At 42.6% G+C, this 133,314-nt stretch overlaps 9 protein-coding genes, 2 long non-coding RNA genes and 9 other non-coding genes across 29 annotated transcripts in view; 16 read left to right on the top strand and 4 right to left on the bottom strand.

Annotated features, from left to right (window-relative positions):
• The window catches only part of rcor2 (REST corepressor 2), a 16,293-nt gene extending 1,206 nt beyond the window's left edge, over positions 1 to 15,087 (bottom strand). Inside the window, exons 1-13 of one of the 3 annotated variants that reach the window (XM_085759417.1) lie at positions 14,835 to 15,087; positions 11,205 to 11,330; positions 8,560 to 8,616; positions 6,560 to 6,640; positions 6,181 to 6,233; positions 5,825 to 5,986; positions 5,596 to 5,720; positions 5,094 to 5,160; positions 4,594 to 4,833; positions 4,114 to 4,191; positions 3,732 to 3,789; positions 1,358 to 1,425; positions 888 to 1,049 (exon numbers count right to left, since the gene is read on the bottom strand). In XM_085759417.1, the coding sequence (XP_085615543.1) occupies positions 888 to 1,049; positions 1,358 to 1,425; positions 3,732 to 3,789; positions 4,114 to 4,191; positions 4,594 to 4,833; positions 5,094 to 5,160; positions 5,596 to 5,720; positions 5,825 to 5,986; positions 6,181 to 6,233; positions 6,560 to 6,640; positions 8,560 to 8,616; positions 11,205 to 11,328 (1,275 nt within the window). In that variant the 5' untranslated portion in view covers positions 11,329 to 11,330; positions 14,835 to 15,087. Of the gene's footprint in view, positions 1 to 887; positions 1,050 to 1,357; positions 1,426 to 3,731; positions 3,790 to 4,113; positions 4,192 to 4,593; positions 4,834 to 5,093; positions 5,161 to 5,589; positions 5,721 to 5,824; positions 5,987 to 6,180; positions 6,234 to 6,559; positions 6,641 to 8,559; positions 8,617 to 11,204; positions 11,331 to 13,020; positions 13,045 to 14,834 lie in introns of those variants that run through there. The other 2 variants (XM_085759415.1, XM_085759416.1) reach the window with 2 other exon arrangements.
• Positions 15,088 to 23,736: 8,649 nt separating this feature from the next.
• trnal-aag (transfer RNA leucine (anticodon AAG)) lies at positions 23,737 to 23,818 on the top strand. The gene has a single exon. It is a non-coding gene; the product is annotated as a tRNA-Leu (tRNA).
• A 743-nt stretch (positions 23,819 to 24,561) lies between these two features.
• On the top strand, positions 24,562 to 37,794 carry naa40 (N-alpha-acetyltransferase 40, NatD catalytic subunit). 2 transcript variants are annotated; one of them, XM_085759424.1, is made up of 9 exons: positions 24,563 to 24,754; positions 24,843 to 24,936; positions 27,932 to 28,027; positions 30,315 to 30,367; positions 31,444 to 31,539; positions 32,048 to 32,206; positions 32,307 to 32,390; positions 32,683 to 32,760; positions 34,195 to 37,794. In XM_085759424.1, the coding sequence occupies exons 2-9, from the start codon at positions 24,931 to 24,933 to the stop codon at positions 34,340 to 34,342; spliced, it is 720 nt and encodes a 239-aa protein (XP_085615550.1). In that variant the 5' UTR covers positions 24,563 to 24,754; positions 24,843 to 24,930; the 3' UTR covers positions 34,343 to 37,794. The 2 variants fall into 2 exon arrangements, with proteins under 2 accessions (XP_085615549.1, XP_085615550.1); XM_085759423.1 differs by having other exon boundaries at positions 24,562 to 24,936.
• Positions 37,795 to 38,357: 563 nt separating this feature from the next.
• On the top strand, positions 38,358 to 44,872 carry b3gat3 (beta-1,3-glucuronyltransferase 3 (glucuronosyltransferase I)). Its single transcript, XM_085759467.1, has 8 exons — positions 38,358 to 38,558; positions 38,947 to 39,054; positions 39,739 to 39,919; positions 40,029 to 40,212; positions 41,555 to 41,716; positions 41,868 to 41,954; positions 42,739 to 42,942; positions 43,119 to 44,872. The coding sequence occupies exons 2-8, from the start codon at positions 38,961 to 38,963 to the stop codon at positions 43,215 to 43,217; spliced, it is 1,011 nt and encodes a 336-aa protein (XP_085615593.1). The 5' UTR covers positions 38,358 to 38,558; positions 38,947 to 38,960; the 3' UTR covers positions 43,218 to 44,872.
• Positions 44,873 to 49,316: 4,444 nt separating this feature from the next.
• On the top strand, positions 49,317 to 56,186 carry LOC146969556 (uncharacterized). The gene is made up of 3 exons (XM_085759023.1): positions 49,317 to 49,412; positions 51,665 to 52,377; positions 54,682 to 56,186. The coding sequence occupies exons 2-3, from the start codon at positions 51,715 to 51,717 to the stop codon at positions 54,829 to 54,831; spliced, it is 813 nt and encodes a 270-aa protein (XP_085615149.1). The 5' UTR covers positions 49,317 to 49,412; positions 51,665 to 51,714; the 3' UTR covers positions 54,832 to 56,186.
• Positions 56,187 to 59,162: 2,976 nt separating this feature from the next.
• Positions 59,163 to 63,933, top strand: LOC146969557 (uncharacterized). Of its 5 annotated transcripts, XR_015034259.1 has the most exons (13): positions 59,163 to 59,309; positions 59,929 to 59,962; positions 60,204 to 60,236; positions 60,519 to 60,572; positions 60,761 to 60,812; positions 61,386 to 61,438; positions 61,732 to 61,780; positions 62,020 to 62,074; positions 62,270 to 62,321; positions 62,797 to 62,847; positions 63,014 to 63,062; positions 63,253 to 63,312; positions 63,506 to 63,660. It is a non-coding gene; the product is annotated as an uncharacterized LOC146969557 (long non-coding RNA). The 5 variants fall into 5 exon arrangements; XR_015034263.1 differs by lacking the exon at positions 59,163 to 59,309 and having other exon boundaries at positions 59,339 to 59,962; positions 62,797 to 62,845; positions 63,245 to 63,312; XR_015034260.1 differs by lacking the exon at positions 60,761 to 60,812 and having other exon boundaries at positions 62,020 to 63,062.
• On the top strand, positions 60,296 to 60,369 carry LOC146969558 (small nucleolar RNA SNORD26). The gene has a single exon (XR_015034357.1). It is a non-coding gene; the product is annotated as a small nucleolar RNA SNORD26 (small nucleolar RNA).
• LOC146969559 (small nucleolar RNA SNORD29) lies at positions 61,848 to 61,912 on the top strand. The gene has a single exon (XR_015034358.1). It is a non-coding gene; the product is annotated as a small nucleolar RNA SNORD29 (small nucleolar RNA).
• LOC146969560 (small nucleolar RNA SNORD30) lies at positions 62,129 to 62,198 on the top strand. Its single transcript, XR_015034356.1, has one exon. It is a non-coding gene; the product is annotated as a small nucleolar RNA SNORD30 (small nucleolar RNA).
• On the top strand, positions 62,509 to 62,635 carry LOC146969561 (small nucleolar RNA SNORD22). Its single transcript, XR_015034355.1, has one exon. It is a non-coding gene; the product is annotated as a small nucleolar RNA SNORD22 (small nucleolar RNA).
• On the top strand, positions 62,880 to 62,950 carry LOC146969562 (small nucleolar RNA SNORD31). Its single transcript, XR_015034354.1, has one exon. It is a non-coding gene; the product is annotated as a small nucleolar RNA SNORD31 (small nucleolar RNA).
• LOC146969563 (uncharacterized) lies at positions 62,897 to 63,229 on the bottom strand. Its single transcript, XR_015034264.1, has 2 exons — positions 63,163 to 63,229; positions 62,897 to 62,954 (listed from the first exon to the last, which is right to left on the bottom strand). It is a non-coding gene; the product is annotated as an uncharacterized LOC146969563 (long non-coding RNA).
• LOC146969564 (small nucleolar RNA SNORD31) lies at positions 63,087 to 63,162 on the top strand. Its single transcript, XR_015034351.1, has one exon. It is a non-coding gene; the product is annotated as a small nucleolar RNA SNORD31 (small nucleolar RNA).
• Positions 63,370 to 63,444, top strand: LOC146969565 (small nucleolar RNA SNORD31). Its single transcript, XR_015034352.1, has one exon. It is a non-coding gene; the product is annotated as a small nucleolar RNA SNORD31 (small nucleolar RNA).
• LOC146969566 (small nucleolar RNA SNORD31) lies at positions 63,579 to 63,653 on the top strand. Its single transcript, XR_015034350.1, has one exon. It is a non-coding gene; the product is annotated as a small nucleolar RNA SNORD31 (small nucleolar RNA).
• A 266-nt stretch (positions 63,934 to 64,199) lies between the features above and the next one.
• arl2 (ADP-ribosylation factor-like 2) lies at positions 64,200 to 67,124 on the bottom strand. Its single transcript, XM_085759515.1, has 5 exons — positions 66,910 to 67,124; positions 66,476 to 66,586; positions 65,303 to 65,465; positions 64,730 to 64,810; positions 64,200 to 64,597 (listed from the first exon to the last, which is right to left on the bottom strand). Exons 1-5 carry the CDS (start codon positions 66,972 to 66,974, stop codon positions 64,463 to 64,465), a joined length of 555 nt encoding a protein of 184 aa, XP_085615641.1. The 5' UTR covers positions 66,975 to 67,124; the 3' UTR covers positions 64,200 to 64,462.
• A 3,903-nt stretch (positions 67,125 to 71,027) lies between these two features.
• Positions 71,028 to 77,766, top strand: batf2 (basic leucine zipper ATF-like transcription factor 2). Of its 2 annotated transcripts, none has more exons than XM_085759901.1 (3): positions 71,028 to 71,396; positions 72,635 to 72,750; positions 74,672 to 77,766. In XM_085759901.1, exons 1-3 carry the CDS (start codon positions 71,297 to 71,299, stop codon positions 75,788 to 75,790), a joined length of 1,335 nt encoding a protein of 444 aa, XP_085616027.1. In that variant the 5' UTR covers positions 71,028 to 71,296; the 3' UTR covers positions 75,791 to 77,766. The 2 variants fall into 2 exon arrangements, with proteins under 2 accessions (XP_085616027.1, XP_085616026.1); XM_085759900.1 differs by having other exon boundaries at positions 71,029 to 71,392; positions 72,628 to 72,750.
• Positions 77,767 to 80,811: 3,045 nt separating this feature from the next.
• Positions 80,812 to 120,918, top strand: ppp2r5b (protein phosphatase 2, regulatory subunit B', beta). Its single transcript, XM_085759418.1, has 13 exons — positions 80,812 to 82,423; positions 103,381 to 103,577; positions 105,653 to 105,754; positions 106,677 to 106,769; positions 107,222 to 107,352; positions 108,970 to 109,029; positions 111,882 to 111,990; positions 115,816 to 115,869; positions 117,051 to 117,101; positions 117,198 to 117,317; positions 117,526 to 117,653; positions 118,641 to 118,742; positions 120,644 to 120,918. The coding sequence occupies exons 1-13, from the start codon at positions 82,231 to 82,233 to the stop codon at positions 120,870 to 120,872; spliced, it is 1,569 nt and encodes a 522-aa protein (XP_085615544.1). The 5' UTR covers positions 80,812 to 82,230; the 3' UTR covers positions 120,873 to 120,918.
• Positions 120,919 to 126,357: 5,439 nt separating this feature from the next.
• Positions 126,358 to 129,148, top strand: LOC146969570 (glycoprotein hormone beta-5-like). The gene is made up of 3 exons (XM_085759016.1): positions 126,358 to 126,804; positions 127,673 to 127,877; positions 128,781 to 129,148. The coding sequence occupies exons 2-3, from the start codon at positions 127,674 to 127,676 to the stop codon at positions 128,967 to 128,969; spliced, it is 393 nt and encodes a 130-aa protein (XP_085615142.1). The 5' UTR covers positions 126,358 to 126,804; position 127,673; the 3' UTR covers positions 128,970 to 129,148.
• Positions 129,149 to 130,314: 1,166 nt separating this feature from the next.
• The window catches only part of LOC146969571 (glycoprotein hormone alpha-2-like), a 23,189-nt gene continuing 20,189 nt past the window's right edge, over positions 130,315 to 133,314 (bottom strand). Inside the window, exons 2-4 of one of the 2 annotated variants that reach the window (XM_085759427.1) lie at positions 131,757 to 131,889; positions 131,414 to 131,598; positions 130,315 to 131,324 (exon numbers count right to left, since the gene is read on the bottom strand). In XM_085759427.1, the coding sequence (XP_085615553.1) occupies positions 131,220 to 131,324; positions 131,414 to 131,598; positions 131,757 to 131,877 (411 nt within the window). In that variant the 5' untranslated portion in view covers positions 131,878 to 131,889 and the 3' untranslated portion in view covers positions 130,315 to 131,219. The remainder of the gene's footprint in view (positions 131,325 to 131,413; positions 131,599 to 131,756; positions 131,890 to 133,314) is intronic. The other variant, XM_085759428.1, reaches the window with a different exon arrangement.

A 133,314-nucleotide genomic window follows, 5' to 3' on the forward strand; every position in this document is an offset into this window, starting at 1 on the left:
ATCAAATCCCATTAGCCTCCGTAGCGTAGCTCTGAGCAGCTCGCGGCTCTGCTCCGCCGTTCTAAAAAATAACTTGCACCGACAATTAAAGGTAACGAATCTACTGCTAAGACTATTGGGATTATGGCAATGGGCCAAATTGCCAAAATGTTGAACTATCCCTTTAAGAACTGGTCTCCACAGTTAAACAACTCATAACTCATGCTTCACAACCTTATAGTTTACAAACTGTAAAATCAATTAATGAAAGATAAGCTGCTGATAATCAATATTTCTCTTGTCGACAAACTCCATTAAAAGGTCAAACTACCAAACTGATCCTCAGTCAGTTTGGCCTGAGGCATCTGATCTGATCCTCTGTGCTGCACAGCTCCACAATAAAATACACTGTCACAGTGAACAGTGAAGCAAGTGGAAGATGAAATGACCACCAACAGGCATACAGTTAAACATGAAACACTGTTTTGTAATATTTTAAGCAATATCAGTGTATTATTTTTGTTTTCAACAATTTTAGAGTGAAAAGAGGAAATAAAGCAGCAGCCTGCAAAAGAATGAGAAACCCAGGAGACTGGAACTCTCAGATAACTTTGACCAAGGAATCAGACAAGATATTTACTATTTACACGCTGTGATAGTTTCCAAACCTTTACTGCAGACCCTTTTCTGTCATTTTGAAAATGTGAAAGATGAAAATAAAAAAATCTATAAACTGCTCAAAATGTAAAGGCAATCACCAACACACACACAGTGCAGGTTATTTTCAGTCAGTCCCACATAGACCTTACTGCTGTGCCAAATACCCTCTAGTTCACCAAGTGTGAATTAATCCGCAGCTGAAAATAGTCCCCCAGCCCCAGCGCAGGCTGTTTGTGTTGCTGTCTCACCTCGTCCTCCTCCGGGCCTCCGTCTGGAGCTGCAGAGATGTCCTCGCTGCTCCTCCTGGGGTCTCTCTGGTCACGGCTGGTGGCCACCTGCTCGGCCGCCCACTCCCTCAGCACCTCGTCCAGGTTGAACCGGCGCCGGTAGCTCACGAAGAACGAGCTCACCTGAGGAGGAAAAAGAGAAAGATGGGGAGTTGAGAGAAGAGATGACGGAGGACAGAAAGTTGTGCTGCGTTCAAGGACACGAGGGCTGAGATGGAGGCCAGAAGACAAATGAGAGGAGGAGATAATGGAGATGAGAGCTGTCCTGGAAAGAAAAATGCTCCTGTAGATGAAGGGATGGGGGAGACGTTGACAGGCAGCTCACTCAGAGTAAACTGCAGGACAGAGGGTTAGACCCAGGTCAGAATAAGGAGGAGGAGAGATCTTTGAGACTCTTTCTCCCACTTTAACCTGAGGAAGATGATGCTCACCTGAGCCGGCGTCTTCGTCCCGATCACCTCTGCGATGGCTGAGAAGTCTTTACCGTAGCGACGGATTGCTGGAGAGGAGACGGAGGGAGAACATCAGGTTAATGCTGCGTCTGCACCTTAAAAAGCTGCACGAACAGCTGCTCTAAATGGTGCAGGGTCTACCGGGGAGGGGGGGTATGGGGGTGTAGAGCGAGCTGCCGTGTTGATGTGTGTTCTGTTAACCTTCCTGAGGTCGTCCTCTTGAGTGCACCTGCTCTTTTACAGTTTTATAGGCCTGACCTGCTTCACACTCACATCATTACGCACATTGGTATCGTTCAGGCTCTGCTGTGTGTGTGTGTGTGTGTGTGTGTGTGTGTGTGTGTGTGTGTGTGTGTGTGTGTGTGTGTGCTGCACAGCTGCAGTTGGTGTGGATGGCACACGGCCTGCAGCTGCCCAGGGAGGAGAACAAGCAGCACCTTCTTATCTAATCTGAAATTTCACCGTCTCCTGGATGAACATGAAGAGTTTAAATCTCTGCTGCTCTAACTCCACCACCGTAACTCAGTGGATCTCAAATTGATCTCATTTTAAATTATTAATTGGCATCTATTGGAGCTATTGACCAGCATGTTTCATAAATGAGCTTGTTTGCTTTTAATTATTAAAACTTGCCAAACTGCCAAACACTCTCATGCTACCTGCTGAAGAGGGAAACAGACTATATCATATTTTACATTTGATTGACACCTTTGTGTCCCACACACACCAGAATCATGTGACTGATCAACTGTGTGTTCATGTAAGTGGCAGCATGATGTCTGAAGGGACCAGGAAGGACCAGAATAATCTGGTTAAATGTGTTTGCTGTTTTACAACCAGAACATCTGGGAATAATTGCACGTAGCAAGCAATTATGAAATCAGTCATTCAGAACTCGATTCATTCATGCTGCTGGGAGTCACGGCATGTGACTGTGTGTCCATAGCAACGAGTGGTACCCAGCCCTCATCAGCCATGAATCCTCCTCTAAATGCCTCTGTGTAAGTCGACTGTGTGTGTTTAATTGTCGACGTGCTGGAACAGAAGCAGCTTAACACCTCCCACAGCTTTAATTCACTCGGTTACAGATGGAATGTGAGTCCTGTGTTTCCAGCTGCGTCAGATTATCACGAGCGAAGCACTAAGACCTAAGACACAACGGCTCTGGTTCTGACAAACCACAGAACCCGATCAGCCACTAAACCAGCAGACACCTCTGACCATCTCATCTCATGACCATGAGGAAGACTGGTCAGATAACTGAGTTACAAACTAAATTATAGTTAAAAACACGTTGTTACATCTCTGATGTTTCAGCAGATGTTTGAAGGAATGCAAAGGAGACGGACTGTCTCCAAAGTTCATCTGCTCTGCTGAGTGTCTTTCTTATTGATTTCTGCTTTAGAACATAACTGCATTGAATGAAGTAGCAAATCAAATTTTGTTCTCCACAGTTCACTCCCTTGTTTCCTTAAATGCTGACCTCAGTCTCACACGGGTTTGTACACTAGGGCTGGGTTTCAAAAGAAAAATGTTCCCGATTCATATCGATCTTCATTTGAAATATCCAATATCGATTCCTAAAACCCTTAGACTGATCTTTTGATGTATCGAGCTTCCTGAGACGGACGAGCTCACAGAGCCACGAGATCCAGATCAGTGATCACGCTGCTGTTTACATTTTGTTGTGTCCATGAACACAGCAGTGTTTGTAGTACTTGAATCAGTGGGTCATGTTAGATATGTGTATTAATGTAACCACTTTTGGGTCCAACATTAATTTTTTTCATAATGCATCAGGTTAAAGAGTTCCATCTTTGTACAGTTCTGTGGAAATCTGTTTGATAACCAAGCAAAGTTGGTATTAGAACTGAAATATCACTTAATGAATCAATATTGAATTAAATCATAAATCAAATCAAATCAGGACGTCTTGAATCAGAGTTGAATCGATTCAGTTAATCTGTAGCAATACCCAGCCCTACCCTGACCCTTGTACACTATTCTATCCTTACCAGGCAAGAATTTCATACAAAAGCAATAGTTTTGTTTTTAATCTGAATTAACATTTGAAGAATTGCCCCCTTTAGTCCTAATATCAATACGACTGGTACTCACTGCCTTCTGTGGTGGAAGCAGGGTCTTTTTATACCATCTCCCTCCCAAAAACGACTATTATACTATTGAGGATATACTGGAGGCTTGTATAATATTATACGATAATATATAACATGCAGAACAGGCAGTTCCTTTGTGTGGACAATATGCGGATCAATGTCTGTGCCTGTGAATGTGAGGGAGGAGGAGGAGAGCTGCAGAGAGGACGGGAGATGATGCTGCAACCTTCACTCACCCTGCACAGCCAGGAGCTGCTCCTCTGTGGTCCAGCGAGAGTTCATCTTAGGGGCAGGCTGGGAGAGAGTCGGCCAGAGATTAGTGTGTGTGAGTGTGTGTGTGTGTGTGTGTGTGTGGTAAAGTGGGTGGTAAGAAAGAAGAGGAGAGAGGTGAAAATGACAGTAAAAGAGCAGAGAGCAGATTAAGACTAATCTGGGTCCCACTAGGGGTGAAATAATATCTGGAGGGAGTTGGGGAAGGGCAGAGTGAATGTATGAAAGAGGAGAGGGACAAACTGAAGAGAGATCAGACTAAGAGGCAATGAAAAGTGAATAGAGGAAGGAAACAAAGAGCAGGAAGAGATGAAGGATGTAAAGGGAGGAACATGTAGAAAGACTTACCTCAGCAGGTCTGAAGGTGTTCACACCTTCATTTACACTCTGTTTCAAACTACTGTTGTTCTGTTTAATAGACTGGACCTGAGGGAGAGAGAGAGGACAGTGTGTTAGTTCTTTTATTTGTTTATTTTTTGTTCAAGCACAGATTGGTTGCTAGGTACATCCAGTTAGTTACAAGTTCCACTCTAACAAAGCAGGTAGCATTCATTTAATTATTTATTTATTTATTTTTAACTTTTTTGGTTTTAGTTTTTTCTCTTTGGTCTTGTGAGGGGGGTGGGGGGGTGGGGGGGTGGGCGGGGTTGATTTGTTGTTGAGTGTTCTGTAACCTGAAGAAAAGCTATGAATAAAGTGCTTAAAAAAAAATCTAAGCAGGTAGCAGCAACAGTAACTGTAGATATTTTAACAAGGTCACTTGGTGAATCAGCCCCTTGCTGTATTTACGTTATAGTTATGGTCAGATGGTGAAATGTGTGATCATACTTGTCTCTTGAGTGACACCAGTTGCGTGTCCAGCTGTCGTATAGTCAGCGAGCCGGCATCCTGAGAGGTTGACAGGGACATGATGTCTCCCTGCTCCAGGTGCATGCCTTTGGGGGGCCGGCGTCGGGCTCTGAGCGGGTGGTGGCGGTACTGAGCCCCGATGTTCTCCTTCTTGATGGGCCCCGAGCGGCTGGGGGTGGCCTTGTCGGAGGTGGTGCTGCTGGGGTTCTGCTTCACCGCCTTCACGGACGAGGGAATCACAAATATTAGAGATGGGCTTCGGGGGTAGATTGATAGGTTTTTTACAACGGCAACAAGAAGGCAGCGTCACACTGATGCATAATAAATGAAGCTGAAATTGAAGGATATAGGAAGCATTGGCTTGGGATGGGGTGATTTCCTCAGGCAAGTCATGACTAATAGAAAAGTTAAATGTATTTATATAAGCAAACACACTCTCGGTCAGTCAAACAACCCCGACTGAGTTTTCCATCGCTCACCTCTTTCTTGTTGTCAATCTCAAAGTCGCTGTCACTGCCTGGGTCTCCTTCCTCCACCTCATCATTACTGCAAAGAAAAGGGAAAGAAATTAAAACTAAAACACTCCCATGCTTCAGCTTTTGTCTGTATTCGGCCACCTAAATTAAAACTGTATTTGATGGAATCCAAAATTAAATGAAATGCTCAAAAATGTCAGTGAAAAATGACAAGAAACAATATCAAAAGGATCTCATTTATATTCATGAGGCTCTTGTTTCTCCAGGACGACATGCTTATCAGGTGTCATTTAACAAAAGAGTTTTATAAATGTCACATCTCAGCTGAGTGGTTTCTGAAAGAACTTTGTGTTTCTTTTCTGCTCAGTCCTGCCTCTAATATTCAGATTTTAGTCCATCCCTCCATTCAGCCCAGCCCTTCTCTCCCATCACTCTCTGTTTTCCCTGGGGTTATAATAATTGTGTGTGTAATAAAAGTTAGAAATTAAAATCAAATTACTCATGCCTGTCATCCTTCTCCCTCTTGCTGACCAGCCTCCTGGCCTGTCGGTCCATGACTGAGGTCCTGGTCCTGGTCTTCTTCCAGCTGTAGTAGTACTTTACCAAACTGGAGATCAGCTTGTCTGGAAGCTGCACACAAACACAGATAATCAATGAGTTGAGTGCTAACTATCAAAAATGTACTTCCTGCAGTAAGTGTACTGTGTGTGTGTGTCTTCTTCCCAGTCTCTCACCATCTGCTGGATGCGGTGGAAGCTCTTGCCGTGGAAGCTGAAGGCCTGTTCGAACAGCACTTTGTCCTCCACCGTCCACTCGTCTGGGAAGGGGGTGAAGTTGGCGAGGTCAGCCAGAGAGCGCTCCACATCATGTTTGTGCCACAACAACATGCCCAGGGCCTGATCGAACAGAGAGGGAGGGCCGGGAAATTAAAGCATGTGATTGGAGGTAACAAAAAAAAAGCACAAATATAATAGGAGTGTAAAAAAAAGTTAAGCTGGTGTAAATGTAGCTGTTACTTGGCCTTATAAATATAAATCTGCCTATGTCGTTTAATTGAGGTTAAAAAAATATATGGAAAAATGAAACAAACCTGCTCCATGTTGTATCCATGTTTCTCTTTAGCCATCAGGATGTACTCGTCCACTAGAAGAAGAGAAATTTATTAAATAGAATGTAAACATAAATATCAGTCAGAGAAGGAGAAATGAAGAGATAGAAAGCAAGAAAAAGATAAGAAAGACAAAGTCGGGGTAGAATATGAGAGTTGAATGGGAATGATTCAAGGAAAAGGATGTACAGAAAAAGGAAGGAGAAGAAAGATGGAGATGAGGAGACCAAAAAAGTACAGATACACAGAAAGAGTTTTATAACAGCACTCCTGTCAGTAGTAGTCTCTACACTGAAGGTCAAGTAGTTCAGCTTGTACCAGTGAATGTAAAGTCAGGTCTGTTGGTGTGTGTGTGGCTTACACATTGCGTCAGACAGCTGGCTGTTGGGACACCACACCAACATGCTCCTCTGGTCCTTCTCATTGTAGCGGGTTGGACTGTCTGGAATGAAACAGGAGGAGACGGGTTCAGACACGAGGTCCACACATGCAGGTTACACTCCTCTCCTCCCTCATCTACCGCTCCCTCTCCCTGGTTGTCCACTCATCAGACCTTCTATCATCTTCCTTCCTTCCTTCTTCCTCACATGTTGTATTCTGTCTAGAGGAGACAGAGACGTGCCAAAAGACGTTGAGACAGAGGCAGGTCTAACTGCTCCTGTATTCCTCTGATGCAATGCTGTTGTTGTGAGGTAACTTCTTCTTCCTGTCTGGATATTATAGTGGTTGTTTTACCAGAGTTCATCCACTTTACATCTAACACTAATTTAAAGCATTACAGTGTCTCACTAAGCACATTTTCAGCAAAGGTTTTCATTCCTTGTGAAGGGCTATTTAAACTAAATAAAAAATTAACTCTGATCCAACATGGCTACAGGCTATTCTGAAATGTCAGAAATAATGTTGACGTCCACTTGTGTTTACTGAAGCAGGTATGATAAATAAAAGAAGGGGCTTAAATATTGCAGAACTAACCCTTTAAAGGGACAACGAGGAGTTTTGGAAAAGCGAAGCGTTTTCACACTACATTTATTAGCCTCTGCGCGCACCGTAGAATTCTTCGACCGGCGCAAGACAGACTCATGTTTTCATTCATCAAGAATTAAAGTCAGAAGTTCAAAGAGGTTCAGAAACCGTCGTAGTCCTGGCCATAAACGGCAATACGGCAGCGTTATTCTCATGAGCGTCCGCGAAACCGAAAGTAAGGAAACGCTGGTCGGCTCGACCAGCATTTCCACCATTAATTAAAATAACAAAATAACAGAGACAAAACGATATATTTAACGAAAATGGGCCCATTAACAAGTGTGGGTAGCGGAGATTCATCCACATTAACGTGAGACTTTTTTATAACCAAATAGAAACTCCTCGTTGTCCCTTTAACTTATTAAACAAAGACTTGACACCCACATCAAAGAGACCATGACTTTGTTATGTTGCAACAAATGCCAATTATTTGACCCATTTTCTATCTTATTAGACTTGTATTTTATCTTTATTGGATTAATCTGAGGCCTTTAACCCTCAGATAGTTTGAGCATTTGTGTAAATCTGTGAGTCCAAGTGTGAAGGAAGCACCTTCTTGTGTTAAATGTCACCTTTTTTACAGTTCTCATTAGTCAGAAATGTTGAAGTCAGTAATTGCTACCCTGTATTTGTCCACCTGATTCTTTGCTGCCTGCTTATCTTGTTAAAGGGATAGTTCAACATCTTGGCAAATTGGCCCGTTGCCATAATCCCTATAGTTTTAGGAGTTTGTTACCTTTAATTGTCGGTGCAAGCTATTTTTAGAACAGCGGAGCAGAACCACGAGCTGCTCAGCTGCTCAGTTGCTCAGCTGCTCAGAGGCTAATGGAATTTCTTGGTTTCCCTCATCAAACTCAACAAATACACAATCCAACAACTCTGCCGTACTAAAAACATCTTGCACCGACAATTAAAGGTAACGAACCTAAAACTATAGGGATTATGGCAATAGGCCAATTTGCCAAAATGTTGAACTATCCCTTTAAGATTACTACCATGCCATGAACGACTGTATTTGTGTAATTTATCACTTCCACAAACCCCTACAACTGAAGGTAGAGAAATCCATTCTTTTAGAGCTCTGGCTACTATTCCTCCCCTCTCTCCCTTTTCCTGGATTTCCACAGTAACACTGATCATTTGACCTTCATTTCTCTCTTCATCTGCATTCCCCTCCTACCTCCATTTCAACGTCCTCTACTCACCTCTATGTCTCCTTCTCAGCCCTGGTTTCCTCCCCCCTCTCTCACTCTCTCTCTCTCTCTGTACAACTTCTCCTTTTTATTTCTCTCTGGCATCTCTCTTTCTCCCATTCTTCCCTCCATGCCAGCTTACCTGGTTTGAACTCGGGGATCTGAGCCTGGTAGTCTCCTCCCACTCTGATCATACTGTCTGTTGAGACACAAGATGTCGAAAACGAGTTTTCACATTATTTCAAAGAGAGATAACGTGTGGTAAAGACAGAGGAGAGCATGAGGAAGTAATATTACAGGACTATTCCAAGTAACAAGTCCAAATTTTACTACAAGTTGCAGAGCTGGATCAACAGGATCATTAAAAAAATGAATAAATGTACTGACAGGAGGAGAGGCATCTAGAAAGCAACAGAATAAACCACTGACAGAGGTTTACAAGACAGGTCACTGACAGGTTTAGTCTGTTAGAGGACTTCACACTAACAGGAGTTACAAAATACTGTAAATTTAGCAGTTAGCTCTGAACTAGCTCGAGTCTTGAGTGAAAATGTTTATGAATTTTAGTTACATTTTTTTCATTTGATTCTTATTTAATTTTAGTCACTGACGTGTCCATGTTAGTTTCATCATTCATTTTTAATTGCAATGTTTTCAATCCATTTTTATGGTTCTCATTTAGCCATCATTGAATACAGTTACCATAGTAACAGGTGTCTCAGACGGTGTCCCCGTCATGATCCAGTTGACATGTCTAAACTCTGTCAGTTTGAACAGACCTGCTGGCTCTGGTCTGATCTAGTCCAGCTGTTCTGGTTAACGTGGTCTTCCTGCAGCTGCAGCACCTCCTCTGTTCACTACAACACCTTCTCTAGGTTTAGTTTGAGATAACATGATAAACCATTGCATAACGTCAATACTGTGATTTTTGTTTAGCGAACACCTCCAAGACGATTTTGATGGATCGCTGACATTAAGCCTAAGACTTACTCACTCCTCGTGATAGCACCACTGAAGATTGACGACTGAAAATAACATCAAGGTTACCTTGATAGCACTGTGGATGAAGACTGGTTTTGCAGTTTGTCTCTGATGGGTTTTTTGCCTCTTGTTGTCTAATTCTCAGTGGACTGAGGAAGAATCTCTCCATAAATCTGTCTCTTTAAAGAACTGGTGACACCAGATAACGTTAGAGAGACACATAACTCAGGAAGAGTTTCTTATTATAAAAAGTGCAACAGCAGCTCAACCACCTTCAGCACAGAGGAGGAGACTGTTTGACTAATCAGGAGGTTTAGCATTATGCTCCCACTGATGCACACAGGTTGATGATGAGTTTGCATCACAACATGTTCTTTTTTCCATTTCAGATTATTGCTTAGTTTTATTTCATCACAGTTTTCATTTTCAATTTTTACTTTTATTTAGCTATAACCTCTTTTTTTGTTATAATGGAAAAGGTCATTAATGAATACTTTGTCACAATTTTCATTATTAAAATGAACAATGGGACAAGGACAGCTCTCTACAGACTTGGACATAAAACACTGTAGGAAGCCCTGAGGTATGTAATTAGTTTTTAACAATGCAAACAATTCTTACGTCCTCATGTTCAGAAACAAACAACCAGCAAACATTTCAGGTCAAGGTTGGAAAACCTTCACAAACAGAGACTTCCTATAATCAACTATCTGAATTACAGTGGCTGGTTTTACAAGATCAAGAACTGCTACTGTATTTCATTTATTGTTCTATTTATTGAGTTTTTCCATCTCTTTGGTTCTGCCACAACAGCAGGAAGTTCTCAATCATAGCACATAACACCTCTCTTTGCACAGAAAGCAATCAATATTGTGATTAGTATCAATACCTGTGATAATTTTATAATGATAACATCCACATTAAAGAAACACACACAGGAAGCTTGTATAGACATTGTGTAATTAGTGTTGTGGTGAAGCTAGCAAGAAACAAGAGATGGAGAGAGGGTGGAAAGTGAGGGATGAGAAGAGACTACAAGAGGAGGGAGAAGCAGACCAGTAGAGGAAGAGACAGATTACTGCTTCCACAGGGACAGAGGGCAGGAAGGGAGGAGCAGGGGGTGGTAGAAACTGGAGTAGATGGTAGAAATGGGGAGAGGCAGGGAGGGGAGCAGAAAAGATGAAAGAAAAATGAATGCAAGTAAAGAGGGTGGGAAACACTGGCTAAGAAAAAAAAAAGGAGAGAGAAATGAGACTGGGAGATGAGGAAACAAAATGGAAGGCTGAAGATGGATGGAGGAGGTGGAGGCAGGGATGATTGTGGTGGTGGCAATAACCTGGGTAGTGAAGTGCCTTTGGAACAACCTCGGCCCGAACTGTCGCGGTTACACTGCTGTGATCTAAAGACGGGTCCCAGGTCTACGTGCAGGGTGAGATTATAGTTATACAATGAAAAGATCAACGGCGAGTCGGTGGGTGAAGGAGAGAACGGAGGAAGGAAAGACGTATGTGGGTGAGGATGACAAGGATGGAGGAGTGTGGAGGAGAGGAGGAGGGGACGAGGGAGGAGAGCGGGCGTGCGGGGACCGGAGGAGCACTGCAGCGATGCAACGAATGCAACCGGAGCAGCTGCTGTGATGCATCTGTACAGTGGAAATGCATGTAACACCACGTTAGACACCCAGCCCAGGTGTTAATGTAGTGTTAATGTGATGTAGCAACGTGTTCAATCAGTTCTCAACTCAGGAGGACTCAACTCGTGTCGGCTCAGTATACTTCAGTTTCACATGTCTGCAAGTGTCTGTACCATGAGCATGTTCCTCGTCGCTGCTCTCCTCCTCAGAGTGTGGCTGGCTGTTGCCGTTGGTTACGGTCTTGGCTCTGCTCCTGGACAGGACCCCGGCCCCCGAGCGCTCCATCACTGAGGGCATATCTGCAAAAAGTAAAAAGGGAAATAGAAAAAAATTTAAAAAAACACATACATAAACCTTAAATATTGGATTTCATATGTTACACCACTGTTCAATATTCAACATCCCATAAAACTATCAGGTAACTCAGTTTCACTGAGATGCCTGTTATGTGTTTTTCACTTGAAACCCCATAAAACCTCACTGGCTCTAATAAAACACAACAGCACCTTATGCTGCTACCTTGGAAGCATTCCCATTATTTTCCCCTGAGCCGAGTTTATTTTTCCAAACACTGGTGAACACACAGGACACAGGAGAACTCATTCATGCACTCAGCAACTCGGTTATCTCTCCCCGGTCCTCGTTATCGTTCAACAGCCTCTCAGCGTCCCTTTGTAATTTGGCATCTCTCGAATCAAGATGACTTTGCGCTGGGAGCGGTTCAGAGGGACGGTCCCGGCGATGGAGACGCCACCACGTGACTGACCTCTGGTCTGTTTGTTGGCTGACACACATCTGTTACTAATCTCTGGATTCCAACTCAAGTTTGAGTTCTCATCTTCTCCTGCCAAGTGCTGACCTCAAGAGTACAACCGGCTCAGAGTCCACAGGCCGGGCTTCAGTTTGTTCATCACAGGAGCTGAAATGATGAACTTTTCCCTCCATTTCTCTGACTAATTAAAAGCACAGTCCTGTCAGAGGAGCACAGACCTGACCAATCAATCGACTGAATATAACCTGCAATCATTTTGACACTGAGGATGCAGCAGTCTGACAGTGTGTCCTCTGATACAACTCAGAATATCTGCTCAACACAAAATACAATGAGAAAAGTTCAATATTTCTTTATTTTAGCCTCTCACAGGAAACTTCCTACTTCTCTTTTCTGACCACACAAAGTAATATCGGTAATTATCTAAGAAAATAATCCCTTTTGGCCTGGTCAATTTGATCTGAAGTGTGTTTAAAGTGGAACTGTTGCATTTACTGAAGCGCCAATCTACAATCCTGTATTCCCACTGGTATTGAAGTTATCCTGATGTGTCGATGTGAATGTTTTCACAATCGAATTAAAGAAGATTCCAACTTAGATTTGATTGGCTTCCAAACACACAAAAATAATTAATAAATAAGACAATAATCCCTGAGAAACCCTTCCTGTGTTATCAGTTTCAGTATTTTAATAACAGATCTGACTAAATTTGACAGAATCAAAATGATTGTTTTGATTTCGTGAAATTAAATTGTCCTTTTTGTCATTTCTGGGTATGTGAAAACTGCATTGCATGTATGCATATTCAATGGCACTATAAAAATGTCAAAGTGATGCCTTATACTTAGCCTGGCATCATTTCCAGTCTCAAATATCAGCACATATGTATAGCAGAACTGATCTGCAGTCTTTAGCATACCCATCATGTGTGTACACACAAGCCTCTGTGTATATAGTATATGCCCAGGGAAAAGCCTTTAACACTGCCAAACACACATCTACAAAAAACTGCACACTGCAACTGACAAGTGGCAGCATCTGAAAAACAACGTGGAAAAAAAAAACACGCCGGGGATTACATGAGAGCCCTCCTGCGTGAAGGGGCTTCTCGTTTTAAGTGTCATCCACAGTCTCAGCTATGTCATTACGTGGCCAAGCCTCGTTTTCTCCCCCTCTGCCTCCCTCTCCCTCTCTCCCTCTGCATCTCCCAGACCCACTGAGTCCACACAGTGGCACAAAAGACCAGACGGTCAGCTCAGGACACGGCTCCACACGGTAGAAAGTTATCCCATCAAAGCTGCTCCCACGTACACGAGAAGCTGCGGTTACAGACGGCAGTTGACCACAAACAAAGGCATCGATATCTGTGAATGATCAGGACACACACACACATTCACACACACCGTTTACGATCAGAGACTCTCAATCGCACACACTTGCTTTGCTTTCGTCACCACATCAGCAACTTCTCCTCCAGTTTACTTGAAACTTGAAACGCGGCCAGAACAAAGCAACAGCAGGGACACGCGCGCACGCGGCTCTGTGACAAACCGGCTCGATTCCCTCATATAAACCGACCGTGCTGCTGCTGCTGGAGGGGGGAGACAGAGAGAGATCCTCACACACCGAGAGATTACATCGCATCTAGCAAACTCCGGGTAGACAATACAAGTGTCTGAGGCTCTCTGGGGGTCTTTGTCTGTCGCTGCTCCCAGTGCCCCCCCCTTCAAAAAAAAAAACTACAACAGCTGTCCCCTCTAACTTCACCGGATCACCACAATCTCCCAAACCTACACCCATCTCTGTCCATCAACATCTACCTCGATGAAATATAGTTTGTGAAAAAAAAAAATAGTCGCTGGACTTAGAGAGCTACAAAGGAGAGAGAGGCTGTGTGATCCCGCCCAGGTTCACTTTCAGCGAGAGTTTGGGGGCTGTGTGGTAGCCTCGGACACTGCGACGGTAGCCTCGACATCCACTACAATTAGCAACTTTAACGAGTTGTATGAGCTAATGCAGAAATACATACGTAATTGCTTACTCAGCAAGTCGAGGTCTATTAGTAGTAGGCTAATATGTGTTGCTTAACCACCCGCTTGTGCTTAGTGATGAATTTCCAGTCATTCTGATCAGTAGCCTATGAGAAGCCCTGAGAACTTTTGGTCACTTGACTTTCAATATTTGGAAATCGGATATAGATTTGCAATATAGTGCGCAACAGAACAATGAATGAACTAGTAATGGTTTTCATTTCAATTCAATTTTTTTGAAACATTTCTAGAGGGGATTGATACACGTCCTCTCTGTGATGCCTCATATTTGACTCACACTGACAAACACGGCTGACAATAAGTCTCAAAGTGACTAATAGTAGCCTCTGCTCATGGATCTCAAAAGTACAGAGGTATCTGATATGTGTAATGTGACTACTATAACTACGCGGTATATATATTATTATAGGGCCTCCTGTTTTAGGCACCCCTGTGTAATTTTTAAATACAATTTTTTTTAAAGAAAAAGAAATAAAGACTCAAAGCAAAAACAAACAAAAAGAAATCAGTGATGAACTCGCGCCACATTTGCTGACTAGCCTATGTAATTAAATACATTGTATCACATATTTCCAGAGCAGTTATATCTATGTGCTGTGTGTCAGACTTTGAAGTCCTTTTGTTTTCCCCACGCTTACGTTGCTGTTACTACTACTGACGCTACTGTCTGCCGCTGCCGCTGCCGCTGCCGCTGCTGTGGAGTATAAACTCGCTCTCTGGGATATTTTAACTCCACTTGTTTGGTCCGTTGCGGGACATTTCGCTACAAACGGCCACACTCTGAACGACCAGAGTCGTTTCTGCCCGGTGAAATATAAGAAACCGGCGACAGCCCCCCCGCCGCCCTCCAAAGTGCAATATGAAGTCAAACCTAGTTGGTCGTTGGGATGCTAACGTTAGCCAGTTAGCTTGCGGCTAGTACCCTCGCGTTACATTAGTAACGTTAATAGTTGGAAGTGGAGATAACAGTCACACTGTACCTGTGTTTCGTTTCTCCCCGGTTCCTCGCACTCAAAACTTCTCCGCGCCTCCGGTCGCCGTTTATAATCCACTCGGGAGTGCGAAAAGACCTCTAGTCGAGCTGAAACGGCTTAATTCTTGCCTAATTGATGAACACAGTACAATGAAGTGAACAGCATGGATAGATGGAAGCAGCCGTGAGTGCGAGTGTGTGTGTGTGCGTGTGTGTGTGTGTGTGTGTGCCGGGAGGCCGGACAACACCCGGAGAAAAGTGAGGTGGACATCCGCCCGGATGCGTTCGCCTCTCCCAACCAGCCGTTTGGATTGACGAAAAGTAGTCCTGCAAAACTACTAAATGTAAAATACTCCTGCTGTTCGATTTTTATTTGCAGCAGAACACGTCTCTTGACACCTTAGAGTAGCTTTTCCCAGCAGTCCTGAATGAAAGGGTTCAGTAAAACAAATTTTGTTATTTAACATTCACCTGCTAATTCACCCTCTGCTTATTGTTTATAGTTTATCTCGTCTAAATTACAAGCGGAAGAGTAGGCGGTGATATTCATAGGGACGCTAACTGTTATCGACCCCTAATCTGCCATCTATCAAAATCCCATAAATTAGGGACTACTTGCCAGTGTGTCGGCGGAGGGATTTGTCAACTGTGCATCTCCGTGCTGAGCCAGGCTGTCCAGACTTGTACTGATGTATGCATGGTGGAGAAAAGGGCAGGAGAGTGGGGCATAATTGAACAGAGTGTGTTTGTGTGTGGATGTGGACGAGTAAGTGCGCGTGTCTCCCACGAAGCGTGCGCGACTTTGCCCGTGACCCGACAATGACTCAGATAAATAGCACCAATGTAGCCTACTTTCCTGATCTGTTTTCTCATTTCAAATGTCGAACAATTCACCGAGTTCTGCTGCCCCATGTCTCCTCCTCTGTGTGTGTGTGTGTGTGTGTGTGTGTGTGTGTGTGTGTGTGTGTGTGTGTGTGTGTGTGTGTGTGTGTGTGTGTGTGTGTGTGTGTTCACCAGTCTGTGCATGTGTGTGAGTGCACAGGTGGAACAGTGTGTGAGTGTGAGCAGAGAGTGTTTTCAGTGATATCTGAAGCAGGGTTTCTCACACCTGATGCTGGCAATAAGCACAATAGCCCCCACAGTAACACACACACAGACACACAGCCTGCTGCTACCTTCACAAGAGTCTGCTGACATGTAGCTACCAGTCTGTTACCTCCTCCTCTCCTCCAGCTCCTTCTCTCCCACCCTCTCCTGCATCACCACCTCCTCATTTCCCCCCACTCCTCTTTTAACTCCCTTCTCCACCTCCTCTGTGGTGACTTGTCTTGCACCTCTGCCTCTGCACCTCCTCCTACTTATTTCATATATTTTATACCTCATTCCTTTTTGCCCCTGTCTTTCTCTTCTCCAATACTTTCTCTCCCCCCTCCTTCCTCCCCCTCCTCACAGCTCCTGAATATCTGCCCTAATTCTCCTCTTCCTCCTCCTCCTCCTCCTCTGTCTGTTCCCTCTGCACGTTTTTTTTGTTTCTCTTCTCCTCTTCTCTCTTCTCCTCCCCCTGCCTCCCTTCTTTCTGTCCATCCATTTCCTTTACCTTCTCCTCCGCTTTCCTCCCCCCTCAATATCACTCCCCCCCTCTTCCACTCCCCCCCTCCACTTCCTCTCTCCAGTGATGACTCCTCTCCTGTGTCTTTCCTGCCTCCCTCCTCCCTCCTCCTTCCTCCTTCATCTCCTTCCTCACCCCTCCTCCTTCTCCTTCTCCTCTTCCTCCTTCCTGTCTCTCTCATGTCGCTTTCGATTTCAACAGTGTGTGTGTGTGTGTGTGTGTGTGTGTGTGTGTGTGTGTGTGTGTGTGCATGCGTACGTGCAAATTCTTCCCTTCCCCTCCCCCATCCTCCCCCTACGGTGACACAGTAAAGCAGTTTCGCTTCGTTCACCTCCAGCCCCCCTTCCTCTCCTCTTCCTCCCCCTTCCTCATCCTCCCCCTTCTCATTTTCACCCCTGCCACCTCCTCTCCACTCCTCTTTTCTCCTGCTCTCCTCCTCTCTCCTCCTCTCCTATCCACTCTTCTCTTCCCCTCTCCTCTCCTCTCCTCTCCTTTCCTCTCTTCTCTTCTCCTCTCCTCTCCTCTCCCCTCCTTTCCTCTCTTCTCTTCTCCTCTCCTCTCCTCTCCTCTCCTCTCCTCTCCTCTCCTTTCCTCCTCTCATTAGTCAGTGTCCATGAAACTCACCATTCCACTGTCTCTCCTCTTGCTCAGTCCTCCAGTCCCTAACACATCCTCACTAATGAACAACTGCTACATCTCTCCCCTCCTCCCTCCTCCCCCCTCCCTTCACCTCTCAGTTCTCTCCTTTCATCCTCCTCCTCTTCCTCTCTCTCTCTCTGTCCTCCCCTCTCCTCCTCCTCCTCCTCCTGCTCCTCCTCCTCCTCCTCTTCTTCCTCTGTCCTCCTCTCCATTCGTCACTCCGTCTCTCTCTCCCTTCTCTTCCCCTTCCTCCTCTTTGCGCTTGGTTTCTCTTCGATCTTTCAGAACTCAGTGTCCCTCCCACTCTCCCTTCAGCTCACTCTTGTTTTCACTTCTTTCTACACCCCCCACCCTGCCACCACCACCACCATTCCTTCTCTCTCCACCTGTCTCATTCCCTCCTCGTGGCTGTCTGCTCTTCTCACTTGTCTGTCTCCTTCACTTCCCCATTTTCCTCTACATCTCCACATAACTCTCCTCTCTTCCCTTACACCTCACCCTGACTCCCCCCTTCACTCCCTCCTCTGAAGTCTCTGCCTGTCTCTGTTATGCACGGTCTAGAATCAGATGTGATAGAATGAACTCCTCCTGCTGCATTCATTACTGTAAGTCATGGTTGGAGGACCACCACACATGACTAAATGTTCTGAATTACGATATAATCACCTTAATATAGGGATTATTATTATAAAATAATGTTCTTATATTATTTTATGATTATTGTCATCTGATTGCCTCAACATCTTCAATGAAGTTCCTCCAACACAACATTTTATAGTCACTTTGAACCTAAACTTACAACCTACACAACTGTGTGTTTGTCGTCATTTGTGCTAAAGTTGAGGAGCTCCATAAAAATCAGTATCACGGCCTGTAATATAACTAATAATCGTGATGATTGTTGAGAAATATATATATGAGAAATATTTGAGAAGTCATTGACTGACATGCATTGGAATTTTGTATCATTTGCTGTTAGATTGATCATCTTGAATTTAACTTTCTGTGCATAAACAGTGTGCTAACACATCAAGTGTTACATAATGCATTACAATGACCAGAGTTTACAATCTACCTGCAGTTTTCAATATAACCCACATCACAAAAGTGTTGCAGAAACAAACTAACCCCAAATATTTCATTTTACGGGGGCCTTATTACCACTGCAGCTAAGTTGTAAAAAGTGCTAATGGAGAAGGCATGGGCTCACAACAACCAAAGCATTTTGCCCACTTGGCATCAGGAATGTACCATGCACCAAATCCCACAGCAATCACTTCATTAATTTAGGAGATGTCCTGTGTGCAGACATGTGGCATTTTGCTCAGACAAGACAGAGTCAGGGGGTAAGGGCTCATCCTTGGAAGCATGGTTGTGCTCATTTAGTTTTGGGACAGTCTGCCCTATAGATCCCAATGTATGTGAAACATATAAAGGAGTGTAAACACCATAGAAATCCAGCCTTCAGTCATCTTATTGGTTACATTTTTTTTTGTCGAAGGTGAACATTTTGACCTGAAGGTTGTGAAAAGTCTGGAGGTCACCATTATGACCAAATGCACACTTCACACTTAATGACTATCCACATATCATATGGCAGCTACTATAATCCAGCACTCCTTATTATTAATTTCTCTGGTGTGCTACATAAAAGTCTATATGAAAAAGAATTTTAAAAAACCCTGAAACTCTCCACTTAAATCTGGAATAATTCAATTCTTTCTGGGTTTTTTAGTGGAACTGATGCAGATTTGGTTCATGCTTCACTATCAGATATGAAAGCTGCAAGGCCCATTTGTTTGATAGGATTCCACAGAGTTTGAGTATAATCAGCCATAAATCATTTCCAATTATTGCACTGATATAAATGTACAGCTCCAGCAGACAGATAACAGACGTATTCAGGCCAAATGTAGATATACAACTGCAACATTTTTTGGCACGGCGGAGCGGATGGAGCGTGCAGAGAGGATGTCCACTCTATGTGGTGTATTTCTGTGCTGCGAGGCTCTCTGTGCTGAGAAAGGCCTCGTCCTCATCCACCATTCTCCTCTGCTGCCTTCCACACTGCATCTGTTGATTCCCTCCCCACTCGCCTCCCTCTCCTCCCTTCTGCTCTCACTCTGCTCTGTCTCTCCCTCCTTCTTCCTCCCTCTCTTATCCTCATCCTCTTTCTCTCATCTTTATCTGCCCCCCCCTTTTCTCGTCTGTCATCCTCTCCCTCCTCTTCCTCGCTGCTGTTCATCAGTGCACCCTGCATCCTTCTTTATCTATCTATCTATCTATCTATCTATCTATCTATCTATCTATCTATCTATCTATCTATCTATCTATCTATCTATCTATCTATCTATCTATCTATCTATCTATCTATCTATCTATCTTTGGTCTGCATAGCTGAGGTGAGATTTGCATGTGTGTGTGTGTGTGGGTGCGCCTGCATGTGGTGTGTGCACGTTGCTCTGTGTGTGTTTGTGTGTATGGCAGTAATTGTGTGAGTGAAAGTGGGAGGGGGCAGCTTCATTATACAGTCCTGTGAGCATATAGAGAAAATGTACAGAAAAGTGTTATATATATATACTTGCATCTTTACAGACAGAGGATGAAATGTAGCTCTGAGGACAAAGAGTGGTTTCTCTTGTGCAGAGCGAGTTGAAACGTTGATGTTTTGGCAGTACGTCTCAGCTGTATGCAAAAGCAGACAGAGAGACTTATACAATGAGAAGCAGGCCTCCGTATCAAGTCTCTGTCCCTCATCGCGCCCCCTACTGACACGCGAAATAAATAGTTTTCCTACCGACACAGAGAGACAGACTCCCTGAAGACAAAAGACTATAGGCGGGGTTTAGAGAGTGGGCCATCTGCGTGCTGGGAAGAGCTGCTGCTGTGTGAGAGCCCCCTATACAAGGCCTTTATTTGCATTATGGAAAAGTGGGTAGGCTTGTGAAGGTGGCCATCGCATAGTCCACCAAATCAAGAACTCATAGTCAGAGCCAGTGATGCCTTTAGTCATATCTAACCCCTTTGTTTTGTTCTGGGGTTCCGCAAAACCTGGTTCTGAATGTGTGAACATAACATGAGTAATTGCAAAATCAACATGTTTTACCATTTCCTTTTCTTGTTGCCATTGTCACAGCAAAACTCTATGAGGTAACATTTGAGAAATAACACAATATTGACATGGCCATAAGAAAGAAGGAAATATTCACGTTTTATATGGGCTCAACACAAAGAAGTGTGGTGTTTCTGTCATTTGCCTCAACACCAGTCACAGACAAAGGAATGCACAGTCTGTCATCCTACATAGTGACGTTATGTCTGCATAGGCTGCCGTCACTTGGACCCCAGAGAGGTCTCCTTCTTAGACTTCTTATGAACAAACCTCCAAAGCAGAAATCTGAATAATAGACTTATTGGAGCAGTAGTTTTGCATAAAATGTCCCATCCACACCAATCATCTACAGAGAGCATTAGACAATCTGCTGCATTTAGAAATGATTTACAGTGATCATCAAACATCATCATCAATTCAAAAACGTTTACAAGCAATTTTCCTTGCATGAACTAAACCAATGTTTAGAGCTGTTAAAGAAGACCCTGTGTCTTCAGGAATATTCAACAACATTAAAAGGTGGAACTTAAACCTGTGTCTAACTTAGAGCTGAAACTATGAGTCAGCTAATGAACAAATAATTAACCCTCTATTTGAGATCTCATAGACCATCAGTAGGACAAAACAAGCAAACCAACTGCTTTATGAGTGAGAATAGTGAGAATATCATTGACCACTTCAAAGATTATACAGCTCTACTGAAGAATTTGAATGTGCACATTAAAGAGGTCATGTTTGTGACCTAATTTCCCCCCAATTAAATATCAAAACATATAAAGTAGATTAAAAAAAAGATATAAAGATCATAACAAAATGACTGAATGATTGAAATGCTGTGCCACTGTTCCTTTTTTCCCCCTTTCATGGATTTCTTTGTTAATTTTATGTGCACTCAAGTTGTGCAATGTTTCTGTATTCAAGAAAATATATATTTTCTGCCTGCTGACCTTGTTGTGCTGGTGTTGTCCCTTTCTCTCACCATAGTATGCTCTATAACATACAGGACTCTGCAGTGTGACTTAGATATAATATTCCCTCACATGTTAGTGGTTGTTTTCCATGAGGGAGGGAGTTGCAGGCCTGTTGTGCTGGAGGGAGCTTCAAGCTTCATGAGCTTATCATCATCATTTTTTATAACACATCACAGCTGAAACATGCTCAAAATAGAAGCCAGGATCGTAAAGTTGAAATAAATGACTATATTTTCTATAGAGTATCCACGGTTATCCTGGGGCTGTAATTGCAGGTTTGGTAGACATAGAGCAGGGCAACAATATGCTGAGGGGATTTCATACCCCACACTGCCACCTAGTGGTCACCACCACTTACTGCTTCTGAAATCATGTAGGCCCACTGTCAGTGTGGGGCTGATTTTACCACTGTCTGACCCGCACCTGAGAAACTCAGTAAAATGTTTAATGTGAAATGTTTTTATAGCAGTGAACTGAAAAGAGACTGAAATCTGCGACAGTGGCTCCTTTAGGGAACTGTTTATGTTACTGTAAACTTTGTAAGGTGTGAAGCACATCAATAGTCATCCTAAATCTTCTGTAGAAAGCTATTATTTGAATATTTTCTCTTTTTATTTAACAACTTCTTTACCTCACATATCTAAACAACTACTGGTTTCTTCCGTTTCAAAGTCCACCATATGTAACATTAAACTGTAAAATGAAAATGACGCATTAGAGGTTCTAGTCGACCCAGAAAGAAATACTGCCAATGATGACCTCTGTGTTCTTCAGCTATTTCAGTAATATATGCAGCTTGGTTTTATTGTAATTTGAACATTTGAGTCATGGTGATGTCATGTGGAGACATAGACAAAGACAGATCCTGGAGCTGCCAGCTGGACAATGAATAACTGCTTGGATGCAATGACATAACCAACAGTGATTAATGCCTGATTTCAACTGAAAGCTTAGACCAATGCACCAGTACAGTAAGACAATGATTCGAGTCCAGCTCTTATTCTGATTTATTGGTTTTCCGTTCCTAAATCACTGTAATTGTAAAAATCAATGTAACTTAAAACCATCACATGGTTTCCATTTAACTCAACACATTTTAGATCATTTCACTTTACCAAATGCAAGAGAAAAGTTCACATCAAAGTCACAGTAGCTGAGTATTATGACATGTATGTCCATTATTCAAACAATACAACAATGTATTGCCTTACAAAGGCAGTGAATAATTATTGTTTTAAGCTGCCGTTATTCATGTGTGTGTGTATGTATATATTATGAATGTGTATGTATTATGTATTATGAATGTGTAGTGGGAATTACAAAAATATGGCTTGATTGAATATTTAAAGCAGATATCAGTGGAATGTTTTTGTTAATATAAGTCCTAAATAGTCCTATTTTCCGTCAGCAATCACTTACATGAAGTATTTCAGCCTAAACACGAGTCTCTCCGTCACTCTGCTCTGCTGTAACCCGAGGAGAAAATTTTCCTTGTGGGATACAAGTGTTATCCAATGAGGGGAGAGAACGGCATGAAGGGCTGTGTGTGCAGCCAAGGGATGCGCGTGAATGTGGTGACGTAGCACGAGGACCAATTGATGCCTGACAAGGGCGGGGGCTGCTAACTCATGGTGCGTTCAAGGAAACTCGTACTTTGTGTTTTTCCTTCCTGTGAAGTCATACCAGTTCGATCTGGTACGAGTTCACGGGTCGGAAGTTACGAGTGGCCGTTATAGGGAACTTTCACAGACAACAGGACGGTAAAAACACGAGCTACGGGTTACCTGGAACGCTACCAAGTCGTAGTTGTGACTTGAAGCTGTAACTTACGGTTTCAAAAGCCTGCCTTGAACACAGCATTAGCCGAAACGGCCGTGCCGCTGTTATCTGCTTTAATTTGAATTTGCTGTAGAGTCATTCAAAGTAGGTTTACTTGAACCTTGCTGTAGCCTACATAATGTCAACTTTCTGGCCCTTGTACAGGAAGTTGCAGGTTCGACCCCTGTCCTGACCGGGACAATTGTTTGACCCCATTCTCTCATTCCTATCTAATAGGCTAAATGCAAAATGACAAAAAGATAACTTAAAAAACTTACGAGACTGTACAAATGTAGGCCTACTAAAACTATAAAATTAATAAACAAATCCAACAGCATCCCATCACCCCATGTTAACACATCACTAAGTAGTTTAATAAGTGACAGAGAAAGTATCTGTAAGAAATTACATTAAAATAAGATTATAGTGAAATGTAATAAAAATCTGTCTGCAAGCAGGGTGTAGGCCGACAGGGCTCACTGAGGCTGATGTAATCAAATCAATGTAATTGTGTTTAATATGTTATTCCCAGCTCCCTGCATCACATTTGGTTAGGACTGGTTATTTAAATAATATTTCAGACGTCAGTCTGTCATAAGCAATAACTGTAAAGGCCAATCCCTTCAACAACATGAAGACGCGGGGGGTCGAACACGAGGCGCAAGACTTTCCAAACAAGGAAACCACATTCGCGCTAAAGCAGTGACGCCTTCAAATGCTGTCGGAATATTGAGACACCCTCGGTTCAGCGCAGACACAAGGTAGCGTGGCCGAGCGGTCTAAGGCGCTGGATTAAGGCTCCAGTCTCTTCGGAGGCGTGGGTTCGAATCCCACCGCTGCCAAGATCCTTTTCCGTGGGAATGAGACAGATTGTGGTAATGAGTAGCCTCCATGAAGTGAGCGGAAAGATCAGCAGTCGACATGTTGAAGAGACTCGACGTTATAATCCTTGTTGGTAACATAGCAATGACAACACATTGCTGCTATGTGTAGTTCTCCATTCAACTAATGGCGGATGTCCACATATAATGTATCATAGAGACTTTTGGAAAATTATATTAATTTTTTCAATTAAAGGCTTCTTTTTGTCAGTAGTTAGTGTAGATTAAGATTTTATACTCAAAACCTCATTAAAAACCTCATAAAAAGAAGCATTGTTCTGAAATACAGCACCCAGCCATGTAAAATAGTTTATAATAGTATTTCTTTGTACACATGAATACATTAGTAATTAATGTACCACTGTAAGTACTTCCTCATAGGACGTCATTCTGTCCCATAGTGAATAGCTACTTTCAAATACATGTGTTTTATAATAATATAATTATTATAATACATTTTTTCCCCCACTGGTAACAAAATAATTGACTAACACTCGTGAACTTTCCTTTGAACAGAAATGTGGTCTCTATGCCATAAACGTCTCAATCGTCTCAAACTGGCCTACTAATAAAAAAAAACATAAAAATATTTAGACATGTTTGTACTTTCCGCTGGTTTTTTTTTTTTTTTTGATAAAGTGTTCCGTTTAATTCTTGAAAGTCCATTTTGGGACTGGTGTTTGAGTGGTCTGAGCTCATGAGGAACACGTGAACGCAGCATAGTTGGACGCGACGGAGAGCGGAGGAAAGAAAAGGGCAAAGGAAGGGACCTGTAATAAATTCAGCCTCCCGCTCTTGGCGCCAATCAGACTTAACAGAGAAATAAAACAGTTGAATTTTTCATTGATTGTTGTGATCACATTTTGCGGCCGGACGCTGCTCCTCTCTCAGCCGTCGGTCGGTGCTTCAGCTAGCTATCCTCCTCGTCAGTAGCACACTCTGTATCATTGTCATATTAATCTGGCCCCTTTCTCTCCGCCTGTAGTCACGATACTAATAACTCAGCAGCGGCGGAGCAGGGGGACAATAGAGGCGTGTTTCTCCAGGGGGACCGAGAAGACACAGCGGCAAAAATGGGGGTGAGTTTGGTCTGTTTCGCTCTTGTTACAATGAAAGGTGGATGTTTTAAAGCTGGTGGATGCGTGGTGGTCAGGGGAGAGAAAGAAAGAAAGAGGGAAGGAGGGAGAAAGAGAAAGAGAGACCGTGGTGGATGGATGTAGCTCAAGGTGTTGGTTAGCCGTGTAGCTGCCTCCTGTTAGCGGTGAAACGTTAGCACCCCGGCTCACAGAGACACACACGTCTTTTTCTTTTCTTTTTATACGGTTTTCTCAGCGCTATTCCCACATTGTCTTCTCCGGTGTACACACTAAACTTCTCCCGGTGTGTGTGTTGTGACATTGTTAGCCTGCTAACGGCACTAGCTGCGCAGGAATGCCATATTAACGAGGATGGCTTTGCTAGCTATCGATGCTAATCACTTCTCTGTGTGTGCGTACGGTTCACCGACACACCGGAGTGCGCCGTGTTGTTGGCCCACCTGGGCATTATACATTCACGGGTACTGGGTGTGAGTAGCCAGGCCTACACTCACTGTGATAGTTTCCATAACTTCAGCTAGTCTCTTTTAAGCAGACTCGAGTTTATCCTCCACTTTCACTCCAGATAAACCAATCCACGTGTTTGCAGCACAGACCCCAGCTCAGTCTGCAGCCTGTCTATCTGTGCTTGGTACAGAGTTAATACTCTGAGCCACAGTTGGCTATTCTCTGCATTCCTTCCTATAATTGTTACCTCCTCTGTCCAGGTCTGGATCTAATGAAGGAATTTAGCTGATTCCCGCATCTTCGTCACTGGCCATTGTTTGTCCACGAAGTATCAATTTACCATTCCTAAACTGTAAACATGTCACAGAAAACGTGATTAACATGCTGCAAATAGACGGGGTTTCCCCAGCCTCACTAATGCAATTTTAACCAGTGTTATACTGCCACTGCATGGCATATACTAATGATTATTTTCCTTTTTTCATTAAGCAGCTGATTGCAAAAGTCTCATTTAGTCTGAAAATGACAGATGAGATGAAAAGTTTACAGTTTGTAAAACCAAGGAAAGCATAACTGGAACCAAGGGTTGTTTAGTGTTTTACTAGTTAGTGGTTTAATGGATGGTAAGAGTGCATTTATTTTAATTTTCATCAGAAGGTAATCCCTTTAGTGCTTCCCGACTGGTTTCCCCCCAGGACATAGGTGTTAAGCCACCGAGACCCAGACACATCTTGTCTTGTGATCAGTTTAGTTTCCGGTTGATGGGTGAAACTTTAGCCACGCTCATTAAAATTATGGGTTTTGCGTAGTAAAATAACTCTCTTGCCTGCATGTTTCATTTCATCTAAGAGTCTTTTTTTTAGTGTGTCAGAGGCAGTTTGAATGTCTTTATTTCAGGTGGACCACATGATTCCTCCTGTATTTAAATATTATGGGAAATCCTGCAGTGCAACATCATTATTTGTAGCTGTATGCTGCTTTTATGCGATGAGGCCGTTTATTTCACCAGCTGAAAACCTTAAAATTAAGTGTTATTGTCAAAACACTTAAAGACAAGTGTTAATTTTCTCTGTGGAGAAAAAAATCACTATTGAGTTTAGAGCAGTGTCCAGGAAGTGTGTGTGTGTTGTTTCTGTTGCAATTCACTGATGCAGTAGAGTGATCTGTGTAAATTATGGCTGCACCATTGCTGATACTAGCATTAGACATCAAGCCAAGAGCAGGCTAATTTAGAGTATCAGTGTCTGAGAATTTTTCCAATACTATAATCCTACGCTGAGGGCAATATGCACCATCAGCGATATAAACACTCCACTGTTTCACACTGCATCGACAAGTGATGGTCAAAAAGCCACTGATGTGAATGAGAGCACTCTTTTGTTTTATTTGACCTCCCATACTTGTCTTCCTGCTGCTGTTTTATATTCAGGTGAAGTTATGATATAGCATTTTTTGTGTTTAGTGTGAGCACTACGCTGTGTTCTGCGTGGTTGAGCTTATTTTTTCGTGGTTTGAGGTCTGTTGTGTTTTCATGTCATGAAGTCTATTTGTCATATTGATTTGTGTAATTAAAAAGCTGCTGCAAATGAGGTGTACTCACACTCTCGCACACACGCACACAGAGGGAGAGACACACATATATTAAAGCGTATACCTCTTATATATGCCTTGCCTTTTGCCAGGTTTCCACTGCAAATAAGAAGTCGTTCTTAATGACTCACCTGGTTAAATAAAGGTTAATTCGATTTTTTTTTTAAATAGAAAAAAAAGAAAAATCTAGCTGCTTGTGGAACTAGTTCTCATACTACATTGATTCCCACCTTAAAGTGCCCTGAAGTTACAGCTCTAACAAGGACTCAGCATTACATTGAAGGTATTAACATTAAAAAGTGAGTCTTTCCTGGTGTGGAACTCTTCAAAGTGCATTGAACAACAACAACAACAACAGCTGAATGATCAATAATGTATTTGACTCTTTTTAGTGAGGTGGATAAAAGCAGAGTAGAACTTTTGACTAAAACCTGGATTTATATCGTTGGACCAGAATTAAATTCTTTGATCTTTGTCACCAGGTTTTATGATGATGTCTTTTTATCTTCACCTGCTTCAGTGTCACGATGCTGAAGTTGCCTAACACATACACACTTGTGTTTCAGATCGATTCAACTAAAGACACAATGAAGAATTGCCACAGTCAGTGAATACTACACTATACTCACAGCCCCACAGTGGATACCTGGTCGTAGAGGATCAGTGGAAATGTATAATTGATGATATGAAAAGGAGAGGGGATTGATTAAGTGACAGAAAAAACAACAGGTTGTCAGTGAGGGTTATGAACTACAGACCTGATTATGTTTCATTTGCACATTTGAACATCTATTTCACAAGACACACTATTTAACTGTCAGTGGTCCGATGTGACAGTTGTTGAAGGAAGACAAGTAGGGAGGACAGGATGTAATTGTGTCACATCTGTCTTCTGGCTTCTATACCTCCATTCACCTTCTTCTTTATGTCCTGTGTCCAGAGGAAGTCCAACAGAGCCAAGGAGAAGAAAGCCCGGCGTCTGGAGGAGAGGGCGGCCATGGACGCCGTCTGTGCAAAGGTGGACGCAGCCAATAAGGTAATTTGTGTGCAGACAGGCAGCCGTCATCAACTTGGATGACTTTTTAGACACCTGCAGGATTGAAATTGGATTTTTTTGGGGGTTTGTTTGTTTGTTTGTATGTATTGTCTCAGTGAAGAAGATCCGGTTTGGGTGTGAGCTGCTTGCAATCTGCCAAACATTTCCCATTGTGCACCTCTGGCAGCTGATAATGGCATTGCATTGAGGTTAATAATAAATGCGCTCTTTGTATTTGCAAATGCTTCACATAAAAGCACCCACCACTTGGCCCTTGTTACGTAGCGTTTCAGGCTTTCCAGTGGATTCAGATTGCATCAAGCACACGGCACTTAAAACCTCCTGTGAGCTGCGATGTCTTTTATCCTCTAAGTCAGAGTAATAGACCAAAAGCTGGAGGAGGCCTTCCCTGCCCCAATTACACCCATAATTGATATGCACATGACAGGAAAAAGCCTAACTCTGTGCCATATGTTTCTCGATGCATAATTAATAAGCATTATTAAATCGTAGCCACCCAGCAGAACGCGCAGCAGACAGCTCCTGCAGCCCGCAGGTGGGCCAGAGCGTCGGTAAACTGTGCTGAAGCCTGGAGGAGAACAAAGCTCTCACACTCCCCCTCGAGCTGCTTCCTCAAGACGCTCTGAGCAGGCCTGCCTGCCTGGGCTTATTATTTTTCTGTGCCACTTTGTCCCAAAATGGGGCATTTTGTGTTTCATGCTGTTCTCTCTCCTGCTCCCTCCACCGCTCGATGTGCCGGAGAAGGAATGCAAGAAATCCCCCTCAAAGTAACATTTATTTTGGTTTCTGCTCTGGCTGATGCCAACAGTAATGAATTTTGCCTTGGACTCTTGTTTCAGATGAACAAATGTTGCATTCATTGCTTTGAGAAAACAGCAGAAAACCTGATCCTGGATTTTAAAGTGACCGTGTTAAATACATTTGTCACTAGAAAGTCAGATGTCCGTTTAAAAGTGGGGATGTCCCGGTCAGGTGTTTTAAATTCTGATCCTTATAAGCTTCTGATGCAATATAAGAATCAATATGTGCTTGTGCTCATTCCCCACAAATACACCTGCACTTAGCATTCCCAGTGAAACATTATTAAAGCAATATATAATTTTTACTGTAGAAAACGACACTAGAATTAGCCTTTTGTGACAATGCCTAAATCACATTGAAACACAATTTAAAGTAGCAAAATCTAAATTCCACACACATCCTGCAGTATCAGTCCTTCTTCAAGCTCGACTGAGTCTAGTGTTTGTTTAGTTTTTTATCATTTTTCTGTAGCCTGTTGTATTTTTGGCCTGCTCCTCCTCAGGCTGCCTTGATTTCCCTGAAGGTATCAGGATCCAGGAAGTAAACACAGTTACAGTCACAGATGATGTTAAGTTGAAGATAACCCCGGGGTCCTCATGGAAGACTGGGCTGAAATATTGTTTGGTATTTATTTAATGGTGCCATTAAACAAAGAATTTCAAGCAAATTGCGATGAAAAGATAATAAAATTAGTCATTTCTGGTTTTGGTTTCATGAAATGCACGAACAATGAAACACTTTATAGTGTTAAACATTTAAATTATAAATTTATTGTTCTCTGTGTCATTTTTCATCATGTTTATGTAGAGAGACATTTCAGTTTTGGAAAAACTCAGCCAGCATTTATTGTGTGGTGCCAGGGTACTAAACTAAATCTGATTAGCTGAGGTCTTAAAAGTAAACAAGATACGTTGCAGCCAGCAGTTGAACCCTAGAGTGAAGATCAGCCTGCAGAGTACAAGCAAGGGAACGATGAATATGACCTAGTGGGGGGGGCATCAATGTCTCCTGATCTGTCCAAGAAAAGTGGTTTTCTTAATATGTGATTATGTATTCTCTCCAGGTCGTGGAAAAGCTGCCTTTGTGGAGTCTTGTTATGACTGACTAATGGGACTATAACACTAATAGCCCTGTTATTTTCCTTCCTTTATGAGCCCCATCTGGGCAATTTACTTTTACTGTCTATTTTGGGGGAATTGCTGCTTTCACAAATAAATGATTGAGTTTGATTCGAAAATGTGTTAGCAATTAATTTGCCTATTATTTTTATTTCTTTGTCAGAAAACAGTGGAAAAACACTTAACCATTATCTTTATCCGTCCAACCCACACCTTCATCTTCAATGATATTCACTGCTGAATGCACTTAATCCTCAGTCATTATATGGAGCTTATTGTTTTAAGGGGAAAAGACTGTTTTGTGTTTTGAAAGTCTCTTCAGCTAATTTTGTCCCTCCTTCTCACAGCTGGACGACCCATTGGCTGCCTTCCCAGCCTTCAAGAAGTACGACAGAAATGGGTACGCATTGCTTTGTGTGCCTACAAAGGCCTTATTCAGCGTTGCATGAAATACATACTTGTTTCATTAGCTGCATGGAGGGGAGAGTTGATCTGCTGGTGGTATTTGTTTTCTGCCTCTCGCCCACTCAGAACACATTTTTTCACACATTCTTTTTTTTTTAATACTTGTTAATTTTTTTGTCAAATCAAACACAAATGCACAGGAGAGCTGATCAGACAGGTCAGCAGAGATAACAACATACAGCTGGAAGAGAGGGAGGTATACAAAGTAAAACACACCAGCAGGGCAGCATGTACAGACCACATCAAGTCCATGTGTTGTGTCTTCTGACCTTTATGTAGCAAATAGACACATAAACCCTGTAGATATGTTGATACAAGTCAAGTACATGCATACAGTTGGAGAAGAAGAGAAGGGATTTCCATACTCTCATGCAGTAACCGTTTCCACCAGTGCTTTTGGCACCGTCTCTGTCCAACAGGATTGATATCTGGACATTGCCAAAATACTGTAAATTCTCAAAAGAAGCCTGGGCTTTTATTTGCTTCAACTGACCCGGCTTATATTTGAGACAGGCTTCTATATGGGACAGGCCTTTATTTAATTTTGAAGAAATCCTTAGCTCAGCAAAGATGGAAAATACCCTCAACTTGTTCTATTGTTACTGTTTAACAGAGTGAGAATAGACGGAAAGAGCCGGATCAGGAGCACGCTTTCATTTAGAGGTTTTAATCGACACCGATTAAGGTCCGGCTCTTTCTTTGGGTCAGTCAGAGTTCTCAACAGCCAGGCCGGGCTGAACAGGCCGGGCAAGAGTTTAAACACCCGCGGGTCAAACCGGTTCGTGTTTTAATTTTCAGGCCTGTTGAGAACTCTAGCAAGAACTAAGCTAAGCAGATTAGAAACTTGACTCAAACGGGCGATTGTGGGCTCTGAGAGGTTTTGTACATTCACAAAAACTTGCAGAAAATCAAAATAGACCCGGCTTCTATTTGAGGATTTACGTTGTGTTTAAGTGATCACTGACTTGTAACCTCCTGTTTTCCACACTCTGATCATGTCCTCCCAACCAGGCTGAACCTGCAGATAGAGTGCAAGAGAGTGACCTCCCTCAACCCGCTGTCTGTGGAGTGGGCCTTCGAGCTGACCAGAGGCAACATGCAGACACTGTAAGAAGAAGGGCACTCTGTCCTTTTCTTGTACTCAAAGTTGCAGCACAGGAGCCAAACGACTCCATCGGCGAACAGACAGGCTGGCGCAGATATGAGTGGTAGATTAGAGCAGATGAGCCAGAAATTCTTTGAGTGCAGCAGAATTGGAGAATGACATCAACCGGCAGCAGAGCAAGATGTGGATCAGTGTTTCTCATGAGCATGAATTAGATCACACACACACGGAGGAGCCCGAGGAAAGGAGAGCAGAGGCGATGCAGACAGATTTGCGATGAGACAGAGAAATTACTACAATTCATCTTCTCTCACTTTGCCAGAATTCGTCTCCTGTTCGATTTAGCAAATGGCAGCGAGTCAGTGGAAACTTAATTTGTTCCATTTAGAAAACAGGTCCTCTCGGAGCAGCTGCATCGCCACGGCGGCCAGACGATGGGGGGAGAAACACGAGGGTAAAATTAGCAAGTTCGACTCGACCCATTTTTTTTTTCCTTGTGCCGTCCTGCAGGTACGAGCAGAGCGAGTGGGGCTGGAAGGAGAGGGAAAAGAGGGAGGAGATGAACGACGAGAGGGCGTGGTACCTGCTGGCCCGCGACGCAGACTCCGCCCCCGTGGCCTTCTCTCACTTCCGATTCGACGTGGAGTGCGGGGAGGAGGTCTTATATTGGTAACGCAGTGATTCATGAGTTTTTGTATGGTAGGAAAAGTTCACAAGTTGCATCGTCTTGTAGTTTGACTTCTTTGAACCCGTTGTCTTGACTCTCCAGCTACGAGGTGCAGTTAGAGAGCAGAGTGCGGAGGAAAGGACTCGGCAAGTTCCTCATCCAGATACTACAGCTCATCGCTAACAGGTAAAAACCACAGCTGACATCATGGCAGCGTGACCACATGCTGGTGAGCAAGGGTGGATGAATAACTGGATGAAGCTGCATTTACCTCTAAGACTCATATCAGTTATATTTAGTTGTGCCATGTTTGAGGATTACACACTAGCAGAATGGTTGTAAGCAATATTTTTATCACATTTGTGCAGACAGTGTTATTGAGAAGCTCTAACATGAGGTGGATAATGACCTCATGTCCCTCATTGGCTTTAGGCCTATGAAACTAAAGTCAACGTGTTTCTGTTTTTCCTCCTACCAGCACACAGATGAAGAAAGTGATGTTGACAGTTTTCAAACACAACCATGGGGCTTACCAGTTCTTCAGAGAAGCTTTACAGTGAGTATAATGGTTCTACAAAGACAATGTTTTTTCTTTCTCATCTTTTTCTTGCCTTTTTAAACATAATACATCTGTTCATTTGTATACAATATTTTCAGTGGAAGTATAATATGAACTCGAACCCCTTCCGCCCTGTCAAGCCATTATTCCCCATATACTGAGACCATGTTTTACAATGTTTTATCTCCTTAAACATTATAAGGAAAGACCTGCCTTATCATTAATTCCTTAATGTTTCATCAGTGTGAACAAAACATCTGACTTGAGTTCGGCCTCTTTTCTTCGTGCATTGTGATCTAATACACAGATCAAGAATATTAATCTTCATTTTTTTTTATCTGATGGCTGCTGTTTGTGTCTATTACCTGTTTTTAAAAAGCCTCTCCACTAACCCTTTTAAAGTGGAATGGAACAATCTGGATCTTTTATGGGTCCTGTTTTATCTTAATTGTTTCACATTCAGGGCTCCAGACTAACTTTTACTTGGAGCACAGTGGCTCCTAACTTAAAATGGTTTAGGAGCGCAAGCTTAACATTTACGGGCGCACACCGAAATCAACTTGCAAAATACATTTTCACATTTCCTCTAATTTTCACTGTACTACTGACTTTGATACATGCAGAAACTATAATGTTTTAAATTCACATTTTATTGTGCAACAGTTTGAATAATTAATAATAATAATCAAGTTATAGCCTACAGCTTAAATACTAAAAATATAAAATTAATGTTTAGGCTACACTGACCAATAACAGAACAAGTAGACACACAACTTGTGGTAAACTCATCCTAGAACAGATCCCCCCTTGGGTGATAAGGTGCCTGTGTAGGCTAGTCCTTGTAATCTGGCCTCCTTGTCTGTTGACCCTGACTGAGCCACATGTGCACGGACATATCAATGAGATGATATCGGAATGTTACGAGACAGAGTTGTTTTCGAGGTAAATGCAGAGACTGCTTTCTGGAAAACTGCCCTCGCCGGGAACGCGCATCAACAGTTTTGCTAGAATTTACCTCTAAAACAACTCTGTCTGGCAACGTTGTGTTATTATCTCATAGCGTGGTGAATGTGCAGGTCACAACTTGTCCACCAGAGCGTTTTGGAGTTGTTGGATTGTGTATTTGATGAGTTTGATGAGGAAAACCAAGAAATCACATTAGCCTCCGTAGCGTAGCTCTGAGCAGCTCGCGGCTCTGCTCCGCCGTTCTAAAAATAGCTTGCACCGACAAATAAAGGTAACGAACCTAGTGCTATGACTAAAGCGATTATGGCAATGGGCCAATTTGCCAAAATGTTGAACTATCCCTTTAATGGTCGACTCTCAGTCCAGCAGTGTTGATTGCTGCCTACATGTGAAATATATAACATATCAAAACGTTTCCAGTCTCCTTTGTCCTCGTCAACTGACCACCTCTCTCCACCTTTCCAGGTTTGAGATTGACGAAACTTCGCCGAGCATGTCCGGTTGCTGCGGCGACGACTGCTCCTACGAGATCCTGAGCCGGCGGACCAAACACGGCGAGGCCTCGGCGGGACACACCCACGGGGGCGGTCCCTGCGGGGGCTGCTGCCACTGATTTCGGCGTCAGTCCGACCGTTCCCCGATTTGGTTAAAAGCCAGCAACTTTCATGGCTGTGTGTGAAAGCTTGAGCTGCCTGCTCTTCTGCGAACGTTGCGAGTTTGAACGGTCGTCTTCGGCGGCCGCTAAAAACGACCCGATGGTGGAATACCTGGCTACAGATATTAATGTTGCATTATGGATTGAGATTTATGTGTCTTTTGTGTATTCCTGCTCCAAAAGCAGTATGCAGTGTGAGCTTTCACACATAGCTCCTGTTTGTCGTTTCCTACTTCTTGGTTCAATGTCCAAGCCATCTTTTCTCATTCTCTTATTCCACTTTTAATGACTATTAGTAGTTCCCAGTCCAAGAAGAAGCTTTTTGCTGCCATTATCTACCACCACAGTCAACCTCATCCCATCCTGCTCTCATCTCCCAACGTGCTATACTGTATCGAGTCATTCTGCAGCGCTGCTTAAACTGCGGTTTGGGACCTAAAATAGGATACTGGCCCTGGGCTGTGTTGTAGAAACTCATTACCTCCTGTCAGACCCCCTTCGGTTTAAGATACTTTATCTGAAGTCGATAAATCATGCGCTAATCCCACTTACCTCTGATACTATGCAGGTAAGATCAGCTCTATAATACAGCCCCTCTGAGACTTCTACCTTGTTTCACTGAACCGAGTTCCCAGGATGAGGCTGAATGTACTCGAGTGTAGGTCCCCGTGGAAACAGTCTGAGAAGCCCTGCCACACTGTAACATTTCCTGTTGTTGTAACACGAGTGATATGCTCATATGGCTTGTAAGCACTGCAGCTAGCAACGACTGCACTGTTTTTTAACCACATTTGGCCGCGATACTACTGTTACTACGGTTACAGTACACCATCAGCACCACCAGTCCTCTCTATTCAGGTGATTTCTAAATGTCTAGACGCCTCCCTCCTGCTTTTATTTGTCCTAACTTATGAGACAAGATGTCTGAGATTGCCTTTTTTCTTTCTTTATTACATCTTTCTTCAGTATTCCATCTGTTGCTGTAAATTTGCATCCAGCCCGGAAAATAATGCCGTTATAACCCACCTCATGTTTTTCTAATCAGAGGCACACGTCAGGAAACGAAACCTTTTTCTGTTTCACGGCAACATTCGCTCATTTTTCACCCTTTCTCCCCGACGTCTTTGTCCTCACCCCCTGCGCTATAATACCCACCGACGGGAGATTCATGTCCTCATGCCACATGCGTCAGTCGTGTGAAGAAAAATCGCGTCCTTCTCTACTTTTCGTTCATTGTGCCTCCGTTCTCTCTCCATGTCGTAAAGGTGCTGAGCAATGACAGCCGACCTTTATGTTGTTCTCGTCTTTAGTCTCCTTTATGCAGTTTGCAGCGTTACTCCTGCTTGCCTCTTAGTGCGCTTTTTTTCCAAGAGGTACTAATGATAAACAAATTGATGTTGACACTCCTTTTAGCTGTATTTAAAATCTACTAAAACCCTCCTCCATCCCTTCTCTTACATATTTTGTTAGCATGAGCAAATCATATTGATTTAACATGGGTGAAAATTGATAGACGTCACCACTTCATTGTATGGCCGTTTGAAGCTGATGAATGCTATTTACTGGAGGGGAGGAACATAGATGGATGGATGGCTGGACGGATGATAGAAGTCATTAAAGAGCAGTGAAGGCGTTTTTAATGGTCGTTATTCCTCTTCTCCTCAGTCGTGACGTGTTTTCCCAGCCCACTGTCATTAGCTTGCATGACAAGATTTAAAAATGTTTAACAAACTCGTAGTTGAAATCAGGATTACACAACAGCGATGCTGCTTCTGAACTGTAGCTGCACTGTTTGAACCAGTATCTAAAGTCCTCACGTGGTTCTAGTGGCGTTACTTTAATATTTCATACAAGTCTCCCGGGAACGTCAGTGCATGTTAGAAAGTATGTGAAAGGGAGAGTTGTGTGACATTGAAAGATAACGCTGCGGTTTGGTATTCCTGAAACCATCTTAGCACAAAGTCAGTACTCTAAGCTTTGGGTAAATGTTTGATTTAAGTTCTTACTGCACAGCCGTTGCAGAATAATCTCACTGAGAAGGAGTTCCACTGAGGGTTTTAGATACCACTATACTAGTCAACCTTGGAAGGCTGCTGTAACCACTCCAACCTTTTTGATTCCATATCTGTTTACAAAACCTTCAGGGTATTTTTGGACCGTTTCGAGCGCTGGTCGGCTGGGTTAGACATCTTCTCTAGAAACCACCATTAAACCCTTTAATTCCAGGACTGTAGGTAGTTAGAACAGCACAGCAGTTTGTTTATGTGCGGGCTGGAGGAGTGAAAAGACGGTCTGTAAATCTTCCTCTGTCTGATTTGGCTGCGAGGGCCTTAACTTGGTACGGTTTGAAATGTCTTTTCAACGGGTCATATCATTGAGGCCCTGGATTATTGCCTGGTTAAATATGTGAAAAAGGGGGAGAATGTAATGTGAAGTAGACGCTTTCTTAGAACCGCCTCAATACTGAAATGAGCTGTTACACGAGAACAAAGATGTTACTATCGAAAGTCCAGATCCTGGGGTGAAAGTTTCTGGTTGTTTCCAGACTGGGTGGAGACTATAAAACATTCATATAAAAAAAAGATATTCAGCACCTGTAGACGACATATTGGTGTCTCATGCCTATTTGAACTCTGATCATGAACAACAAAAATGATTAAACAGCATATTGCTTGTTTTAGTTTTAGACTTCTGATAAGTACCGTAATTCATTTTTTTTGTACTGCATAGGTTACAGTTAAAAGATGTTGTACATAGTGGTAGATTATCAACCGACTGACAGTCTCTCTCTCTCTCTCTCAGGTTAATCAAACGTAATCGAACCTCATCTGTTTTACTTAACAGCCATGTTGTCAGTTTGGTGTTTGGATTGGATCGGCCGTAGCTCTGATCTAGAGTCAGTCATTTTGGTCATATGATATTTAGAGAAAATCTGATTTGATAAACATTTTTCTAAATTTTCTTTTAACACAACTAAGATAGTGAAAACACTACTTTTCTGGTGGTTTTTAGTTTTTATGTTATGAAGATTTAAAATAAATGTGAAATACCTTGACAGTAAATATGACGCAAAGCTTGACCTGACTCTGGATCAGTGCTCAGTAGTTACATTCAATCGAGATAGGTCGGCTGTATTTAGAGAAAAAAAAACAAAAAACGCTCACTTGAACAAAAAATGCATTTGTGAAAATATCTTAAGTTGGTAAGTGAGCCTAAACTTAACAAGTTTATTTTAAAGTCAGTGAGTACTCTTATTTTAGAAAATGGTTACATACCCTCACAGAATCACAGATCCTTCTCTTGGTCTTTTCTCTATGTATATATATAAGCTGTTGTGGATCCATATTCATTTTCATTTCTTGGCCTTATACAGGTGAAACACTTTTTTAAACATGTTAAAAAGATGAAACCTCCATGTTTGAGAGTGAGTGTTAAAGTCCTGTCCAAATGACAATGAAAGGGAAAACTAAGTCATTCTGCCTTGTCAGTGTTTTATTTGTATGTTACAAATAAAGGAAAGTTGATTGACTTTTCAAGAGATGCCCTTTTGTTTTTTGTCACAAACACATTTTATTTCTTTTTAACAGGAATATCGTTAAAAATCAATCCCCAAAAGGTTAATATGGAAATGTCAAAAATGATAGATTTATGTAACGGCGCTGATTGAAACTGAGATCTTAGGGTAAGCATCATCTCACTAAGTATACATTCTGATAAGCTGAATTATAATTTTAACAAAAAAAAACAAACAACTTTAACATGAACATTTACTTTTTGCTTTTTAGTACATACATATCTGACATATTTTGTTAGTTTCTAATTCCCATTTACATAAAAGGACACAACAAAAAGGCGATGGCAAGAACAAAAAAATCTAAATGAATTTAGACAAAAAAGGAAATGTTTTTTGATATAAACTACCGGTGAGCGGCAGTGGTTGACTCGGCGGAACTAATAGTGAACGCCACAGTGTGAGGGGACTCTTTACGGTGTTGCACAGAGACCGGAAGTTGTTGGTAGATTGCTGCAAAAAAAAAAATGTCCTAACTAAAGCGAATGAATGGATGCTGTGATGCACTGAGGTGCCTTTGCTCACATCTGCCCAAGATGACATGAACATCTGGCCTCTTCATTTAACCCTCTCGCTCCTGTCTTCCACGAGTTCCCGCCGCTGGTAAGTCCGCGAAAACGACAACAAATAGTCCGGCTAATGCAGCTTAGCTCAGACTGAGGTATCAACTTAAATGTACATGCAGCATGAGAGCCGACCTGCTCGGGGATGGCGCACACACACACTCACGTTCAGCCTCAACGCTTTACACGTAGCATCACAAACAACGTGAGGTCAATGTTGTTGAAAGACAACGCTACATAGTTCAGCTGTTAGCTATTTGTCAAAGATGTTGGCTCAGTTTTACACTTGTACCTGCGATTACTCAGTTACACACTAACGTTACACATCTTATAAAAGACTGGAGTAGTAAAAAAAAAAATCTACATGTATAATAAATTGTGCCTTGTCATGTTTCATCCAGAATGTCCCAATATTTTGGTCCTTTCAGCCGGTCAGGGTACCATGGCAACGAGGATGAAGCTGAAGCTGAAGACTGTGTTTGTGCTCTACTTCATGGTCTCCCTCCTGGGCCTCGTCTATGCACTGATGCAGCTCGGTGAGTGCGGTGTGTTCATGCGCGTCATCTGAAACTTGATCCATCACTGAATGTAGCAGTGACCCTGAATACAAAAGCGCTGTATCTGTGGGACACGGGCAGGGGACTTAAAGGAGGTGTGTCCCTTTTCCACAAATAAAAATAGTTCTCAGGTGTCTTAAAGACATGTCTGTGACATGCTTCGGTCAAAATACCCCAAGGATCAAACATCACAGCACTTTTCATACTTATACTCTCAAACAGCCCTGTTCAGAGTGCCTGTCCCTTTAAATGCAAACAAGCCACTGCTTGCCCCTTCTATCCTACAGGGTTGGGGTGATGTTATGCAATTTCGAAAACTAGTGACATCATTGAATGACAACCGAGGGAACAGCTTGTAGAACCACATGGATTTCAACCTCAGGAGCCTGAAAATTATAGATTTTTTTGGTCAGTTCTCACATTTTGGGGGTCAGAAGGCAAGACAAACACCCACAAGAGCCTTCAAAAAGTGATATTTCCATAATATTGCCTCTTTAAGGGAGTGTAAGAAATAAATATACTCGTATGTCTTTGAGTGAAAATACCCATGGAGATGTACTCCTATACAGTGGGTATAGCATGTAAACAGTATACAGTAAATAGGTTCCTCTTGCTGTTCTTCCTCAACTTCCCTCTGTTTGTTTTGTCTTCAACGCTTTGAAGGTCAACGTTGCGACTGCCATGAACATGACTTGCCCAAAGACCGTATCATATCCCGGCTGCGGGGGGAGCTGCACCATCTTCAGGAGCAGATGAGGAAGTTGGAGGCCACCAAACAACCCCCGAAACCGGCAGCCAAGCCCTCCCAGCCCACCGTCTTTGTCATCACCCCAACATACGCAAGGTAGCCTCTCCTACGTCTCCTTCCTCCTCTGTCGCTCTGTTTCCACATCGCACACTGACTAACACACCGGTCCTCTGTCCTCTGTCCTCTGTCCTCCATCTCCGTCCAGGCTGGTGCAGAAGGCCGAGCTGACCCGTATGTCCCAGACGTTCCTCCATGTCCCCCAGCTCCACTGGATCGTGGTGGAGGACTCTCCTCATAAGACGCCGCTGGTGACCGACCTGCTGGCGAAGAGCGGCCTGACCTACACACACTTACACATGCTGACCGCCAAGGACCGCAAACTCCAGGAGGTGGGTGGAGACAGAACCGTGTCAGCGTTAGGGCTGGTACCGAACTTCGGTTCTTTTGTGGCACCGACGGAAATGCTCCGGCAGAGGTTAATGACATGATCAAGATCTGATAATGCTGCCGGTGATTGACTGTAACATTATGTGGTTGCGGCATGCATAGGGTGACCAAATGTCCTCTTTTGTCTGGACAATGTCCACTTTTTACGTCCTGTCTGGGGCGTCCGGGATTTTTCTTAAAGGGATAGTAGCATTTTTTTAAAAGTGGGGTTGTATGATCTACAAATAGCCCCTAAGTACTTTAATTGCAGTAGAAGACTGCACTCCTCCCGTTAGCAACGCCAGCCCATAGCCCTGCCTAGAGATTTACAACATACAGTGTTGTGAACAGACCCAAAGAAATGGCCTATTTTCGCGGCCTAAAAGAGGTTTTACCTGAAAAAAAAATACACAGTTCCATTGTTCGCTATAATTGTTAGCGCCCGCCGATCAGCAGTTGGTTAGGTCCAAATAAAAACTGCGTCTTTCCTGCACTTTGAAGGGCTGGAAAAAAATATGTTATAGTGAACAATGGAACTGTGTTTTTCTTTTTTTCAGGTAAAACCTCTTTTAGGCCACAAAATAGGCCGTTTCTTTGGGTCTGTTCACAACACTGTATGTTGTAAATCTCTGGGCTATTTGTAGATCATACAACCCCACTTTAAAAAAATGCTACTATCCCTTTAATATAAATTCATGAAAACGTCCGGTTTTCATTGTTTTTCATGCTTAAATTGACTGGCGCTTTGCACAGAATTCTCCGGTATTTCGTTGCATTTGACGTAATTCCCGAGAGGCTGCCTCTCTGTGCGGCTCCGCGACGTGCACGTACTGAGGGAGCAGACATCGGAGCAGCGCTGCCTCCGCTCACAAAATGCTGAAGCGCCAGTGTAGCCGTACACAGGGGCGGACCAACCATTTGTGTGTTCTGGAGAATCACAGAACAGCCGGCGGCCACCACATAGTCAGCGTTTTTTTTTTTTTTTTACCAAATAGGCCTACCTAACAGCCATGTTTAGGGGAGGCCAGGGACAGTTGTAACACTTTTTGCATTTTTCTCAAAAAATCAGAAACCTTAATGTGTCAACTACAAAAATTATGTAAGAAAGTCATTTTAAGTAATATTTTCAGGTTGCAAAATTCATCTAACTAAAGTGACTGCAATGTAGCCTAGTTGTAACACATGCCAGAGTGATCTACCAGTTCGTCATCATTTTTGATTGATACCCATCCCGAGTCAGCGTGTTGTGTCTACGTCTCTTCTTCTTTGGTTTGACTCACATGCGACCCTGGTCCTCCACCTCAGGGTGACCCCAGCTGGCTGAAGCCCCGTGGAGTGGAGCAGAGGAACGAGGGACTACGGTGGCTCAGAGAGGACAGGAGGACTCAGCCGGGTGGAGACAACCAGCAGGGAGTTGTTTACTTCGCTGACGATGACAACACATACAGCCTGCAGATATTTGAGGAGGTGGGTGCTGTGAATGTGTTTATTTTGATATTCTCAGAAGGGACTTGTTCAGCCTGCAAAGTTTATAACCATACAAGTGTGTGTGTGTGAGTGTGAACTAAATGTCCCATGATTGAACAGGAAAAACACATGATCTCTTGTTTTTGTTCAGATGAGGAGCACCCAGCGAGTGTCGGTGTGGCCGGTGGGGCTGGTTGGAGGGATGAAGTATGAGAGGCCTGTGGTTGAGGGAGGAAAGGTGGGTGCTTCCTGTCTTCTGGTTGGTCAGACCTCATGTTTTGCCTCATTTTAGAAAAACTAGTTCCTCACGACATAAGTAATCACGGATGAGCCTCGTGTCTTTTATATTCAATTATTAAATCTTTGAAAAATACAAACATGATCTAAGACAATGGGATATATCTGACAGTCCTCTTTGTTGTCATGGAGATAAGTCCATTGTCTTTTATTATATGACCAAAATGAGGCACTGAGAAACCCCATCTATAAAGGAAGACTGTTAAATGCAATTGAAAGCTCCTTTCCACTGTTTTGCTAACCCTCCTCCTGGCCATGTGCATTGTTTACAACAAAGCCGGCGAAAAATCACTACATGGAGCGGTGGATAACTTATATAACATATACAATGTTACAACATATGTATGTTAATGTAGTCTTAATTGTCATAAACAAAAGATTGCGAGCGCGTTTGTGTCACGGTGCGCAGAGACGAGAGCGAGGACACCAGGGCGGCGGTAAAGTCCTACACTGATGTTGCAAGGTTGGTTTTCAGCTGTGAGACGCCAGGTGAAGGCAGAGAGCCTCCGTTCTCACTCTAACAAGTCACAAGTCATGAAATAACTATCACTGCGGAGCTTTTTAATTAAGGTAAAACTCTAGCATAGCCACGGGAAAAATCCTGCTTTGTTCCTCTTTAAAGCTTAAATCAGTGAGATCTGATAGAAGCAACATTTCTCTTCTTAAAACGTTTCATTTCAACTCACTTCTCGCCAACAACATATTTTTCTGTTTTTGTCTCGAAGGTGGTTCGATTCCACACCGGCTGGCGTCCCAGTCGGCCCTTCCCGATGGACATGGCCGGCTTTGCCGTGTCCCTCAAACTGGTCCTGGCTAATCCAGAGGCCTGTTTTGATGGAGACGCACCCATGGGCTTCCTAGAAAGCAGCTTCCTTCAGGGACTGGTTACCATGGACGAACTGGAGCCCAAAGCAGACAACTGTTCCAAAGTATGAGTGACTGTAATCTGAAATTTGTCAATTATCTACAGCAAAATCCAAGGCTGAAATTTGGGGAATGTACTGTACATATTGTGCTTTTTAAAATTCAAACACAGAGTTAGTAGTTTGATTATATCATTAAGCTTAATATAGTGTTTGATTTTATGCTGTGGTGTGTGTTTCAGGTGCTGGTGTGGCACACACGGACAGAGAAACCCAAGATGAAGAGAGAGGACGCTCTGCAGGCTCAGGGACTGGGTTCAGACCCTGGTGTGGAGGTCTGAGAAACACACACACATACAAACCATATTACACTCACACACACAACTCACACAAACACCACACACACACACACACACACACACACACACACTGTAAAGCATATTCTGCTGTTAAATGCTGCATATGGGTCTCTGCGTTGTAAATACTGTAAAACAGAAGAATAATCTGTTGGAGGTGACATTTAAATCGACATGGTTCTGACTGTTTGTTTCCTTGTGTCCGGTAGTAAATGTACATGTGTGTATATATTGAGTGAGTGTGTGTTGTAACTCTACTGACTGTACGTTAGTGTGCTTATCAGGGTTTACTTTGGGTTCAGTTGGATAGACGTCTTTATTCGGCAGCAGAGGGGATGAGTTCAAGCAGTCGCCTGATGGGGGCGCCAGATTAAAAAAGATTGCAAAGCCATGCAGTTCCACCACCGGTACATTTCTGCTCCAAGCCGGAGGAGCTATCCGTCTTATGACAGACTTGCACACGTTTCATTTGTAGGGTTGTACATGTCGTGCTCAGTGGAAATCCTGCAGTGTAACCCATTCCTCACAGCTGTTAGATAGCTTTTTGTCTGAGTTAAACCACGTCTGCTTCCACTTCCTGTCTCCGTTCCCTCCGCTGGTGGCATCTTAACCCCGTACCAGCCTCATCAGTTCAGCCACCAACATCCTGACTGGCCACAGCCTGAGATGCAGTTGCCATGGAGCACTTAAGTCATGCATGGCTTCTGTTTTTGTGAAGTTAGTGTCCACAAGTCCAGTATTCAACCACATGAATGCTTTTTTTGTCACCATGAGGCATGGTCATAGTCTTTATTTAGTATTGTGGAGAAAATATAGTGCTAAGGTGCTTTTTTTTTTTCTTTTTTCTTTTTTATATACCGTAAACAATACTCATAGAATAAACAGCAGCCAGAAAACAGGCCAAACATGAAACAAACCTTAATAACTAGTCGTTGCCTTGTCTTTATTATGCTCTGATATACCTGTGTAGAAACACACACATCCCTAAGTACGACCTGTGAACACGATGCTGCGACACAGACCTAATAAATACTGAAGTGCAATGGTTCCACACCCAGAGTAGCTTTAGCAATACGGCTGAGAGCGTGATAGCAACAAGTTCAACAAGTATTTCAACGTGTATCCTCTTAGCGATGCTTTTCTAGAGAAATCAAGTTTGTGGAATCGATTTAGGAACTCTGATTAAGGGAACAAGATAACAGACGTAGTATAGATTCCTTATGCAATAACAGAATACAAAACACGGCCTCCATGTTAGATTCACACAGAGAAAAACACTTTAAATCTGCCTTTAATGAACACGAAAGTACCCGGTATTTTTACTCTAGCGTTATTTCCAAACCCAAAAAGCTTCAAATATAAATTGAACTACTCAGCGTGCGCTTGATTATCTTTAAACATCTTCAGAAAACCAGAACAACGAAGAGCAACGCGACATTAAAGTTCAAATAAGTGCTCCTCAGCTGCTGTTGTATGATACTGTAAAAAGAAAAACAGCTAGTGCCTGCTCATGTGTATTTAGTGCCTGTAAGTCAGTTCTCCTCTGGTGTATAAGGTATTTATTATTGTAATATTCTTTACATTGTATGATGTGATCATGTCTGTCCCTGGGTATGATATTAAATCTAGTTCATGTAAAACACACCTTGCTGTCGTCTCTGTTCAAACATCGCTGGTACTCGCCGACCTGCACAGGTCAGTTTACTGTTCTACCAATCTGGTGAATGAACTCAAGTGCAAATGGTTTTTGGATCAGACTTCAGCCGTTATGTGATCAATAAGAGAGGAGGGATTTGGATCAAGAGGAACACATCAGTGGATGGTAAAGTTCATAGATGTAGACCCAGTACAAACAGGAGGCCCTCAGTGGTCCAGGTAGGTTTAAGTATATGTTTAATTCACTCCAGCTCCTCAGTAGGAATCCACATCCCACGAGGCCCCTACACAACGTCCAGGCCCCTCAGATCATCACACATGGGGCCTCCTGATGGTCCATCACATTTACTTTAAACACAGAGGTGACACAGCCATGACCTCCAGGATATTGGAATAACTTGCCAGGTCAATACCCCCTCCCCCTTTCCCATCCTATCGACTGTCATACCTCAGCTCTGTTTACTCTCAGTAGCATCGGTGTCCAGATAAATGGCCCCATTCGCTGTTTTCCTAACATGCTCCAAACACAAATTTGAATTGAAATTAAATTATAAACATTTTGATTTTGTATGTATTGAATGAGCTTGTGTGATAAATGTTTATGAGCTCAGAGCCACACCTCCAAAATAAAAGCTGGGTAACACTTTATAATAAGTACACACCATAGTATAAAGCATTAGTTAAGCATTAAAGCAGAAGTAAGCGGAATGTTTGTGTTAATATAAGTCTTAAATAGTTCTATCTTCCGACAGCAATCACTTATTATAATAGAGTGTTTGGTCTGAAACACGGGTCTGTCAGTCACTCTGCTCTGCTGTAAGCCCAGGAGAAAACTTTCCTTGTATCCTACAACCTTTATCCAATGAGGAGAGAGAACGGCATAAAGGGGCGGTCCTCTCTGTGTGAATGTGGTGACGTAGGGACGAGGGCGGGGACTGTAACTCCATCCACTGACAGGAAGTTAGCCAAAACCACTGGATCACTTACTTATGCTTTAAATACTGAATTCATAGATAACACATGAATACTCATTAGTATGTAGTTTATAAATACAGTTAAAAATGTTAACCCATCATTGATAAGCACTCACTGTTTATAAACTACATACTTATGAGTATTTATGCGTTATACATGAAGAATTCAGTATTTATTAATGCTTAATAGTGTGTATTTATTATAAAGTGTTACCTAAAAGCTGTATTATTCTTGCAGTAAAAGGGGGTAAAACCTAGCAGATGTGAGGGTCCTAAAAGTTTCCATTCTAAATCTGTATGAAGTTTTCTTCGTCTAACTAATGGATGGTTGATCATATCTTAATAATAACTTTGTTTTTCAGATCACTGTTTAAAGGGTCCACTGTGACGCACGCTGTGACGCTGTAGAGCAGCAAGTTGAAACAGTGACAGTGTGACGGTCTGAGGCGATGGGGTTGCCACACATCAACAAGAACAGACTTTTCCTCTCTGTGCTGCTGCAGATGAGCTGTCAGACGTCACAGTCGGCTGCCTGCGTCCTTCTCCCTGTCTCTGAGGTCATTTTTCTTGCATCTGGTTCTGGGTTCTTATGCTGACATGACTAAGAAGCTGAACCACTTGTGTGTTTAATGAGCCTGATGGAAACCCCAGCCAGCAGCACACCTGTTGTCTGACTGTGTCACTCCGTCAAACTTCAGCCCCACTCGTCTAACTACAGCTACCGGAAAGCAAAAACTTGTCCCTGCTTGACGGTGACCATGGCAACCTGCAGCCAAGCGTCCGGCTCCGTCATCACTTGAGTACCCGTGCAGGTGGGACTCTCACCACAACACAGCTGAGGTTGTTTTACACATATCTATGGTTTTACAGGCCTCTGTGACTGACAGCCGGCCACGCCCTCTCTGTGGGGAAGCTGTCCACCTCGTGACCATATATGGGGGTGACACACACTCACACACACACAGGGCTTGTAAGATGAAGTGCACTGGGAGGTGAGTAAGAGTCACACAGCATCTTACAACCACAATGATTCACACAGACGCACTCTTTCAAGTGCTTTTGTTGCCTACGCCTAACCTGGGGCTTGTTTAATTCATCTTTATTAATTAAACTATCATCATCCAACACTTTTCATTCATGTGTATGTTTGTGCACGTGGGTGTGTGTTTTTGTTTTCCTGATCTCTTGGTGTGTCCTCACTGAAGCACAGTGCATGTGTGTGCATGTACAACAAGGTGTGTATGTGTACATCCTGAAGTGGATTTATGTCAAACAGGCGTGTAGATAATTACCCAACACACACACACACACACACTGAGCAGCTCCCACTCCCTGTCCCACCCAGACACAGTGTTTACCATCCAAACAGTGAGATAACATTAAGTGACCAAGCTAATTCATTTTATATGTCTACACACATACTTTCCATGAAGCTCTTCTACCTGCTTATCACTATAGAAATACATTATACAGACATCAGTGGATGGGTAGAGGGCATCTGACCTTATTTCAGGGGAGACACTACAGGTGAATAGGGTAAAACAAATTAAATAACAGATATCACCATGAAACTTCCCAAGTGTATCACTTACATTAAGACAAATATTTTTTGTATTACAAGTTTTGTCAAATTTTATGTTTAAATATGTAAATGAGGCAATATCTGATGAAATATGCGCTAATTTGCATACATTTCCAGAACCGAAATCTGAAAAATGGATAAAGCCCCTTTAAAAAATTTTGTTTTATTTTTGTTGACATATTAGAGTCAGAAGTTTTTACAGAGGGGATTTTGGATATCTCTTTTTATCACTCGGTAAATGAGAAAATACTGTCACCAGCCCTAAAAAATCCAATTTCGCCATGTTTTTAGGAATAAAATGTTGTATAAATCAGGCTTTGAATGATATATCAACAATCCCCTCTGTAAAAACCTTCAGAATATAGACAGGAATCAAACTGCAGGTTCAGGTTGCAACTCATTTAGAGAAAACAGCCTTTAAAGACTTGTACTGTAAAATTCCATATTCCATCGTACTTTTACGATTGGTTGCGGATATGGAGGAGATGACAATTTTTGGAGCCTACATCATTGTTCAGGAGAGAGAGAGCTTTACAATGATACCTGACATGACATGGGTCAGATAACAAGCACAGCACAGTAAGACACAGTAGCTGATAACTTTTGGTGAATTTAGGAGAAATCTACTGGCGAAAGAGACAAAATTAAGTAAAGTGGATGTTCTACCATTTCTTTTGACTTTTCTGAAAGAATACATGTTGAGGAAGAAAAATAGCTCAAAATCTCAAAATTGATCAGTAGCTACATGAAAAAACAGTGTGTTTGCCTGTAGTGTCTCACAGTGGTGGCACTGGCAGCCAACTTGTGTCAGGTGATCTCTACATCTCAAATTAAAACGCCCAGAAGATCCTCTTAAACGTTTTTCAGTTTTGCTCTCAAAGCAAAAATCATAATAGCATAATCATAATCATAATTTCCAAGCTAATCATAGTTTCCAAGGTACTTACTCAAAATGCACATGGTTTAGTAGGCTACTTGGCTATTATTGTGAAAAAAAATGTCCTTTGACTGGTCTGTCTGACAATTACAGATACTTACAGCCAAATCTTAATTACTTTCTTGTCCTTTCATCAGCACTATTGACATTCCTTTAAACTGAGAGGTGTGTAGTGAAGGACCAGCTGATGATAAGCTCACATGTATGTTGACTAAAGCCCTGCCCCATACTGCACTACTGATGTCAATATTTGGAAATTTAAAAACTGATACACGTGCTGATTTTTTTTGTTTAAAAGTGAGATCTAAGATCAACTTGTTGCTGATGCTTTCTCTTTGTGTTTGACAGAGTTATGACCGGGATGTGTAGCTCTATTAAGAGGTGTTGGCATGAAGTAATTATGCCAACTACAATTTTTAAATAGTAAGTCATAAAGGAGGAGTCCAGCTGGGATGTTGGTGTGTGTGTGTTCATGAATGGTATGCTGTGTGTTGAAGGTGGTTAATGCTCAGCCTCCGAGGTTAAAGCCGTGCTGTGTGGGTTTATGTGTGACAGCAGAGGACGTTCATGGTTAATGATTGAAAGCTGCTGATATCTCAGTGGGATGTTTGGCTCCTGCTGGTATGATGATTTGTGAGTTGAATATTTTTGTCCTTGCAGAGTGCGGGTGTATGTGTGTGTGTGTGAGGTTTGTGTAGGCAGGAGTGTGTGTATTGTCCCTCTATCTTTCATTTGTGTTACCGATTTAAATCACAACCTTCAGTAAATGTGTGTTTAACTGTGTAAAGAAGGTCTACGCTGAAAGAAGTCAGGGAGAGAGAGACAGAGAGAGAGACCTGCACTTGGTGGTGACGACAGAAGTGCAGGTTCAGGCAGGGTGGACGGTGACGTGGTGTGTGAGGGGAGTGTGTCTAGCTCCCAGAGCTCAGTCACTCACTCAGACTCTCACACACACAGTCGTGTTGCTCACCATCGGTCACAGACACACACAGACACAGACACAGGGAGAAGAGACAGCAGCAAGACATCAGGTAAGACCTCTTTTATAAGACAGCATCACATTCTCATGTGTTTGTACGTTATTTTATACAAGATACTTTACATTGCTCTTGCTTCTTCTTATAATAAATGACAGGATGTTTGATTCATTTCTCATTCTTTCAGTCTTGTTTTTCTGCTTCTCTCAGTTTTAATCTGCTCACTGCTCTTATCATTATGTCTTCATTTTAAATGTGGCTGTGTGTCTTCTTTTCCCTCTTTTTGGGAGTCTTAGTTTCCTAGTTCCCTCTTGTTCAGTTACATTTATCTATAATTTGACTTTTTAATCTGACACAGATGACCGATGCTGGGAATCTGACACTTTGAGCTGTTCTGTTCTGTTGATCTGCTCCCACACCTGGCACATCTGTAGCTACTCTTCCATAAAATGTAGTTATCTCTAATAGTCTCATTTTAGTTGTATGTGTCTTACAACTATTTAAGCAAAATCAAATACAAGATGGAGACTAGTACACACTATTAAGCATTAGTTAAGCATTAATAATAGCTGAATTCTTCATTTATAACGCATGAAAACTCATTAGCCTATATAGTGCTTATCAATGATGAGTAAAACATTTTTAACTGTGTTTATAAACTACACTAATGAGTATTCATGTGTTAAACATATATAATATAGGCTATGTATTTAATTTAATGATTAACTAATGCTTAATAGTGTGTAGGCTACTTATTAAAGTGTTAGGCTACCGCTGGCAGCTGGTAGACTTTTTCTCTCCTTTTGGCTATCTGTTTAACCCTTAACCCTGTGTCCAGTCTTTGCCCTTAGCTAAGCTAGGCTAAGCTAACCAAACACTTAATAGTAGTTAGTTAGTTAGTTAGTTAGCTACCTTTATTTAAACTTGTTAGTCCTACACTGAGACAAGCCTCATTTACAATGCAGAGGAGCAGGACAAATATCCAAAACAAAACAGATAAGAAAATAAAGATACAAATCAATGTACACAGTAGGCTAAAAAATAGGAGGCGGATCAGAAAAGGTACAAACAGAGGACAGGAAATTAGATTTAAAATGACTGAATAGGACAAGTGAGTTTAGCTTTAAGTTTATTTGAAGATTGTTCCAGGTTTATGGGGCATAAGCGAAGACAGACCTCCCGAGCTCAGTATAGATTTTTTTTGCACACAGCCTAAAAGTGGTCTTCATCCTCTCATCTTTCTCTACTTAAGAAAGTAACCAAGTATTTCCTAAAACACTGATTAACTGTTGTGATGCTGACGCTAACGAAAACAGAATCAGTGCTATATGGTTTGTTAAATTGTTTGCTGGTGAGTGAGGGACAAGAAAGAAAAGATGAATTAGCTTATGGGAAAACTTTAGTAGCAATTATTATTAGCCTATAGAAAATGATAAAGTAGAGCAAAGGTGAACAGCCAACAGAGCAGTTCTACTGTATGTTTATCATGTAAGTCTGATAAGAGGAAGCAACCGTTGAACTTGTTCCATTAATCGATGATGTCACAGCAGGACAACAGTGAACTTCTAGGCTCTACCATTAGACTATTAGTCTATTATTGTGTTTTCGACCCTTTCTTATATTTGCTGAGATTTGTGTGTGTGTTTTTTGTTTTTTCGTTCCTTCTTTCTTTTTCTTCTTTTTTTTGATACTTTGAAAGGAGCTGAGAACAGGACAAGAGTTTGGCTGACATTGGCAGTGAGAGATAAGGAGTCATTGGTTTTGGCTGCTGTTCAGCATCCAGCTGGTTAGATCAGTGTCAAAGTCTGACTATTTGTGTGCACGCGTGTGTTTATCTTTGGTTGTAAGTACACCGTGTCTTCGTCTTTGACATCCAGTTATCACTGCAACTCAGATAACATTGACTGTGACCTCCAGTCTCACACACACACACACACACACACACACACACACACACACACACACACACACATACATTTACTCAGCCATAGTCAAATCAAAAGTTCTGCGCACCATGAGCAAAAAAGTAATTTTCCTCCATGGACATTTTGTGATGTTTGCACAGCAGACAGTCACACAAACACAAGACACGGACATTGAATTTGAATTATCTTCCATCTTTGGTCTCATTTCATGCCATTTCTCTTCTTTATATCTGTGTGCTTTATGTTCTCTGTCACCTTTCTTGAGCTTTGACTTCCATGAAATTCTTTTACAGCTGCTATGAAATGATTAAGATTGTGTGAGGGTGAGAGCCGGGTTATGTAATGGCATTAAACTAATCTCCCCTGCCCCTTCTCTTTCAGAGGTGTGTGAAAAGCAAGAGTGAAAGAGAAACAAGACACAAAGAGAAACAATGACAATTGGCAAGAACTCCAGGAAAAGCTCCACCAGGAGCTCCATCCGGGCCCCAAAGTTTCTGGACAAATCCAGCGGCTTCTACGGTCGCCTGGATGAGCCCGAGACCACCGGTGATGCGGAGCAGGTGAGGAGGAATGAAGTAGAGGAGAGAGGGATGGAAGAAGGCAGCGGGGAAGAGAGAGCAATGGGCAGCCCAGCTGTGGTGAACAATTCAGGGGGAGACGAGAAGGACGAAGCAGAAGCATTCGACTTCAACGAAGGGCTGATGGAAGACGATGGCGAGACCCTCCTGCGTAGGAAGCCCAGCCGTCGCAGCAGCAGGTGGAGGAGAAGCTCCAGGAGGAAGCAGAAGGAGGGGAGGACCGAGGAGGACGTGGCCCGAGAAGAGAGGCCCAGCCTGGGCAGGGAGAGCCCCGTCGACTCCCCTGACCTCCAGGCCACCAGGGTGACCATCCAAGTGGAGATGGAGAGAGCCAAGCAGGTGGAGGAGCCCGCTCTCGTGCACTTCCCAGTCCGGGAGCATGAGGACGACCAGGTCCTCATCAGAGACAAGAAGAGGGGGAGAGAAGAGGAGGGGGAGGAGGAGAGGAGGATGAAGAGAGAGCAGGAGGAGGGGATGAAAGTGGTGAAGAGGAACACAATAAAGAACTACCGCAAGGTGAGAGAAAACAACACCAAACACAAAGTGAGAGGCAGGAGTTGTTTCAATCAATTTGTTATCAGCATATTGCAGAAGAACATGATTAACTTCTGCTTTCTGGAGCTCACATTTACATACATTCCATACGCAGCCTAACCCCAGCTGGTTAAACTTTAATCCTCTGGAGGTTATATAATCCTGTCCTCAGAGTTTGTGGAACAGAGGGTAAACTTCCACCTCACTATCCCTCACATACTGCTCGCTGGGCTATTAATCACCATGGGAACTATCACATCACCTTAATAACAGCCACTAGGATCAAGGTACAGCAGTCACTGGTGCATGTCACCAACGGACATGAAGCAACCTCCTCTGTTAGGGATGTTTCCTTTACGTCACATTTAAAGGGATAGTTCAACATTTTGGCAAATTGGCCCATTGCCATACTCCTCACAGTCTTAGCAGTAGATTCGTTACTTATGTCGCTGCTCAGAGCTACGCTACGGAGGCTAATGGGATTTCTTGGTTTTCTTCATCAAACTCATCAAATACACAATCCAACAACTCCAAAACGCTCTGGTGGACAAGTTGTGACCTGCACATTCACCACGCTATGAGATAATAACGGAACATTACGAGACAGAGTTGTTTTCGAGGCAAATGCAGAGACTGCTTGCCGAAAAACTGCCCCCAACAGGAACGCACATCAGCTGTTTTGCATGAATTTACCTCTAAAACAACTCTGTCTGGTAACGTTCTGTTATTATCTCATAGTGTGGTGAATGTGCAGGTCACAACTTGTCCACCAGAGTGTTTTGGAGTTGTTGGATTGTGTATTTGATGAGTTTGATGAGGGAAACCAAGACATCTCATGAGCCTCCGTGGTGTACTGTAGCTCTGAGCAGCTCACGGCTCTGCTCCGCCGATCTAAAAAATAGCTTGCACCGACAATTAAAGGTAACAAACCTCCTAAAACGATAGGGATTATGGCAATGGGCCAATTTACCAAAATGTTTAACTATCCCTTTAATGACATGAACATTTTCAGCTGGAGCAGAGGTTTCACTGCAGACTTTACATGTGAACAAGCAGCAGTGTGTGTGTGTGTGTATACTGTGTGTGCACTTTTACCTGACTCACATGTTTCTGGGGATTTTCTGCTCACGCTGAAGCACAGAGGTGACATTCCTGTGCCTCATGTATCGTGTCCTTTGATCAGTGAAACGAGGTACGGCAGCGGTGACCCGCCCACTAAACCCACGCCGTGAAAACATTCCACTGCTCTTGAGCCAATCAGTGGCACCCTCGGGCCTCACAAGGCCTGACCTCCTGGTAGATTAGGAGACAATCGCACCAAAGACACTGCTGGATTCTGTGCATAAGAGCGAATGTGGAGAAGATACTTATATGTATGAAAATTGGACAAGCTGAGAAGTGCCAGTTGAGTATCATTGAGTGCTGCAAAAATCAGCAGCTACTATAGCAACAGGCTTACTGAGAGTGGTCTCGAGAGGATAAATAGGCAAGAGAGCTGAAAAACTATCTGCTACACTCATTTTTCTTTTTGTTGATATACAGCAGTAGATTTTAGATACAGAAAACCTGAAAGAGAAATCAGTTTTGTTGAGCTGCCACCCACTGATATATGACAACAACTAACTCCAATCAAAAACTGCTTTCATTTTCCAAGTGGAATTCACATAATAAATACTTTTGAGCACCTTCCTCACTAAAACAGTTGACGCTTTATATTACAGGTCTTTAATTACCTGGGGAGTTCCCTGGAAATGATTAGCTCTGTAGTTTGGCACCACCCACAGAGACAATGCAGACTGCCAGTTTGTTCACTTGAACTAGTTCCAATACATAGTCTTTTAGTGAATCAGCAGCAGGTCAGCTGCACATGCAAAAACATGACTTTCCTCCACAAAGAACCACACAATTTAACATATAAGGAGAGTAAAAGGATCATAAATAAATGAGTATTGGGTTTAAATTGAATTGTTCTTTCAAATAAATCCACAACTACTATTACTACTACTACTAAAATAAAAGTCTCAACTTTATCTCTATGTTCCTGTTAGTAAATACTGCACAATAGAGTTCTTTCCAGTAAACCTCAAAGGAAATAACAGCATTGTATTATTAGGAAAACAGAAACATAATGTCACAGATTAAAGTCATCTTGTCTCCTTGATGCAGCAGTGCAACACAGCAACTTTGTGTAGAATGTAAAAAATAAATCTAACATTGCTGTGTTACTCTATGAATAAATGTATCTCTGTGTGGGCCCTTGCTAACCTTTACCCTCCTCTTCCTCAGGCTTTGGACCGAGCATTTCGTCGCGGTTGGGAGGCCTTCATCACCAACCTCTACAGCGTCACCCTCACACCTGTGACATCATCCTCGCCACCTTCACCTTTGCCAAAGAAGGTGCAGCGGGACCCCTCTGTGCTGGTCGATTTTCGGTAGTGCTGGACGCTACGGCGATAAAAACCAAACAAACTCTCTGACGTTTTAATTCCTGCAAATCATGATTATGCTGAATATCGATGGGCAACGCTGCCTCGGCCTCCAGAGGGAACTTTTACAGCTGCACCATGAGCAATGCATCAGAAACTTTGATTACTTATGGTAGTTACTGAGTCTTAATCACTGACCATATAAAGTGCATTGCCTAGTCATTAGGTGATGCACATTGGTTTGCACACACGCTGCACACCATCAGTTGATTTTACATTGACGTCTATGGGACTGGCTTGAGTTTTAGAGGCCTGTCTTCATGGGACTGAGTTCAGCTGAGTGTGGTTGCCTTTTTCTGTGTCGCTACTTTCTAATTTTAGTCGGCAGTGTAGGAATGCCTGAACGTGAACAACAGTGTCTGAAGAATGCAACTCAGCTTGATACGTCAAATCCACTATAAGAGCTTGGAGTCCAGATAATCTCTGCTTCCTTTGGTTTAGCACTATGAAACTTAAATGTTGATGTGTAAGCAAAGGAATGGAAAATTTCAAGAGAGGGGGGCGATGACTTATTAGTGGACTTTTGTTCTGGTAATACTCACAGTTATTGTCTGGTAATCACTAATCAGTGCCATTTACTGCTGTCTGGCAGCTAATCAGTAATCACTGTGGTTAATCAGAGGAGGACGGCATATAGCCACGTAGAAAGTCCCTGCAGATACTGAAATTGACACATATGTTTATATCACATAATATTTATTAAGACATTGCTATTTTGACCTGTCTCTATCCATTTAACAAAGGGGTTTTTCCATTTGTGTGTGAACAGAAATACACAGGTGGCGTCCTGTAGTCGAGCTTGACAGTGTTTGACTTCCTCATGAGATAAAGTTCATCCCTGTGTGTGTTCTGGTGAAGGTTGTTTAACCTGATAGGACAATATGGGAGAGTGTTTGCATGTGTTTGTTTAAGAATAAGAAGCCAAGCTACATTTTTTTATAGTCGGGTTATGAACCTGCAACAGCTGATTGTTTGAATGAGGCCACACCATGTTTTTTTGAGTATCCCAACCTAAATCTGAGAAAGTATTAAAGAGATATTAACAACTGAACCTTGTGAAGATGCAAAGCATGTTTACAATACACCTGCTGTAATTTTGTAATATGTATTTGGTTTTTACCATTACCTCAAATGTACTGGCCAGTCCATGAAGTGGCTTCTGAAGTAAACACATTATGTTAATGACTGTTTTAGAAATGTCTTAATTTTTTTTTTATTAATAAAACATCTTTTTGTATCCTAATGAAGCTTCAGAAGTCTCAAGCCATAATAAGAAACATTCCTCTGAATAAAGACTGAATTTATTCTGCTAGTTATATTTTCATTTTTACAGTAAAACTGTCACTAAAAATATCAACTGAGCTGACGTCAAAGTTATTATTCTAAAGGATGAATCAGAATGAATGAGACGTCAAACACAGCATCATAAGACAACGCCATGGCAACAGTTACCCTGAAACAATGAGCAGCGTCAGAAGGTGGCTGATGAAAACACATCACAGGAAAATGTGACTTTTACACAATAAACTATGATCTAATTTAACTATAATATAGGCTACCATAACATATTTCATCTTGTTCAATGAAGTCATAAATGTACTATTTAAAGACCTTTATAATTATCATATGTTTTTTTTCTATAAAAGAATAAGAAAGACTTTATTAATCCCCAAAGGGAAATTCATTTGCCTGACATCTCATCTACCATTTGCAGAAGAATTAAAAAGCCTGATGGCTGTCGGTATGAAGGACCTTCTGTATCTCTCCGTCTTGCAGTGAAGAGAGAGAAGTCGTCCACCACTGCTGTTTTTTTTGTTTTGGCCCATTAAGGTGTTATGAAGTGGACGATCTGAGTTGTTCTGAATGGCCTCAAACATCTTCAGCGTGCATCTCTCCACCACCTCCCTCAGTGTGTCCAACCTGGACACACTAGTAAGGCTGCATATGTTAGTATTAGTAGTTAGTAGTGATACAGCATAATACCACAGTGCAATAGTCAAAGCCTAGTTAAATTGTAATTACTGTGGTGCTAAAGTTGGCTCTGTGCAGCAATATGAACGATAGGTTTGAGGTGAGACCAACACATTCTCACTAATAGGATACGTTTAATTGTTGCTGGAGTCTTGCTTCATTAAAACTATTTCCTCCATGCACCTCCTAATTGAAAATATCCCCAAACACGTGTGCACTTAATTATACAGGCATACTTGCTTTCATTTTTGGTTTTTAAAACACTCAGCAGGAACTGGTAACAGCAACATGTACACAGGAACAGGTTTGTGCTCCCTACCTTGACTCATTTCTGGACTAATTTTCACAAAATGAGTGGCTGATAAATGTTAATTTGATTTCTGAGTGTGGGTGTGACATGTGTCTGCTCCTACAGGAGGCTGCCCTCTAGTGGAGGACGAAAACAGCTCTACTTTTTATTAACGGAAGTGACGTAAGCAGCCGCGTCGCCAGACAGATTTCACTGGGGCACGTGCCCCAGTATTGATCTGCAGTGCCCCAGTAAAAATTTCACCAGTAAAAAATTAACTTCAGAGTTTTAAGTCTACATAGCATAGGCTACGGAATGCGCACACAACTACTTCATATGGTAGCCTAATTTATTCATGTGTAGCGACTTCAGCTGATTTGAAGCCGCTGTCAGACAGAGAGAGAGAGAGAGGCGCTGTGAAGCAGCTGCGTGAGGCACGTAACGTTAGCCGACAACCATAGTGCGAATTACAGGGGGGTTTGGGGGGTTTGACCCCCCCAATTGCGACTTCGACTCCCCTAAAATAGGTACAAATAACAGATAGGGGAGTTGAAACATTTATCTTTCTTATTAGTAATCATAAATACTACAATAAACAGTATTTTCCATAGTTATGCCAGGAAGATGCTTGCAGTAAAATTTCAGACACCCCTAGTTGACTAAACCATTTCATAGGAGTGACTGGCTCACTTCCAAGTCGGCGCGTGCATTAAAAAAAAAAAAGACTTCACGCCATCTCATGGAGCGCTGTAAATTAATGTAAGAAGCTATTTAATACACATACTGACTAACTTTAAGAGTTTCAGAATTATATTGTGTCAGGTGTCTACAGTTCATCTTGTACATGCCTCCTACCTTTTTTTCTTTCTTTTTTGCTAGGAACACCTGGCCTTTACCTGCTCGTCCTTCTTTGGCGTCTTTATGTTGATTTGCATATTGCTGCTTCCTCTGACTCTTTGTCACTATTCCTTACCACGCCGCCTGTTAGTCCGTTTGATTTTTCTTATTAGAAATCGATCCATTTTGTGCCCTGTGCAGTCACTCTGGTTAGCGGAGCTATCGTAACCTGCAAGCTGCACTGCGCTGAGGTTGTAAACAAAGCCGCATGCTGCGTTGCCAGGTTTGACATTTCCCCCCTTTTGGAAACAACATAATTTAAGTTAATGAGTTTAATGTAGATGTTTGCGTGTTTGTAGTGCAGTGTTGGGCTATTTGTGTAGCCTATATGTAGCACATAAAAAAAAGTTTTATCATTTCATTTTAATAGTCTTTGAGTGGTGGTTTAGTTGGGCTTTTATCTTTTTAATAGGCCTAAAAAAATAAAGAAGAAAAAAAGAATTGGTGACCTCAAAATCAAACTTTGTGAGCTGTTTTCTTAAAATACTCTAATATGTTTCTCACTTCTGAATCAATGGTAAAGATGAGATTCACCATAGCTCTGGCTTTTGGGCCTATAGATAGAGTCCTATCTTATCCTTAGTTCCAATATTGGGACCAGTACAGGATGTGAATCTGTCTGGATTAGAGCATGTATGGTAACACATCTGCCATCATCTTTGCTATGTAGATAGTGTGTTTGGTTCTAGTTCAGCATTTTGTGGCTCTGTGTTTGAACAGAAATGAGGGTGTGTGGGGGTCTCACTTGCTGGCAGTTTAGATCTAGAATATTTTGTTGGTGACTGCAAAAGTTGTTTCTGTGGTACATTATGTGCCACATGAACTGTAAAATTGTGTAAAATTTGGTTTATCATCATCTACAGACTGTAGACATGTATAGTTTAAAGCACTATTTATGTTTTTTTATGATAAATAAGTGCTAAAAATGTTTTTGCTCGTGCACTTTGCGCGCTCACATGAATTCTTTGTGCCCCAGGTGTGCCCCAGTACAGTATTAGGTCTAGTGACGCCCCTGGACGTAAGGAGCTAACTCTTTACACTTTTATCAAATTTGCCATCAGCACACAGTCCCTACTGTGAAAAACTTGAGCTCAGTACGTTTAAACATATTTGCTTCTCCAATGTTTAATTAATACAAAGATGTGTGTGGCTCGTGGAGATGTTAGGGTGGTTTTCAGCGTGGTGCGGCCGGTGGGAGGAGCCCTGCAGGCGGGACATAAAAAGCAGACGGACCCGCTCCTCCGTCCACTTCCTCCTCTGGTCTGGTTCAGGTAAGACTTCGCAGTTTGTGTTAACATATTCATTAGAAAATGTTTGAACATTGTGGTGAATAACATGCACTTCTTCATTGTTGTTTCTTATATAACACATATGCATTGTCGGTTTATCCTTTTCAACCTAAGCTAACGGACAAAGTGGTGTTTAGTTAGCAACTTTAGCAGAGAGTCGGTGCAACACCCAGACCTCAATCCTTAGTCATCCGCTACTTTAAACATATCAATGTCATCTGAAATGCCAGTGACTATAAACTAAAACACATTTAATTGAATGTAGATGAACTATTTGTTGGTAAAATTAAAGAGAAATCTTAACTGGTTCATTCCTAATGGCGGCGGCCTGTTCGGCGCCGTTTTCTTTTCCTTTTCTTTTTTTTTTAACAAGTGTCTCTCAATGATGAGAATTTCACAGACCTGTCCTGAATGACTGTGATTGTACTTTTATTATTCTGACGGGAGACACTTTTAAATGTTTTATTTTACCGACCTTTCCGGTCTCGGGCCTGTGCACGCAGCGTGCAGCGGTCACGTGCTGGCCCCGCCGTGGTCACCATGGTCACCGGTCTGTTGGCTGCAGCCTGCTAACGCTGTATCTCTGCTCCTCTCTCTGCAGATGGCGGGAGACCAAGAAGCTCCGTGCAGCACAGGTACTTTCTGCCCCATGTTCATGTTTTTAGATACAGGACAATGCTGCATTAGTGACTAGCATGGATATCAAGCCTCGTGCTACAGTGATGTCCTATTGAACTCTCTCACTGATCACTTTGAGGAAAACTTTATTCACTCACTGAGTAGCATGAAGCTGCTATCTCTAGTCGGCACGTTTGAAGCTGCCTTTACTGAAGTGATGAAATGCTCAGTGTATTTTTTTCTCTATTCTGTTTTCAGGTTTGGTGAACGATGCCCGACCACATGCACAAGGTAATGTGATTTCCAGATGAGTGTGTAGTTGCTCTGTGACTGTTCAGGAGCCCAGTGTGCTGCTGTGATGATTCCTGAACTCTCTCTTACTGAATCAGCTTTGAAGATACTTCTTTACCAGATTCTGAGTAGCACATGGGCTCCAGCATCCAAACTTTAGCTATAGTGATATAGGCAGGCTGTACGAAGGCCAAAAATTCACCAGTAATTGCCTCCTTTACTCAGTTTTAAGCTCTTCAACCTTGCCACTTTTTCATGGCTAACCTCTGGTTTATTCCGTAGGTTGGTCTCCAGCCTTCGTTCACTCATGCCAAAGCAGATGCAAAGTGCACTGAGGTGAGTGGAAGACTTTTGTTGTAGACCTAATGTAGTGTTTGGGGTGTAAGCATGATGATCACCAATAAAAGACAAGCATATGCCTGACTCCAGTGATGTCAACCTTTAATCTGATCACCCCTAGTTGAAGTAATAGAAAAGCTGACTCTGTGATCATGTCACTAACTGGGTGTATTTCTGTGTGTTAGGTGATGACTCGACTGTTTTAAAGGATGCTCAAGACATCTCAACAATGTACTGGTAAGTCTTTACTCAGTGCATTTCTTCCTGGTTTGGCCCCTTTCCACTAGCACGGCTTGACTAGTTTTATTTTATTCCATTCCACTAGCCCATAGTATCTGAGTAACAAGCAACAGTACAAAATGTGATTGGCCAGAGCGTAGTCACTGGAGCGTTGCGAGCGCAACATCCAACACAAGAATCAAACCCACAAAATTTAAAAACACCGGCAGCAGTGACCATTGATCTGTACTGAGACTGGTCTTTCACCTGAGTTGATGACTCCTCTAGACAGTGAGTTTGGAGCTGATAGGATTGGGGGGGAAAGGGAGCGAGAAGATGCAGTGCTGTAATTTGACGAGGAGGTTCTTGGCTGAAATGGACCTGAACCAAGTCAAGCCGAGTTGGGCTGTCACTGTGTAGTGGAAAAGGGCCATTATGTTATTTGGGGTGTAAACATGATGATTACCAATAAAAGACAAGCATATGCCTGAATCCAGTGATGTCAACCTTTAATCTGATTACCTAGGTTGAAGTAATAGAAAAGCTGACTCTGTGACCATGTCATTAACCTGGTGTGTTTCTGTTTGTTAGGTGATGATGCAGCATTTTAGAGGATGCTCCAATGACATCTCAACAATGTACCAGTAAGTCTTTCTAAGTTTTAGTCATCATCCTCATCTGAAATGCCTTTCCTTCTCTTTGTAAATTCATCACTTTCATAAAATGTTCCGTTAGACTTGATCAGACTCATTAGCTCACCTCCTCAAGGCATTTCTTCCTGTTTGAAAGGATGACATGGGTTAGCACCCATTAAACACCTGGACGACTAATGTCACATGGCAGTTTGTCACCAAAGCCCTGATCAAACACTGACTGTAGAACAGACCTGAAAGGGTCCTGGTTGAACTTGACTGAAGAGCATCTCTCTCTCCTGCAGGGCCTCGAGTTGACGCCTGGAAGAGGAAACATCACTCTGGAGCCTCATGGTACTTTTCCGTTCTCTTGTCCTATCAGTTTTAAGCATTGGACTACATGTCCTTTTTTCCAATGCAGTTTCAATGATGATGATACTTAGCTCACTTTGAACCGATGTGAAACGACACGAACAACTGAGAAACTGCATTGATGACCTTTAACTTCAATTATACATCAATATGATGCTTTATCAATTAACTGATCTGGAAACAGTAGGGCTTCATGTGTTAAATTTTGTCCTGTCTCACAGGTGACTCACTGATGGCTTCAGCAACATGATGATGGCAGCACTCGGTTATTAAAAGGTAAGACTTTTCACAACTAAAACGCCACTAGTAGCTCTTACTCCCAGACCTGCTGAACATGATGAGATATATTTGGAATCTCGTTCGTCTGAAATCCTGTTGAGAAATGGAATCTCTGATATCTACTGGTCGACGGCTGATTTAAGCCTTGTGACCGTTTTGTGCTTGGAGCTCATAGTATCTTGTCTGTTACAGGCGCTTCCTGTTGGATGACGCCCTCGTCTTCTCTCCAGAGCTGTCAGTCCAGGTGAGTCCGTCAGGCGTTTACACCTGCCAGTTATATCTGGAATTGGACAAATATCCATGTAGACATTATATACATGATCACAACACCTTGAACAAGTGTTCATGGAGCACCTGGCTATTAAAAAAGACTATGGTCCTAGTATTTTAGTCTCTCTGTACAAAATTGGGCAGTTTTCAACAAACCGTTTCCTTCATGATGACACCCGCACACGTCTTACGCCTTGTGCAATTGCCAGAACCTGAAAAGGTGAACCCACTGGTGTTGCCTTGGCAATAAGGGGAAGACCCGTTGGGGTTACCAACAGTCTGAATGGAAACGAGCTCTACACATACAAAATCCTGTGTAGTTTTTCTGTTATTTGATCCAGAAGATGCACAAACCAGCCAGATGTAGGATGAGACTTGTTCAGTTGTAACTGAAGGTAACGATTGAAGTATCATGGGTGAAGTTTAACAGAAGTTTCTCTTCTCCTCAGGTCGGATGACGTCACTTGGCTGGAGAAGGAGATTCAAACCTGAGTTAAGGTGTGTATCTGGGTGATGCAGTCGCTGATTAAAGCTGACATGATGAGTTACTTATTACCGCCCCAGTCTGAGAATTCATGACTGATTGGTATCCCCTCTGATCATAAGACTAAAAGGTTAAGATTCCCTGTGTTAGTCTCTTTGTATTAAAGTGTTTTCATGTTTCAGGTCATCAGGATAAACCTACCTGGAGCCCTGGCTGCTGCTCCAACACGTGGTAAGAGTTCAGCTATAAAGTTAAATGTTGAAGTGATGAGTTACTTATTACCGCCCCAGTCTGAGAATTCATGACTGATTGGTATCCCCTCTGATCACACAATGCAAATTCACTAATGAAAATGGAAGGCAGACCCATCTAAATACCCTTTGTATTAAAGTATATTCTTCTGCCTCTTGCAGGTTTGGAGATGCTGGCTGACTGTCTGACTCTGACACCTGGGCCTGTGCTGCTGACTGATGATGAACAGGTAAATGAGCAGATTTATCTAGTTGGTGTTTAAAACCATGTCCCAACTCGGTGTGAGAGCTGAAGTGATGAGTTACTTATTACCGCCCCAGTCTGAGAATTCATGACTGATTGGTATCACCTCTGATCATAAGACTAAAAGGTTAAGATTCACTGTGTTAGTCTCTTTGTATTAAAGTGTTTTCATGTTTCAGGTCATCAGGATAAACCTACCTGGAGCCCTGGCTGCTGCTCCAACACATGTAAGAGTACAGCTATAAAGTTAAATGTTGAAGTGATGAGTTACTCATTACCGCCCCAGTCTGAGAATTCATGACTGATTGGTATCCCCTCTGATCAAAACTAAAACGCATTAGTTCACACATTGTAAAGCTTGTTGGTTTTGTTTTTTCCTGGAGGCTAATTGTCTGTATCTTACTTTTCAGAGTTGGGACAGAACCTGGACACTGGATTCTCCAAGATTGCTACAGCTTCTCTACTAAAGATTAAACACTTGTGAAATGAAAATGTGTCAACTGACTGAGCCATTTCAAATAAAGAAACCAATTTAAGTTACAGTTCATTGTGTGGTAGGAATTTGTACTGTCTCACAGATCTTGGGTTTTTGGGAAGCAAATTTTTTACACTCTGCACCAGTGAAGCAAAAACTAGTGAGTTGAAGTTGAACTTAGAGCTATCACTTAACAAACATTTAAAACTGGAGCTCATGAGTAACCTTTGCCTAAAGGCAAATTATAATTGTCACTCAATAATCCAGACTCATGTTAAAATAGCATTTGTGATGGGAGCTGTAACTAGTCATCAGATTTACTGTGTGGTTCATAAATGATGAGCTGTTAGCAAAAGTGGATGTAATGAATTTAATAAACCTCAGTAAAAGCAACAGATTTAAGCTTTACAATTTATTAGAAAACATTACTATACATCACATAGTGTAATCAAGTTCTCACTGTACCACTCTCACTTCATGTACTGATCAACTGCTGCATGAACATAAAATGAGAAAATCAGGTGAGATACAGGCAGCAGTTGAGGGGACAGAAAACAATTTAGATGTTAATATCTCTGATCCTGGAGTCATGTCAGAGCTCCGCAGACATGAGGCGGCTGTGTTTTGTTGCTATAAATCAGGCAGTCAAACACACACACGCTCAGTCTGCAGTGAAGATCCTTGCAGCGATATCGTCTAAAAGCCAGTCCACTCCAGCTAACAGGTTCTCTCCTGTTACTGCGCTGCAGCCAATGATGCACCAGTGATGACTTTTAATCTCATCCAGCCCCATCGCCTGCAGGAACAAAAAGATAGTGATGTACAACTTCTGGATAATGAGTGTAATACATGACAAAGAATTTTGATAGAGCTTTAATGAGGCTGGAATCCATTAGTATATTAGTGAAAAACGTGAGTGTAGTCTCACCTCTCGTATGGCCTCTTTGGACAGGGCTCCTGGTAAGTCCTGTTTGTTGGCAAAAACCAGAAGTGTTGCACCAGCTAACCTCTGCAGGGGGGAGAGGACAAACAAGAGCTTGATACCAGGCACGTTGCACATAAATAACTAATGATGTGTGCTAAGAGCTTCCTTTCACTTCTTCAATACTGCCCTGTTTGGACTGCACACTGATTTCTGAGCAATATCAGTGGTCAAATTCAACTCAGGGTCCAGTGTGTTACACTAAAACGGACTATCTACAGCTATCCGTTATGTTGTCAGCTGCTATGACAGACCAGACCAGTCAGTGTCACTTCATCTTGTTAGTGTGCAAACACCACATCACTGACTGACCAGTTAAACCATCAGACCACTGTTTCAAGTTTCAACAAACCCACTAATGCTCGAAAAGATACTGCTCAGTTATACGTCTACACAGAGAGGACAATCCAAACCAAAGAGACAGAATTAGAGCAGGAAACGAGACCCTTTTGAGGAAATCAATTCAGTGGCATGTATAGCGAACCCTGTTCTGAAAGCGGTGTGTGTTCTCCAGTGTACCTCCTCCAGCAGCAGTGCACTGAGCTCCTGCCTGCAGTCCTCCAGTCTGAGTCTGTCCGCACTGTCCACCACCCACACCAGGCCGTCTGTGCTCTCAAAGTAGTTCCTCCAGTAGGACCGCAGAGACTTCTGACCCCCTACATCCCAGATATTCAATTTAAACCTAGAGAACATGCAGATTGTAGGGTAAAAATACAGTTAGTAATGCACCCTGGCTATAAAACATACAGGAATGCTTTACCATGGAAAAACAAGGGGTCCTTTCAAAAAGGAACAATTATCCTAACAGCTGATTCTCTGCCAGATAAGTAAATGTTTAAATTCTTCTTCAGTGTGTCTGTGTGAGTCAAACAAACCAGTTTGACACTAGTTTTTGTCTTTGTTACCTTATATTAAATTGACAATTTTTGAAAGCATCATAACTTTACATGTTTCTGTTTCAGTACTGTATGTTTAGGGAGTTTGTGATCGACAAATAGAAAATTATGATTGCCACCAGTCAGGGGCGTGTTCAGGAAGTGGTCTTGGGTGACACGGGCCACCCATAGAATCTGACTGGCCACCCCAAAATATGATGGGCTATATGCCAGAGGCGATTTATACATTGTTTTATACTGGCTTTTGTCAAGTAATTATTTTTTTTCAAGAATAAAATATTGAGGTTTTCTATCACAACTGTATGTTGCCACTCCTGTATTTTGACTAGGTCTAGTTTTTCTTGCAGTGTTAGTAATTGAAGTAGATGTGGGTTTCGCAGGTAAAACTGGGTATGACCAAAACCTGTGTGGGTGTGTGTTTGCGTGTACATGTGCATACATGAGTATGTAATGTGTGCGTGCAGGCACTCATGCTCAGGCTTCATGCCACCCCACCATAAGTCAGTGCCCCACTTGGGCCACCCCTATCAAAAATGTGTGGACACGCCCCTGCCCCTATTGTTTTAAAACTGCACCAATACTTAGGAAAATGTGTTTATGCGGCAGGAATTTTAATGAGTCACATGATCACTGTATGACTACCACCTGTCTAAACTAACCCTTGTGTATTTGTGTGTGTGTGTGTGTGTGTGTGTGTGTGTGTGTGTGTGTGTGTGTGTGTGTGTGTGTGTGTGTGTGTGTGTGTGTGTGTATGTGTGTGTGTGTGTGTGTGTGTGTGTGTGTGTGTGTGTGTTACCCTCTGTGCTCCAGTGTTTTGATGTTGAAGCCCAGGGTTGGGGAGATGGTGCTGATGTCTTCTCCGTTAAACTTCTTCAGGATGGTCGTCTTCCCCGCGTTGTCCAGACCCCTGCACCAGCCAGGTTAAAGAACACACTCACCTGACTGAAACTGTGTGTGTGTCTGCTGTATGACTGTTCATACTGAGTCTGACTCATGCTACGAGCTGTCTCAGTGCTGCGTAGCTAGCAAGGCAGCGTGATACAGCACCAAGTAAAACAACAGACTCAACAACAATAAAGCTAACTATTAACTCAATATAATCGGGCACAATACAACCGGGTGCTACTCGTGGTTTTTATGTTATTCACAAAAACGAAGCTGTAATAACGTTAGTGCATGAATGCTATGTTGCTGTCAGCTAAGCTAACGGTAAACTGTTAGAGAGGATACAGCATCAGGAGCCTCATCTCCCGCTCCTTCTGCTTCAGCTTCTTCAAAATCGTCATCAGACCCATCGCGGCGCTGTCTCACTCCGCTGCTGTTATGATAACAAATAGATATATATTAACTTACTGTTTATGGTTTAATATGAAAGAAAAGTAGCATCTATAAGCGGCATTGCGGAGTAGGAAGCGATTGTAGTTCCAGTCCCGCCTCACCAAGAAACCGATTGGTCCATTTGGGGAGGGGTGTGGCCGCTACGGAGGCCTGTGTGTTTCTTTGGCGCCCCCCTCTGTGTACTGTAGGAATTACAGACTAAACATGTCCACATTTTGTCACGTTACAACCACAAGTTTAAATGTATTTTATTGGGATTTTATGTGATAGATCAACACAAAGTAGCACATAATTGTGACGTGGAAGGAAAATGATACATGGTGTTCAAGATTTTTTACAAATAAAAATCTGAAAAGTGTGCCATGCATATGTATTCAGCCCCCTGAGTAAATACTTTGTTGAACCACCTTTCACTGCAGTTACAGCTGGGTATGTCCTGGCTTTTTCCAGCTTTGCATGTCTATAGACTGCAAAATTTCCCCATTCTTCTTTGCAAAATTGCTCTAGTTCAGTCAGATTGGATGGAGAGCACCTGTGAACAGCAATTTTCAAAACATAAGGTCTGCACACCAGAAGTAGCTCCAAAGCTTATTTTTATCATCACCTCATGTGACATATCAGGTACACAGCCATTCTTCAGACATGCACCCAGCTCTTATACTGTATCTTTTTTGGGATGTGCGTGCTGTATATACAGTTTTTCAACAGCAACTTTCAGGTCTTGCCATGGATTCTTACTCTGATGTAGGTTTGGATCTAAACCAGTCCATTGGCTGTGTGTTTAGGGTGGTTGTCCTGCTGGATGGTGAACCGTCCCAGTCTCAAGTCTTTTGCTGCCTCTAACAGCTTTCCCTCCAGGATTGCCCTGTATTTAGCTCCATCCATCTTCCAATCAACTCTGAGCAGCTTCCTGTCCCTGCTGAAGAACAGCATCCCCACAGCATGATGCTGCCACCACCACTGTGTTTCACGGTGGGGATGGTGTGTTCAGGTTCATGTGCAATGGTTTCTGCCACACATAGCGCTTTGCATGTAGGCCAAAAAGTTAAACCTATTGTTTTCCTTCCACTTCACAATTATGCACTACTTTGTGTTGGTCTATCACAAAAAACTCCACTAAAAAACATTTAAGTTTGTTGTAACGTGACAAAATGTGGAAAAGTTCAAGGGATGTGAATACTTTTGCAAAGCACTGTATATCTGCAGACTGGTCTTGTCTTTACTTTTCCAGTACTACAGCCCAAGTTATTTATTTGATTGTAAAATCCAACACGGTAAAATCTATATAGTTAGGCCTGATGGTGTGGGTGTGGGTGTGCGCGCATGCACTCATCTAGTAACGTGGCTGTACGCCCGTCATTATATCTTGCACTATGGCCTGCTGTGAATCGGTTGCTACACTGCTGTGTCTGTCAGAACTTGTCTTCATAAATGTTCAGACTAATGTGTTTTCAAAAAGAAAAACTTAGTAGAAGAAGGATCGAATTTTAAGATGGTTTTAATGAAACAGAAAACATTCCATACAGGCAAGATGGATGTAAGAAGTTAATTATCAACCTTGGAAGAGGTAGACTGACAAAACCATACAGTGTTAAGCCTCTGGGTAAAAATCCATGAGACACACAATTCATTCAAGAAACTTTAAATAAATAAATAAATTCATATTCCATTTCATAGTGTTACAGAGTCCAGAAAGACTGCCAGTTCACCAGTGACACAGTATGCTGAAATGACACGTAGACAGGATATTGACTAGGAGAGTTCCCCTGAACCCCCCTGCTGCGGTTCAGATCTCCATTGCCTTCTTACCACGTTCACCATTCACGCTATAACGGATTTTCACTTTTTTCCCCTTACATTTCAGTTAAAAAACTGGAAATAAGACTCATACCTAAAACTGCAGGTTCTCCATTGTGGTACAGCAGTGAACTTTGCCTGGTGTAAATACGTGCATGAAATGGTGGTATGTACAAGAGTACGTTAACAAGATGTGCAATAACAATTTCTCTCATCCGCCTTTTACACACCCAAGCATGGCTAATTTCCTCTAAGAAATCTTGTTATGAATATCACCCCTGGTTGAAAAGAAATGTGAAAGCATATCAACCTTTGAGAAACTGGCAACAATAAGATAAGGTGAGGTAAGGGAAAATAAGGGGGAAATTTAGATTACAGCCAGTAGTTCACGTGACAAATAATAAAAGTGCCAATAAAAAGGTCAAATGAATATACTCCTAAATTATACACACAAGACAGGACACATCGTACAGCATACAAGGTCAAAGCAAAGCCACACAATACAATGACCTGATGTCAGTGCTTGTTAAGAGCCACTATGGCAGACTGGACAAAGGACAGTCATATTATAAATGGGAGACAACGTGCTCAACTCACATGAACAAAAACAAAAACTGGGTGCTGAATTTCTAATGAGGCATAAAGTTGAAAAAATGTAAAAAATAAAAATAAAATAAAAAACAGCACTCCAAGTTTAATGATTTATTTGGCACACAGCACAGAGTTTCAGGTCTAGCTAGACTCAAAATGTCTGTGTGGCAAATGCATCCTGCAGTGCTGTTTCTTACATTTTTTAAACAGTAGCCTAATATCTGACACCAAATCTGTTGATAATTCTTTTGTTCCTGGCTAAAAGATGTATCTTGCTGTGGTGGTCAACTCCCCAGGTCCCTACAACAGTCGACATGTGGATCACAGATTTCTGCTCTTATTCCTCTCGAAAAGTTGACTCATGACCTTAATCACAAATGGGACAAGTTTGGAGGATCTGGGAACCACTGCACTCCTTCTTACAGAAGCTTTAACTCAGCATCTGTCCCTGGAAGATGAGGACTGCCAGTTTTTTCTTTCATTTATTCCATGTACGTGCTCTTCGTTTACCTGTCAACTGTCGTCTTTTTTAATTTACTTATTTATTTACTTATTCACTTTATGCACAAGCGCAGCCCTCACTGTTGGTTTGGGGTGGGTTTTCTTTTTTCTTTTCTTTTCTTTTTCTCTTTTTGATGTTCTGTTGTGTCTTGTTTTGTTCTGTTCCAATGTTTGTACTTATAAAACTGAAAAACCAATAAAAAGAGTATTATAAAAAAAACAAAAAAAAAAACAGTAATATCTAATATAAGAAAAATGGCAGTTTTACCACTGTATCTTGATTAGTTTTAGAAGCTCTCAGCAAAAGTAATGTTCATTTTGATGGTCAATAGGTATGACAGGTTCCATCATGATGCAGAATGGTATCTTATTTTAACTCAGCCAGGACAGGTTCCTTCTTGTCTGAGCCTAGAGACAGATTACCTTACATTTACTGGAAGCATAGGTAGGCCAGTACCAGCTACACAGCAGGGTGCAATCTTTACAATGTGGGCTATTCTTTTTGTTTTGTTTTGCTTTTGTCATCCTAGACAAAAAATAAACTCATGCATCCTCAGCTGAGGAACAGTTGAGTGTTCATGATATCACTTCCTGCTGGGAACTGGTAGAAGCTGTTGGCTGCTTTCTGGGGGCTTGGCCACCAGATTCCTGGCAAAGACATTCTAAAAATTCCCTGCACGTGAAAAGGGGCGCCCCGGCAGTCCTAATATGGTCATCACACCAGAGCCCTTCCTGTCCCCAAACCCACTAATTTATCGTGATGCCTTCAAGATCCTCGGGAAATATTCCATTAGGATTCATATTTTAGTCGACCTGACTTTTACATCTGGACATGTCGCTGTTAATACTAATGTAATAACGCAGAGGAGTGTTGGGTCGTTTGAAAAAAGGAAAAGAAAAGAAAAAGGCACAGTTCTTGTTTTACGACACATGGTTCAGTGGTTAAATGAACATACCGCCCCTGAATACATCACAGCCACCACCTCTAACTCTCAACGGGTCAGTTTAAAATAAAGAGAAACTGAAAGCAACCCTGGCATCATGTTGCATCACCGGCTGCTCATGCCAAACCTCCCGCTCGCTCTCATAAGCCCGCAGACACAGCGACTTGGAGCTTCACTTCACCAAACACAGTAACACAACCACACACACCAAGTAGTCAGTCATCATCACCAGGCATCCGTGTGCATGTCCAGCAGCAGCCTACTACTACTACTACATCCCCGATGTCCTTCACCCTGGGTCGTGTAGAGTTCAACCAGAGCTGAACGTCAGTGGCTTTCAGCTGCTTTGCGATGCACGGATGATCTGATCTGATCTGATCTGATCTGATCTGATCTGATCTGGGCTGCGTGAAGACTTGATCCAGCCGGACGCAGGTGGGGAAGAGATGTCCCCGTTATACATGGACATGGACACCGGGTACGATGACAACAGCCTCGGTTCCTTGTCAGCAGAGGACTGCAACAGCAACACGGCTGGATCGGTAAGTCCTCCTCCTCTTTACATCCATCCACTCAGTAGCCTATAGCCGCCTTATAAGAATCATCTCAGCCTTGATGGATATTAATGTTAAAAACTTGGCAATTTAACAAACTGATTGTAGCCTAGTTTGATTTATTTTGTTGATCCTGTTTTTTATAAAGAGCATAATAAAAAAATACCATAATAAATAAAGCTATTATCAGAATTGACTACATCTAAAGTCTAAAGTACAGAGCACCACAGACACACACTGAATCCCTGTAATATTAGTGGGTTTCCATTAGGAATCAGTCAGTATACATACTGTTATATTAAAGTGGATCTAACATCACTAACATTTAACAGGACTGATTTCACACCTATAATTGTATTTTAATGTTTTCCTATACTACACACTGTAGGACCATTTATCACCACTTATCTTATCAGACTTTCAACCCTTTCTTTTGGTTTTCTTTTGTTGGTCATAATAGGTTGATGTAACTTTTTTGGCAACACAAAAAATATGATTTCAATTATCCTGCTGAGAGGGATGGGCCTTTAATTTGGTGACAAAGCTCCTGTTCCTATTGGGAGTGAACACATTTTGTCCCTCTGGTTCCATTTATTTGATGAAGAAATAAAAAAAAAGACACACACATTTGTGAGAGAGCAGCTTGAAAGTCTCATAACCTTTACAGGAACCTTGTCAGGAAAATGATCATTTAAAATCACATCTGTCAACTTGATTTCGCCTCGGAAACGTGGCTCCTAAATTAAACATCACGCGCTGCAACTTCCTCTCAATCCAAGTCCAGGGCTGTTACTTGTTTACTTATCTTCTTGAAATTAAGAGACCACATGAGAGACACACACAGGTTTGTCTCATGACCTTATGAACCGAGAATCTTTTTTTTTAAAAAAGATTACACAATAATAAAAAGTCAGTGGTTTTTGGCTTGAGTAAAGATGTACTCTCTGAGGAGAAGCATGCACTTCAAAGTCACACGCAAAGTGTGAAGCGTAGGGGCACCGAGTAGCGCAGTGGGTTAAGCAGGCACCCCATATATTGAGGCTATAGTCCTCGTGCAGGTGGCCCCGGTTTGAATCCTGCATCGGACAGCCCTTTGCTCTGTGTCATTCCCCCTTTCTCTGCCTCTCAACTGTACTGTTAAATAAAGGCATGAAAAAGCCCCAAAAATATACTTAAAAAAAAGAAGTGTGAAGCATAATGATTGTGTACGTTGATCTCTACAGGAGAGAGAAGGCGAGGGGGGGCAGCCGGTGAGAGGCACCGGGAGGAAAAGACGAGAGAAGAACAGAGACGCGGCGAGGAAGACCCGCCGTAAGCAAACAGAGAGAGCCGACCTGCTGCATGAGGTTTGAAACATGACATTCTGATTCTCTCTCTTTCCTTTTCCCCACACCGTCCTCCTGTGGCTGCCACTTTCTATTTGCCCCTCTGTTACACACACACAAAGGCTGTGTGACCGTGTGTGTGTGTGTGTCTTGTGTAATCTGGCAGCATGCTCCAGGCCGTTTCTTGTAAATAGTCTGCTTTAGCAGAAGGGCTATCACGCCCTCTGCTCTGCCCTCCCACATTCACACACACACACACTCACTCACACCCACACGCCCACATGTCACATACACATGCACGCACATACATGTAGCCTACATACACACAACCCCACACAATTGTAGCCTGTCTTTGTCGTTTCTTTCCCCCCAGGGGCAAATTCCACAGATGTTTTTTCCAACGGTACACACACACACACACACACACACACACACAGGGGACTGGATGTGATGTAACAATAGTTCTCGGGGAAAACTATCTCAGACATTTCCCTACTAAATGCCATCATCTTTCTGGCACTTGTTTAAAGGATTTCTTCACTGTCAGAAATGACTTACTAATAAGACTTGTGTAAATGTAGTAACACATCAAGACATCCCTCCCATCTAAGAAACAGTCCAACACCCTGCCTAGACACACAACTTACCTTTTGACTTAAGTTTAAGTACAAATTAAACACTTTCCTCTTTTTATTTTATTAGTGAGACAGGTACAGTTTGTTAACTTTGTGCGTCTCCCACTGTTTCTTCTCTTTATGCTGAGCTCACCGACTTCCCACTCATTACTGGAGGCTGGGGTCTTTATCGATTATTGATTAGCATATTAAAAAATTCCTGTCTGATGCGTTTTGGTGCGTATTAGCTTTGTGGTGTCCCCCACACATCCACACATCACACATCAACACAACCCGTGATTTACTTTCAGGTTAGGGATTACGTGTACAGTAGACACACACCCATAAAACTGGCTCCTGTTGATGTGGCTGAAGCCGTTTCTCTTTGACACCGATAAAACTTGGCCCTTATCTTCCTCATGCAACCTGTTCCACCTTTCAGCAGTGACTCAGAGTGTGAGAGGGTGCGTGTCCTCTTGTCAGAGGGAATCCAGACTTTCACTTTCTCTTTGTTCTCGTCTCAGTTCTCCTCTGTGTGTGTGTGTGTGTGTGTGTGTGTCTGTCCGTCCGTCAGGTTCGTTTTGAAGACTCATCTCTGCCACGTTTGACTTGACCAGAAGTTCAAACTCTGTGTCAGCACTAGTCCACGCTTTAAAAACTGTCAGCACATGAGCAGCTCGGACCGTGACTGATGGAGTTTGACCTAAAGCAGAAACTGAATTATACTGAGGAAAAGACATAATACCGAGAAACACATAATAATGAGAACACACTCATTTGTACACTTGTGGTCACTGATGCTTACTTTTAGTTTGACCACATTTGAATTGTATGACACTAATTCATTTCTGCAATGTTCAACAGTGAATCAACACATTTTGCTCTCCCCTTCCTCTCCTTTCATGCTGAACTTGCACTGCTGTCACTTAAGAGTAATATTTCAGTTCTCCTTTGTGGTTCTGACTCTGGCCACATCTTATCCCCCTCACAGCTGCACTTTCTATTACAGTCCTGGAGGAGACCCTCGAAGAATTGTGTCATTATTGCCTGTAGACCGTAGTCTTTTTATTACAGCGGTCGGCCTGCTGGTGTGATATTATGTGTGTGGGACGTGATTGAATTGACTATTCGTCTTTTGATGTATGTTGTTAATCTTTTTTTTATGGCTGATGAGTGCCACCCTCTGAGGGATAATAGAGATGTACCAGACTCAGCTTGACATTTACTGTTTGTTTTTCCACTTATGTTCACCTCTTATGTTCTTGTTTTTTTCTCCTTTTCTACCCCTTTATCTGTTCCTGTCTTTTCTTCTACCCTTCTCTCAATAGGAGCTCCAGGCTCTCGAGCGGACAAACTCGGCTCTTCAAAAGGAGATCACGGGATTGAAAAAAGAACTCCAGCACTACACGACGACTCTTGCGCATCATGAACCTTATTGCCTCCACAGAGCCTCTGTTTCCAGCTCCAGCTCTGCTTCGGCCCCCCCCTCAGCCAAGAGTCGGACCAGCTCCAGCCCTCCTAAAGTCGCTCCTCGGACCTCAAGCTCCAGTCTGGCTGCTGCTCCTTCAGTCTCTACCTCCTTCGCCTCCGGCCTCGGTCTTCAAACCCTCGAGTCTGTTGTTGAGAATCCTCATCGGTCGTCCTCAGCGTTACCTTCGTCCTCTGGTTCTCCTGCTGAGCTTGTAAGCCCCTCCTCCTGCTCCTCCTCCTCCTCCTCCTCCTCCTCCTCCAGCCCTGTGACTGTTCCGTACTCGGTCTCGTTTTCCGCTCTCCCAGCTCCCCACTCCCTGTTTAGCAAAGAGCCTCCGCCCGCCTCCCTGTTGACAAATGTTACACCTGTCTGCACCAGCCGTGTTTCAACCCGTAACTTCTCAAGTGCCCTCACCACAGCTGGTCCACCGGGGCAAAACACCCACACACACACCCACAAAGCCTCTTCAGTGGCAGCAAATGCACGTTTCAGTGCTCTTCGTTCTGACACACTTGAGTTTCTAACTGCGTCATGTGGTGTGGTGCCCCCTTACTCCCATGGAGGAAATGAAATTCCTCTGGCGCAAGGTTATCCCCTGAATGTGCCCCAGCTTCATCCAGGTCAATACAATGGAATTCCAAACAGTTTAAATGTACTGTCTCCATCGACTCCTCCAGATCCTGCTTTTCAGTCCTTCACGGTTCCACCTCAGGTGAACTTGCAGCCGACTCCTCCCCCCTTTGCTTTGAAGCCAAATTTCAAACAACAAATGGCAGCCAATCCTGCGCCCATGCTCTCCCTCCTCACTGTCCCCAGTCCTCTGAACATCACTTACACTACCTCCAACAGCAGCGACAGGCTCGTCTGTCAACCTGCGCCCTCACAGCCTCCGTCAGCTGATCCCACCAATGACCTGTCCCTTTCCGAGCTCCTGGAGGTCAATGATTGGATCCTGAGCGCGGCTGGTGATCTGTAGCACTACATACATGCCGCATGGCAAAGGAGGAGCAGTGTTTTTGTATTAAAGTGGTCGTTTAATTCATATGTTTTTAGCTTAACTGATTCGTGCTGGTTTCATTTTCAGTCTTCATTCAAAGGAACTTGTTTAGCTTGTTGGACCTCAAAATATAATGCAGACCAGCTACAGCAACTACTTCAGAATGCATGTTTTTTCAGACAGATGTTAGCGTCTGACATCCAGCTGGTACTTTTTCATGGAAAACTGGCATCAGAAAATGAACCAAACGCCAAACCAATGTCTGGTCTGTTGCCTGTAGTCAACTTTCCTTTTTGCTTCTTCTTAAAGGGATACTACAGTGATTCAATATTAGACTTTTATAATGATTAGAAACAGAACAACGGCCACAATTTAAGCAGCAGATGCTCTGGCATCTAGTTCCTAGGCTATGGAGGTTTTATCTGAACCTACCATGTCTTATAAAATAAACCATATTTTTCAAACCTTATAGCTTCAGTTTGTAACACGGGCTTTTAGGTGTAAATTTGAACCAACCAAGCCTCCGACGTCACCAAAGACATTATACAACTGTTTCCACAGACGGAGAAACAGTCCCTGTGACTGGTAAACTGACGTCTTTGTGTGAAATCCGCGGAGTTTCCCTTTCAGAAAAGCAAAGACTACCGTAAAAATTAAACTAGAGTGGAGTGACATATTTGTTTTTACTTTCCTGCAGCTGCTTAAACCTCTCACTTTTCTGGACGATGGACCAAGACTCTTACTGAGAGTTACTGAGCAACTTTTGAGTGTCATTCTGGTTGCAATGTGACCAAAGTAAAATTTTTCACACTTTTCAATATGTGAAAAAACACTCAGTTATACATAGTCAGTTATTCCTGATTAGGTGACTCAGCTACTGAAAATGTGACTCGTAATTAATTTTAGATGGGGCGGAGTGAGCACTTCCTTGCTACTTCATGGAAATGTCTTCAGAGGAAATTTCTATCGCTGCTTGGAGCTGCAGTGTGGACATACAACAGTGCCAAAGAAAACTAACAGCCTGCACATTGGCTGAATGTTACAGTCATCATGATTTAATTACTTCTCCTTTTTTTTTACCATGTGGAAAATACACAACCAAACACACTTGCAGTTCACCATGTTATGCTGCTACTGATTACGTATCAATGGCAATATTTGAATCCAAGAAAGGATGAAAGTCTGTCAACCTGCTCTTTTTTCATATTATCATATTTAGTATTTATTTGTTTTATCTGCTATCAAAATGCATATTCTCATCCACATCAAGGAAGGGAACTAAATAACCACAAAGAATCCCACAGTAAAAGATCACATCACAAATTTTGGACTTGTAATAATGTTGATTAGCACCGGTCTGTTTTACAGACAGAGCTGTTTCCACAGGCAGCACAGCGCCGTCCGGCCTGTACTGGTCTGTGAGGGACAAAGTAAACAGCAACATGAGGGGAGCAGGTTGTCAGGGGCAGCTTCATTAGGCATCATGATGCTGATCAGGGTTATTGAGTGATACACAGGTCTGGTCCACCAACATCCTCACTCCTGAGAGTCTGAACCCATGATGATAGTGATAAATGATAAACTGTTGTATAATTTGTAATTATCTCATTGTGTCACATGAAAGAAATTGAATCATTTTTCTGTTTCACTCCCTGTAAATGATGATAATAGGACAAATAGACTGCTATAGGAACTGTTATAACTATTGCAATAGGAAATGGATTTTAAGTTTTCTTTTCTTAGCCAGGCTTAAGCACTGTGATTGCATTAATTATGACAAATTTGGTTTTCCAAATGATTATGTGATTATTCTTGCTGTATCTCTCTATAGTTATTCAGCAACCATAGGAGAAAGAAGCTTATGAGTGAGACTTTATGAGTGTGTTTGAGTGTTGTCGCCATTTTGTATTTATCATGCATAAGATTAATATATTTATGCTACAATAGTGATTGGAATAAAGAAGTTAATTTTGAAATAAATGTTTTGTTAAACCTTTTTCATTTGCTCAGTTCTGTAGTATGCTTTATATCACATGCACTCATCACCAGTTAAAGACTAAACACTGAATGAAATTCATTGAATTTGTTAGCAATAAAACACATCTGATCAGTTCAATACACTTAAGTTTTGCTGTGACAGCTTCATTTAATCTGGTCTGGTCATTATAGTTGCTAATGTTAGCAAACTTTAGATATAATTAGATGTTGTTGCTGATTTTAGCTGACAACTCGACAATGGTTACAGCTCATTTTAACAGTTTGTGGACTGTTAGAATAATATTACAATATTTATTTCAACAACTAGGCCACAGTGATGGACTGTTGTGTGATGTGTGATTTTGAGGATAAATTTGCCCTATACTTTGTTTACTTTTGTTTTGGACAAAATACAGGCTACCCGGCTGCGGTGAACAAATCTAAGAAGCTAACATAATACATAAAATACATTAATATATAGGCTACATGAGTATATAAAATCAGCATTTTAAGTTTGCATTTAACCCAAAGCACTGAGCATTCGACAAATGTGACCACTGAATATTATATTGACATGAGAAGATTTCTGACTGATGAGCCCACAGTTGAGTAGGACCATTGTAGGTCTCTGTCTGACAGACCAGTCTGACATTATAGTACATGTGAAGCAGACCTAGACCAGCAGCCAACGTCTTCACTGCCAACCATTCAACACCCAGCCAACCCCCTCTCCTACAACCCCTGGTGTTTTTCCCAGAAAGCACCGGCTGAGCTCACCTGCGACACAACACGGGGGGAGGAGGAGGAGGAGGAGGAGGAGGAGAGGAGGAGGAGAAGGAGGAGGGGATGAGGCGCAAGCGCACGTTGTTACGCACGTCCTTGTCCTGCATATAGGATTATAAGGATGGAGCAATGAGCAGCGTTCAAGGCTGGCAGCGCAAACACACCAACTGCAGCCAAGGTGTGACTTTGAGAGAGATGAAAGCGCGTGGATAATTGCGCTTTTGAGTGTGCGCGCGCGCGTCCGTGTGTTTGTGTGTGTGTGTGTGTGTGTGTGTGAGTGAGTGGCTTAGAGCAGCAGCGAACAATGGATGGGACATGATCCTTAAAGCCAACTACAGACCCGCGTGCACGCAACAAACAACACACACACACACACACACTCGCGCGCACGTCAAGATGAGAAGCGAGGAAAATGGGGGAAAGGGGAAAGAGGGGAGGGAGGGGAGGAGAAAGAGGGGAGGGGGGAGTCAGACAGGAACAGTGATGGTAGCGGGGCGCCGCTGGAGCACAGGAGCCAGTATTAGATAAGAGGATGAAACAGATGTTGAGCAGAGGTGATGCTGGGAGGACGGAGGAGCGCGAGACGCCGCTGACGCATGAAGCGGGTCTTAAGGCGCGCGGACAGGCCACATAAATAAAGGCAAATAAATAAATAAATCCATCCCATAGCGTCATCCGCAGTGAGGAGCCTCGCTCCTCTCTCTCCTTGCACCACCTTTAGGCTGAGGAGCCGTCTGAAAGCAGGCAGCATGAGATCACAGAGCATCCGGTCGCACTTTTCAAAATAAAACACCCAACATTGGCCCTGCTCTCTGACAGCCCCCACTGATACAAGTCTTAAGGACAAAGTGTTGGAAATCCATCATATCGAAAACATACCTCAATGAATATAATCTAGATCTCCTCAGGGCTCAGTCTAATGCGTGTCCCTTCACTATAAGGTATAAAGTGGATGTTTCATTTAAGTTGTTAAGAGTGAATAACTGGACAGTGAAAATAAAAGAGCTGTGGCCATAATTTCCACATCTAGGCTATTGAAAGAAAGGATCACTGCTTCATACTGTTGTGATATTTACCCCAAAATCATATATTGCTATAATGTCTAAGGCAAATGTCAATAGCCCAAACATTATAGCAATATATGATTTTGGGGTAAATATCACAACAATACTAATAACTCCTGTGCAATCTTTCCAGATCATTATCAACATGTCAACCTACAAGCCAAAACACCACTTAGATGTCCAATTTCCTGCTGGTGTCAAGACATCATGTAGTATCAGACTGGCAGCCGATGTTTACAGTCCTCATAGAAGTCATAGAATGAGAAATGTCTCTGCCTTTTTATTCACATTCACTGTTGATTTAAAAATCACACCATATAGGCCTATATTATAGCATGATGCTATTATAGCATCATGCTATATGGTGTAATTTTTAAATCAACAGTATGATTAATGGAAATGTCTGACACCTGTTTTATGTCTCCTTTTAGTCCAGTTTTAAACATGTTCATTGTGCACAGTGGGTAATTCGTAACTTTCAACTGGAAGACATAAATTAGGCTACTGAAGCAAAAATAATCCTTGTTATAGAGTCTCTTACTTACTAGACTTGTGTCTGGTTTTGAGAGGTACAGTGGCCCCAAGAGCTCAAGGCACTGCAACTTCAGAAAACATGGAAGCCCCCCCCCATACCTGAAAAGACAGAGCTGCAGTGAGCTGCGAAAGCTCATAACAATCAGAGGTGTTTCTGGGGACACATAAAAGTGACGGACTGAGAGGGACACTTCAGATCAATGCTTTGTGACTTCAGAGGCTCTGAAGGCTACTTCTTAGTTGTGTTTGAAAATGAGGTGAGTCTTTTAAAAAAAACTAAACCAAAAAAAAAACCCCCATCAATGTCACATGATTTAGATATTATTGTAAAATGTGTGCGTAGCCCTAGCTAGTCTTTAGCCGGGTGTGTAAGTGTTTCCCTAAGTTGCAGTGCTTTGAGCTCTCAAGGCCACCGTAGAGAGGGTCTGCATCAAAATGTTGGCCTGCTAACCGGCTTCAACTGGGTTTAAATTGTAGGCCAGGCTGCATATTCCACGAGAAACAGCCTATTTATTGGCTCCATGTTGCTATTGTGTAATTTCGCCGTGAAACCGTTTCTATAGGCTAAACCAAACGCTTTTTTTCCACGGTATGCCGTATTTTATTTTGGAAGCGAAGGTGCCTCATTTCCGGTGTGTTCCTGACTCACCGCGCGCCTCTTGACGCAGTTCACCGAGGCGCCGTAGGACGACCGGATAACGGGAACCAAGAAGGGGGACAGGAGCAAACCGCGTCAGTCTGACAGACACCGACGAGGTGCTATTGTATAACGCCGGCCTTCAGTCTTCTCAGTCCGGGCTGCCGCTGCCAGGGGGAGCGGCTCCTCTCTCGGTTCTTCTTCACCTTCGTCTTTTCTTGTTCTCGCCGCGGAGGGAGAGAGGAGCGGGAGCGGCGGGGGCTCGGTCGGTCGGTGTTGCATCGGCCGCTGGCGGAGGACCTGCACATGTCCGCACGGTGAGGGAGCGCTTGTTTCCCCGCCCTGATACGGTTGGAGGACGGCAGGAAGAGGAGGAGGCTGCTGCTGCGAGGAGGGGGGGATAAACCGCGACGAGAACGACATTATTAACCTCTGAGAGAGAGAGAGAAAATAAATAAAGAAGAAAAAGAAGAAAATAGTACTAATTACAAGCAGGTGCGGCCGTTTTGACGGTCGACAGGATCCGTTAAAACGAGCGAGAAGGACAAGAGTGATGCGGCAGCCGAGGTGGGCCCAGATTGATGATTTTATGATATCATCATTCACCGCCAGGACCGATCACTGATTTTATTGATACGGAGCATCATCGAGGAGAATAAGCTATAAACTGACCTGGGGCCCGTGTGTGTGTTTGTTTTTGATGTGGGTAAACAGGAGGAGGTTAATCGGTGCTTGACTACAGTGATTTTTTCTTCCCTCACACAAGGAGCTCGGCTGTGTGATCAATTATAGAAATATATATCCTGCTTTAGGCCGATGACTTGAGTCTGTGTGTGTGACGCCAATACAGCAGCAGCAGCAGCGGAGTGTGTGTGTGTGTATGAGAGAGAGAGGAGACGCGCCTGTCTGAGCATCATCTGGTAGCTGTGCAGGCTACTCCTCCACGGGGATGATACACAAGCGATTTCTCATCTGTGCGTGAAAAAGCAGAAGAACCGGGGATGTTGCTGATGCTGCCGCTGCTGCCATTTCCAGTCCGGCTCTGATAGAGACAGCCAGGCGCACCGCACGGGACTGGGCATCCAGAAAATATACCATATCTCCTCACCTTTCCTCCGCCTCTGCACCTTTCTCTCCCTCCCTCCCCCTCCTCCTCCTCCTCCCTCCTCATCCCTTTATCTCTCACCCCTCTCCCTCTTCCTCCTCCCTGGAGCGTGTATTCATTGTGATCAATTGATTAATCCATCTGTGATTCAGAAAGCCACCCACTCCTCCATCCTCTCCTCCTTCCATTCACCCTCGCATCCTCTTCTCAGACGCCTCTCTTACGCACTCTTACGCTCAAAGGCACGCAACGCACCACCACCTCCAGTGCATCCCCCCCTCCACCACCACCACCACCCCCACCATCCACCACAGCCATCATGGAGACGACCAAGCTGCCTCCGTCCAGCCCGTCCTCGCCGACCACCAGCTTCTCGGTGCCCTCCGCGGAGAAGGTGGACGGATTCCCGCGCAGGTCCATGCGCAGAGCCCGGCAGAGGAGGTCCCACAGCTCGTCCCAGTTCCGCTACCAGAGCTCCCAGGTGGAGCTCACCCCACTGCCCCTGCTCAAAGGTGAGACACTGATTTCCCATGGCAACTGTAGAAACACCACTAGAGTAAAAGGTCATCATCATCAACTCAGTCCCATAAGAAGGTCTTGTTTTTTTTTCTATTGTAAGGTGTCCACTGATGCTAATTGTCCTCTCTGTCCTGTCCTCCAACTATCAGACTGATAGCAGTGTCTTTAATTCATTTGGGCTGATATAATAGGAGCCAGTCTGGTGTTGAGGCCTGTTGTTGTTGTTGTTGGAGTTTTTTCTTCACTGGGACCGACACATGTTTTCATTATGCAATAATCCTCCAATTACTTTGCATTCTGCTCATCAACCCTCAGTGGAAGTGGAAAACATCCATCCTGGTTTCCCCACAGTCTAAGCTCATTCCTCTGATGGCTCCTTCTGATATTTCAATCAAAATGTCTCAACTCAACCTGCTTTATTTTAACGTTCAGGCGTCACAGAAGTATTTACATCTAGTGCAGTATTTATTGTGTGGTAATATAGTTTGTTATGAGAAGGAAGACGTCATGACTTGCACACGGGGGATGGAGGGAAGGGGGTTGAAGTTCAGCTTGATCCACTGAGCTTGGCTTTGACACACTCGGTGAGTCACAGTGCCATCAAACATGCAATTGTCTCCTTGACTGGTTGATGAGGGAGCATCAGCCCATCATCAGGGGGCCTCCCTCCCCCCTGACAGCTGGTGGAACATGCCTCTGATAAATCCAAACCTGAAACAAAAAAAAGGCATTGAATAAGAAGAAACACATTTGTACAAACTGTGGCTTTTTTAGAATGGAAAGCAATAGCATCCACATGCAGGGGGCAGACAGAGCTGCACCATTTGCGGGTGACTGTTGTTGCCATAGCTCTAATCCCAGAGCTGTTGTTACTACAGAGGCCACTTTGATCTGTGATGATATGTGAGCTGCTGGTTCGGTTTCCTCCCAGAATGAGAACATGCAAAACATCCAGGACCCGCTGTCTTTCTCTGGCAAATATACTACAACCATCTATCTACCTGTACACCTACAGCACTGCTGCACAGGTAGACAGGCCGGGTGGGGTTTGGTATGACAGCATTAGAGAGAAGTGAACTATGACACGAACACATGAACTATTAATGAAGAAGATTGATCAATTAACAGATTGACAGAAAGCTAACCAATATCAGATTTAGCAACTTTATGAAGCAAAGATACCAAATATTCTAATATCTGTTTTACATGATGTGGATTGAATATCTGGAGCTTGTCTCTACCTTGGTCTCTGGATACATTTGAGCTACTTTTAGAACAAAACAAAGCTAAATCTTATTTAATAGACATTTCTGACTCAGTTCACTGACATTATGCCTCTTCTGTAAGTGCTACTGTTATTCTACCGGTAAGCGTTTACCATTATCGTGGAACTACCACTGTAGGTGCTTTCAGACAGACACGTTTTTGGTTTTGGCTCTGGTTCTGGTTTCGTTCTGGAGTCTCAGACCCTTGGTGCTTTCTGGTGAACCAGCCCACGTTCACACTAGTGTAAGCGGAACCAAAGTGGGTGTACGTTACTCAGGTGGAAGTAAACACAACAGTGGCAAAATGTTTGCTTTTTTGCTCTCCCTGTAATCCTTTTTTGTTTTTTTTAACTTGATTAATTATTTGGTCTGTTGTTGGAGTGAACCCAGCCTTGACCATCTCTTCCCCAAATTCAAAAATAAGAATTACATTACTGTATGAAACCCCAAATGGAAATTCATACAACTTGTTCTTCTTTGTGCTGTTTTCTAACTTTTCTTGAAATCCTGTAGACGCCCAAATCGCCATTGGACATTTAGTTTCTTTAGCAGACCACAACAAAATTATTTTTCTCCACGTCAGTCGCTGCCTTCTCCTCCTCCTTCCTGCTCGTCTTCACACTTATTAGAATATGACATGCCACTGATGATGTCATGGTTCGCAGGGATGAACCAACTATTTTTTGGTCCATCTTTCTTTACATCATCACTCGGGGTGGGTAAACAGACTGTATAAGTGCTGCACAAACGTCGGGAGTCTGATGAACTGTTTTCCTTTCATGGCTTCCCGGTTACAGATTTAAGGAAGACGTGGGTTGTTAACGTCTGAAGGGACATCGGGCCATATTTCAAAGTAAAACAACATTTGGGTTAAATTGATTTGAATTAAGCTAGCCGGCAATAGCTGTAACTGCTAACCTTAACAGTAACTATATGTGACGCCATTGAATCTTCCCACCCCGAGTGACGATGTAAGCAAAGATGGCGACGCTGTGACTATGGCTACTGGAGAACTGACTTTTCGGGTTCTGAACCTGTAATTTTTTCAGTCTGAACGTGCCAGCTGATTCAAAATTGGGTTTGGGATCCAGAACCAGCATGAAGTGTGAAACCCCTATGTTTCCCCTGTTTAGCAAAAGTGAATTTTTATCTTTAAAGACTGTGTGTTTACCCAGTGACTACATGTCACTTTGCAGCTTTCCTCTGCTTCACACAGTTAAGACCTTTTCCTTCCCCTTTTATATATTTTCTATTTCTATACTCTTCATCAACACCTCCTCCTCCTCCTCACCTTGCATGTCTTTTTCTCCTGTCTGTCTTACCCATGTGTGTGATAGAAGGGCAAACTGTGAGCTGTCATTTATGCCTCTGACCCCTCTTTATGAGGTCACTCCCACTACCATGTAGCCTGCAATTGCTTCGCATTAACCCTCTATGTAGAGAGGACCTTCCTGCTTTTAGAGATGGTGTGAGGTGGGTGTGTCTGTGTGTGTGTGCGCGCCCTTATCTGTTTTCACACCTCATTTCCCCGCGCCGTTGACTTCCTCTCGGGCCCCCGTGAGCGAGGAGTGTGCGCGGCATCGATGATGGAGGAGGGTTTCCGTCCAGTCTTGCAGGAACCTTTGCTTCAGACCTCTCTGTGCATACGTGCTTTAGCCTTTCACAGACACAAGTCCCAGTTATCACATGGCTGCTGCACCGCTGCGGCACTGTTTCTGGATCCCCAGGAGGAACTGATAGTAAGATCCTGCAGCACCGGCGCAGGAGAAAAGCCTGGTGTGGGAAAGTCTGTAACGGACAGTATGTAGGCCAAGTGTAGACAGACTTGTGGGTGTTTGGTCCTCCAGGGAATCACATTCCCATTGTTAATTTGAAGCACTACTCCTGTTAACAATGGTACATTTCATTCGTTTTCCAGCATACTGTCTAATACAGAAAGACATGACATATCGCAGTGAAGATGTGACAGAAAGAGAAAGCTGGGAGCAGCAGCAGTGTCAAATCCACCCTGAAACTCAGCTGTTGGCGTGTACACTGCCTTCTTATGGATCCATTTTGTAGTTTGGTGCTGTATCAGATGGCTAGTCAAGTTTCTAATTTTGCAGCACAGCGACAGAGTGAATGAATAACAGTATACATTTAAGATGATCAACAGTAAACATGGTTCTGCATAGATATCAGCCTCGGAATAAGAACATCAGTATTAAAAGAGATTTTTCCTGGCCTCAATTAACCACAATGCAATGCATTTTGACTTGCATCATTCAGACCGATCATCAGTAGATTGTGAAAACATACTGACGACTAAAACCACTCTTCTGCACCTCAATGTCCTGTGTTAAACGTTGGGAGTTGCTTAGTACTTCAAGCAGGTTTAAGTCCATTTAGAAAGAGATGAACATCATCAGTAGGAGTCTAACAGTGAAAGAGGAACAGAGGTGGATTTTCCTTTCATGTTGTTCAGTGAGCGCTGGGAGATTTTTTTTTTTTAGCAGAATGCTTCAAGTCTTGAAACGGGTCAGTTCATCGGCCACTTCCTTTGCAGAAGTTTACTGCGTCTGTTGTGTATTATGCATGTGATGTAGTATCTTGTGAAGCTTTCAGTGCAGCTGCTGTAGCCGTTACCTAATCCTCAGATGCTGATTTCCCTCCATCAACAGCCTCAGTCGACCATCATCAGCACAGCTGTAGCTTCATCTTCACAGGTCTGTCATCAGCAGCGTGTGAAATATATCAACTTTTTAAAAATAACCGTTTGTAATAGGAACAACAGGACAAGGCACACTGGGACTTTTTTTTTGTAGTGTGAGAGGATGAGGACGGTTTAAAGAGGGTTTGAAGAACAAAAGCCAAACTTTTCATTGGTTAATTCCTCTGCTAAATGCAGACCAGTATCCCAGTGCCAGGAAGTAGAGTCGTCTCTCTGTAGCCAGGCAGATGTTAAATATCTATCTATCTATCTATCTATCTATCTATCTATCTATCTATCTATCTATCTATCTATCTATCTATCTATCTATCTATCTATCTATCTATCTATCTATCTATCTATCTATCTATCTATCTATCTAAACACAGACATACATATGGATAGATATAGATGTGTATATGTCCCAGGCTGGAAGCAGAAATATGAAATAACATGTGATGAACTTTTCATCCTTGTGTGTGTGAGATGAGTGGAGCTCCCTGGTTCTGCAGTGGTCCAGTCTTGTTCACACCCTCTGCAGTGATGGAGGCAGCTGCCCCCCCTGGTGAGGAGTTGTTGAGCTGTGCCAGTATGGCCGTGTGTTTCCGCTCCCAGTTTTTCGGGCTGCTGTTCTGTAACTGACCCTGACCTCTGAGAGAGTCACATGTTCATGTAATTGAACCACTGTTGCGACAGAAACACGCTGCAGATAAACCACTGATATTTTAAGCGTTTCTTCAGTAAAAACCAAATGTTCAGAGATATCTATAGCAACATGAGAACACAGACACAGATCACAGATCTGGAGGTGAGATGACTGCGCTCTCCTTGTGACGCTCCAGTAAACACTGAACTGACCAATAAGAAAGCAGCAGGGATAGTCAAGGCAACCAATTAATCCACAGCTGAAGGGTGAAGGATAAAGGGTCCCCATAATCCCTTTTACAGTGTATTCACATTGCCCACAGGGCTGCAGTGTGTGTGTGTGCACATACACAAACACACAAATATAGAGACAGCTCACTCCTCTCTGCTCACAGTGTTTAGGGTCCTGGACTTCAAAGTGGCTGCTCTGTACTGCAGGGGGCCATTTATGTCTGTATGAATGAGCAGACTTGTTTAAAACAGGCTCACTGGTGACTTTTCACTTCGAGGTCTGTCACTATTATATCATGCTTTCACTATCTAAGGCCTTGTCCACACCAGTCCGGGTTATTTTGCAACCAAAGTTTTGTTAAATAACATTCCACGTCCACAAGAGTGTTGTAATAAAAAACACACCGTACACACGCAGCCGTAAAATCCGCTACCAAGTGATGCAATGTAGCCTACGTGTAATACATATGCCACAGCAATAGGTGGCGATGTGAGGTAAAATGGGAAGGCTGTTTTAACCAATCAAAGTACTTTAATATCTTCCAGAACCTCTGTTGACGCCGGGTGCGTTGCTGCTGTCTTTTTACAGCTGTTGGGGTCGCTAGCAAGAGGAGCAGTCTCCTTTGTTGCTCGTCCAGGCGCCTCCATTGTTGAATTAGGTTGAGCAACTGGATATGACAACTGAATACAGCTGACAGCATGCCAATAAACAACAACCACTTTGTCACGTCCATTTTAGCTAGCAAGCTAACGTTAACTCTAGCTAACAACCCCTATGTAGAGTAGAGGAGCTGAGCGCTAGCTGGCAATGTAAATATTTACATATATAATATATATCAGCTCTGACGTAAACAATGGAAATAATCGCAGTTGTCATATCCACACGCAACTGCTGAAACCCTAATTGACCCTTTGTTGGCCTTCTGATTGGTCTGCTGTTCCACCAATCAGAGCGCTTCTCCCTATGTCACGTGTTGCTCAGCATTCTAAGGTTGGACAACCCTATGAAACGAGACAGGTAGACGGCAATTTTTTCGGCAAAAACTACTTTTTAATTTTTCAATATGGTTAAAATGTGCGCCTGGGGAACCTGCAATAGCGACTCATGGTATCCGGAACGTAGCCTACCTACGAGCTAGTGAGAGACCAAAACACTGATTTTTCCCCACTTTTCGGAAAAGTCATATAATACCCGTTCAGTCGCTCTTTAGCCACGTCTGTCTTCTATCACGGACACCATTTTCTAATGTGTAAGTTAATTCAAAATTTCCTTACAAGCTGCAAATCTGCCTAATTTTCAGTGGTTTCCAATGGGAGTTAACCCTTCTGTGACCATTGTTTGACCATTGTTTGACCCCGGTTTCAGTGTTACAAAAGCATGGTTGCTTGTGGACAGAACAGTAAAACCGGGAACACATGTTAACGGTTGCAAAATAACCCGGGCTGGTGTGAAATAACTCTCTTTGATAAAAACAGAGCTGATGTTTGCACAGCTGAAATTTTTCAGCTAAGTCTCAAATGAGATGTTGATTGAGTCGCACCGAGGCACCGGGGGCTTGTTTCTCTGGGACCCAGGCAAATTAAAATCTTTAATATCTGCTGTCACACAGTTGGAGAACCACCAGATGGGTATCAAAAAAATCTTTTTCAGACATGGTGAAAGCATTCCTTTTTCCGGCCTCTCATACACTTTAATCATCACTTTGAATAATAAAATACTGGAGGATGGTCGTGTCCAGTAAAGACGGTGCTGGGAGTTAATGGTTCTGGAAACCAGCCCAGCGGAGCTAACTGGCTGTCATCATCTCCTTTCTGGTTCCATTAGTGGAGAATCAGAAAACAGACTGCAAGTAAGCAAATCTGAAGGCCTTAGAGGCAGAAGACGGACTTGAGCTGCGGTGGTGTTTCAAAAATCAGCCGTGATGTGAGCTGCTTTTTTTTTTTCTCACAATCGCATGTTTCCCTAAGTCGTATAACTCTATTATCTATCATAGTCCATCACCTAAGAGCTTGATGGGAGCTGATTACTTAGTTAGTCCTTGGCTTTCTCCTCGTTGCCCTCCTCCATGTCTTGGGTTACACTGCAGCTCTCTGTCTAACCAGAGAACAGGCTGTTAGCTCAGCCCTCCTCCCCAGCTGCGATGCTCTCCCCCGGGGCCACAGACACCAGTCAGGCTTCCTGGTCACGGGTGTTGTGCTGCTGCTGTCAGACTCAGGCTAACCAGGCTAAGGTCACATTCCTGCCCAACATCCAGTCAGCAGATAAACATACTTATGACCATAATTTATGCCTGTGTTAGCACAGCAGAGAGAATCCGCCCCGCACAATGGTACAGGAAGATTCCTGAGATTATTGAACTAACAGCCTCCATCTATCAATAGGGGATCCTGCTGCACTACATTTCCTGCTTTTGACCTTCACATAGACGCGGTCTGTATTCCCTCTGTAGCTTACTTGTAGACTTTTCCCCCTCTTCCTCTGACATTCTTCTTGCACTGCCTACTCTGCATTAAAATGCAAAATCCATCTGAATCTTATCTGGTTAATCCACACTACATGTGCACTCAGCATACACTGCAGCGGGAGCACAGTCAGCTCCGTCTGACCACTACAGCTGCATCTTGATGTGATCTTAACACTGAGCATGAGTATTCTAGGTGCAGATTGTGTAAAAGTATCCACCTGAGGGATAAAAACACATGGTCAAGGATAGATAAATGTGAATGCCGTGACAGATAGAAACCTCATCACCATAGAAACATCACAGGAGAATAGTAACATCGTTACTGTGTAGAAATATCAACGCTCAGGATAGAAATATCAACATTCAGAGCAGAACTAGAGCCGGCTGAATCAGTAACCATAGCCACTGTGAGTGAGACACCTTAACACACTGCAGGTTGATATGTGTCATCATTACCATGATAAGGGATGTGGGTTGGGTATAGATTTGACTGTTAAGGCTTTAACTATTCAGTAGGTCAGTGATTCTATTCTCAGCCGAAGGAGGATCAGATCTTACTAAAACGCTGTAGTCCTCAAGTATTTATTAAGACCTGAGCATGTGTTTGTTTAAAGTGTGTATGTACAGGCGCAGGGCGATCATGGGATACTTTCTGGTCTGTGTTGAGGAACTCGGTCGTTGCCAGCAGCTACCTCAGCGGGAGCACAGAAAAAAATCCACAAACCAGACTTTCTGCCCAGCTCAGCCCAGCAGCACGGTGCGCCGGCCTTCACTGCTCAACTGTTCTGCCAAACTCACACTGCATTTTCGACCACACTGAAAGAGTTATTAGCAAACAGGACATTAACGAATGTGCATCTGTATTTGCAAGTCACAAGATGATCAACTATTCCTGTGGGTCACGAGAGGATCCAGTTTTTGTTGTCCTAGTTACAGCAGAAGTAAGCGATCCGGTGGTTTTGGCTAACTTCTTGTCAGCCGATGGAGTTAGCAGTCCCCGCCCTCGTCCCTACGTCACCACATTCACGCGCATCCCTTGGCTGCACACACAGAGAGGACCGCCCCTTTATGCCGTTCTCTCTCCTCATTGGATAAAGGTTGTAGGATACAAGGAAAGTTTTCTCCTCGGCTTACAGCAGAGCAGAGTGACTGACAGACCCGTGTTTCAGACCAAACACTCTATATAAGTGATTGCTGTAGGAAGATATAACTATTTAAGACTTATATTAACACAAACATTCTGCTTACTTCTGCTTTAAAAGATAAAAATGAAATTTGTCAGGCTCACCGTCTGATCTGGAAAAAAGGAGCAGATGAAGCCAGAAATGAAATAGTCCATTTTTTTTAACAGTCATATTGACTTTGTTCTCATGCAAAATTGATATATACTTGTTTATTATTATCTCCCACACCAATGTAAAACCAGCAGAGCTGCAGAGCAGCAGCAGGCCCTAATTGCTGTTTTGAAAATGAATCAACACACTCAGCTCTAGTTCATTTATCTGGTTGCTGAGTCCTCAGAACAGCTCAACAAAAAAAATCTTTAATAGGAAAGCGCTCCCATCAACTAATTAATAGATAGATGTTTTATGCAAACGCCCTTCCTGTAAACTAGCACTTTTAATTTATCTTATAACCATGCAAATACGACAGTCCATATAAGAAAATAGCCACACAGGATGTTCCCTGTCCTTGACATTTCAATCAGTGGCTGTGAGCAGCAGTGGCTTCAGATAACTCTGCCAGGACCTAAAGGATGTTGTGTGAGCTTAGTGAGTGTTAAATCTCACATACCTGCACAAAACCCATCCTGCTGGTTGGTGTCAGCATTTAAGCATCTGTAGGAGCCTCAAAACACCCTGCAGATACAAGAATGGAGATGGAAGTGAAAAAGGCTTTGTTGCACAGGGTAACAGATGGTGAGTTGAGGCAGGGTGGGATAACAGGAAGAATTAAAACACATTTAGGGTAAAATGGTTATGTAAAGTATCAGTTTATGTGCTCATGCGCCCTTTTAAAACAAGAAATAATGATCTGCATTGCAGAGCAGCAAGTAGTCGATCTTTTTGTAACTAGGCTCTCTTAGAGAATTACACCTGAACATTTGCCTGATTGTGCCGTCAGCACACTGGTTGCTGTTCACGTCAGAGCCGGCCTTCTGTTTCTATGGAATAAAATGAAAATGCATCTCAAATGCTCCCAGTTCTGTTCTCAAAAGAACAAAAATACTCGGCTGCTTGTGTTTCATAATGTATTCAAAAAATGGGCCACTTTGACTAACAAAGACAGGATTAGAAGGAAAACATGCCGTCAGACGTGCACGTTATGAAACCTTCAGGACCACCTCACGAATTAGAACAGAGAGAGAATGCACTGTAATGTGAAGGACATACAATACCGGGTTTGGAAAAGTACAAGGAGGTGGTAAATATAGATTTTAAATGTTTGAAGTGGAGAGAAAAAAACAAACAAAAAAAACAGCACAGTTATTTGGATGCTCATTGTACTGATGTTGGAGTCAGAGCCTCTAGATCTGCTTGCAGGAGCAAAGCCAATCTGTGTGTTAGGTCTTCTGTGTGGAGTTGAGATCTGTTGAAAATGTGCAAGTGGGTGCTGTAAACTAAAATCAAATTGTCCTGAAAATGCTGATGTTTGAAGGACTGTAGTTATAATGGAGGAAGGCTTTGGCTACATTGCACCATTCACTGGACAAATGTTTAGCTACTTCCTAACAGGCTAGTAACAACGGGATCATCCCTATGTTCCCCGGGTCCTATGTTTCCCACTTTGTATGGGACCGGGGAACATAGGACCCTTTTTCTAAAAAGGTCCCCGCTGTTACTGGGGAACATGGGACCTTTTTTCAAAAAAAGGGTCCTATGTTCCCCCCTGTGTCCAGACCGGGGAACATAGAACCCTTTTTTAGAAAAAGGGTCCTATGTTCCCCGCTTTTCCCCAAAAGGACCTGGGGAACATGCATTTTTTGTTCCCATACCTGTAAGTGGAGTTGTGAGTGACTTGGCATATTTTTGCCTATTTTTGAGTGAGAAGTTGAGTTGTGACTTTGAGTGAGAAGTGTAGGCTAATTGTCCCATTGGTTGGGTTTAGGCAATGAAAAAAGGAGCTGGTTAAGTTTAGTAAAAAGACCAGGTAGAGGCTAGACAGGCCAGATAGATAGATAAGTAGAGAGAGTCCATCGACCAGCAACAGCGGGGAACATAGGACCCTTTTTTTTTTAAAAAAGGTCTTATGTTCAGAAAAAGGGTCCTATGTTGCCCAGTATGTATTGCAACCGGGGAACATAGGACCCTTTTTGGTGAAAACGGGGAACATGGGACCCATTTTCAAAAAGAGGGTCCTATGGTACATAGGTACGCTCCCGAAAGGCTAACGGTGCTAACATGAGTTTAATATTAGAGTATCTTGAAAACATGTCAGTGCTCACACTAGTATTACAGTAAGTCAACATTATACAACGATACTGCTGTATCTATATATGGGATGGTCTTCACTTCACACTAAAACTTTCTCCTCACTAGAAGTTGGTCACTACAGTAGTAAGATGAAGCTACTGCAGTGTAGTCTATAATGCAACAGTCTAACACCGACATAGTGACATAGAGACCCTGGTGTACAGTATCTCAGGTTTATTTTCCAGTTTAGGTATCTTTACTCTTGTTTCCTTACAGTAGATGCTGTGTTTTGTCATGAAGGACATATTGTCAATGCAATATGTCACGTATCCTCACATGAGCCATATTAGGCTACATGTTTATCTGTGTGACTGTGTTTTCATGTTTATTTGTCCAATGTGTGTGTGTGTTTGTCCACATCACAATGATATAATAATGAATGCACGGCAGGCCCAGTTTCAAATGCGCTGTTTACTGTAAAACAGCCACCTTCTCACACAGATTGTATGTGGGAGATTGAATGACTGTGTGTGTGTGTGTGTGTGTGTGTGTGTGTGTGTAAGGGAGAGGCTGGGTGGATGGGCATGGTATTAGGTTACAGAAGGCACGGAGTAGTTTTCTCTCTCTGACTGTCTCAGATCAATTAAGAGGGAGAGTGGGGGAGAAAGTGAGGCGGGTGATGAAAGAAATGGAGTGGATGAGGAAAGAGGAAATGACTGAACATTAAGTTGACAGGTGGAGGAGGAACAGTGGGAGGAGGAGGAGAGACGGCGAGATAAAAAAGAAAAAGAAAAAAAAGGCAAAGGATATTGCTGAGGAGAGAGAGTAATGAAAACGGCCAGCGACGCAATAATCACAACCACTGCTGTGTCACCTAAGAAAGAGATGATTCTTGAAGGAATAACAGTAACACTGAAGCCTGCAGGGCAAATCATCTCTATGATTCAAGTTTCATCTTCGCTGATGTTCACTATTAAATATGCTCTTGTGGATGTAAGACAGCGCAAAGCTGAGAAAACAAAGAAAATCAAGCAGTGGACATGCAGAGGTGACAGGCAGGAAGATTTAGGTTTAGATATTAAAAGCAGTGAATTTCACTGAACCGGCTCAGTTGCAATAAATGACAACCAGCATGAAAATACATGATTAATCAAGAAAATGCGACATTTTTTTTTTCTTCAATTTATCACATTTCCTTGTTTGTGACACGTCGCAGCGGCGTGGAGATGCTCCGTGCCCGATGTATGCGCCGTAGAGCAAATCAACAGATTATTATTCAACAAGTGAGGGGTACAAAGCTGCTAATCAAATGTTGAGGATGTCTCCAGCTGGGATAACCGTCGCCCATATTTGTTTACCGACTGTCTCCAATTTGTGTTTATGTCTCACGCAGCAAATATTGCTTTTGAAGGGGAATGTAATGTGTGAAAGTCATTCTGCAGTCAATGAGACTTCATGCTTCAGGAGGATGAAATAGGTTCTATTGATAGTAATGGGAATCTATGTCCAATTATACAGGTGGAGTAAGAGACAAAACCAGAGCAGACAATAGACATGAAGCACCGCCTGTTACGCCCAGTTGCTCTCTGTTCATTATGCTGTGTTGGAAATGTGTATAATTAGCAACATGGGATTATTTAAAGATGGGCTTAGTGCACCACTTAATCTTTTGCCATGACTTAGCCTTCTCTCACACACACACCTTTCTGTCTGGGCATCCTATGAAAACTTTTTTACCTTGTTTTGAAATCCGCGGCCGTCTGAGTTACTTTCATTTGAATTTTTTAATGAGCTTCAGTTGTTTTTATTTTTCAGATGGTCGACCTCTTGATTAAGAATCAAACCCTCCATCTGTAAAGCTCCACAACAGGGAGGATAAACTATTCTGGAGACTGGCTTCATAATTCTGTCTGTGTTTTTGTCCTGAAGAATAGAGGATAAAGATAATTGTCACTTTCTTAAGCCTGTCAGTCTGTTTCCATCAGCACTCAATACCACAACATAATATCTGTTTTTTTTTTAAGTAAAATTGATTTTGACAAGAAAAATTCAGTTCAGGAGTTCAGTCTCTGTCATTCATAGAAAAATCTAAAAGAAAAACACTTTTCTACCAAATCTCACCTTTCCATTGGCACTGTGAAGTTACATTATCCTCCTCAACAAAACTTTATAGGCAATGTAAGAGACAACTTCAGTTTGTTGACGAAAAGAAGATGAAAAGATGAAAATAGACAGAGTGTACCTGGAGTTCAAGTTGCAGCACTGAAATTTTTTTTCCAGCCATGTGGCCACATCACAACAACTTCACTGATAATAGATTTCATCTTATGCAGTTTCAGTTATATGGCAAAATGTTAATTTACACAGCCAGTAGATACAGAGCAAAGTTATCATTGAGTTGTGTTTTATCCATCTGATGAATGTCAGTCCAATATTAATTCAGCTCTTTATTAAAGCAGATATCAGTGGCACGGCCGTTTCGGCTAATGCTGTGTTCAAGGCAGGCTTTTGAAACCGTAAGTTACAGCTTCAAGTCACAACTACGACTTGGTAGCGTTCCAGGTAACCCGTAGCTCGTGTTTTTACCGTCCTGTTGTCTGTGAAAGTTCCCTATAACGGCCACTCGTAACTTCCGACCCGTGAACTCGTACCAGATCGAACTGGTATGACTTCACAGGAAGGAAAAACACAAAGTACGAGTTTCCTTGAACGCACCATGAGTTAGCAGCCCCCGCCCTTGTCAGGCATCAATTGGTCCTCGTGCTACGTCACCACATTCACGCGCATCCCTTGGCTGCACACACAGCCCTTCATGCCGTTCTCTCCCCTCATTGGATAACACTTGTATCCCACAAGGAAAATTTTCTCCTCGGGTTACAGCAGAGCAGAGTGACGGAGAGACTCGTGTTTAGGCTGAAATACTTCATGTAAGTGATTGCTGACGGAAAATAGGACTATTTAGGACTTATATTAACAAAAACATTCCACTGATATCTGCTTTAATCTCCACCAGCTCTTGAGGCATAAAGCTATATTTCTAGCTGGTGAACTCCACTGTGTCACTGAAAATTAATTTCACCATCATCTTTTGATATTATTGTTACAATGAAAATGTTAAGTGCAGCTTTAATTACTTCTTGATTATTGTCAATGTACCACAATGAAATGATAAAAAATAGAAAGTAACCTACAAAATATTGAGATGTGATGAAATCCAGAATTATGTAATAATCAATAATCAATACATCTTTTGTCATGTGAGTTGTGCCATTATAATTATATCCTAGGAAAGATACTGTCTCTTGTGAATGTAGGCTACATACCCTAAAAACATCCCATTGCATTTGTGATCCAACCTAACTTTTTTGTTTTTAACTCCAGTAAATAAATGAAAATATAATATATAATATAAGATATAATGGATTGTTCCCTGGCCTGGGACCGATCTGTGCGCCAAATGTCGTGAAAATCTGTTCATAATGTGGCGAGATCCCCTGCTGACAGACAAGACGAGCTCCCTGAGTGGAATCAAACATCCCGTTCCTCTGTGGAGAACACAGAGCCGTCGCTCTGTCTCCCTCTCTGTCAGCAGGACGGACTTGATCACCACTAAACATACAGCTCTATTTACACCTTATATGCTAATACCCGCCCTGCTCTCATTACCTATTCTCCGTACAGTCACCAAGTCACTACTTCTAAGAATCTCCTGCTCTAATTTAAAGCAGCGGGATGATTGGTCCTGTTCTCTCCCGGCAGGTGAATTGCTGTTTTCTCTTCAGTCTTGTTGAATATATCTGAAGACGGGGCGACGGGAGGAGGATGCAGTCAATCACACGTGATAACGTCCCTCCTCGTCCCTCTTTCTAATCACGCTGTTCATACGCGGGGTGATGGATAATGTGTTGTACATGTTTCCTAGACAGTTTGTCATGCGGTGGATAGATTGTGTGTTATCAGGAGGATTAGATTATTTAGAGATGGACTCACAGTGCGTCACTTAAACCCCTTAAGGTGATATTTATACTGCCCTGACTTTTACACTGCATGGCGTCTTCACTTGTGATCGCTGCTGTGGCTCCTTCTACTATTTATAACTGTCTCTTTCTCTTCTGTATCTGCCTCTTTCTTCCCGTTTCCCTTCCCCTCCCATCTCCCTCTCTCTCTGCGTCACTGTATCTGTGCATTGAGCATCAGTGTGTGCTTAATGACAGAGGTGCAGAGGCGGCTTGGATGGAAGCTAAAACACAAGCTGTCCTCTCTCTCTCTCTCTGTCTCTGTCTCTCTCAGTCACACACTCGGCCCCAAACAGAATAACTGTTATTTAAAGACTAGAGCGGGGCTCGCTCATTTAAATAAAAAAAAAAAGAAAAGCTTCAGAGAGATGGATGGATGGGTGGAGGAGAGGAAGGGAGAAGATGGAGGGGGTGAGGAGAGGGAGCCAGGGAGGAAAAGAAGGGAGGTTCCTCGTGATAGAAGGGCATGATGTCATCTTTTAACCCTATACCGCTCCCCTCTCCTCCCTCCTCTTCTTTTCCCCAGATCCCCCCCTCCTCTCCTCTCCTCTCCTCTCTCTGTCTCTCTCTCCAGCAGGACTATATTTAGAGTTGTGCAGCTGTGTGTGTCTGTGTGTGTCTGTGTGTGTGTGTTTTGATGCAGGATGCTTGGCACCGCTCAGTTGTATATGTTGCTGCTCCTTTTCTCCAAATCCATCCACCCCTCTGCTCTCCTCCCGCTCCCACCATCTTCTCTACGTCACATGCTGTCTTCTCCCTCTCTGTGCTTCTCTCTTCATCCCCTCTCTTTTCCCTTTCTGTCTGTGTGAAGGATGAGACTAGAGATATCCTACATTTCTCCCAACAAATCCCATTAAAATATTAAAACTAACAATGAAGTGACCGACTTACTCGTATTCTCTATGTATCCAGAGGCTTTTATCATTTATTCCTCTGTGCCATAGAGCGCCATTGTTGTTTAAACTATTAAAATCATATGTTTCCTTGTTATAATGAACATATGAGCTGCCGTGTTCTCTAGAGCATCGAACGTGTGTTAATTTGTGGCTGAAAATAAACAATTAATGCACTATTTAATCCAATTTGAATAAATTAACGTGTGAGAAATTAGTGTTTTAATAAATAATGATCAAGGTTTTACATCAAATTCTATTGAAATGTTGAAAGAAACATAGCTAATCTGACACAGTCTTCTCAGAGACAGACTCAGATTCTCAATGTTTCTGAACAGCATTTCAGACGCATTGGTCTCTGAACAATGTGAAGAAGATTATTTAGATTTTTCCGTGGCCATATTGTTGTTGAATTAATCTCTATTTTCGTCTTGCTCTAAATTGGACTCTCTGTCTTAGTTTTTTGTAATTGCTTTTTTCCCACCTCCACCCTCAGCCATCTGTGGAGAGGGGAGCTCCCGATGAGACACTGGATGTACATGATATTTAACTTGCATAATGTCATCTACATGAAAAAAACATTATTATTTTATTCTCTTCTACATCCTAAATAGACTTATGATGGCGCCTGTTACACCTATTAGAATATAAAGTTGAATATGCAAATTATGTATAAAGTTCTAGTATTATATAATTAACTTTTATGTATTTTTTGCCCTTGGTGGGCAGTGGTTCTATCTCTAATTGATACAGTGTCAGACACAGGTTAACCTCAGCATTCATTTGGAGCCATGTCTCTTTCTGAATAGAAGAATATAAGCCAGCTGTTCACTGTGCTTTAAAGAGGAACTAAGTCTGGTAGCTTCTCCTCTGTTTTGCTAACCCTCCACCCGGCCATGTGCATTTGTTTTTAAGGAAGCCGGCAAAAAATCACTCCATGGAGCGGTGGATAACGTTATATAACATATACGATGTCACGATGTGTATATCTGTGTAGTCTTCACTGTCATAAACAAAAGATTGCAGGTTACGGAGCGCGTTTGTGTTGAGACGAGAGCTCAGCAAGGTTGGTTTTCAGCCATGAGCCAGGTGGAAGGCAGAGAGCCTCTGTTCTCACTCGTAACAAGTCACAAGTCATGAAGTTAACTATCACAATTACTCTGAAGCTTTTAAATTTAGGTAAAAATGTAGCATAGCCACGGGGAAATCCTGCTTAGTTCCTCTTTAAATGTGTTTTTGGTGTCTGTTCGGTTGTTATTAATCCAAAATAATGAGCTGAAAGAAGCTAAAGTGGAGTTGAGGGGAGGTGGAGTTGGTGATTCCCTCTGAGTTCGTCAGTAACAGTAACTCCTTAGATTAGAGTAATTCATAATGAAGATTTTTAATAAAAGAAAAAAGATGTGTGCAGCTTTAAAAAGGGAGAAGTGAGCAGGTACAAAAGACAAAAGTAGCCTAATTAATTATTCTTTGTGGGTGTGTGTGAGTCTGTTTATTTACACACATGTCTTGGAGAACAATAGCAATAAGGATATTATTACAAAGCTCCATCTACTTTTTCGTAGTACTGTTAACAGTTAACACTAAATTAAATGACGAGTGTAATTGCTTTTCCTAACCTGCCCTGTGTTCTGTATGTCTGCTGTGCCAGACACTTTGAACATGCTTTCATAATTACAGACATCTAAGTTTGGTTAAAAGGGAACCATGTTAAATCTCCAGGGTCTTTCTGAGTTAATGAAGGTAAATAAATAAAGACGTTCAATTTAACTAGATGCGTTTAATGTGGCATTTTAAATTTTATGGTCACAGCTCGGCAGTTATTGGAAGCACCAGTTTGTCAGAAACATGAAAATAGCTCAGTCATCAATGACTCACTCAGTGTGATTAAGATCTTAGTTAATATTCTAATCACTGCGCTGACATGATATTAAAAGCTGCTTTGAATGAATGAGTCTGAAGTGACCTGTGTTGACCTAATAATAGTGCAGCTAGAACAAATTCACTTCTCTCCGTTTGGCTTCTCCTCCGTCTCATGATGCCAGTCTCTGTCTTTCATTTTCCTTCCCTTCACTCTCCCACACTTGCTCCCACATGACCCGCCGAGTTCCTTCTTTCCCTTCGTCGTCCTTCTCTTTTCCTCACCTCCTTTCTCCACAGCGCTCGTACAGTTTATCTTTCCCTTTTTCTTTTCACCTCGCTCTGTTCTTCTTTCCCAGTCCCAGCACGGCACATCTTCATACAATTACTCTCCATTAAAAATGGATTAGATTTCACCTTCACAGTCTGTCTACAGAGGGAGAGAGGGAGGGCAGGAGACGGGAGGAAAAAGGGGGCCTCTGAGAAATCAGGAGAGGACGAAGTGATGGGAAGGATGTGAAGGGGTAGATTAGGAAGTGACGGAGCAAGAGAGGGAAATGGGGGGGAATAGAGGTGTGGAGAGAGAATGTAAAAAATGATAGAAGAGGAAAAAGAGGTGGAGGAGTGGCGGGGGGTCAGGAGGATGAAAAGATTGAAGCAGCAGCTATTTCAACCAGCCAGAAGACATGATTACAGCGGGGCGAGTGGTCACCTTGCACATTTATTCTCCCAGCAAAGTCAGCAGAAACAGTTCACTCTCCTCAAATAGTCAGAAAAAAATTTACTTGACGCCTATCTCTATAACACATTATAACCATACTTATAATGAGTTATAATGCAGTTATAACACTGTTTAACTATAATTATGAACACTCATAAATGATCATAATGCTTTATAACAATATATCAATGTAAAGTCAGGTATTATAATATGTTATAATTGTTGGTAACTCACTGACAATGACCACATCGATAATGCATTACTAATATAGTTATAATGTGTTATAATTGGCTTATAAACGTGTATAACTATCATTATAAACACTCATTAATGATCATAAGGCTTCATAACAATAAGCATAAGACATCATAGAGCATTTTATAATGGCTTATAAGATCTTAGTATTATAATAGAATTATAATGCTCTATAATGTGTTATGCTTACTAACAATTATAACGTATTATAATACCTGACCTTATAAGTAATGATAAAATGCTTTATGGTGTGTTATGATTATTGTTATAAAGCATTATGATCATTTATGAGTGTTTATAACTATAGTTACACTGTGTTATAACTGCATTATACCTCATTATAAGTATGGTTATAATGTGTTACCCAAACTTTTCTTCCACACAGTCTCTGGTGCAGATTATTATAAAAGTAATAATCAGGTTATAATCCAAAGTGTATAAAGAGTCATCAGTGGTTATTGACAGGACAAAGGGCCACTTTCACAGACACTGTGTGTGTCTGGTGCCTCGACTCATCGAGCAAAGGGCAGTCCTCGTCTTTTGTTGTGCAGCTCTGTGCCAGAGGGAGCAGATGGTCCTGCCGTGCCCACATAAAGTGAGGGGGTCTAGGGCTGGAAGAGCTCTAGTCAGACCCCCCCCACCCCCACTCCTCCTGAGATCCCACCTGGGGGTTAAGAAGGGTTAAATCTAATCCGCTCCTGCTATGTGGATGTATGTGTATGTGTGTGTGTTTGCGAGAGCCTTGGATCATCCTCCCTCCAACTGCACAGTCAGTCTAGACTGCTTCCCATGCAGCCATTGTATCCTCTTGGTAAAGCTCCATTGTTTCGCTCTGACAGAGGGAGATTATTCGTACAAGGCCGAACTGCACTGAGCTACAAAGTACGGTACACCTGTACAGTCAAAGGCGGTCAAACCCTTTTTTTTTTGTTGCTAAAACTGTGAGTACACAGCAGCATCATCTGGAAAATGAAACTCTGCTCCAAGCTTTATTGTGTTTTAGTACAGAAGCCACTTAAAGCTGCAAAGACTCAACCTCTCACTTTGAAATGTTTACTACAGTATGAACACTACCGGTGCTGTAAAGATATAATAAGCTTTTTAAAAGGTTTACAAGCCTATGGCATTATTAATGGTTAATATATCATAAACTTCCGCTGCCTTGCCATGCGCATCGGTTATGAAAAAAACAACAGCTTTTGGGAGGTTAGGTTGTGAAAACGACTGCTGCACCCAACCCAAAGGTGCTCTTATTAATGGCTTATCGACCGGCGAATGCGCTTAACACGACAAACCACTCACACGTTCATACGGCACTTTTTTTCTGTGCATCCTGTGCTTTTCCATCCCAGTTTGGGGGTCACGAACTTGCCAAAGGACTTTTCAACCCGTGGACAGAGGGAGGAGCTGGGAATTGAACCACCTGACTTCCCATTAGTCAAAGACCTGCTTTTTCTCCAGAGCTGTAGCTGCCAACTACCCAGAAAGAATTACAACAATAAATAATCACTTATTTATGACCTGTGAACTCTTAATAACGGGTGAATCATTGATATAATGGTATTATCATGAGCTCTGGCAGGTTGAAGTGTTTTTTGCTCTTGGTGGCTCTAAATGTGTTAATGTGAAACACCCACAACACACTAACATGACGGCCAACGGGGTGGCCAAGCTTTTTCATGTTTCTTATGTAATTCATCTAGATGTAAAATATATATTATAAAGCTTAACCAGATTCACATCTCAATCATACAAGGATCTGAACTCTGTGTGTGTCACTGCTATATTTAGTCACTGAATCATCAATCACCCGGTTACCCAGAGGAGGAACCAAGCATTCCCATTTGGCTGCTGTCGAAAACCTCTAACTGTCTATCATGGTGTGAGCTTAATGTTTTTTTTTTGTTTTTTTTTCCAAATGTGTTACATGATGATTTTACAGGCTGAGCTGATGAGTTTCACACCTCTTCAGTCTCATGGCATCAATCTAGATTCCATTGTTCTAGTGCAGGAATCCAGAGGCACCAGCCACTTTCTCTCTATAACTGTGAAAAGTGGAGTTTTCAGAGGTACGAGGTTTTAATCTGACGGCCGGCACCAGGTTGTTTCATTGTGACGAACAGGTCTGGAGAACGAATCTGACAGGTAATAGGACTGAGATACAGCATAGGCCTCTGGAGGAAGGTGCGTGTGTATGTGTGTGTGTGTGTATGAACTCTAGCCGCTGTGTGTGTGTGTGTGTGTCGAAGTTTACAAATCTGTTTGTAGACTATTCTGTTTCCCTCATTACCTTTGAGAGGAGACCCTGCCTGTAGAAACATCTCTGTATAATCCTCCACCTTGCTTTCTCCATTCACTAGTCACTACCAAACACAAAGCTGGAACAGGAACACCATCAGATGTGGTATTGCCTTTTTCTGCCCTTTAACCTTCTTGTCTAACTCTTTCTCCCTTTCTCTTTCACCTTCTTTCTCTTCCCTCCTCCCTCTCAATCATCCAGATGCCCCGGTGGCAGAGTTACACGACCTGTTCTGTAAGAAGCTGCAGCAGTGCTGCGTGCTGTTTGATTTCCTGGACTGCGTGGCCGACCTGAAGGGGAAGGAGATCAAACGTGCAGCGCTCAATGAGCTGGTGGAGAGCGTGGCCACGAGCAGAGGGGTCCTCATAGAGCCTCTCTACCCCGAGGCCATAAAGATGGTAGGAGGGGAGGAGAAGGGTGGGCAGGGGTTGGGACCACCGTTGAAAGACAGATGGCTCAATGCTAGAAGTATCCAGATGCCAAAAAACAAAAAAAAAGCTGAACACAGACAGTGACAAACAGTGGTGATGGTGGATGAGCATGGATCAATAGCTAAATGGATGGAGGCAGAAAACATATAGAAAACCACGTAGCTATAGCCTACATTTCCACAGGTGAATCAATCCTCATCAGATGCAACACCTGGAGGCTGTTCCCATAGCAGGAGGAGATGAAGAGAGGAGGGAAAGAGGGGTGGAGGAGGAATAGAGAGAAGGTCAGCAGTGGTGTGGTGTGCAGCTGAGGAGCATGTGATGGAGTCTCCAGAGGCTGCACACAGAGGCGGTGACAAAAGAGAAGAGAGAGGAGGAAGGGGTGAATAGATAAAGGTATAGGAGAGGAGAGACAGTGTTTGCAAAGGGTGCAAAGAAGCAATCGCCTGCACAGATGGTGAGAAGAGAGGGATGGAAGGAGAGGAGAGAGTGGAGTGTGGACACCAACAGAGAGAGTGCCACAGATCCCAGAGGATATACCGAGGAGGAGAGGAAGGAGGGATTGAGAAAAGAGGGATGTAGCTTATGCTATGCAGTGATGATACCCAGAGGATGTGAAAATGCTGATAAGACAGAGGCTGGGGAAGGAGAGGCTGGTTTAAAGTGTGGCCACAAGCTTTGAAAAGCTTAAATTATTAGGTGACCAATTATAGAACTATATAGAGCTGTAAATGCATATAGGTGAGAGCTAAAGTACAGAGTCAATGTGATATAGGAGGAAGTAGGAGAGGCACTATTTTCTACACTGTTAGTGTTATTTAGTGGCTGTAATTCACGGCAGCTAAACATGACAGTGACTTATTTTCTTCCAAAAACGCTGAGTGAGTCTAGCTAGGCTGTTGGTCCTGTTACACTGTGACACTACAGAGCCGAGTGCTAACGTCAGCATGCTAACATGCTCACAACAATGCTAACATGCTGATACAGCAGGTATGTTGTTTACCATGCTCACCACACACTGACATGTGTAGTTGTGGACCGACAGGCTAATGCAGCCATGGCTAGCTAGCATCGTAAAAAAAAAAACTACAGAAATGTAGTTGAGGGATAATGTTTCTCACTTGGACATGAAATTCCATGAACATTAGGAACAAAATAGACATAGTGTGAAAAAATGAAAGAAAAGCTGAAGGGAGAGAGTGAGACAGAGATGAGGGAACAGGAGGGAGAGTGAGTTAGGAAGCTAAGAATGGAAAGAGGACAGGTGAGGACTGGGGATAAGGTTTTAAGAGTATTTACATGGTTTGTATTAACTGCAGCAAAATGAAAGAGGTGAAGAAAGGTTTGAACCTTTAAACTTTAAAGTGAGGTTTACATGGTCATTGGAAAAGAGCCCATCCCCTCCTGCAGTCGGAGGTTTAATTAATACAGACAGACACATGAGAAGTGCGGACGGTGCAGACGAAGAAACAATGGAGAGGGAAATGCTGCTGGATAGAAGAGGGGCAAGAGGATTTACCATGTTTGCTTTTTGGCATATAGTTTAAACAGTAGAAATGCATTAGCTGAATAAATCATGACGTAGCGAGCAGTCAGGCTGCATGATTTATCAGCTGTTCTTATAACACGGCCTGTGAGCAGCAACAAACATGGCCGACAGTACTGTAGATGGTGTGTGAGAGACCAAAAACAGGCGGTGGAGACAGTTTTCAAATATTGTGGCTTTTTTTTACTGACATAACAGTTTCTTGTTTTGATTGGACAGTTGTCTTCTGCTATAGTTGTGCAACACTGCCACCTAACACATCTATTTTATTAACTCAATCCAGCTGATGCAGCACCTGTAATACACATTCTGCTTTTAAATCAGCAGGACGACATGTTCTAATGTCTCTTTATCTTTCACTCCACCCCTTCCCTTTTTATTCCACTCCTGCTTTCCTTTTATCCCCTTCCTCTATCCGTTTCCCTGTATTTTCCTTCTTCCCGTTCTCCTTACCTCCCTTCCCTCCTCCCTCCCTCCCTGTTGCTTGTGTTTCCAGATCTCGGTAAATATCTTCCGGACTCTCCCACCCAGCGAGAATCCAGAGTTTGACCCTGAGGAAGATGAGCCGACACTGGAAGCCTCCTGGCCACACCTGCAGGTAGACAGCATTATGACTGTGATCATAGTTTCATCATTTTCAAAGGTAAAGTTAGAAAAGGGCAGTTGCTCTTGGAAAGAATATGTTCAGCAAAATGTGTTTGCATTTTTGGGAAATACTGTGATGCGCTTGCTTTGTTATTTAAGCAAAATGCACAATGCAGTGTCAGTGTAAGCAGCAGCATGAAAAATGGGACCCACTATATGTTGTATAATGAATTTGGGAGGGTGGACATTGCCATAATGCACACAGCTCCCACCAGGTGCTGCTTTTAACGCAGCGTTCAGCATTTATCTGCACATAAACACACCACAGGTCGGTTCAAACAGCTGCTTAAAGTGAGGTTTTAGCAAAACAGCACAGTCTCATTAGCCTGAATCACAAAATGAAGCAGCTCTAACTAAACATTCCAAGATGACAACTGGGTGGAGTGTACAGTCTCATGTCTGTACCTTCAGGAAAAGATGAGTCAAACCATAAACATAAAGTCCACAAAATCAATTCCCCTTCTCTCTCTCTTGGTTGGTCAAAAGCGTTACTGTCTACTGTGTGGCTTCTCAAGCTCATATTTTTCCACCAAGTCACCTTTTTACTGCCATTTGTAGCCACCATGAATTAATCATGCTACGCTGCCTAGAGCTGCTATAAAAACATTCCCCCATTTTGAAAAAAATACACTTGTTTGACTTGTTGTAGTGTGTTAGATGAGAAGATGGATATCACTCTCACATCTGACCCCACAGCGTGCAGCCTGTTAGCGCAGCTTAGCATTAAGACTGGAAACACTTACTGATTAACAGTTTTCATCTTATTATTTAATCGTTTTAAAAACCTGAGTGCAAAACAGACATTTTGTTGCCACAGCTGTATTTATATATTCTGTATTTATATATTCTGAATGAGCGTTCTTCTCCTTTGTCAGCTCGTGTACGAGTTCTTTCTGCGTTTCCTGGAGAGCCCGGACTTCCAGCCCTCCATGGCCAAACGCTACGTCGACCAGAAGTTCGTCCTGCAGGTTAATCCTCTCTCCTTCCCACTCCTTGAAATCTGCTGTTTGTTTGCTGAAAGACGCTGTCAGACTCTAAGATGTTTCTAAAATATGAAGAAATGGGACGATATAAATAAATGAGGTTATTTTTTGAAAGACACCAAATTCTACTCTTAAAGTGCTCATGTTTTATTATCTAGGTTTGGGGGCACGCTTAAAAAATTGTCTTAAAGATGTCACTGTGCTTATTATAGAAATTATGAGGAAAAAACAGTTCATGTAATATTAATTTTGCTCTGTGGGTGGTAAAAATAAAGTATTCCTGTGATGATGAAATACACAAACACTGAAGAGCTTCTGCAGATATTGAGATTGTTTTGGGTTAAGGAGCTGTGTGTAACAGTGAGGAGGTTAGCCAATGAATGCATACTGTACACACATGCAGTGTTTGTGTGTGTAATTATCCTCTTTGTGTGCAGCTCCTGGAGCTGTTTGACAGCGAGGACCCCAGGGAGAGGGAGTACCTAAAGACCATCCTGCACCGTGTCTATGGAAAACTACTGGGCCTCAGAGCCTACATCCGCAAACAGATCAACAACATCTTCCTCAGGTGAGAGGCTGCCATCTAGCCACACACAGGATTTAAAGGGATAGTTCACCCAAAATTGGAATCTCAGTCATTATTTACTCACCCTTATGTCGACTAAGGGCTGGGAGAAGTTTCAGAGTCCTCCATGGCTTCTCTGAGTTACAGGGGGTCTCGGCATAGCAGTGCATGTCCATATAACGGTTGCAAATGGATACCAACTGTCTTCATAACAAAAAGACACACCAAAAAACATCCAAATATCGTCCAAATTTGACGAACCGGGAAGAGGAGCTTCGAGAAGCTTCCGCTACAAAACAAGCTTGAAATATAGACTTATTTAATTTTTTTCGAGACAATTTCGCATTTTTCGGGCTTCAATACAAGACGGACATTACATACGAGCAACATGGAGGTATTTGGATGTTTTTTGGTGTGTCTTTTTGTTACAAAGACAGTTGGTATCCATTTGCAACCGTTATATGGACATGCACTGCTACGCCGAGACCCCCTGTAACTCAGAGAAGCCACGGATAACTCTGAAACTTCTCCCAGCCCTTAGTCCACATGAGGGGGAGGAGATAATGAGTGAAATTTCAATTTTCAATTTTGGGTGAACTATCTCTTTAAAGATGCTGTACATAGAGCATTTTAACACCACACACAAGCTGTCGCTCCTCAGTGTCCCATCAGTCTAATCTTAGCAAGGCTACAACAGAAACAGAGAGAAAGGAAAGGTGCACTGAACGAACTTTTTGTTCCTTTATTTTAATTCTAATTTTAATTTCATATAAGTTTTAGTTCCTGATATTTGTTCCTGGTCAAAAAGAAACAATTAACAGGAAGCACAAAGGTTTTTTTGTTTGTTATTTTTTGTTTTTATACAATACAATACAATACTTATACAATACAGGCATATGAACACATGTACAGACAAAGACATTGTTATCAAATTATCAATAATCTGTACAAGATAGATCTGTACATACACATACATACACACATATGGTTATAATGATAATAATATAATACTCACAAAAGTAACAGCAGATGATAAAAAGATGGCAATATCAGAATAAAAAGGAAAAGGAGGAAGCACAAGGGTTAATGGAAGAATCAGTATTGTGCACATGGACAGGCATGACTGTGCACATTTGCTCCGTCAGCCCGGCGTCTTCCTCCTGTGAGCTGGATGGCTGTGTGTTGTTGACACAGATCTCATCAGATGCTAACCAGAGTGCTGTGATGTACAATCACCTCTCATCTCTGTAGCTCACCAAGTGAGGCCGAGTTGTTGCCTTTTGTTGCGCCCGCAGTATAATTCAAGCGCGGCGGAGCGGCGGCGCTGCAACAAGCTCTGTGTCTGCCTCACTTCACTGCTTTTAGTCTAATTATTTGTGCCTCCTCACAGCTGCAAAGCAAGCATATTTCATCAGGCCGTATTGTGCTCCTTTATCGTACATTTGCCTCTTAGGTGATGTCAGGAAATGTATTGTTTTTTTTTTTTTTACAGGAGCATCAGGACATTTTAAAGCATTCAGCCACTTAATGCAAAGAATGTGTTGATGTGTTGGTAGATGTGACTGTTGTTGAACTGGGAACTGCTGCTTGATCTGTGCATGTGCTGTTTCTGACCTTTAGGTTCATATATGAAACTGAGCACTTCAACGGAGTCGCAGAGCTGCTGGAAATCCTCGGCAGGTTTGTACTCACACACTCACACACTTCATAGTGTATCATGGCCTGACGAATGCATTTCAAACCAAATTTAATAACAGACACTCCCAGGCTCTATGTGGCCAGCTGCTCCTATTCATGAGGCGGCTAGTAACCCAGTGAATTAAACAACTATGAAAAATGACAAGAAAGCATAAGCACTATTTTCATCTTTCATTCATCATCGTCGCTCCCTTATTCTTATCGAGTGAAGAAACCTGCGGAGAGCCTGTTGGAGTGAGAATTGAAAGATGACGAGGGGAGCGAGTGAGTAAAGGTGGTGGCAGGGAAACAGAGACAGAAACAGGAGGCGGGTTAAAGACATAAATGAGAGATGACTCAGAGGCTTGTGTAGTTTGTTGTCTCTGCGGCCAGTAAAAGAAACATGAGCAAGATAGAAATGAAGAGAGATCAAGGCAGGAAGTCAAACTGATAAACAGGTGCTCTGCGCTCCGCCTGCGCACACACACAAATCAATGAAAACAAGAATGGAAAGATGACAGTAATAAAGAAAAAGACAGGGAGAGAGAGATGGAGGGTGGTTATAAACAAAGAGATTTTTATCTCATTTGTTTTCCTCACTTGGTCTAAAGGCAAGATGGTAAAGGCAAGGGGAAGTCTACCAGCTCTCTGGCTTTTGGGCTTGTGTCTTGTTGGGTTTGAGCTGGGTGTCTTGTTGTTATCACTGTTAGGAGGCTTCACAAAGAGAAAATAACTGACAGTCGATTTGCTCTGGAGTGTTTGTCTTATTCTGAGCAACACCTCTGTTCACACAGTCTAGTCAAGAAGCACAATGTTATTCTTTCTCTAAGAGAGAGCAGCAGACGCTTTCATCATTTCACTCTTTTCACGCTTTCTTCAAGGACACTGGACATGAGTCTGGGACTGATCTGAGAGAAAAATCTGTAAATATGAGAACGTCAGCAATGAGAGAAGTTCATACAATGATATCAACTCCATCGCAAATGCCCATTTCTGGAGATGTGCATATAGTAGTTAGCAACAACAGAGTTATATATATATTTGTGTATATATTTTGGGAGCTTTTGGGCCTTTAATTGATAGGATAGCTGCAGAGAGACAGGGAATGGGGAGACAGAGAGGGGTGGAATCAAACTGGGGCCTCTGCATGGGGTGTCAGCTCTACCCAGTGAGCTAAACGACGCCTGAAGTTTGATTCTTGTTTAATGACTTGAAGCCGGTGGCACTAAGACCATATTAACACGGCAAGCTACTGTACAACATAATATACTCTGGTGCTTCATTTCACGTATACAAATGTAATCAAAATACAAATAATACCCTATATATTCAAAATATAAAATACATACCCTACCAATAATAACCACCACAACTATAAACATAGTTAATATTTACAGTAAAAAATAAGGTGTAAATACAGATAGAATGAATATGTACACTTACCTATTATATTTATAGCATTGTGAACATGGACTTTGCATTTTGTAAAAAAATTTATTATTCAAATTCATTACACAAAGATCCACAGAGTCACCATGTAACATAAGTATCAGATGTTGCTTCTTTACATGAGCACAAACCTCATATCATATCATATTATAATAATATATCTGCAGAGGTCAGCACCGTGACAGGACGCAAAGCAAAAAAGGGATGCAAATATTTCTCTTGTCTTTTCTAACTTAAAGGATGAAGAGACTCATTCAGAAGCTTTGCTTTTTACCCGAAAGGAGGTTATGAGTTTTGAGAACTAACAGGTTAATGAAGGAGAGAGGGAAAGAGGTGGAGGAGAGAATGTATCCAGGGTGAGGAAAGAGGGAAGAGGGATAAGAGATGGAGGGAGGATGAGTAAGTGAACAGTCAGTGAGTCAGAAGTGGAAGAAAGAGGGAGGAGGGAGAGCAGGAGAGGAGAGAGAGAGGCTTGTATTCATGTTGGTGGTAACAGAGGTATTTATAGCTCCTCCCACACGGAGAGAGAGACGGGCGAGAGAGGATGCGTTGCACAGAAAGAGAGAGAGAGAGGAAGAAGAGGACAGAGGTATTGAGAAAAAAGGGTGAGAGGAAGAGAGACAGATTAGAGGAACAGCAGGAGTGAGACATTATTGAGGGAATAAACAGACAAAGCTGCTGACAGCACACACACACACACACACACACACACACACACACACACAGGTAGACTGATGCACACACACTCATATAAAAGTGACAGAGCGCTGCTGAATAAGTGTCATTCTTTCCAACTTTAGTTCCCTCACACCCCTCTGTGTGGCGGCTGCAGCACCACTGTGTCAGTGGAGTAGTGAGCACAACTCACCACGCATTCGTCCAGTCACTTGGAAATGGACTTGGTACCAGAATAGACTCGGTCACACGGACGAGTGCAGATGTGAACTGGCAGTTTTTTGGAGCAGTATGTGATGTAAATAGATGTCAGATCCACTGCTGCTCTCTGCAGAGTTAAAGTGAATTAATATCACTGTGGACTGAGATCAGGGTATTTTCTGATCTGAATTGATTGGTCAACGGGCCAAAAATGTGTGAATATCAACTTTGCTATCTCTGCAGAATTATCAAACATTCATGTTTTTCCTGATTCTGTCGGACTGCAGTTGTAACAGAAACATAAAAACAAGCAATTTGAGGGAAAGTGATGATGAGCTGTTTTCTTTATATAGTATATTCAGAATTTTTGATCATTTTAAATGTTTAATTCATTAAAGTCGAGTAAGAAATCTTAAAAAATGACTCATTAAAAGCAGCTTTAATCATTTAAAAAGTCTCCTAATCGGTCATATCAACATATCCAGGCACCACAGACTGTGACTGTAACTGACTTCTCGTCTCTTCTCCAGCATCATCAACGGCTTCGCTCTGCCTCTGAAGGCCGAACATAAGCAGTTCCTGGTTCGCGTCCTCATCCCGCTACACACGGCGAAGTCCCTCTCCATCTTCCATGCACAGGTCAGTGATCTCATCCTCCAGACTTCACACAATATGAAGTTATTTGTTCACCTTTAAGGCTTGTTATAACCGTTTCTGACACCTAAAAATCATCTAAAAAGGTCTTGTGGTGTTTTTCAGGATGTAAATTGTATTTCGACTACATTAGATCCTTGATTGATGGAAACACACTTTACTTCAGAGACACAACACCTGACATTACGGCTCATTGTGTCTCAGTCTACAGACATTTAGCCTGAATACGGTGTTCATGTTTAACCCTTCTGTTGTCCTTCTGGGTCAAATTGACCCAATCTGTTCCCTACCTCCATCCTTCCTTCTTTCCTTCCTTTCTCTCTTCCTTCTTTCCTCAATCATTTTTCCCTTCCTTCTTTCCTTCCTTTCTTCCTTCCCTGCGCCCTTACTTCTTCTTTCTTCCTCTTTTGATCCAATTGACCTGATCTGTTCCCTATCCCTCCATCTTTCTTTCATTTTCCCTTCCTTCTTTCCCTTCTTCCTTCCTTCTTCTTTCTTGAATGAATCTGTTTCTTCCCTCCATCTGTCTTTCCTTCCTTTTTCCCTTCCTTCTTTCCACAATCCTTTTTCCCTCCCTCCCTCCCTTCCTCCCTTACTTTCTTCCTTCTTTTTTGACCCAATCTGTTCCCTCCCTCCTTCTATCTTTCCTTCCTGTTTTCCCTTCCTTCTTTCCTCCTATCTTTCCCTTTGTCCTTCCTTCCTTCCTTCCTTCCTTGACCCAGGAGGACAGCAGGAGGGTTAAGAGTGAAATATAGGAACCATTCATTATTATGTAAATCCTAACAGCTTCTATAACAGCAGTGGTAGTTAGTGGTTTCTACAATGTGTGAAACCTGCCACTAGGAGGCAGAGTCGAGTCACAGATCACACTGCAGAGACGCTCTCACCTTTGAATTGAGTGTGCGCTTTTGGTTTCTAGGGTGTGTGTGTGTGTGTATGAGTATGTGTGTTTAGGTTATCAAAATATTTGATGACACAGATGGCAATCAGTCTGTTGTGTGTGCGCTCATGTGTGTGCGTGTGTTTGTGTCTTTTATTTGTGTCACATTATTTGATTATGCAGAAGGTACAGTTTGTTCTCCGCAAATTGGTCTGTGGTAGTGTGTGTGTGTGTTGTGTTGTGTGTGTGTGTGTGTGTGTGTGTGTGTGTGTGCATGTGTGTGGGTGGTAGAGTGGGTGCTTGTGTTTGTGTATTCTGGGTCTCAGCATCACCGTGCCCTACATTTCTCCTCCCCGTCTCTCCCCCTGTGGTTCACACACATACATTATTCACACACTCAAACACACACTCAGTTTGACAGGGTCACAGGGGAAACAGTGTGGAGTGGACAGCAGCAGTTTTGCTCCGGTAGGTGTGGCTATGCCGGAGTGACCCAGTTCTGCATCGAAATATCAAAATATAATATCGGAGCAGCACCTTTTTATTAATGTTTTAGGTTTCTCAGCACCGTGAGACACATTTGAGTCATCGCTCCTCTAGTCTGTGAAGGGTTTTCCCATTTATATTCATGCCACTGAATTGTAATAACAGCTGTCGGAGCTATAGTGTGCAGCCACAACATGGTTACACATCATGGCTCCGAATTTCAGAAAGCAAATGCATTGATATTACATCAAACCTACTGCACATGACAAATCCACTCACAGGCTGATTGGTGCAGTTTATGATTCAGTCACTTCAGTTCAAACAGACACACAACACCAGGAACAACATTTTTACAATTTTCGCTTAATTACACTTTACACTGTGTGGACGGAGTAGGCTAGTGTGTGCACTGCTGAGTTTTAACAGCGTGGTCATTTCCCATCGCCATAACTGAACCTATGAAGAGAAAATGAAAGTTATAATATGACTTTTCCACATTAAGATAAAAAAAATAATGATGAATGTGAATAATGATATATGGTTTCAGTTGTGTACTTGAATTGTCACAAGTGTTTGCAGCAATTCCCAAACCTGAAGAGCTCTGTGACTTTAATCATGTGTCACACTGAACCAGTGGTGTTCACAGATTTTTTGAAGGGCAGGGGCGAAAAGAAAAAAAGGGGCCCCCCATCCCCCCTCTGTGCACACCACTGCACTGAACTGAGTTTTAATGTAAAACTGCTTTATTTGAGGTTTTTCTACTTTTAATCTCCTGGATTTAAACTGTGGTTTATCCCACCTCATGATTGTCTGGATTATAAATTCTCAGAGAAATAATCCAAACAGATGTTAACAGCAAACAGTGTGCTCAATGCGAATCACTGCGAAGTAGCTTAGCTTTCTATGTGAAAGCTTGTAAGCCTTGTTTAGAGGCTGTGCTAACTGAGGGACATACAGAATGATGGGTCCTTCTCCGTGCTCCAGGCCAGGCAGGACTATGAGGTCATTTAAACTTGACTTTGACTTCAAACTAAATGAAAGCATGAATAAGCACATTTGTACTGTACCCGACAAAGTCATAGAAAGAACTGTAGAAGCCTGGCCATTTACTTTTTAATGTGCAGGTCATCACAAATTCACAAAGCAAGGCCGACTCTCCACAATGAGTCATCCCCAAGAAGTAGAGCTCAGTTTGACCTGTGGCCTTGACAAATCAATACTGGTAAAATCTGCCTCTGACAGACTACACTGTCCATAATCCTTAGCCTAACAACGACCTGCTGCACCCACAAATCCCATCCTGACAACAGAATCCAACATCATATTTACCCCGAGCCATTCCTCTAATGCCTCACTAATGCTTTAAATAGTCTGACCGCTCAGCACCTTGATTTTAATCCTGCTATTTTTCCTGCTTTTCTTTTGATTCGAGCCTGACATCCCTGCTTTCACCAGTCCCTTTTTTTAGCCTCCGCTCCCTCCCTCCCTCCACGTGCCTCTGTAACCATGCTGTGCTGCGAGTGAAGGACGGGAAAGTTAGGGATGGAGTAGACAAACAAGAAAGGTACACTGTACTAAGGAAAGGGGATTAGACAGGGAAAAAAAAAGATGAAAGCTTTGTGTGATGATGTGAAAGCCAGACAGACACAGCGGCAGACGATAGAGCTGCAGGTCAAGAAAGAGACAGAGAAAGACACAACAAAGAAAAGAAAGTAAAAACTGATCGTCTGTCTGTGACCGTTGGACTGGACAGTTCACTGCACCTTTATTTTATTGACATTTGAATGTAGTCATGTGAACCCTGTAAAATGCAGCAGCACATTAATAATGTGAACAAGCAGATGTATTTATAGGACAGCAGAGAAAAGACAGAGGCAGAGACAAGAGTCTAAACTCTATCTCACATTGCCCTTAAGGGACTTTGTGTGTGTGACATCACTCCTTCCGAAGTAAACACACGCACACACAGTCTCCGTCGCCACGGTGCCCACTCGCCCCGGCAACCGTCATGGGTGGAGGGGGCAACCGCAAAACACACACACACACACACACACACACACACACATTCGCTGAATAATGGGAAATGAATGCAGATCATATAAAAGGAGACAAGACCTGATGCAGAGCTGCACACACACACACACACACACATACGTATGCTTGCACACGCACACAGGCATACACACACCGACAACTTTGCGAAACACACATCTCCCCTCGGAAAACTTGTCTTTCCGATCTTTAACTGTGTATAATCCTGAGGGATAAGTGCTAAGATCCCCTCGTCTCCTTGACAGCTTCAGGGAATGTGTGTGTGTGTTTCTGTGTTTTTGTGTGTGTGTGTGTGTGTGTGTGTGCGTGTGTGTGTGTGTGTGTGCGTGTGTGTGTGTGTGTGTGTGTGTGTGTGTGTGTGTGTTCTAACCCCGTCTCCTCTCTGCTTACAGCTGGCCTACTGTGTGGTGCAGTTTATGGAGAAAGATGCTACAGTCACTGAATATGTAAGACTGTTATTTATGATGCTGCTGTACTTACAACAACACACACGCTCATCATTTTGTGAAATGTTGGTGCCTGTTTTTGTAGTTTTGTCCATGTGGCAGAAGTTTAAAAGCTGCACTGAACAACATTTTTATATAACCAGTGGGTGGTGAAAGTGACGTGTGAGAGCCACAGAGGTTCTACCTGGTGAACATGGAAGAGCAGTCAGCAGCTGGACAGTCAGGTTTTTTCCTCACGGCAGATTACTATATTTATATTAGGAAGTGCACGATAGAAATGATGGGCAATACTGCTAAAAAGCTGTAATTAATAGAAGTGATCCTTTAATATTATTGCCACATGACCTTCAAACATTATTATCAGTTTAAAGGGATAGTTCGACATTTTGGCAAATTGGCCCATTGCCATAATCCCTATAGTCATAGCAGTAGGTTTGTTACCTTTAATTGTCGGTGCAAGCTATTTTTAGAACAGCGGAGCAGAGCCGTGAGCTGCTCAGAGCTACGCTATGGAGGCTCATGGGATTTCTTGGTTTCCCTCATCAAACTCATCAAATACACAATCCAACAACTCCAAAACGCTCTGGTGGACAAGTTGTGACCTGCACATTCACCACGCTATGAGATAATAATGTAACGTTATGAGACGTAGTTGTTTTCAAGGAAAATTCATGCAAAACCGCTGATGCGTATTCCCGTCAGGGGCAGTTTTGCTGCAAGCAGTCTCTGCATTTACCTCGAAAACAACTCTGTTTCCGGAAACCAAGAAATCCCATGAGCCTCCGTAGTGTAGCTCTGAGCAGCTCGTTGCTCTGCTCCACCGTTCTAAAAATAGCTTGCACCGACAATACCAGGTAACAAACCTACTGCTAAAACTATAGGGATTATGGCAATGGGCCAATTTGCCAAAATGTTGGACTATCCCTTTAAGTAGTTCACCAGTGTTAACTACGCTGGTCAGGGAATTGATTAGATTGATTATTAGAAGCTACTTCATCATTCACCAATAGGACAATAAGAATGAGAGTCAGTACAAAGTTAACATCATACTTATTAATGCCTCTGGCAGAGTGTGAGCCTGAGTTAATGGAGATGGTACAGATGGATGGCAGCCAGTGACCCTGCTGAGCTAATGGCTGCTGTGTTTATTTATAATCATGTGTTTCATATTCTCTCTGCAGATCATCAGAGGGCTGCTCAAGTACTGGCCAAAAACCTGCACGCAGAAAGAGGTGAGACTGCAGAAAGAAAAAAGATGGCCTGGACTGGAGCATTTTTACAAAATTGTATTTTTGTATAAAATGTGTTGTGTGTGTGTGTGTGTTTAGGTGATGTTCCTGGGGGAGATCGAGGAGATCCTGGATGTGATTGAACCATCTCAGTTCGTTAGGGTCCAGGAGCCGCTCTTCAAACAGATCGCAGCCTGCATCTCCAGCCCTCACTTCCAGGTTCAACCCACACCTCTGTCTCATTTCAACCCACACATCACTGTCTCTGTAGCGTCCTCTACACAACCTGACTGAGGATAATAACACAAATAAAATCATGCTTTCATATTAAAAGGAAACATTCATCTGATTACTGTATTCACTGTAGAGACAATTATATTACATTATGATAAATGTGTGTGTCTTTGTGTGTGTGTGTGTGGCTCAGGTTGCGGAGCGGGCACTTTACTTCTGGAACAACGAATACATCCTCAGTCTGATAGAGGAGAACTGTCAAGTCATCCTGCCGCTGGTCTTCGCCACCCTCTACAGAGTCTCCAAGGAGCACTGGAACCAGTCAGTGGCACACATCGACACAACCACCTCATAAATACAACTCACCACTCCGTTCACAGCTTTTCTTTTTAGTTTTAGGCTGATTTGTGGCGTAGCCATGAGCTCTCAGTGTTTGGATAGAAAATGGCTGCTTCTGAAATGACTTCCTGTCGGTCCTCTGTCCAATCAGAGGGAGAGATGCGTTTCGTGGGGGAGCTCCAATCAGGATAAAAGCCACAGCGCTGACCCTCTCTGACACGGCAGTTGCTTTAAAATGTCTAAAAACACTCCAACAGGGACCAGTGAGGAAGAATGCACTAAGTTTTTGATTGGCCTGTCTGTCAGGTTATCTGAGGAGGGAAAAATGCAGCACCCAATAAAAAAAGAAAAAAGAAAAAAGAAAGAGAAAAAGTCATCTGGCAGCTGAAGTACCAGTGGAGCTGTGCAGTTTGGTCCCACTGCAACATGCACTATTTTGGAGGGTAATAAATAAAAAATCTATTTAGCTCAAAATCCAAACTCGTCCTTATCCATCCTAACACTCAGTAATGACAGAAGTATTTAAATAAATACTTATATAATATATACATTATATTATGATTTATAATATTATAATAAAAGAGTATTCCATTACATTTACCAGCAAAAAGTACCTGAGTATCAATAATAACCATCCCTTCCAGAGTGTTTTTGTACATATTATACATCATGTTAGATTATTATTACTGATACATGAACTTGGAAGCAGCCTTTTAATGTTTCGTCTTGCTGAAGTTGAACCAGTTTCCTTTTTTGTTCAGATAGTCTGCAAAGTAAAGTATTTCATAGGTAGTAGCATAAAGGGGAAATGTAGTTAGTTCAGCTAACAGACCTATAACGTACCAGAGACACATGACTGTTATTATTTAGTCCGTCTCCTTCGAAACACTGGCTTTTCTGCCTCCTCACCCACAATCCCCTGGGACAGACCATCAGCCACATTAACTCTGTTCCATCTCGTCCCTCCAGGACCATCGTGTCTCTGATCTACAACGTGCTGAAGACCTTCATGGAGATGAACAGCAAGCTGTTTGATGACCTCACTGCCTCCTACAAAGTGGAGAAACAGAAGTGAGTGTGACTCACTCTCTTTGTGTGTGTGTGTGTGTGTGTGTGTGTTTGTGTCACTAGATACAACAGTGACAACAAGAGGAAGAAATAGCAGGTTCTTAAGTCATGTTTTTAGTTGTTTGTTCCATTATCCGTCACATTGTATTTCTCACTGTGAGCACGTCTCGCTTAGGTCATCTTAAAACACACACCACATCGTGAACGCACTTATACACTACTCTACGTCAAACTCAAGAGATGATAGGAGAATAAAACACTAAGGAATAGCTCAATGTCGTCAGAAACGTTGAGCTCACTGTGAGTGTGTGTGTGTGTGTGTGTGTGTGTGTGTGTGTGTGTGGTGAGGTGGAAACCAGACTTGAGACTTGTTCAGCTTAGCTTAGCATAAAGTTTGGAGAAGCAGCCGACCTCTGATGCTGTGTATGCTGTGGTATACAGGTCATACACACTGTGAGCAGGGGGAGTGACTCCGTACATCTATCTGCATGTGTTTGACATTATGTGGTGGTCACATGACATCCCAGTGTCTTAAGGACAAAGTCAGGGGACATATTTCACTTTGTTTCTCCATAACCCACAACTCTATAACTACTGAACAAACCAAAGCACAGAACTAGATTTTAAACATTATTGTATTAAACTGTCAATAAGAAATAACTCACACTGATGACACTGGAGTCATGAGCTGAAGGTATCAAAGGTAAAAGTGTTACATCACTGCTCTAAAGGTATAATTGTCTCAACCCTGTCAAAGCACACACTACTGAGCCCTGAACATTTAATAGAACATATTATCATACTTTATATTATTATATTATATTGTATTGTATTTTGTAATAGTGTATAATATTTTGACATCTTTCTTCACAAGAAAAAAGCAAAACAATGTGCCAAAATATAGAATTTCTCCTTTAAAGGTATAAAGTGTAGGAATTCCCCCCATCTAGTGGTGCGGTTGCATATTGGAACGTATTCTTGATGTTGCATTCACGTGAAATGGTGCAGACGTCAGACAGACAACAGACGCTGCATGTAACAGGATAAACAAGCCTCTATGTAAACAAGTGGTCCGCCAGCACGAGGCAAAACAATACAGGCGTGACAATATGTTGTCATGGTGATGTCGTTTTGTTTACCTGACCGACGTTTTACCGTCTGGTTGGTTTGCCAGCGGCCGTCTGCCTGACTGCACCTGAATGCAACATCAGTGCCTCCGTCCTTCCTCACACTACACAGTGGTGACAGTTTTAACAGGCCGAGCCCACAGCTCCGGGGTTACCTACAGTCACGCTGAAACTTAACGTAAAAAATGGCGATGCAACATGGCCGCCTCGGTTTGATGCCCCCCCCCCCCCTTGTATATTTGTAACAACTTGTAACAACTCATTCTAAGGTACCAGAAAGCTTTCATTTGTATGCGGGTGTGATTCGACTTCAGTGAAATACGTATTTATGAACGTACGTATTTATACGTATTTATTTGATTTTTGCTAATAAAAAGCCAAATAAGTTACATACTGGGGCTTTAAAGGAACAGCAGGTTTTAAAGGACCGGTCCCTGCCTGGTCAGATGCGTACATGAACTGATGAAGCCTCTTGGATGAGAGGTGAAACGTCTTCCTAGACAAATAACCAAGTCCAGTTGCATTTGATTTAAATTTTCTTTGGGGATTTTAAAGGGCTGTAATAAGAATCCTAACATTTTATTTACTCCATCTTTATCTTGTTCTCTTTCTTCCTCCATGTCTCATGTGTACAGTCCGTACAACAGCTACAACTGCTGCTCGACAGGGGAGAGAAATATTAATGTGTTGCCTGCGAGCCATTGGATGCATCATTAGCTCGTTCATCAGGTCTTTTCTCTTCATCCCCCTCTTTTCCCCTTCGTCCGTCTTCTCCAGGGAGCTGAAGCGAGAGAGGGAGCGCGCCGACCTGTGGCGAGGCCTGGAGGAGCACCAGGAGCGCCGGATGCAGATGCTCACCGAGGCCGCCAGGAACCAGCGCAACCTCCAGGAGCGAGGAGAGAGAGGGGAGCCGCCCACCCCCTCGTCCCCGCAGACGGCTCACTCCGACCAGCCCGAGCCCAAACCCAGCGGGGCCTCCTCCGGGGCCGGGGAGAGCGCCACCTAGGTGCCGCTCCGCAAACGGTTGAATAACACAGGGGTTAGGGGACAGGGAGAAGACGTGAAAGCTGATGGTGGAAGTGTTGGGAGACAGAGAAAGGTACAAAAACGAATCCTCTGGTTTTTTTTTCTATCTTGTGTCATGGAGGTCGCTTTTTCTAAAAAAAAAAACGAGAAAAAAAAGCACACACACTCGGTGATCCAAGGTAGAAAATGTACCTCTTCCCTGACGGAGTTGTGTGAAACTGGTTCACTTTTTGCTGTACACACATTATGTTGCAGATCAGAAGATGAATATCATCCCAAAGTGCAGACCTGTCATTTTAAAGTAAAGGCTGGTTTATTAAACTGCAGGTCAGTGCCTGCTTCAAACCTGCCTCATTATAAGAGATGAAATGTCTCTTTTGGTGCAACACTAACCGAGTTAACACGTGTCTAACTTGTCTTAACATTTACCAACCAGAGTCTGTACTGTGCATCGTATTTATCTTTTGGTCACAGATGCTTATTTCATGCGTGGATAGCACAATACATTAATAAACAAAAGAAGCAATTTCACACAAATGTCCCAGAGTTAAAGCCACACAGACAAGACTCACACACACACACACACACACACACACACACACACACACACACACACACATGCAAACACAGGCACATATTTACTGTAAATATGAGAAGACAAAACTACAGAGAGTGTATCCAGGTAGACAAATCTCACACACCAACATCTGATTGATGCACCAAAAATATTTCACACACACACACACACCCCTATACATGCATACATACATACATGTTCACTCACACAGCCAACTCCTCTCCCATTCTGTCGGGTTCCATGAAAGACGAGCCTAAAGTCCCCCGAGGTTAAATAACCACTGATGAAGATGATAATGATATAAAGTACAATAATGTTCCTTCTTCTTACTTGTTACTCTACTACTACTACTCTACTCTAAGTACTACTGATAATGATGATGATGATAATGTTTTTATATATATACATATGTCTCTGGATATTTCTGTTGTGTATTATGGGAGAAACACTAGTGTAGCAGATACCATAAAGGGGAAGGCCGGCTCGAATTCTGAGTTCACATCACATGTTAACTGTATGAGGCCATAATGTGAGAGCTGAAATTCAGCGGAATTCCCCTTTAACAGATCTTAAAGAGGGGAAGGAATGAGCTGGATTTGTGGTGGCCGATTTTTATTTTATTTTGAAATCCCGGATGTCGGTGGCTTGGTGAGTGGACTTTTAAAGGGGCACTGCGTTTAAAAAAATCCCAAAACATTCCACGTTCAGAGGTCGTTACTGTGTCGTTTACTTTGGATTAAAGGTGCACTGTGGAGTTTTCTTTGAAACAAAGTTTGTGTTTACATTCAGTGTTACTCACCTAATCACATTGTGCGTATCCTTGAGACCTAACAAATGCGTTGAATGCATTTCCTTTTCTTCCAAAGCTGATTTGTGGCATGCCCATGTATGATACCAACTAAAGGAACCACTCATCGAAATATCACCGCTCCATAGCACCACGGTTGGTTCAGAACTCCACAGGGCACCTTTAAATTTAGATGCTGAGGCCTGCGGTGATTTTTGTGGAACATTTTAGTTTCAAAGTTGATCGATTTTACTCTTTTACTCGTCACATTTTATCGAGTTGAATCCAGAGAGCCGCCCAAGCGTACAACCAAAAAAAAAAAGAAAGAAAAAAAAAAAAATCAGAATCCGAGCCGATTCAGTACGCCCCACCCAACACGGAGGTTACCAGAGGAAGAATGAAGCGCACCACATGTGTGTCAAAAAACCAAAAGGAAAGCACCACATTCCAGCTGGATTTCTGAACCCGGAGCGTCTGTTCCTTTAGGCTCAGCAGACCTGACGCTGCTAGATGGCGACCATGGCGATGATCCTTTGTTTTTGTTTTTGTTTTTTTTTCTCGGTGTGAACCAACAAAAATCTGTTTATTCTTGTCCGATTATTACGATAGAGTGACGGGATAAAGAGAGGGTGGAAAAAAAAAACAGAAAAAAATTATTTTAGCAATATTTTCATTCTTTCAGGATAATCTGTGTTTTTACGGGGGTTAAACAAGAAGTGGGTGTCACACTCAAATGTTTACCCCCCACTCTTGTTTTTACTCCTGTTGCGTCCTTGATATTCACATTGTCTTAAAGGTACTTTCTGTGTACATTTATTTGATGAAAAACGACTTTTGCTTTGTAATTATGTTGTTTATTTTCTTGGTTTTTGTATGATCTTGTTCATTTTGTGGAAAACTGATACTGATGCTATTTATTTTCTATTTGATCAGGAAATGTAACCTTATTTGAAGATGATGGTCAGGTTGTGTGTGTGTGCGTGCATGTGTGTGCGTGTGTGCGTGCAACCGGTGAGTGAATCAGCGCGCGGGAGACGTGCGTAGACAGAGCGACGGAGAACGAGAGACAGCCGTCCTCTCTTTGCTTCTTTTTCTCTCTCTCTCCTTCTCTCCTTCCTGAAGGACAGCGTTTGAATCCGAATGTATCGCAGAGCAAGTCGATTGATTGTTTTTTTGACGCTTGAGACGCAGAGATACCTGTCGGCTGCTTCGTTACCAAACATTCAGAAACTCTTCAGACCAGCAGTTTTTCCAAACACTCACTTCAGCTCCTGCCTGAGTCAACAAGGTTGTGAAATCCATTCTCCCTGCAGCCCCCACATTGGCACTTAAAGGTTCTATTGAGTTGATAACAAGTGTTGTCGACGCTCTAAGCTTGATTTGACTTGTTCAGGCTGTGATCACACCTCATCTGTCGCTGCAGCGGTTGCTACCTTCAGACATTGACACTGCAGCTTTGTGTTTCATTTCAGTTTAGAACTCCCAGCACATTTGTCCGTCAAACAAATGTTGCTAAGAAAAAAACTAAATGTAATTCAAGATTCACTTATTATCTTTTCCTCCAGCCTGTCCTGGTCTTCATCAGGGACTGGGGTCGCTCAGTGGCTGTCATGTGGTAACATGATGGCACATGAGGCATCTCCGTGACAACTGAGCATGATCAATCTGCTGATGAAGGCTGTGAATTATGATTGAAAGCTGTGGAAAAAGCTAAAAATCACGTTAGGATTACTGGTATTTACGTACATATGGTTTTGGTTCCCAGACACTGGACCTCTAAAAAAAGGTGCTTCAACAGACATACAAATCAGCAAAAAAAACTAGGGAAATCAGGATTTTAATTTTAATTTTTTTCAAAATTTTCTGTTAAATATAAAAAATTCTTATCATTTTAATTAACTTGTGACCTATTTTACAGCCCCATCAGGTCCTGACCCTCAGGTTGGGAACCACTGATATAAGCCTCTTTTCTTGTCTTGGCTATTTTGTTCTCAGCACAGGAAAGTTGTATGCACTGATGGATTAGGTGTGGTCGCAGCCTCGTATCAATGAACACCTCAAAACCTGCACCTGCACCCTGTAGCTGCAGACCAAACAAAAAAAAGAGAAAAAAAAACTCCCTGTTGGATTTTAGACATTGTTTGATTCAGGCAAAAAAAACAACAACAAAAAAAACTCAAACATACAACAGAGACGAAACAAAACTTGACCTCGCTGTCATAAAACTCAGCTTACTTTATGATTTTGTTTTGGCTAGCTTATTCACAAACCCTCTTGATTGTTATTGTCAGTCAGTCAGCTGACTCGGGGGGGAAAAACAGAACCCCAGCTCCCACTGTTCTAGAATTCTCAATAATATTCCTCAGTTCTAGAATTTGGTCATCTGTTCTAGAACTACTCCAGAACAGGAAGCGAGAGAAGAGAGTGTGTTCGTAGAGAGAGCTCTGGTATCGCCTCACAGACAGCATCCAGTGCTGCTTTCATTCAGCCTCACAGCTCCTCTCTGTGGCCGCCGTCGGCCCGGGTTCAACTGCCGCTGTACATCAGAGCGGAGGTGTGATCGGACTCAGTGAAAGCAGCCAGGAAAGATAAAAACAGAGGAGGAGAATGACAGAGGAAAGAAAATACATAGAGTTAGACACGATAGAATGGCAATAAGTCAGAGCAACAGTAATGGAATGAAAATATAATGTTACCGAAACCTACAACCGCATTACGTAGCAATTTCACTGAATTTCTAGATTTGCACTGTCTGCCCAATGGTCTGTGTTTGTTGTGTTGAAGAAAAACCTTAGAGAAGATGATAAAGACGATGCAGAAGAAAAAGAAGATGTATATTTTGGGGACCAACACAGCGGTGGGGGGGTTTGAATGTAGAGAGGCTTACTACTGTACGTAACATTACAGGGGGGTGTAGAATGGAGGAAAAAAAACTATGTGCTAAAAATGAAACTTCACTTTGAGAAAACACTCCGGGAGTCTGAGCTGGTTTTTGTGTGTCGTCCTTTCTGATGCATTTCACTCAGAGCTGCACTGATTCATCTTTTATCACATGTTTTTTTAAGTTGTTAACGTGTGGTCAAGAACTCACAAAGCACCCAACTCTGTCACAGGCAGCTTTTATCAGCAAAAAGACAAAAGACACAAAACATAGAAAACACACGACACAAATCAAACACTTTCAGGCTGCTTGTTGGTGGAGACCAAAATAGTGCTACAACAAATGTGAACACCAGAAAGACAACTCTTCATGAAAGCTTTGTCGCAGCTGTTGGTTGTTAGCCGTTAGCCATTAGCCGCTAGCCATATCAGCTATAAGGAGAGAGATAGGAGTGTAATGTTGTCATCTTGTTGTCCTCCCACTAAGTGATTTAAAGTTGAATTAATGTTGGTTTAAATTCTCAACAAATGTATTTTGAAGACTTTACAAACAGGAACAACACATAGAAAACTGCTTCACATCTTTGAAGACCATCTTCAAATGCTAGGTGAAGTCTTTTTTCATTGGTTTCAATTCATTTTTATAGAAATAGGCAGGTTGAGCGGGCATATGTAGAGGCTACAGTCCTCACTGCAGTTGTTCCCGGTTCAAATCCCGCATCGGATGGCCCTTTACTACATGTCATTCCCCCTCGCTCTCCATGTCCTGTCTCTCTCACCTGTAGCCTACTATCCATAAAAAGCCCACAGTATTCACCTTATTCTCCGGGGCAACCATGGAGTCAATGGAACGCTGTAACTCAGAGAAGCCACGGAGGACTCTGAAACTTCTCCCAGCCCTTAGTCCACATGAGGGTGAGTAGATAATGACTGAAATTTCCATTTTGGGTGAACTATCCCTTTAAGTAAGTGGCTAAACCATGTAGAAACACTGGTGTGGTGTTGACTTAAAGAACAAACATGCTGGTGTAACATCAGAGGTGATGATCAGTGGAAAAGTTTATCACAAAAGTTCACAATTACGGGGAGCTCCAAGGGTTACAGCCAGGTTTTGCTAAACCATTCTCTAATAAGTACCTATGCAACTTCCTTTTTCATCAGCTCCAGTTTATGCCCTTAACTTTGAAACTGACTGAATGACTTATTAAAGTCATAGTCAGTGAACATTTGATCTAACTACAGTTCAAATGTTGCAGTAAAAGCTTCAAAAGCTCAGTTTTTTGTATTCATACCACCAACCCTTTGTCAGAGTTACTGTCAAGTTAAGCACTGACATTGCTGACATCATTGGGAGTAGACTAGTTGGATAAAGGACTGCACACACACACACATTTGGACACACGCACGCTCGCACACAGAGAGATACAGGCTGAGGTTAAGAAAACATAGACAAGCATCAGTATTTTCCAGGGAGTATCCATTATTTCTGAATTGGGGTCTCTAATGGTATTTCATTGTAATTGCTATGATGTCAGAGTGTCCGTCCGCCCTAATGGCCTTCTAAAAACAACAACAAGGACAGATTGGTTCCAGTCACTGGTTGTTGTCTGGGCAGAGAGACACAGGAGTCCAGCAGCTCGAATCTCTGCAAGATCTACAGCTCAGAAGGTGAGAGATGTTTTTTTTTCTCCTTTAAACATTTATGAAGTTAGTTGGAGCAGGTATGCTGCAGCAGAGAGAGACTAGAATTTATTTTAGGAGACTGAGCTGATTAAGAGGCAAAAGTCTACACAATTATCTCACCGTCAGTATAGTTTCATATCCCAGTTATTGTACTGTAGTGTAGCTTTAGAGCTCATGGAAGTAACTCCACATGTTTTTTTTCCTGTCATAATTCTTATATTAGGAGAAGTCATGCTGAGCTGAGGTGATTTCAGTTGTTTCAATTTCAGAAGTTCTCTTGAAAATAATTAAGCAGATGTCTCCAGCATCAGGAAAATGACTCTCAGAGAAACTGCTGCTCCTCATGCATGTGAAATGAAATAATAACTTCATGTCAGATTTATGATCAAATGTGGTTCTGTGTTAGATTGTCTCATTTATTTAATTCGTTTTGGTTTGGACAATAATCCTTTGAGCCTATTTAATAGTTTTTACAGTGCGTGGGTCAGTGAGTGGTGCTACTGGCTGCAGTAGCAAAAACAGACACTAGAGGGCGACGTGAGTGGTAGATACTCTCTAGATCTCTCCTTCCAGATGTGCTGGCAGTTTCTAACTAACATATAGACATACAGTATGTACACAAGTGATAGATGAATATGTTTCTACTATAAGAGATCAAACTGAATATTTAAGTCTGTTTTGGTTATTAATACATAGGACCTGAGTTACTCACTGATGAAATCATTGTTTCCTTCATAACACTGTAAACTTTATTGAGTCAGCTGATGTATGATGTTCATAAAAGCTTGAATAATAAAATCCACTCTCATCAAAGTCACTTTCTTCATCTCTCTCTCTCTCCATCCTACCCCAGCATGCATCCCAACCTTCTGTCCCTCTCTGTCCTCCTCCTCCTGGTTGCCAAGGCAGCCGTGGTGGTGTGCGTTACCGTAACGACCTCGCTCCACGGTTTCCGGGGATGCGCGGTGCGGGACATCACCTTTGTGGCCCAGAAGCCCGGCTGCAAGGGACTACGCATCACCACAGACGCCTGCTGGGGGCGCTGCCACACCTGGGAGGTAACACACACACAAAACACACACACTGAAGAGCAGCTCATCTGTTACATTTAGCTGATGCAGGAGACCCACTTACTTCCTCTGCTATTTCTGAAAGCTTCCATAATGGTGGAATCATGAAAGTTTAAATGAATGATTAATGACCCAGGATTCAGTCCAAACCATAAGAAGGCTGATGAGCCACTCTCAGCTCTGACCCATATGTCACTGTCATTAAACATACTCAAATCCCTCCAAGTTGGGTTATGGTTAGTGAACTTTCACCGAACTTGTTCTACTTTGCAGAGATTAAATTTTTTACCTCGGTGATTGAAAAACCAAGTTTAGTGGGTCAGGAACTCAGAGAGACTCAAAGTCTTTCGAAGAGAGAGCTGCCTGAGAATCACAGTGGAGATGACTCAGTGTCATGGCAGGAGAGAGATCCATCCAGATGCTCCACAAACACAACAAAACAAAACAGAAAAACACAACGTTATCAAGGTTAATTAATTAATAATAAAGAGTCTTTAACAGCATTACATTCTGCCATGGTGTATAGTGTGAGCATTTCACAAAAGTTAACTCACTAGTTTCTCCAGCAGATCTCATAATCTTCTTCAAACTCAGGAGAAAGTAGGCTACACAGATAGATTTACATCAGACTTATTGATCAGGCCTTTAACACGTTCACACAGTGTGAACAAATGTTCTAAAAGACATCTAGGTGTTTTTATTTTGGTAAGACAAAAAGACACTGAAAAGACCGTTACAGTGTTGCCTATAACAGTGTCAGTGCTGTGGCTGAGGTTTATGAGAAGGACAGAGTATCAGTTCCACTCAATGTTTGTTGATCAATTGAAAAGAAGCTCCTGTAAAAGTCATGCCTGTGACCTGTGTGTGTGTGTGTGTGTGTGATCCCTGCAGAAACCATTGCCGGATCCCCCCTACATCCAGCGACACCACCGTGTGTGCACATACAGCCGTAGCCGCCACATGACGGCGCGGCTGCCGGGCTGCCAGCCCCACGTCTCCCCTCTCTACCACTACCCCATGGCCCTGCACTGCCACTGTGCCATCTGCTCCACACAGGACACAGAGTGTGAGACGTTCTGAGGCCCAGAGCAGCACACACAGTCTCACCGAGCGCGAAGGGCCAAGGGTCGTGACATCGATACCAGTAACAACAGAAAAGGCTTTGAAGGACGTACAATCACATGCAATAACCTAAAGGAATCTCCACTGTAGACTGAGGACCGGCTGTACATCAATACACTATGTGACTGTGAGTGTGAAGGGAGAAATAAATCAAAATAAGAATGCCAAAATAAGCCTCCTGTGATTTCTTTTATTTTAAACACTGACTTGAAAAGCAAAGAGCACCTATGTGATTGTAACTATGACTCTATTATTTACTTCATATAAGCTGCAGCTCTGATTATAACCCAAATCAGAAAGCTTAGTGTTACATGAGCTGCCCTCAGGAGCCTTAACATAAAATGGAAAATTGTTCAACAAAACATTACAATTACAGATCAATTCAAATGACAAGCTTCAAATTGAACCCTGTATTAATCTCAAATAAAGGTTTTTTTCTGTCATAAAGTAATATCTTGTTAGCAGGAGTTTATATGTACCCATGTGGTTCATATTAGAAGAAGGAACTAGTGTAATAGTTGACCATCACAGAGAGATGGTAGTGGTGGTCAACTCATCTGTCCAGGACAACGTGCATGCTGTGTATTAACACTCACACTCATCAGAATATTCACAACTAATAACTAATAACTGATAGGTGCTCAATGATAGTCAGGTATGGGTTCCTGAAGAATCCTCCACTAGCAGTGTGTGTGTGTGTGTGTGTGTGTGTGTGTGTGTACAGCTGTTTTGGGTAACTGGTGACATTACAGGGACCTTTTGCCTTTTGGGGACACAATTCAACTCCCCACAATGTAGGTTATTCAGTCTTAATCTTAAAACATGTTAACATTTTACAATAAGGGTCCCTTAATTAACGTTAGTTAGTACATTATTAAGCATTAATATACTAATGTGTTAATTAATGCTGAGTAATGCATACATAATGATAACTAATTACATTATTCAACTTTTATTATTACTTAATAATTTATTAATTAACTTTGAGTTGTTAACATTAATTAACTGCTTACTAATAGGCTAATGTTTTCTAATCCTACGTAATACATAATAATGATTGTTAATATATCTGTAAACAGTTAATTAATGCTTAATAATGTACTAACTAATGTTAGTTAAGGGACCCTTATTGTAAAGTGTTACCAACATGTTTTAGGCGTAGTTAGGAGTCAGTGTTGGGGTTAGGTACATAGTGATCATGGAATAAATAATAGTCAATCTAATGTCCCCTAAAGGGATGGAAACAGGTTTGTGTGTGTGTGTAAATTAGAGGCTGAACACTCACAGTTGCAGATCAGAAATTTATTGAAACACAATCTCATCACAAACTGTACAGTGCATTCTTTCTCTTTTCATTTCATTGATAGTTCAAACATTCTTTGGTTTTATCAAATAGATATTATTTACAAAATGTCTTTCAGTTCAAATTCATAAATATAAATAAAATTTGTACATTCTTTAGTCTCTCGTCTGTGTTTAGTGGTTATTGAAAAAAATGAAACTGATTATTTCTGCTGATTTCAAAGACATGATTGACTGTGATGTTCTCGTTCATTCTGACGTATTTCAAAGTAAAAAAGAAAAGGTGAAACCAGTGAGTCTGATTATTAGTCTCTGAGTACCGACACCTCCTACTGAGTCACTACGTGTGTGTTTTTGATTTCTAGCTGCTTACAGTAAATCAAGTGTTTGCCAAGCCTCAAAGCAAAAGATAGAGAAGGTTCAGTTTGTGTGAATGGATTATACTGCCTTTAACACATGTGTGTGTCAATCAAGTTTTTTTTTTTGAAGAGCTACCCTTACATCACATTTTACACACAAGTAAACATACAAACACACACACATACACTCACACCAACAGCACATCTTAGTACACGAACATATTAAAATAATGGTTTATGGGTCCAGAGCTAATTTCACTCTGCCTGAAGGAATTTTGTTTGTTTTAGTGGAAAATTACAATCATTTGATCAAACCAGTTCATTCTCTGCGAAGAAGAGAGCAGATGAAGGTCAACCTGGTTTGGACATTAGGAACATGATAGAGTTCATTTTCAATCAAATAAGTTAAAGTGGATTTTCTTCAACACTGAAAGCGAGTGGATAGAAAAAAGGATAGCTGCTGGTGCATCAGTGAAACTCTTGTATTTCTGTTATTAAAGCCGTAGTTTGGTTCTTCTCCTGGTGAACATCTGCTACACAGCTCGTTTCAGTAGCGGGACTTGCGGCACATGTCGCAGCGACACGCCTTCGCCGTCAGTATCTCCATCTCGTCGTGGTGGCGACCACGAGGGCAGTCCAGACGAACTTTGACCTGAGGGGAAGACGTGGCCCGTTAGGTGGAGGTCAATAAAAAACTCAAATGTGGCAGCGCACGTCCAGTCACCGTCCCCCTGTCCTCACCTTGGCGTCCTTGCTGATGGTGCAGCACTGTGAAGCAGAGGTGATGTTGTGGGTGAAGTTGGAGGCCACCAGCACCGAGTACCTGGACGGGAAGGCGCTGGACTCGCAGTAGCCCACGCAGGCGTACACCAGGTGGGTGCCTTTACATGTGCTGCGACGGTCACTACGGATGGTCATGTTGACGGCTGGAGAGAGAGGGACCGAGAAAAAACACTTGAGGAAATAGTGATGATGATGTTTTAAGACTACAATACCCATAAACCTTTGTGCTTCCTGTTAGCAGAATGACACCGACTGATTTCCAAAACTGTGTACCACACATTTGACATGACGGGTAACTCACGGTGAAGGTGACATCCCGGGGTGAGGCCATCGTAGCTCCAACCAATCGGAGAGAGGAGCAGCAGCAGTGACATCACTGGTAGGACCAGCAGGCACAAGTGTGAGGCCATGCACAGCGACATCTGGACGGCAGCCTGGAGGGTCCAAACAGAACAACGTAAGCGTAAGACACCTTCACTACCTTCTTCATACAGAGTCATTCCAACATTTTAATGAGAATTTCTGCACAAGTTGGACCTCAAACTTGACCTTTAAACATTAAAATCAGGTTTGGTGTGACTGCTGTCGTATGTTCATCCACTGATGAGAAGGTACAAGGCTGGAGATCCACCCTCAAGTCTCAACCTGGGGTGAAGTTTGCCTTTAAATCGCAGTGTTGCCCCCTCCTTCATCCACGCTAAAGGTGGTTTCCCATCCTGCACGTCTGCCTGAGTGTCACTCAGCTAATGTGAATAAAAACAATACAGTCTTTACCTTCTCCACCTGCCTCATTTAACAGCTACCTGCTGACACACGTATGTACATAATTTTAGCTTTGACTCGTGCAAATGTACACGTAGCTGTGCACATGGGAGCAGTCGCACAACCGCTGCATCACTCCATGTGAATGAAAGAGACAGGGCGGAGGATCAGGGCCGTTGCTAGGAATTCTGGGCCCCCTTAAAGAATACTAAAGTGGGCCCCTACCCCCCTTTTTTTCTTAGACTACGTATGTATTATCATTTTTTATTTAGCCCACTTTATTTTGATGCTAATGCAGCATTACTATGAGTATTAGTCGAGGTCTTACGCAGAATAATTCAGTCATACAAAGATTAGACTACTGGGGTTTTTTGTGGGCCCTACTGGGCGCTGGGCCCCTAGAATTATCTTCACCTTTCTCCCCTATATAACGGCCCTGCGGAGGATACTGTGTGTGTGTGTGTTTTCCACAGGAACATGTCGATGTATCCTGTGTGTTTGTGGATGCACGTGCTCACCACCCCCCTCCACCCCCCCCACCCCCCTTCACACACTCCCAATCCAACACATGTGTCAACAATAAAGTCATATTTTCCTGGGAATTTGGGGGATCCCGACCCCTGACCTCTTAATTGGCGGCTCTTTCCAGCTACGTTTCCTCCTGACTGGAGCGCTGGGAATCGCCGTGGATACGGCGGAGCAGCCCTGGGGGACACCATTAACGTTGCTGGTACGAGCAAATTAACGGGTCGGGATGTGTGTGTGTGTGAGGCCATTAACCCCATGTCCGTTAGCGGGGCAGGGGGGGAAATGCCTGGCTTTTTCCCCTCTCACGTGGGGTTTCCTCGCCTGAAGGTTCAGTTTGTCTTTGAGGAGAGTGGGGTGTAATTCACCACACGCCACTTTGGGAGGTGACAGTGGGAGGGCCGGTGTTTCAGACCACCAAAACAGCCCATAGAACAAATACACCCTGGAAAAATTAAGACCCCTCAAGTGCTTCAAACAAATATCTAAAAAGAGCTGATGACGGAAAGTGGACGCTCTGATCTTCTTCAATCAGTGACTGTCACAAGCTGTTGGTCCAAGATTTGGGATCA

The sequence above is a fragment of the Trachurus japonicus genome, chromosome 18, assembly GCF_045865225.1.
Source record: "Trachurus japonicus isolate A0001 chromosome 18, Traja_1.0".
NCBI classification, from domain to species: domain Eukaryota; kingdom Metazoa; phylum Chordata; class Actinopteri; order Carangiformes; family Carangidae; genus Trachurus; species Trachurus japonicus.

Excerpts from the sequence above, each read along its gene's own strand:
- arl2 (XM_085759515.1), bottom strand. The coding sequence starts at position 66,974 with ATGGGTCTGATGACGATTTTGAAGAAGCTGAAGCAGAAGGAGCGGGAG. Across the intron at positions 65,466-66,475 it reads AAAACACTGGAGCACAGAGG|GTTTAAATTGAATATCTGGG; the intron begins GTAACACACACA and ends CATGTTCTCTAG. Across the intron at positions 64,598-64,729 it reads CCAAAGAGGCCATACGAGAG|GCGATGGGGCTGGATGAGAT; the intron begins GTGAGACTACAC and ends TTGTTCCTGCAG.
- b3gat3 (XM_085759467.1), top strand. The coding sequence starts at position 38,961 with ATGGCAACGAGGATGAAGCTGAAGCTGAAGACTGTGTTTGTGCTCTAC. Across the intron at positions 39,920-40,028 it reads ATCACCCCAACATACGCAAG|GCTGGTGCAGAAGGCCGAGC; the intron begins GTAGCCTCTCCT and ends ATCTCCGTCCAG. Across the intron at positions 40,213-41,554 it reads AGGACCGCAAACTCCAGGAG|GGTGACCCCAGCTGGCTGAA; the intron begins GTGGGTGGAGAC and ends CCTCCACCTCAG.
- LOC146969556 (XM_085759023.1), top strand. The coding sequence starts at position 51,715 with ATGACAATTGGCAAGAACTCCAGGAAAAGCTCCACCAGGAGCTCCATC. Across the intron at positions 52,378-54,681 it reads CAATAAAGAACTACCGCAAG|GCTTTGGACCGAGCATTTCG; the intron begins GTGAGAGAAAAC and ends CCTCTTCCTCAG.
- ppp2r5b (XM_085759418.1), top strand. The coding sequence starts at position 82,231 with ATGGAGACGACCAAGCTGCCTCCGTCCAGCCCGTCCTCGCCGACCACC. Across the intron at positions 105,755-106,676 it reads CCTCCTGGCCACACCTGCAG|CTCGTGTACGAGTTCTTTCT; the intron begins GTAGACAGCATT and ends CTCCTTTGTCAG. Across the intron at positions 111,991-115,815 it reads TCTCCATCTTCCATGCACAG|CTGGCCTACTGTGTGGTGCA; the intron begins GTCAGTGATCTC and ends CTCTGCTTACAG.
- naa40 (XM_085759423.1), top strand. Across the intron at positions 32,391-32,682 it reads CTACAGCTCATCGCTAACAG|CACACAGATGAAGAAAGTGA; the intron begins GTAAAAACCACA and ends TCCTCCTACCAG. Across the intron at positions 32,761-34,194 it reads TTCTTCAGAGAAGCTTTACA|GTTTGAGATTGACGAAACTT; the intron begins GTGAGTATAATG and ends CCACCTTTCCAG.
- batf2 (XM_085759900.1), top strand. The coding sequence starts at position 71,297 with ATGTCCCCGTTATACATGGACATGGACACCGGGTACGATGACAACAGC. Across the intron at positions 71,393-72,627 it reads ACAGCAACACGGCTGGATCG|GAGAGAGAAGGCGAGGGGGG; the intron begins GTAAGTCCTCCT and ends TGATCTCTACAG. Across the intron at positions 72,751-74,671 it reads GAGCCGACCTGCTGCATGAG|GAGCTCCAGGCTCTCGAGCG; the intron begins GTTTGAAACATG and ends TTCTCTCAATAG.
- LOC146969570 (XM_085759016.1), top strand. The coding sequence starts at position 127,674 with ATGCATCCCAACCTTCTGTCCCTCTCTGTCCTCCTCCTCCTGGTTGCC. Across the intron at positions 127,878-128,780 it reads GGCGCTGCCACACCTGGGAG|AAACCATTGCCGGATCCCCC; the intron begins GTAACACACACA and ends TGATCCCTGCAG.